We start from the raw sequence: 144,179 nt of genomic DNA on the forward strand, positions 1-144,179 counted from the left end.
TGGGGAACACGTTTTTAATTGTACTTTAATAATTCTGTGTGGTCATTTGTTTTCATGTATCACGAAAGAGGATGCAAAAATTACTTTAATATCCGAATCAGAAAACATTTTGCAGTACATTTTGCTTTAAATCACATGTAGGAAAAAAAAAAGTACATGGACAGGAACAAGTATAAATAGCCTAGTCTTGAACTGGAAAAATAGAGAGAAGAAATCTGAGATAGCGATCAAAAGAACTAGTTACATTTATATTGGTGAATCAGACTGGAAAATTTATTCCTACAGGTAACAAGTATGGACAACAAAAATTAAAGCCCCACATGGTTTACACTTATCATTAAATAATAATAACAAAAAAAGGACATTTAGAATAAGAATACTGGTATTTTCCACTCCTCGTGCAAAACACAATCTCCATTGCTAAAAATGTGAGAAAACATTGTGGGAAATGTAATAAAAGTTATGTATAAATGTAAAAATCTATCTATCTATCTATCTATCTATCTATCTATCTATCTATCTATCTATCTATCTATCTATCGTAAAAACCTAGGGCTGTACAGGTGGCTCCCCTAAATAATGGTCACTGAGGATCAAGAGAGGACAGAATTATAAAACAGGTTATTCAGCTCTGTGAATACCAAAGAAGGAATGCAGGACTTGTCTGGTGGAAGCGATGCTCCGTGAGACTGCTCCTGGCTCAACTTGTGAGCAGATACATGTTCTCAAATCTGTGGGTAGCAGGTATCAGGCACTAACTGTTTAAATACAGCCATGTATGTTTGACTGTGAAACTCTGCAGTGTTTCAGGAAAAAAAAATACTCTAAAAGCCTCCGGGGACCAAGCCGCACTCTAGTCTAGTCGGACAAGTGGGTCCCTGGCAGCTTCTCCCTGCCCTGGATTGAAAGATCTCTGCCTATGTGCAATGCCCAATGGCTTTTAAAGTATTTCTTGCTCTGAAATGCCGCAGCGTTTCAGAGCCAAACATACCTGGCTGAGTTTACACAGCCAATGCTTGATACAAGACCATGGATTTGGAAGCATGTGTCAGCTGTCAGGATCCCTTTAATTAGAATACAGAAATTGGCATATACAGTTGTGCTCAAAAGTTAACATACCCTGGCAGAATTTTTCCTTCCTTGGCCTTGTTTCAGAGAATATGAATGACAACAAAAAAACTTTTTCTCCACTCATGGTTATTGGTTGGGTGAAGCCATTTATTGTCAAACTACTTTGTTTTCTCTTTTTAAATCTTAATGACAACCAAAAACATCCAAATGACCCTGATCAAAAGTTCACATACCCCAGTTCTTAATACCGTGTATTGCCCCCTCTAACATCAATGACAGCTTGAAGTCTTTTGTGGTAGTTGTGGATGAGGTTCTTTAATTTCTCAGATTGTAAAGCTGCCCATTCTTCTTGGCAAAAAGCCTCCAGTTCCTGTAAATTCCTGGGCTGTCTAGCATGAACTGCGCGTTTGAGATCTCCCCAGAGTGGCTCAATGATATTGCGGTCAGGAGACTGCGATGGACACTCCAGAACCTTCACTTTGTTCTGCTGTAGCCAATGACTAGGTCGACTTGGCCTTGTGTTTTGGATCGTTGTCATGTTGGAACGTCCAAGTACGTCCCATGGGCAGCTTCTGGGCTGAAGAGTGCAAATTTGCCCCCAGTATTTACTGATAATGTGCTGCATTTATCTTTCCTTCAACTTTTACCAATTCCTGTGCCTAGATCACACATCCCCAAAACATCAGCGATCCACCTTCGTGCTTTACTGCACTATCTCCAAATGTAACGTTTATGGTTGTGGCCAAAAAGTTCAATTTTGGTCTCATCACTCCAAATTACCTTGTTCCAGAAGTTTTGAGGCTTGTCTCTGTGCTGTTTGTCATATTGTTGGCGAGATACTTTGTGGCATTTGAGCAGTAATAGCTTTCTTCTGGCGACTCAACCATGTAGCCCATTTTTCTTCAAGTGCTTCCTTATTGTGCATCTTGAAACAGCCACACCGCTAGTTTTCAGAGAGTCCTGAATTTCAGCTGATGTTAATTGTGGGTTTTAATTTGCATCCCGAACAATGTTTCTGGCAGTTGTGGCCGAAACTTTTGTTGTTCTACCTGACCGTGGTTTGGTTTTTACAAAGCCTCAGATTTTCCATTTGTTAATCACAGTTTGAACGCTGCTGACTGGCATTATCAATTCCTTGGATATTTTTTTGTATCCCTTTCCTGTGTTATACAGTTCAACTACCTTTTCCCGTAGATCTGTTGACAATTCTTTTGCTTTCCCCATGACTCACAATCCAAAAACGTCAGTGGCTGGATGAAAGATGCAAGAGTCTGTCTGGATCCCAGAAACTTTCTCAGCTTTTATGCACACACACTGATTACAAGCTAACAGGTCACAGGTGAGGATGTTACCATTAGTAGCCATTCAAACCCATTTGTGTCAAATTCTGAGCATGTTATCAGGCCAAAATCACCAGGTATGTGAACCTTTGAACAGGGTCATTTGGAAGTTTTTGGTTGTCATTAAGATTTAAAAAGAGAAAACACAGTAGTTTGACAATAAATAGCTTCACCCAACCAATAACCATGAGTGGAGAAAAAGTTTTTTTGTTATCATTCATATTCTCTGAAACAAGGCCAATTTATGTGCTCATCACATACTGTCTTGATTCAGCAGATTGCAGCCACATAGAGTGACTCAGACTTTTTGTTTCCTCCCGGAAAACCCCTTGAAGAATTCCTCATCCAGCTACTGTTTCACTTTTGGTTTTATCAAAAACATTTTGTTATTATTAGAAGATACCGTAAATCAGCAAGGTTTTTCCCAACTTCTTGTCACTTACCTTGATGGGAAGCAGGAGTTTTCTATTTTAACAATATTTCTGTCTGATGAAACTAACCTAAAAATAGCTTTGTGACAATAACTGGGTTTATGTACTAATTGAATTACCAAGTTGTAAGATGTTATTGATTTAATGCAGCAAATTCTAAAGGCCAAAATATAGGTGTCCAAAAATTGAGACTACTAGAACAAATAAAAATTAATACAAAGTGTTTATCACATTCAAATGCAACATTTAATTCAAAGGAATATAAGTTTCTTCCGTAGGCCAGTTTCACCTATCTGTGTATCATGGTCTGAGTACGGACTATGATATACGGACTAGAGGTGTACTGTCTTCCTTCACTGTAAATCTCCTGTTTAAGAAGGGTCCATAAGTTCTCAATAGGGTTTAGGTCAAGTGAGGAAGGGGTCATGTCATTGTTCTTTCATCTTTAAGGCCTTTACTGGTTAGCCAAGCAGTGGAGAACTTTGATATATATACTGTACAATGTATTATTGTTGTCACTCAGGCACTGTTCGTAGTCACCTGGCTGCTCTAAAAAGGCAACCACGAAGAGGCTTGGCGCAAGCTACTAGGTTTCCTTGAGCCCAGAGATTGCCCTGGACTTCACCCTTTAACCCCTGAACAGGGGTCGGGACTTACACAGGGGTCCCTGGACAAGGGCCACAGAGACAGCTGCTGTTCGGTGGCGCAAGCTGGCAAGAAGGGTAGTCAAGTCGCCAGGTCAGACACTGGAGGTTTGGGAGTTACAAAATCGTCAGGCAGGAGAAATGTCAGTAAACTAGCTGAGTAGTGTGGACAGGATAAATCAGAATGAAACACAGATACACAGGTAAACCAGGGAGCACAAACAAACCTTAACTTGCAGTGAGAGCTGATTCCCAGGAGTTTAAAGGGGTTGTCCACTATTACTGAAAATAGGCCAATGTATTTTTATGATGAAAAGAAGCTTCATTGTAATTACCTTCCTCTGCTGTTTCTTCCTGTGAGCGGCGCTATCAGTGGCCGCTCACAGGCATCACGTGACCCCTGGCTGCAGCTGGCTCCGACATCCGCTGATGTCACGTCATGGTTCTGGATGCAGCCGGGGGTCTCTATCTTCTGCGTTCCATGGTGGATGCTGGGTTGTGGGCGGGGTTACCCCCCGCATCACACCCAGCATCAACCGCGTGTCCAAACACGTGCAGTTTTTATTGCTTTCCACAGGTTGCACAGCATCAAAACAAACTCATAAATCCCTAGCCTTGTCCCGGTGCTAACTAAACAAAGCAGACCTTGACTACTCATACACAGCTAAGCTAGCTCCAGCTCAGTCAAACAAAACTGCTCTTATCTTTAGCAATTACTAATACTTGTAGTTCTCTGCACACGGACTGTGCAGACTCTTCTCAGAGAGGGGTTCTGTCCTACCTCTCTCTTTAGCTCCATGACACATCCAGTCTGGTCAGCTTCCCTGAGCTGACTGCCTAAGTTGAACAGCTAGCCTGGTTATATTCAGCATAGCCAGGTGACCTAATCAGAACCTGTAGAGCTAGGATTTACCCTAGCCTACCGGGTTTGGCTACAATGCATATTTATCTATACAGCATATCTGTATCAAGAGATAGATCAGCTATTCTTCTCTCTTCCAGCCTCCAAATCTATGGTGCATATCTATGTCGCACACTCCAGGCCACATTATGACACCCATCGCTCACTGTACAAGCAGAGTTTGGGAATCTTATTCAGAAAACCAATACAGCACTCTGTAATATGGGTTCTTATGGACTGAAGGACCTACTGCTAGCTGCCCTGCTCCTGCCTTTAAAGGGGTTCTCCAAGAAATACTTTTAGCAAAAAGACATGCTTTATCTACTGCACTCTGTCAGTGCAGTATCTACTGCACTCTGTCACCATGAATCACAATCCGTCCTAGATTTCAGGACGGGATGCATGAAGCATGAGACAGAAGTCAAGTCAGAGCAGCGTTCTGTCAGGCCTCGTGAACGTTCCTCTGTTCAGTCAAGCTCCACTGCTCCATGTCCAGTTAAGTTTACTGAACAGAGGAATGCACGCCAACGATGCCTGACAGGACTAGGTTTGAACCAAAGCAAGCCTCCTGTAGAAGGACAAGGTAACCCCAATCAGAAGAGCCTGACTGACATACAAAATCCGCGGGAGGATGTTCATTTTAAAGATTGCGCTTCTACTAAGCTATGTAGAAGCATTCCTCGTCCATCATGAGCAGTTTTCCTGTACTGATTGGAGAAGTTTAGGGAAATGAAGAGAATATTTCAAGCTTATGTCTCCTAGTAAAAGTATTCCCAAGTATTTAAAGGAGGTGTCTGGTCTAAAATGATAAGTCTGCGGTCACTCTTTATGACTGCAGAGTCATGAATCTCCCCAGCACACGCAATGTGTGCTGCAAGGATTGCCAGCTTCTGAGTCGGGATCGGCAGGTACATATGAATTATGCATACTCCCGGCCAGAACCCGACTAGTGGGCGCCCACTAATCAGGTTCTGGCTGGAAGTATGCATATGTGTTACATGCAAGCCGCCTAAGTTCAGATAGGGGTGAGACCGGTTACATGAATTCGTTGGAATCCTGGGGGAACCGTTACTCAGGGCGACCATAGACTGCAGCTTCTCTCAGGCACACAATAGTTTCAGTTGCTGACCAGACACATATGACAAGAGTCTTCATAAACGGTAGAACAGTAACATTTAATGAGGCACGGCCAGTGCAATGCAAATGTCTCTTTGTGCAACAGGCTCCAATAATAACAATACAGTCTCCTTTGCAGCACAACAGTACACAGTACAGAACAGTTTTAATGCATACACAACCACAGGCTTTTCCTTCACAAGGACTCAATAGTACACAGCATTCTTTATCCTGCATGGAGACGGAGGGGGGAAGGGCGTGATGAGGGAGATGATCTCTATGGCAGGCTTCCTTCCATTCCTTATCTTCCTGGCCGATAATACTCCACACTGTTTGCTCAGGGAGTCTATCTGACCTGAGTTTAGCTTCCGAATTCTGTTTCCTTGCCCTCTGTGAGATTCAGATCCTAATCCACCTTTCTCTTTGTTCTGGCCAGACAGTAAACAACTTCCCCACAATCCCCCTGGGGCTCTGCTAAAAACACTCCCCTTCTCCTGTGACTGTGTTAACCCCTCTAGCTGCTGGATGCTTCTGGAGCACAACACTTCCTATCTTCTGTGCTTGTGTTACTTCTAATAGTTGCTGAATGCTTTTAAAGCAACAGCACTACTTCTGCATGTCACATATTGCATACGTCATTTCCGTTCCCAGCTGAGAAACTGGCAAATCGTTGCAGTGCCCAGTGCATGCGCTGGAAGGATTCATAGGGATCTTCAGGGCCTCTGATTTGGAGAAGTTCATTTTATAATTAGATAGGCCATTGTATGTGTGGAATTCCGCCATAAAGTTTGGAAGTGAAGTGGCTGGGTTATTAATGAAGAAAAGCAGATCATCTGTGGTAACATATGGATGCGAAACCTGGACGATAAAGAAACAAGACAGAAGAAGAATTGATGACTTTGAAATATGGTGCTGGAGAAGGATGTTATCAATACCATGGATGGCAAGAAGAACAAAGAAATCAATTTTGGAACAAATAAAGCCAGACATGTCACTCGAAGTAAGGATCTCCAAGCTACGACTTGCTTAGTTTGGAAACATCGTACTAAGAGAGCAATCACTGGAGAAGGACATCATGGTCGGAAGAACAGAAGGAAAAAGGCGAAAAGGCAGACCAGCAAGCCGATGGCTTTATACAATCAAGATAATGGTGGAGAAGACCCTAGTGAACCTATCTAAGCTTGCACAAGATCGATCTTCTTACATATAGTTCATCCATCAGGTCGCTGTGGATCGAGATTAAGCCAAAGGCTGTTAAAATAAAAAATAAATGAATAAATGTGGTGCATTCTCATTCCTCTCCTGTGCGTAACGGCTGCACGAGGCACACAGGATCACAAAGCAGTGGGTGAATGATATTGATAGGACAGGACCAGCGCCGGGCAGATTCAGAACTCTATTAATCTGCAGAATAAGGCTGGAGTAACACTAGCGTTATAAAAAAATCGGTCCGATGTTGATTTAGAAAAGTAGGATGAGTGTCATACGAGTACAATGCGATTTTTCTCTCCTAGCATCCATATGACATACATATGTAATCAGTATTCAATGCGTTTTTAATATCATCTTTTATATACTGTTATTCTCCACGTCATTTAAAGCTAGTTTACAAACTAATAAAGCAATCTTATATACATACATACAATATATATGACGCGCCCCTGGGCCTGTGTCGCGCTGCGTTGCACACGCGGGAGCTTACCCGGAGCCGGATCTGTTGAGGGTTGTAGTCTCGTGGCGGTGATCCGGTCCGTGCCCAGGGAGTCAGACTAAGTGGCGCTGTTTTAGCGGTAGATGTTGGACGACTACGCCACCCGTTGAGTGCAGCCAGGGAGCTGCTGCTGCAGGGCAGACCGCTGAGGCCGGTGGTAGGATTGTGCAGCGTGATAGTATAACCCCCAACGGGAGGGGTATGGCCTCAGGGCAGCCGACGTGGATGATGGGGGTAGCAGGAACCACTCGGAGACGGTACTGTGTAGTTCAGGGTCTTTACTGGTGACAAAGATAGACCCTCCCGGAGTACTGGCTAGCGATTGGGGCCTGGTCAGTCCTTGAGCAGATGGGATCTCCCCTGGCCAGGCGGGGTTGTAGGCCTCCCAAACTAACGATAATCTTCTGGCTACCTTGCTAGAGGCGGGTATAAGTAGCCCACGTCCCTGAGTGTACCGTGTGGTGCTCACCCGTATGGCCGGTGACTCGGGGCCTTCGGGTTTCTGGGCCAGAGGACCTGCAATCCCCTGCCGGTCGGTTTCTGCTGCTGGATAGGAGTTAGTCCCCACAGCCTCGGACTCCGGGTCCGGTGATAACTTCTCAGTCAGGGCGAGCTCTGCAGCTGCCAGCCCCTGACTCCTTGTAACACTGCTCCCACAGAGCTCCTGTTGTTTCTTCCTATATTTGCTTCTTTTCTCTGCTTCTTCTCTACTCACTCACCCTGCCTCAGCCCTAGGTTTATATAGGGGAAGTTCTTCCCCTCCCAGGACTGGGCAGGAGGTGTGGCATGCATAGGATCCCTGACCAAGAGACCTCCCACCTGCTCTCAGACATAACATTGCTGTTACTGTGGAAAACCAGACCCCTGGGGTGCCACATTCCCCCCTAGTGAAATTTAGTACTCCGGGACTAAACATATTTTAGAAAAACATAACAAGATATAACAATAACAATAAAGAAACACATAAAGGTGGTCACGGCATGTCCGTAACCGGGTGCAGTCTTTGAAGAAAGCAAGGTGTCCATTTCACCAAAACAGGGAGACGTAACCAGGTAGGGGTCTGTCCTGCCCCGAGTCCTTAACAGTCTTTAGTCCGTCCTGGGTTACGCTCCAACTATGTACAAAGGATTCCCGGTAAATCCACCAAGGACTCCTAAAAATAACTAGAAACACATAATTATACACAAGCAACAATAAACAGGTAACCACAAATAAAACAATTTATACACTTCAAATCCTCCAACGTGCGGGTAACTGGCCCCTAGTGGCCCTAGTGGACCTACGGAGCTGACTGTCTGGCCCTGAACTACAGGGTGTAGGAGCTGTTAAGGGTAAACTGGGCAGCGGTCTACGGGCCCTTTGGCTCACTAGGGATATGGCAGGCTCACTGCAAGCAGAGGGTTGATCCTCCTGGTCTGCTGGTGTGGGGTCTTCTGCCTCCTGGACCGGCTGTTCTTCCAGCTCTACCTGTTGCTCCGTAGGTGCTTGGGATGCTGGTTGGAGGAAGGTGAGTACGGGTACCACAACTGCACCATTGACTTGAGTCCAAGACCGAGGGAAGTCTCCGAGCACAGTGTTAACCATGTCTTCCCTTTCCTCTACGGGTCGAGGGTCTTCTTGTTCCTCTTCAGGGTTCCGTAGCTGTTTGGGACACTTCTTCAGGTGATCCCGGGATACAATGGTTGTGGTTTCCCCTCCGTCTTTACTGATGGTACAGACCTTTGGGTTGTCGTGGCTTGAGGGCAGTACGGTGTACGGGTCCTTCTCCCACTGGTCGTCCAACTTGTGGAGCCGTCTTTTTCTCTTCAAGACCTGCTCTCCGGGTACCAGGGGAACAGCGGGAGCATACTGGTTGTAAGTTTTCTCTTGTCTTTCCCTAGCCTGACAGAGACTTCGCTCCACGCTCTCCTGTACTCTCCGGTACTGCTGCTGCCTCTCTGTGTCCCAGTCTGCTTCTGGTGAAGGGTCCTCAGGTGTCAGGACTCCCATTTCCAGGTCAACAGGTAACTTACCAGGTCTCGCCCTCATTAGGTAAGCCGGGGTACAGTTGGTGGAACCTACCGGGATGTGGTTGTATAGGTCCACCAGATCGGGCAGCTTCTCAGGCCACAGACTGCGTTCTTCCAGGGGCAACGTTTTCAGAAGATCCATTACCACCTGGTTCATTTTCTCACAAAGTCCATTAGTTTGCGGATGATAGGGTGTCGTCCTTATCTTCCGGCAGCCATACAGAGTGCAGAATTCTTGGAAGACCTCCGCTTCAAAGGCAGGTCCCTGGTCTGTCAACACTTGGTCCGGGTACCCGTGTGGACGGCAGAAATGCTGCTGGAAGGCTCTCGCTGCTGTTCGAGCTGTTAAGTCCTTGACGGGGACGACAACCAAGAACCCGGAGTAGTGATCCACGATGGTTAGTGCGTAGACGTAGCCACTTCTGCTTGGGGTCAGTTTTACATGATCCAAGGCTACCAGTTCCAACGGCTGCCGGGTGACGATGGACTGCAGGGGAGTCTTCTGGCTGGCACGGTCCTTCCTTCTTAGGTTGCACGGGCCACAGTCTCTGCACCACCTCTCGATGGTTCCCCTCATGCCTACCCAGTGGAACCGCTCGCGCAGCAGGAACTCCAGCTTCTTCCATCCGAAGTGTCCAGCCCCGTCGTGGTATGCCTCCATCACCATGGCTGCGTCTCTTCGTGGCACCACTACTTGCCAGATTAGTTCATGCGTCCGGGAGTTAACCATTCTGCGGCACAACTTCCCCTTATAAAGGAACAGTCGACTCTTCTCAGCCCACAGTTGCTTGGCTTCCTCCGGAGCGTCTGGGTCAAGGCGAGCCTCTGGCCGAGTCAGCATCTCCTTCACCAGTCGGACGGCAGGGTCACTGTCTTGCGTTTCCTCCCAGTTGTAGTGAGGCAAGGGGTTAAACGTAGCGGCTTGCTTACTCCTTACCCGGTGGGAATACTGGATAGTCCCATGCCGGTGGAACGCGGGGAGTTCGACTTCTTCCAGTCCCTCTGGATCTTCTCCTACGTCCGGTAGGTTTGGCATCCTGGACAGGGCGTCCGCGTTGGTATTGGAGCGTCCTGCCCGGTATTTGATTGTGAACTCGTAGTTGGACAGACGGGCCATCCATCTCTGCTCTAGGGCACCGAGTCTTGCTGTGTCCAGGTGTGTCAACGGGTTGTTATCCGTGTACACGACGAACCGGGAAGAAGCGAGGTAGTGCTTAAAGCGTTCGGTGACTGCCCACACCACTGCCAGGAACTCTAGCTTAAATGAGCTGTAATTCTCAGGGTTTCTCTCGGTGGGTCGCAGTTTTCGGCTGGCGTAAGCGATTACTCGTTCTTTCCCCTGCTGGATCTGGGACAGCACGGCTCCTAGCCCGATGTTACTTGCGTCGGTGTAGAGGATAAAGGGCTGGCTGTAATCCGGGTACGCCAGGATTTCATCCCCCGTGAGGGCCATCTTCAGCTGGCGGAAGGACTCCTCTTCCAACTTCTCCCATCTGAAGGGCGGCTTCTGGTTCTTGGCCTTCCGGGACTGGCCTATCAGGAGGTCCTGCATAGGAGCTGCCTTTTTGGTGAAACCGGGGATGAACCTGCGGTAGTAGCCTACCAACCCGAGGAACTGCCGCACTTCCTTTACACTGGAGGGACTTGGCCATTCCTTAATTGCGGTGATCTTATCAGGGTCGGGAGCCACTCCGTCAGCGCTCACCACGTGTCCCAGGTACTGCACCTTTGGTTTCAGGAGGTGACACTTGGAGGGTTTCACCTTTAGGCCGTAGCTTGCCAGAGCTTCGAACACTTCCGCCAGGTGTTTCAGGTGGTCCTCATAAGTCTTAGAATATACGATGACATCGTCCAGGTACAACAGGACTGTCGCGAAGCTTCTATGGCCCAGACAGCACTCCATTAATCGTTGGAAGGTTCCTGGTGCGTTGCAGAGTCCGAACGGTATGCAGGTAAACTCGCTAAGTCCCATCGGGGTGGTGAATGCGGTCTTCTCCCGGTCCGCCTCTGCTACAGGAACCTGCCAGTACCCACTAGTGAGATCCAAGGTAGAGAAGAAGTTAGCAGATCTTAAAGCAGCCAAAGACTCCTCTATCCTTGGTAAGGGGTACGCATCCTTGTGTGTGATACGGTTGATTTTCCGGTAATCTACACACATCCTCATGGTGTTGTCTTTCTTTTTGACTAAGACTAGTGGAGCTGCCCAGGGGCTACAGCTATCCCTGATCACCCCAGCCTCCTTCATGTCTCTAAGCATCCCCTTGGCGTGTTGGTAGTGTGCAGGGGGTACGGGTCGATACCTCTCTTTTATGGGAGGATGGTCTCCCGTGGGGATGTGGTGTTCTACCCCCTTGACTCGCCCGAAGTCTAACGGGTGTTTACTAAACACTCTCTCATACTCTTGAACCACCCGATAGACTCCCTGTTTCTGATGTGAGGGAGTGGAGTCAGTACCCAAATGTAGTTGCTGACACCAGTCCTCCATTGTTTTCTTAGAGCCGTTACCTTCCTCCGGGTGAGATGGAGGCAAGGGTTCCACAGATTGTATAGCATTTTGGTTAATGGTATATAATTTGGCTAGCGTGGCATACCGGGGCAGGTACACTTCCCTCTTCCCGATATTGATTATGCGAACGGGCACCCTCCCATGGCGTACATTAACCACCCCCCGTGCTGTCAAGATGGTGGGCCTACTGTCTGAGTAAACTGGTTCTACCATTGCCTGGTAATCTCTACCTCTCAGACCAATAGCTGCCCGGCACCAAATCATCATTTCACTTTTTGGGGGCATGGCAATAGGGAAAGGGTCACACATTCTCACGCTACCAATCTCACCGCCGGAGAGTTCCACCTGTTGCCGCCGCATCAGTGCCCGGATCTCTTTTTGGAGCACTCGCTGCTCGCCGGAGCTGGCGTTCTTGGCAACCTGCTGTAAAAGGAAAATCACCTCTGCAAGACAATTTTCAATTACATTAGTTCCTAGAGTTATCTTTGGGTGACTCTCGTGTTTGTCAATGTCTACAATGATCAGTCCCTGTGCTGCCAGTTCAACTCTACCAATTTTAATGGTCACCTCTTTAAATCCGATCTGTGGCACGGGCTGACCATTGCTGGCGATGATACTCAAGTCGTCGTCAGGGTAGCGGGTAATATCCGAGTCATTCCAGTACTGCTTGAAGAGCACGTACGGGATGGTGGTGACCTGTGACCCGGTGTCCAGTAGGGCACTCATAGGAATACCATCCAGTACCACAGGCAAGACTGGACGTCCTCCCACATATTTGTCGCGCCAGTTTGATGGGCCTGATGATCTTTTTCCTAGGGGTTGGCCCTCTACCCTAGGTTGTGCCAGTTTAAAGGACAGTACCTTGCCATATGTCCGGGTTGATTACAGCGGCGGCAGATGGGTCATCCGTCCTCGTTGTATCGGTCGCTGGGTCTTCCTCTGGCCGGTGGGGTCCTCCTTGGTCGACGCCACGGGATGTCCTCCGGTCCGGATGCCAGCTGGATCTTCCCTGGAGTGGAAACCTGTAAAGACTGCACAGTTCGGGTTAGCGCAGCAACGCTTTTAGCTAGCTCTTGGACCTGATGGTGCAGGTCTGGAGCCGAGTCATTGTTCAAAGCCTGCGCATCAGCTCCCACAGGCCCTGCCGACAAGGGCGCCGCCTCCTGGTGGTAGGTGGTAGTGGGGCGTCTGTGGGTCACAACGCCACCTGGTGCCGGTTCTCGGAGCACCCGGATGGCTCTGTCCTTGAACTGTGCAAATCCCAGATGAGGGTCCTGTAAGGCCATTGCCCGCAACTGGGTTCGGTGGGCATTGCAATATAAACCCTCTATAAATTGTTCAGTTAACAGCCTGTCCTCGTCTCCCACGCTGTCAGGGTCGGTCTGCTTAATGGCTCTCAGGGCCTCTTGTAGGTTCAGGGCATAGTCCCTTATACTCTCATGTGCCCGCTGTTTGCACCCGTAGAATCTAAGCTTGATCTCGGCTGAGGTGCGGGTATCAAAGGTGTCCCTCAGCCAGGTTAGTATCCCTGCGACCGTCCTCCCCCCAAGTGGCCAGGACTTTACCTCCCTTTGGGCTGCCCCAGTTAATTGGGCCACCAGGATGCTTACTTTTTGCTCTTCTGTGAGGGGGTACACCTGGAAGAGGCTATCCAGTTTTTCTCTAAAGTCCTGCAGGGTATGTGACTCCCCTGAGTACTGGGGTAGCCAGGCTGCCCCCGGGATATAGGGCATGGTGAAAGGCATGACCGCAACAGCGGTGGCGCTGGCGGGGGTTGGAGCGGTGAAGCTCTCCTCCGTATCCGACATCCTTCTCCCCCCTAGTGGACCGTGGCCTACCTTGCGATGATCCTCTTCCGTAGGCCGCGGCTCCGCAGTGGATCGTCAGGTTTGAAGACCTTCCGTCGCGCTCCTGTGACGTCGGCGTCTGCTGGGCTCCTTCCAGGACCTTACGCAACGTCCGGACGTGAGGCGGGGCTTCAGTTCTCGCGCGTTTTCGGAGTCCACGCCCCTCTTCTTCCCGCGCGGCGTCCTCAAGATGGCGTCCAATGGCGGGAAAACTCCACGGATGGCGGGAAGAAGGCAGAAGATGGCGCCGGATGGCGGGAAAACTCCACCGATGGCGGGAAGAAAGCGGAAGATGGCGCCGGATGGCGGGAATCTTCACCACGGGTAAGTTTTCACAGTCTTTTTCAGGCACGCAGTACCCGGTGGTTGCGGGCACGAGATCCTGCCGACTACGCCAAAAGTTGACGCGCCCCTGGGCCTGTGTCGCGCTGCGTTGCGCACGCGGGAGCTTACCCGGAGCCGGATCTGTTGAGGGTTGTAGTCTCGTGGCGGTGATCCGGTCCGTGCCCAGGGAGTCAGACTAAGTGGCGCTGTTTTAGCGGTAGATGTTGGACGACTACGCCACCCGTTGAGTGCAGCCAGGGAGCTGCTGCTGCAGGGCAGACCGCTGAGGCCGGTGGTAGGATTGTGCAGCGTGATAGTATAACCCCCAACGGGAGGGGTATGGCCTCAGGGCAGCCGACGTGGATGATGGGGGTAGCAGGAACCACTCGGAGACGGTACTGTGTAGTTCAGGGTCTTTACTGGTGACAAAGATAGACCCTCCCGGAGTACTGGCTAGCGATTGGGGCCTGGTCAGTCCTTGAGCAGATGGGATCTCCCCTGGCCAGGCGGGGTTGTAGGCCTCCCAAACTAACGATACTCTTCTGGCTACCTTGCTAGAGGCGGGTATAAGTAGCCCACGTCCCTGAGTGTACCGTGTGGTGCTCACCCGTATGGCCGGTGACTCGGGGCCTTCGGGTTTCTGGGCCAGAGGACCTGCAATCCCCTGCCGGTCGGTTTCTGCTGCTGGATAGGAGTTAGTCCCCACAGCCTCGGACTCCGGGTCCGGTGATAACTTCTCAGTCAGGGCGAGCTCTGCAGCTGCCAGCCCCTGACTCCTTGTAACACTGCTCCCACAGAGCTCCTGTTGTTTCTTCCTATATTTGCTTCTTTTCTCTGCTTCTTCTCTACTCACTCACCCTGCCTCAGCCCTAGGTTTATATAGGGGAAGTTCTTCCCCTCCCAGGACTGGGCAGGAGGTGTGGCAAGCATAGGATCCCTGACCAAGAGACCTCCCACCTGCTCTCAGACATAACATTGCTGTTACTGTGGAAAACCAGACCCCTGGGGTGCCACATATATATACATATATATATATATATATATATATATATATATATAGAGAATAGGATAGATGTCCTGTGAATATTTAATGTCACAAGCCCCCTACATATAATAAACTAGCACCCCTTAGTGCCTTTCATGTGGTACTAAAGGGTGTTTAGCCTTATATAACCTATTAAATACATAATTAATTTAAAAAAATGGCATGGGGTCCCCCTTATTTTTTAATAACCAGCTGAGGGAAAGCAGACAGCTGTGCGCTGGTGTTCTTATTCTGGGAAGGAGCCATTATCCATGGAGCTTCCCAGCCTATTAATATCAGCTCACAGCTGTCTGCTTAGCCTCTACTGGTTATTAAAAAGGGGCGACCTAAAAAAAACGATGTTGGGTCCCCCCTATTTTTAATAACCAGCAAAGGATAAGCAGACAGCTGGGGACTGATTTTAATAGGCTGTGAAGGGCCATAGATATTGGCCCCTTCCCAGAATAATAACACCAGCTCACAGCTGTCTGCTTTCCCTGCTGTCTGCTTTATTAAAAATAAGGGGGACCCCACACCATTTTTTAAAATGTATTTATATATTAAATTATTAGCTAAATACAAGTACAGAAAACTACACACGCAAAGCACTGATTATTTCTCACTGACATATTTCTATCCTATTCTGATGGTTCTGGCTATGAATTTACTGAACTTGGCTGATGAAATGTCGGGTTTTGTTTGAGATGTGTGCATAAAAATCAGACAGCACACGCATGGTCTGTGTGCTGTGCGACTTTTTCTCGCACCCATTGACTTGCATTGGTGAGTGCAATCCGATTCTTGCAGACTATTTTCTCAGTCCGAACCGAGATTAGAAAAACAATGCAGATGGACACTAAATCAGTGAATAACATTATTCAGCGCAATGTAATGTTTTCTCGCATTTCACTCATCCGAGTTATACGGCACTCTGAGCGAGACCTAGGAGCGTTTTTTCACGTGGCAGGAGTGAAAATCTGTGGCATAAATTGACAGCATCTGGATGAGAACTGTTACATCCTGATCTGCTGTGGATTATTTTTGCAGAATTTCCATCCTCTTTGGGTGTACTATTATACGTCAAATAGGTCAATAAGGTGCAAGTGTTGTGTAAACTGTCCATGACTGTGTAGCGCCCCGAGGGCTCGGCCGCTACAGGGGTATTGCACCTCTGCCAGAGGTGTGATATTCCACTCCCGAGTAAGGATGGAGTATGGACCAGGGCTCAGGTAGCTGCATACAGCACACACACCCCATTTCCGAGGGACAGTTCAACGGTGCTCCCATTAGACACCAATGCAGGCACGACAGACCATGTCCCTGGCTGGAGGGGGGAGGAAAACCCAGGGATGTAGGAGCAGGAGGGGACGGTTCCTGAGCGTAGATAGGAGCCCATTGGTTGCTGGTCACCTGGGCTCATGTTCTAGAGCAGAGGTCCCCAACCGCCGGTCCGCGGACCAGGACCGGGCCGTTGGGGTTTTTCAGCCGGTCCGCGGGGAGAGGGGGCCGCTCCAGCCTCCAGCAGGGCCGCCATCAGGGCATGACTGCCCTGACTCCAGTATGGGGCCCGGCCGGTAGGAGCCCCCTCGGAGCCCCCTCTCTCTCCTCATGGGGCCCCCGGCCGCATGCTAAGCGCCGGGTCCGGGACATCTTAGCGCTGCGCTGCTGCGGCAGCACCTTCATGATTCCCCTGACTTCCGGTCATGTGACGGCGCCGTCACATGGCCGGAAGTCAGGAGAACCTGGTGTCAGCGATTTGGACGAGCGCCAGGATTCTGCAGGGATCGCATGGGGGTAAATATAACAAGTTTTATTTTTTTTTAAATACAATTAACTAGGAGTGGGGGGAATGGGAGATGCACATGGGGGGAGGGGAGAGATGAGAGATGCACATGGGGGGAGGGGAGAGATGAGAGATGCACATGGGGGGAGGGGAGAGATGAGAGATGCACATGGGGGGAGGGGAGAGATGAGAGATGCACATGGGAGGGAGGGGAGAGATGAGAGATGCACATGGGAGGGAGGGGAGAGATGAGAGATGCACGGGGGGGTGAGAGATGCACGGGGGGGTGAGAGATGCACGGGGGGGATGAGAGATGCACGGGGGGGGATGAGAGATGCACGGGGGGGATGAGAGATGCACGGGGGGGTGAGAGATGCACGGGGGGGTGAGAGATGCACGGGGGGGTGAGAGATGCACGGGGGGTGGATGAGAGATGCACGGGGGGTGGATGAGAGATGCACGGGGGGTGGATGAGAGATGCACGGGGGGGTGAGAGATGCACGGGGGGGTGAGAGATGCACGGGGGGGTGAGAGATGCACGGGGGGGTGAGAGATGCACGGGGGGTGGATGAGAGATGCACGGGGGGTGGATGAGAGATGCACGGGGGGTGGATGAGAGATGCACGGGGGGTGGATGAGAGATGCACGGGGGGTGGATGAGAGATGCACGGGGGGTGGATGAGAGATGCACGGGGGGTGGATGAGAGATGCACGGGGGGTGGATGAGAGATGCACGGAGGGGGGTGAGAGATGCACGGAGGGGGGTGAGAGATGCACGGAGGGGGGTGAGAGATGCACGGGGGGGTGAGAGATGCACGGGGGGGGGATGAGAGATGCACGGGGGGGATGAGAGATGCACGGAGGGGATGAGAGATGCACGGGGGGTGGATGAGAGATGCACGGGGGGGTGAGAGATGCACGGAGGGGATGAGAGATGCACGGGGGGGGGATGAGAGATGCACGGAGGGGGATGAGAGATGCACGGAGGGGGATGAGAGATGCACGGGGGTGAGAGATGCACATGGGGGGGTTATGTTTACATAACTTTGTTGCCTTATGAAGGGCGGGGGGGGCCCCCAAAAATTTCTTGCACAGGGGCCCACTACAGTCTGTGTCCGCCCCTGGGATGAAGTAAATGCAGCTGAACAGCAGCTGTCAGGACAGCTGCCCTGTCCTGCTGCAGGGCGTGATGGGGCCTCAGTGATGCGGCTCCTGGCACAGCACATTATGTGGGGCTCCTGGCATAGCTCCTGGCGGGGACCTGGTCTACACTATATGATAAGTATGCACTAAACTCCAAATCCCTCCATTACCCCGCCCCCATATGACCAAAGCCCCGCCCACCCCACCCCCTCCTTGCTGGGCCATGGAAAAATGATCTTGCTTCAAGCCGGTCCCTGGTGCAAAAAAGGTTGGGGACCACTGTTCTAGAGGGAAGTATAAGAGGTGGGCACCAACTTAGTTCTGAGTTCAGGTTCGAGTTCAGTCAGAGAAGATAGGGAGCAGAGGCTCTGTAGGAGCTCTGCTCAGAGGCAGGCCTAGAGAAAAGGCCGGGGCCTGAGAAGAGAAGGAACAGGAGAAGAAGGAACAGAAAAGGAGGAGGAGAGATAGAGAAACAGAAGGGCTCAGGAACAAGAAGGTGGAAGGGACCCTAAGAACCCATGAGAATACCGGGTGAAGGGTCAGGCAGATTAAGGGTACCAGATCCCAAGTTGGTGGAGGAGAAACTACCCTCAGCCAAAGACCGGACGTCGTGATCATTTATTGGTGCGACACCTCATCAAACCTGCTAGGAAGGCACCATAAAGGACAGCGGGGAACGGGGCCCACGTTTACCCGCGCAGATCCGCGGCAGCTGGACAAAAGTTGGTCACTGGTGAGGCAGGCCAGAGAAAGGATAAAAGGGGGTTCTGGGTCATGCTCCTGAATTGCCTGGGGGTTGACTGAGCCCCTCACCTGGTGGACGCAGCACGACTTGGGCGGTCATTGCCTGTGCAGAAGTGAACCGGAGCATACGAACTATGAGTAAAAGGCACTGGACTGCAGTACATCGTTTGTGTGTTCCTTGCTCCTTCAGCACTAACGGTACCGGGACTCTCCTCACCATCACTCCCACCATCCATTGCACTGCCCTGGGGTTACACTCCTCCCGTGGGGAGTTATACAGTCTCAGCTGCACACACTATCAGCCCCAGCGGTCTGCACAGCAGCGGCGGTTAACCCTGACCGCAATCCACGGGTGGCGTAGTCGGACATCACTTAAAATTTATAAAGGGACTACCACTGGTCTGACCACCCTGAGCCACGGAACTGGGTCGCCACTACTACCCCCATCGTCTCCCTATTGCCCGGTTCCGAGTGCCCCACGGCCCAGGGGGCGAGTCAGCTGTATAATCCCTGGCGGTATAAACCCTGGCTGTATAATCCCTGGCTGTATATACCCACTGTACAAATACTGACTGTACACATCGCCTGCATAATCTCTGACAGTATAAACCCAGACTCTATAACCCCTGATTGTATAAACCTTGATTGCATACACCATGACTGCATAATCCCTGACTATACACACCGTCACTCTATAATCCCTGACTTTATCGACTGTGATTATGTAAACTGTGATTGTATAATCCCCGACAGTTTGGAGCTACATGACTGCCGTTTATCCTCTCCATGAGGTGCCATTTCTCGCTTGACATCATGGAAACGTGGTCCCCCCTTCCTAACCCAGAGACACTGCTGGTCTCAGCGATCCCTCCTTTACCCCTCCCATCTGTGTGAATGAGAGAAGAGGCGCAGTCTGCAACTTCCTATAGCAGTGCCAGGAGAGCGGCCGAGGGCTCGACAGTGCGGAGAAGCCTCTGGGAAACCGCGTACCGACAGCGGCTGGGGAGGAGATCAGTGGCGCCCCTGTGTGTGGAGGGTGCAGCACTGCAGCGGGGCATCGGCTGTCTCGTACATCACAGCGGCTGCCCTGAGGACTCTCCAGGTAAACTCTATCTTCTATATACCTGTATATGTATATATAAATACACACACACTATATATATATATATATATACCTGCATATGTATATATAAATACACACACATATATATACACACACACATCATATGGTGTGTATATATCAGGCCCAGATTGGCAATCTGCCAAAGTGGGCATTTTCCCGGTGGGCCGGCAGCTCCAGGCTGTAACGCGGGCCGCCGGCCCTTTAAATCTTTTTAATAAGCCCCTGTGTCCGCACGCTCTCCCTCTTACACGCGCTGACAAGGCCGCCGTGTGGCCCTTGTCAGCGCTTGTGTGAGCCGCAGAGGCCCTTCTCATTGCGTTCAGGGGAGAGAGTGCGTGCACACAGGGGCTTATTAAAAAGTTTTAAAGGGCCGCGGCGGCGCGCACAGGGTTCTCTATCTGATGCTGGCCTGTACCAGAACGTTTTTTGGGGGCGGAGTTCACGCACTACTCACCAGCCCCAGCCGGGATCCGCCGCTCATCGGTCCAGCCTGTATCCGCCGCTCACCGGCCCCAGCCTGCATCCGCCACTCACCGGCCCCAGCCTGGATCCGCCGCTCACCGGCCCCAGGCTGGATCCGCCACTCACCGGCCGCAGCCTGGATCCACCACTCACCGGCCCCAGGGATCATCTGCAGGCCTGCCACCTGATGCTGGACATGCTGCAGATCTTCACCCCCCCACCCCATCGTAGTGATCTGGGTGAGTCAGAGTCCCAATATAGAACATGTACAGAGTATGTATATGCACCAGTCAGTTTCACCTGTATAATGTATATTGACTGCTGTATATAAATAATATAGGTGCTACTGCTGTGTATAATTGCAGTATGCCCTATATAATGTATAAAGACTGCTGCATATATGTTATGTAGGTGATAATGCAATTATACACAGCAGTAGCATCTATATAATATATATACAGCAGTCCATATACATTGTACAGGTGCTACTTCTGTATATGCATAACCTATATAATGTATATACAGCAGTCCATATACATTGTACAGGTGCTACTGCTGTATATGCACCACCTATATAATATATATACAGCAGTCCATATACATTATACAGGTGCTACTGCTGTATATACATTGTATAGGTGCTACTGCTGTATATATATCACCTATATAATGTATATACTGTATATCAGTCGCAGTATCACCTGTATAATGTATATGGACTGCTGTGTGTACAATATATACTGTTTGTGATACTGCTGCTTCTGTATATACATTGGGTACGTAAAGTATTCAGACCCCGTTAAATTTTTCACTCATTGTTTCATTGCAGCCATTTGGTAAATTCTAAAAAGTTCATTTTTTTCTCATTAATGTACACTCTGCACCCCATCTTGACTGAAAAAACAGAAATGTAGACATTTTTGCAAATTTACTAAAAAAGAAAAACTGAAATATCACATGGTCATAAGTATTCAGACCCTTTGCTCAGTATTGAGTAGAAGCACTCTTTTGAGCTAGTACAGCCATGAGTCTTCTTGGGAATGATGCAACAAGTTTTTCATACCTGGATTTGGGGATCCTCTGCCATTCTTCCTTGCAGATCCTCTCCAGTTCCATCAGGTTGGATGGTGAACGATGGTGGACAGCCATTTTCAGATCTCTCCAGAGATGCTCAATTGGGTTTAGGTCAGGGCTCTGGCAAAGCAAAGCAGTCATCAAAGCAAAGAATCTAGAATATAACACATATTTTCAGTTGCTTCACACTTTTTTGTTAAGTATATAATTCCACATGTGTTAATTCATAGTTTTGATGCCTTCAGTGTGAATGTACAATTTTCATAGTCTTGAAAATACAGAAAAATCTTTAAATGAGAAGGTGTGTCCAAACTTTTGGTCTGTACTGTACATGTGGCATATATATATATCTATAATATAACCGGGGATGCGTCCCTCTGTCTGAAGCCTCGATAGACTGCGCATGCGTGACGCGCAGTCTGGCTCCAGACAGAAGCACGCATCCAGCCATTACAGGTAAGAGGAGTGTATGGCGCCGGAGACCGCAGTATGCGTAGACACTGAATGCATGCCGCGATCTCCGGCGCCATACTTAGATAGAAAGGTGAGTATAACTGTTTATTTTTTTTTGTATGTGTGTACAGTGTGAAAGGGATGAGGGGGCCACACATAACAGGATTGTGGGGTGAGGGGACCATGCATATATCAGGATTGGGGGGTGAGGGGTACCACACATACCAGGATTGGGGGTGAGGGGTACCACGCATACCAGGATTGGGGGGTGAGGGGTACCACACATACCAAGATTGGGGGGTGAGGGGTACCACACATGCCAGGATTGGGGGTGAGGGGTACCACGCATACCAGGATTGGGCGGTGAGGGGTGCCACACATACCAGGATTGGGGGTGAGGGGTACCACGCATACCAGGATTGGGGGGTGAGGGGTGCCACACATACCAGGATTGGGGGGTGAGGGGTACCACGCATACCAGGAGTGGGGGGTGAGGGGTGCCACACATACCAGGATTGGGGGGTGAGGGGTACCACACATACCAGGATTGGGGGGTGAGGGGTACCACACATACCAGGATTGGGGGGTTAGGGGACCATGCATACCAGGATTGAGGGTGAAGGGGGCCACGCATACCAGGATTGGGGGGTGAGGGGTGCCACACATATCGGGATTGGGGATGAGGGGTGCCACACATACTGGGATTGGGGTGCCACACATACCGGGATTGGGGATGAGGGGTACCACACATACCGGGATTGGGGTGCCACGCATACCGGGATTAGGGATGAGGGGTGCCACGCATGCCGGGATTGGGGATGAGGGGTGCCACGCATGCCGAGATTGGGGATGAGGGGTGCCATGCATGTCGGGATTGGGGATGAGGGGTGCCACACATACAAGGATTGGGGATGAGGGGTGCCACGCATGCCGGGATTGGGGATGAGGGGTGCCACGCATACCGGGATTGGGGATGAGGGGTGCCACACATACAAGGATTGGGGATGAGGGGTGCCACGCATGCCGGGATTGGGGATGAGGGGTGCCACGCATGCCGGGATTGGGGATGAGGGGTGCCACGCATGCCGGGATTGGGGATGAGGGGTGCCACGCATGCCGGGATTGGGAATGAGGGGTGCCACGCATACCGGGATTGGAGATGAGGGATGGAGTGCCATGCATACCGGGATGAGGGATGGAGTACCATGCATACCAGGATGAGGGATACCATACACACCAGGATAGGGATGAGGGGTGCCACGCATACCGGGATAGGGATGAGGGATGCCACGCATACCGGGATTGGGGGTTTGGAGTGCCAAGCATAATGGGATTGGGGGTGAGGGGTGCCACGCATACCGGGATTGGAGGTGAGGAGTGCCATGCACACTGGGATGGGGGTGAGGGGTGCCACGCATACCGGGATTGGGGGTGAGGGGTGCCACGCATACTGGGATTGGGGGTGAGGGGTGCCACGCATACCGGGATTGAGGATGAGCGGTGCCAGGCATACTGGGATTGGGGATGAGGGGTGCCATGCATACCGGGATTGGGGATGAGGGGTGCCACGCATACCGGGATTGGGAATGAGGGATGGGGTGCCATGCATACCAGGATGAGGGATACCATACACACCAGGATAGGGATGAGGGGTGCCAAGCATACCGGGATTTGGGGTGAGGGGTGCCACGCATACCGGGATTGGGGGTGAGGGGTAGAAAGGCAAAATGAGCAATTGTAAGTACACAGTGCTATATGATATGATGATTGCAATATATTAAGAGGATAAAAACATTGATAGGAGTGCTTCTTTAAATGCGGCTGTCAGTCTCTGACAACAGCATTTAAATTGAATAAATCTGGCGCGGCATTCGTTTGGCTTCCCGTGATGCAATTGCAGTGTACCGATGGGTTGCCATGGTAGTCAGGGGCCCCTTTTCCATTATCTTGGCACTATTGTGGTTGGGTTTCATAGGAGATCATTATTTTCACTAGATACTGCAATCCATAAAACAATTGCAGGTTCAAGTCCCCTAGAGATACTAAAAAAAGTGATTTTTTTTTTTCAAAAGTCCTACCTATCAACAAATAAAATTATTTAACTAATATGATAAACTCCGTGAAGCAAAACACCTTACATAAGCAGGCTATCCGTTGTGATTATTTCAGTACTTTTTATCCACAAACACAAGAAGAAGTTTGTTACTGTACAATTCTCCAAAGGAAATATTCATTAGATATTGGAGAGACGACATGTTCTAAATCTTATTATTTTTTAATTCATCCAGATTTTATGACCACTGAGTAGAGACTGCGCTCCATTTGCACTAAGTGCCAGTCTCTGCCTTTCTAACTGGGCAACAGTTTTCACCTACAGTATTTTCAATACACTGTTTCCAAACAGCAGAGACCTGTCCACCACCACGTCGTCTATATCACACAGCACCTGTCCACCACCACGTCGTCTATATCACACAGCACCTGTCCACCACCACGTCGTCTCTATCACACAGCTCCTGTCCACCACCACGTCGTCTATATCACACAGCACCTGTCCACCACCACGTCGTCTCTATCACACAGCTCCTGTCCACCACCACGTCGTCTATATCACACAGCACCTGTCCACCACCACGTCGTCTATATCACACAGCACCTGTCCACCACCACGTCGTCTCTATCACACAGCTCCTGTCCACCACCACATCGTCTACATCACACAACAATAATTGTTCCCTCTTGGAGATGTTGAATGTGAGTGGACCAACGCCTTTCCCTTTACATCTTACTTTAGCTGCCTTCGACCGTTTTGATCTTTTATGGTCATTTGCCAGAAAACTGTAGTGAAATTATTTTCTGAGGCCAATTCATTGTGTTTTATTTTTCTGTTTATTTCCGTTCTGTGGTTTAGCGCCAGGTAATCAATATTATAATTCATGATCACAACCTCGTCCTCACTCAGCAAACATTTAGAGCATGGCCCAATTATACTATACACATAGGTATGAGAATAGTCCCATTGCTCACAAAAGTGCATTGTGCTACATTCAGTCATGCAAGCAAATCATATAAGATCAATCTCATTTACCCTTTCATGCAGCTGACAGTTTGAATTGTTTTCACTTTCATTTTTCCTCACTGTCTGCCAATAGCCTTAAGCTTTTTTCTTTTTCTGTCGATATAACCATATGAAGGCTTCCTGTGTATTATACCTGCCTGTCAGTATTCTACTGACCAGGGCTGCCACCAGGAATTTCAGGGCCGAATACTGATAACATTTTTTGGTCCCCCTTGAGACTTCGCCAAGGCAAAGTCCCATTGCCCACTCTTGGAAAAACTCCACTTCTGCACCACGTCCTCACCAATCACACATTAACAGTTTCCATCGAACACCACATCACATACATAACCAGCAGCTTTTGTTTTGGCCAGAAGACTTTTTCAGCCGTCACCACGACAAGGTAGACTCTTCTGGCCGGGCCCTACTCTACTCTAACCTATTGAAAATTTCTTAAAATATCCAATACTCTTTTTATATATTTTTTTATTTATTTTTCTTTAAGGGAATGAGTAACATACATTGTTTAAACGAATTGAAACCCACCATTTCGCAATCCTCATTGCTTCCTCCATAGAGATGAATGGGAGGCACGAAGGAAGCGGCCGCCATGGATATTCACCAGAATGTCTGCATGGCTGTCCACGCCAAACTTCTGTTTGAAGATCCTCCATGTGAACTGGCCCTAATAATTATCCTATATGTAGTGTATAGGAGATAAGTATTAGGTTACTGTAATATTCCCTTTAAGACAGGCCACTGTACCTTATTGCATTAAATTGGAAATTAAGAGATAGAGCCTGCAGGGGGAAAAACTGGTGAAAATGCAGGATGAAAGTCATATAATGGCCAGAAATACTGTTGTTCCTCATGTACTCACTCAGATCAGGTTATTCTAAAAGCTACTTCTAAGTACAGTTACCCTTTAATCTACTATAACAAAACCATATGCAAATAGTAATTTTTTAATGTATTGCTATACAATTTTGCTACAGTTTAGCAGTTTAACCCCTTTACCTCCCAAGGTGGTTTGCACGTTAATGACCGGGCCAATTTTTACAATTCTGACCACTGTCACTTTATGAGGTAATAACTCTGTAACGCTTCAGCGGATCCCCCTAATTCTGAGATTGCTTTTTCATGACATATTGTACTTCATGATTGTGGTAAAATTTCTTCGATATCACTTGCGTTTATTTCTGAAAAAAATGGAAATTTGGCAAAAATTTAGAAAATTTAGCAATTTTCAAAATTTGAATTTTTATGCCCTTAAATCAGAGATATGTCACACAAAATAGTTAATAAGTAACATTTCCCACATGTTTACTTTACATCAGCACAATTTTGGAACCAAATTTTTTTTTTTATTAGGGAGCTATAAGGGTTAACAGTTGACCAGCGATTTCTCATTTTTTCCAACAAAATTTACAAAACCATTTTTTAGGGACCACATCACATTTGAAGTCACTTTGAGGGGTCTTTATGACAGAAAATACCCAAAAGTGACACCATTCTAAAAACTGCACCCCTCAAGGTGCTCAAAACCACATTCAAGAACTTTATTAACCCTTCAGGTGCTTCACAGGAATTTTTGGAATGTGGAAGAAAAAAATGAACATTTAACTTTTTTCACAAAAATGTTATTTTAGACCCAATTTTTTTTATTTTCACAGGGGTAACAGGAAAAAATGGACCCCAATATTTTTTGTGCAATTTCCCCTGAGCACGCATATACCCCATATGTGGGGAAAAAACACTGTTTGGGCGCACGTTAGGGTTCGGAAGGGAAGGAGCGCCATTTGACTTTTTGAATGTAAAATTTGCTTGAATAATTAGCGGACGCCATGTTGCTTTTGGGGAGCCCCTGATGTGTCTAAACAGTGGAAACCCCCCACAAGTGACATCATTTTGGAAACTAGCACCTTGAACCCCCAGATGCTTCACAGAAGTTTAGATCATTGAGCGGTAAAAATAAAATTTTCACATTTTCCCACAAAAATGTTTTTCAGCCCCCAGTTTTGCATTTTCATAAGGGTAACAGGAGAAATTGCACCATGCAACTTGTTGTGCAATCTCTCCTGAGTAAGCCGATGGATACCCCATATGTGGGGGAAAACCACTGTTTGGGCATACGGCAGGGTTCGGAAGGGAAGGAGCACCATTTGACTTTTTGAATGTAAAATTTGCTTGAATAATTAGCGGATGTGCCCCTGATGTGCCTAAACAGTGGAAACCCCCTACAAGTGACACCATTTTGGAAACTAGACCCCTCAGGGAACTTATCTAGATGTGTGGTGAGGACCCTGAACCCCCATGTGCTTTACAGAAGATTATAACATGGAGCCGTGAAAATAAAAAAATCAAACTTTTTCCACAAAAATTATGTTTTATCCCCAATTTTTTTATTTTCACAAGGGTAAGAGGAGAAAATGGACCCCAAAATCTTTTGTGCAATTTCTCCTGAGTATGCCAATACCCCATATGTAGGGAAAATACAGTGTGTGGGCGCACGGCATAGTTCAGAAGGGAAGGAGCACTGTTTGACTTTTTGAATGCAAAATTGGCTGGAATCGAGAGCGGACGCCATGTTGCGTTTGGAGAGCCCCTGATGTGCCTAAATAGTGGAAACCCCCCACAAGTGACCCCATTTTGAAAACTACACCTTCGTGCATGGCAGGCAATCCCCGCGAGTTTTTTTTTGGCCGCGAAGCATATAGGGTGGAGACTCGAGCTTGTCACTTGAGCACCCGTGATACTCAGTGCATACCCGAGCACCAGATGCCAACTCAAGTAGTGAGCACTTGCGCTCAACACTAGTCGCCATATCGTCATCTTTTTTTGTTTTACTTTTGAAAAAAATCCCAACCCTAACCCTAGTCCAACCCTAACCCTAGTCCAACCTTAACCCTAGCCCAACCCTAACCCCAACCCTAACCCCAACCCCAACCCTAACCCCAACCCTAGCCCAACCCTAACCCTAGCCCAACGCTAACCCCAACCCTAGCCCAACGCTAACCCCAACCCTAGCCCAACCCTAACACCAACCCTAACCCTAGCCCAACCCTAACCTCAACCCTAACCCCATCCCTATCCTAACCCCAACCCCAACCCTAACCCTAGCCCAACCCCAACCCTAACCCTAGCCCAACCCTAACCCTAGCCCAACCCCAACCCCAACCCTAACCCTAGCACGACCCTAACCCTAAAGTTTTTTTTACGTTGTTCCTTGTGCGGTATAAGTGATTAGACGATTTAATTCTTCTTGTCGGTGCGATTACAGCGATACCAGAATCATATCGGGTTTTTATGATTGACAGCTGTCACACACTAAAAGACGTATTTTTTTTGTAAAATCTAGTTTTTGCATCGCCATATTTTGAGACCTATAATTTTTCCATATTCTGACCGACAAAGTCATGTGACGACTTGGTTTTTGCGGGATGAGTTGATGTTTTTATTGGTGCCATTTTCAGACACGTGACATTTTTTGATTGCTTTCTATTCCGATTTTTGGGAGGCAGAATAAACAAAAATTCAGGAATTTTTATTTTTTTTGTTTTTTTTAAACCGTTCCGCGTGTGGTAAAATTGATGAGGCAGCTTTATTCTTTGGGTCAGTACGTTTAGTTTTCTATGTTTTGGCGCTTTTACACAATAAAAGCTATTTTATAGAAAAAAAATATTTTTTTGCATCACTTTATTCTGAGAGCTATAACTTTTTTATTTTTCGGCTGATGGAGTTGTATGGCAGCTTGTTTTTTGCGGGACAAGAGGACGTTTTCAGCGGTACCATTTTTATTTATATTCGTCTTTTTGATCGCATGTTATTCCATTTTTTGTTTGGCGGTATGATGATAAAGCATTGTTGTTGCTTCAATTTTTTTTTTTTACCGTGTTCACTAAACGGGTTAACTAGTGGGACAGTTTTATAGGTCAGGTCGTTCCGGACGCGGCGATACCAAATATGTGTACTTTTATAGTTTTTTTTTTTTTTTCATAATAATATTTATTGATGGGTACATTATATTTTTATTTTTGGTGGATTTTTTTTTTATTTTTACAATTTTTTTTTTCTTTTCATTTTTTAACATTTTTTTACTTTTATTCTTTGTCCCACTATGGGACTTTCACTTTTTTTATTCTGATCGCCTGTATAGCATAGGGATGGAGCACCATCCCTGTGCTATACAGGCTGTCAGCGCTGCAGATGCAGAGGATACTTTGGTCATGCACTGCGCATGACCAAAATATCTTCCTGCTGTCTGGTGACCCGGATGTTGCCACCACAATGCTGCTGTCGATTTCGATCGCAGCATAGCAGGGGTTAATGTGCCGGGAGCGGGCGCGATCGCCATGACGTACTAATACGTATCTGGCTCTTAAGTCCCAGGGCGCAGATACGTATTAGTACGTCTTGGGCTTTAAAGGGGTGGTTAAAGTAATGATGCTGCTTTTTGTTTCACGATTCCGCATGGTGTGAATTGCCCCTTGATATAGACGATGGCCCCACATCATTCGATAAGCTCTCTATCTTGGACTTGCTGGGAATAATTAACGATACTTATTATTTTGTGGAGTTTGTATAATGTATCAAACAAATGTGTTTAGTGTTTTCAAATAGCATAGTTGGTTAAAACCATGTTTTAGGCTGGATTCACATGAGCATATTTCAAGGTCCATATACAGACCGCAATGCCTGGCCTCCTGACCAGAATTTACAGCTTCATATGTGTCTCCAAGGCTCTTATTTCGGGTCGAGAGACCCACAATCAGTCCGAAGCAGTCCATATATGAACCATGAAATATGCTCATGTGAACCGGGCCTAGTAATACACTTTTTGGAAGGTTCTCAGGAATGCAGCATGTCTGTGACATTCAGTTTGATAATCTTCAAGATGCACACCTTGTTCTTACATAAGTACAACGTGTTCTGCAAGACTAAGGTTCACATATTTTCTATTTCCATTGACATTCTTTGAGGGCATTAATAATTACTGTTTGTAATATTTATTATGTAATAGTGGTAAAGTAAAATAAATGGCATTTTTTAAGCAGAATATAGCAAGGCTAACACACACACACACACACACACACACACACACTCTTTTATTGTTTATATTTCAGGGCTATTTAATTTGTAAAGTAGTTGTATATGTGCACTCCAATGCTGTAGTTTTTTCCAGTGCCATCTACTGTATATTCAGTCATTCTTCTTTTCTAACTTACTCAGACCATATGTTCTGAAAAAAAGCTGTAGTTGGAAATATAAAGTGGATGATGGACTTCACCAGCATTAAGTCTGCTGATCAGGTGAGATTTTTCTTTAACATTGACAAATTAGAGGGGTTGTCCCATGAAAAGTTATCATCTATCCATTGGATAGGTGATAACTTGTTGATCGATGCTGGAACCTGCACTGATTGGCAGAATGGGAAACTTTTATCCCCATTAGAATGGAGTGTCAGTGCTCAAGCTCGACCGCTATTCCATTCATTTCCTACAGAACTGTCAAGCTCTATGCTCGGCCTTTTCTGGCAGCCCCATAGAGAAATAATAAAGCCATGTTCAGACGTTTGACATAACGCACAATGGGGATAAAAATTCTTCCATTTGCCAATCAGTGTAGATCCCTGCAGAGGGATACCTATCGATCAGCAAGTTGTCAACTATCCTGTGGATAGGTGATAATTTATTTTAACTGGACAACCCCTGTAAGGCTAAGTTCACATCATGTTTGGCTATACATGTATCAGTATGCAATTTTATGCATGTTTGAATACACTCTGCTATTGACTTTCATTATAGAAATATATTTTTTAAAATATATGTTTTGCTTCTCAGTGAAATTCTTTTGTGAGATCACTTCTCAGTTCCCCATTGCCAGAAGAACTATAGTATCTCATCTTGTATTACGTGCCATATCATTCTATCAACAATGTAGGCCATACTCCCCATCTCTAAGGAGACGATACATCACTGTCCATGGGGGCTTATCTTCTGCTCTTTTTATGGGGTGCTTCCAGGGGGGAGCAGGATATATGGGTATAGTCACTCTGTATGCTCATCACAAGTGTACGTCTGGTTGTTGCTGTATCCCCTTTTACTGAAAGCTAACTATTCTTTGTGGCAAAAAAGGTTACTGGACGGTGGAGACCAAAAGGACATTATTTTGATCTCTATTGGGGGGGGTGAGGGCTTATGTGTGTGCAAGACCCCTTTGTGCAGTAATGTATTATCCTAGAAGAGGAGGGTGGTAGAGAGATTGAGACAGCACGTCACTGCAAGCTGAGGAACTGGTGTTATACTGGGCTGAGTAAGAACCACTGGATTTCAACGCACGTCAACCAGTAATGCTTCTCTTGGCACTTGTAGTTCTGTTTGACAGAATGCAGATGATTTAGAATGTTTTGTACTATTCTAACAGAAATTCATTAAAAAGCTATATTTTTACTGCTGGCTGGATCCAGCGATTTTGGATTGCTTCAAGATAAGAACAACCGAACTTCCAATAACAATTGAGTGAGATATGCTCTCACAAAAGTGATTGTTTGGGAGGAAAGATTTATATTAGTAAGTAATTAGCTTTTGGATTCTAAATTAATGTACAATTTTTGGTGTCCAGAATAACCCTCTCTTACATCCTTTTATAATCCCCCACTCCTAAGATTTCCCCATTCAATGATTTTCTTAATAATGTAAAAAATAAAAAGTTATAAAATAAACCCTCCAAATATTTGCCAAAAAAGTATACTCTTTTGGCATACTGGTATCCCACAGAGTCTTATGGGTACTTCACTGTATAAGATCACTTTCACACATACGTGTTTTGTATGAATTTTCGTAGTCCAAAACACGGAAGAAATGTAAATCTTTCCATTATACTATATGTTCTGTACCAGGCTTTGGCTTACACAATGATGCAAAACACTGAGTAAAATAAACCTTTGTTAAATTCTGAGTACTGTCAACTCTGTGGCCAAATGTAGTGTGACCAGACCCTACCTGTCATGTATTTTATCCTTGATAAACTGATGCTTCTTATCTCTTGCAGTACGGGAACACACTTCTACACTATGCAGCACATGCTGACAATGTAGACGAAGTCCGTAGACTGATACGGCATGGATATAGTGTACTGAGCCAAAATGCGGTATGTAGGCGTGCAGTGCATGGGTTAAGTATGTGTGAATTGACCAGATTCATGTGCTAAGGACTTTCACGCAGAAGTATTTTGGTCGAGTATTTTGCATCAGTATTTGTAAGCCAAAACCAGAAGCTGCTCCAAAACACATCCAGATCTTTCCATTATCATTATCCTCCTTGTCTGTTCTGCTTCTGGTTTCAGCTTACAAATAAAGATGCAAAATACTGACTAGAATAATGACCCGTGAGAGTGACCTCTATTGGAATGGCTGCTGATTAAATTTTCCTGTATGGTCTTTCTTTCACAAAGAACTGCAAAGAAGTTATAGAGGGTCTTATGTTGGTCATACTTACTTGTATTATCGCCTGTATTAGTAACAGCTGTGTCTTTATTTTATTTTGGACCCCATTGTGATCAATTACAGTGTGCTCAGGCTTCTGGTTGACCCCATCGCAGGTCGGGGGACTTCAGATCCTTTTATGAAAGGTTTAGGTCTTTAGACACAATTTCTATTGCTAAGTTTACCTGGGTCATCGTAAACTTAGCATTGTTAAATGCTTTTTGTTGTTAATAATATAATAATCTTTACTACATATTTTGCAGTACTTTACAATTTGTTAGGCCTTATGCTTTATGCCAATGTCCCCATTCATACTGCTTCTCTCTAAGGCTGGTTTCACATAGTGTTCTCTAATATATTCAAAACGGGATTTGGGCGTATGTACTGAAGAGGCCATTGATTAGAATGATGCAGACGGATTACGTCTTGCTGCCAGCCTCCAATAGGCACATATGGATGAAAATGATGCACGACAGAGCACACTGTGACCCCGTCTGCATCATTACAGTGGTGGCCAAAAGTATTGGCACCCCTGCAATTCTGTCAGATAATACTCAGTTTCTTCCTGAAAATGATTGCAATCACAAATTCTTTGGTATTATTCTCTTCATTTAATTTGTCTTCAATGAAAAAACACAAAAAGAATTGTCCTAAAGCCAAATTGGATATAATTCCACACCAAACCTAAAAAAGGGGGAGGACAAAAGTATTGGCACTGTTTGAAAAATCATGTGATGCTTCTCTAATTCGTGTAATTAACAGCACCTGTAACTTACCTGTGGCACCTAACAGGTGTTGGCAATAACTAAATCACACTTGCAGCCAGTTAACATGGATTAAAGTTGACTCAACCTCTGTCCTGTGTCCTTGTGTGAACCACATTGAGCATGGAGAAAAGAAAGAAGACCAAAGAACTGTCTGAGCACTTGAGAAACCAAATTGTGAGGAAGCATGAGCAATCTCAAGGCTACAAGTCCATCTCCAAAGACCTGAATTTTCCTGTGTCTTCCATGCGCAGTGTCATCATGAAGTTTAAAGCCCATGGCACTGTGGCTAACCTCCCTAGATGTGGACGGAAAAGAAAAATTGACGAGAGATTTCAACGAAAGATTGTGCGGATGGTGGATAAAGAACCTCGACTAACATCCAAACAAGTTCAAGCTGCCCTGCAGTTCGAGGGTACAACAGTGTCAACCCGTACTATCCGTCGGCATCTGAATGAAAAGGGACTGTATGGTAGGATACCCAGGCAGACTCCACTTCTTACCCCGAGACATAAAAAAGCCAGGCTGGAGTTTGCCAAAACTTACCTGAGAAAGCCTAAAACGTTTTGGAAGAATGTTCTCTGGTCAGATGAGACAAAAGTAGAGCTTTTTGGGAAAAAGCATCAACATAGAGTGTACAGGAAAAAAAAAGAGGCATTCAAAGAAAAGAACACGGTCCCTACAGTCTAACATGGCGGAGGTTCCCTGATGTTTTGGGGTTGCTTTGCTGCCTCTGGCACTGGACTGCTTGACCGTGTGCATGGCATAATGAAGTCTGAAGACTACCAACAAATTTTGCAGCATAATGTAGGGCCCAGTGTGAGAAAGCTGGGTCTCCCTCAGAGGTCATGGGTCTTCCAGCAGGACAATGACCCAAAACACACTTCCAAAAGCACTATAAAATGGTTTGAGAGAAAGCACTGGAGACTTCTAAAGTGGCCAGCAATGAGTCCAGACCTGAATCCCATAGAACACCTGTGGAGAGATCTCAAAATGGCAGTTTGGAGAAGGCACCCTTCAAATATCAGGGACCTGGAGCAGTTTGCCAAAGAAGAATGGTCTACAATTCCAGCAGAGCACTGTAAGAAACTCATTGATGGTTGCCGGAAGCGGTTGTTCGCAGTTATTTTATCTAAAGATTGTGCAACCAAGTATTAGGCTGAGGGTGCCAATACTTTTGTCTGGCCCATTTTTGGAGTTTTGTGTGAAATGATCAATGATTTGATTTTTGCTTCATTCTCTTTTGTGTTTTTTCCTTGCAAGCAAATTAAATGAAGATAATAATACCAAAGAATTTGTGATTGCAATCATTTTCAGGAAGAAACTGAGTATTATCTGACAGAATTGCAGGGGTGCCAATACTTTTGGCCACCACTGTATAATCAATGGCCCTGTCGGCGCATACACCTGAATCCCATTTTTCAGGGAGTTCAGACATAAGCCCCGATGGGGCCACTGGACATAGGAGAGAGTGCTATGTAAACCTAGCCTTAGAAATAAATGGTTGTGTTGATTGCACCTATTGCTGTTATCAAGTCTTACTTCACTGTTACTGTACGTGTCCCTTCCTTATGTAGCCTATTACTTCCGTGTTACACCTATGTATTGATTTTGCTTATACTTGTTCTCATGTCGTTACCAGCTACAACATGTCTTGCTATATTTGTCATCCTATGCCAGTTAAATTTCGATATGATTTACTGCTGTAATTTATGACTGTATGATTCCATGTGAAAAATGTATATTATAATGTACCATGTTTAGAAATGTATAAATGAGCACGCTGTATACATATATTGGTCTTGTTCTATACAGAGTGGTCTTACTCCTCTACACATGGCAGCTTTTGGAGGGAATGTGCAAGCCCTAGAAATGCTTCTATCTTTGCAGCCAAACAATGTCATCAATCTAAGAAGCATTAAGGTATGAATGATGATAATGCTATTTACAAACAATATGCAGTTCATTCATTGAATCTATTGGTTTGTGTCCATGTGTCTTATGAGGATCCCATCTGTATGGTTTGTAACAAACATTACCAATAAGTAGTACTGTAACATGCAACAATAGCAAAGCCAGCAGAAATCCAACATGTAAGAAGAAGGCACCTTACCGCTGCTATGCACGTAGGTGGCGCACGTGGTTCATGGACCCATTGTGCCACGGGGCAGGGCTTACCTAGGAGGGGCATAGCTAAGCAGCTACCTGGTGTACACAGCTCCCGATGGTGGAGTCAGGCTTGAGCTGCAGGTAGCCGCCAGGTACCACTCCTAAGCAGTCTCTGGTACTCCAGTTGCTGACCCCAAGGGTCAGGTACGCAGGCAAGGATAGGACTCGGGCTCCGTTCAGACTGCTAAGTTCAGGAACCACGGGTAGAACAGTTATTGACATGGACATGGACTCAGACAGAACTGATTCGGAGACTGTTAGGACAGTCCAGATACACAGAATACTCAAATAGGCACATGTTCAGACACACGGTTCTCAGATACTGATTCAGGGACTGGCCGCACACGGACCAGAGGGCGAAGTTCATGCACTAAGACCAGGGACTACTTGTTCAGGACTGGCTGCACAAGGACTACGGGTTCAGGACTTGCCACACAAGGACCAGGGACTTCGGGTTCAGGGCTAGCCACAATAGGACCAGGGGACCTCACATCTCACTAGTCAACTGCCACACTACCTAATTGTTTAATGTTGCTTCGGCACCTCCCTATTGGGGAGAGCGCAATTTAAACAGGATGCCTCCAGCTATTGACTGGGAGCCATCTTGCAGGTGCGCGCATTGGCCCTGTAAGAACAGGGAACGGTGGCGTGCACAACACCAGGAAGCAGGGAGCAGTGAGTATGCCGGCATTACTGCAGCTATAAATCTAATTAGCCAATTTCTTTAGTCAGAGCTGTGTTTTTCTTTTGCAGAACTTTTAATCCCCTGCTTACCCTCTTGTGCAATAAGGAAGAAGTTATTGCACTTACACTTTGGCACTTCCACCTGAGACTTAGCGGGAATCATACCGCCCACTGAACGGAAAATTTCACAACTCGAAAACACTTAAAACTGCGTTGTATTGGAGTTCTCATTGTTGTGCCAGCCTGGTAGCGGGGGCAGTAGCATGTCCATCAGAGAGTTACTGCCTTGAAAGCGAACTTTTAAGTAACTTTGAAAATGCATTTTATTACTTGTACTGATCCTAAATGATAGCTTCTATAGCTGCAGTCATAATCTTCTAGGCTTCAGAGTTTAATTTCCCGGCATTCTTTTCTTGCTCAGTTTCGCTTTTTTTGGTGTTTTGATTTATGGAAATCTGCAAAGTGTCATCGTACAACAAGCAATGTGCAATTATTTGGGAAAAATGTATTTTCCCTCAGGGCTGCGGAGTTGGAGTCATGGAGTCAGAGTCGGAGGCCATTTTGGTGGAGTCGGAGTTGGTATAAAATGGACCGACTCCGACTCCTAAAATATATAATAAATTGGGTACATAAGAATTTGGGAAAGTTATGAAATGTCCTATAAATGTCTGTCCTATTCCTGATCTAGACTTTTAGCTGAAATGAATCTGCGCTACAGTAAATTTATCACTTAAACATGAGCCATGTATGAGGGAGTAAGAGTCGTAGAGTCTGAGTTGGAGTCAGTGTCATGGAAATTGAGGAGTCAGAGTCGGAGGTTTGGCTTACCAACTCCACAGCCCTGTTTTCACTCTCTATTATTTGAGCTCAACTTAACTGTTGGGAACGTGTAAGTCAGCGAGCCTGCTGAGTGCAGCACTGTGAATGTAACTGGACAATAGTATGTGCTTTAACTCAAAATCAGTGCAAGATAAGTCATGTATTTATGACGTTACTCTTCATTAAGTAACATTAAGTAACTGTAGTATGTGTTTTAAATATTGCCGGTTTGTGTTTTTTTTAGTAAATTACTCTCCTTCATGAAGCTAATTATCTATTGTATGGTTTTTATATCTTTCCGGTTTGTGTTTTTATTAGGACTTTACCCTACTTCATGAAGCTGTGCGTGGTACTAGTATTGAAACAGTTAAGCTTCTAGTAGAAAAGGGAGCCGACACAAACCTTCAAGACCAGGTATGTTAATCGCAACAGCATATTAATATGTTGTGAAATATTAAAAGGGTTGTGCGGGCAGCCACTCAAAAATGTTTTGAAAAAAATGTTAAGGAAGCCCTTTCATGAACTGTTTTCCCCCTTCGTTTGTGCATATGTGTATGTACTGTATTGTCAGTGTGTTAATATATTCACATAATGCTGTCTCCAGCGGCGTTCCAGTCCTCATCTGAGTGATGTCACTGATCCTCAGACCATCCGGATCATTCTCTGCGTGAGCCGGGCGTCTCTTTTACGATGTAAGCCTATGTAGCCTTGTTCTGACGTTCCATAGACTTACATTGTAAAAGCCACTTCTGGGTCACACAGAGCGTAAAGTGATCCAGAAAGTCTGAAGAACTGTGACGTCACTCAAAGGAGAACCAGAATGGTGCTGGATATGGGAGAAGATGGCGATAGGAGAGTATATTAGCAAACTGACAGCACACTACATACACATATACACAGGTGTAGGAAAAAAAGTTCATGGAAGGGCTTCTTTAAGTATTCAAATTAAAAGGGCTCTCAGTAATTGAGGCTCTCAGTAAGTTACTGTTCATACTTTACTGTTTTTCTAGTTCTGACTTTTGTGGGGTTGCCCTGTAATAACTGTATTCATTGAAAAACATTTTTAAAAAATCCCACTCACACACTTCAGCATTGAGTTGCATATTTTCTAAAGCAATTTTACACCAGGAGCAAAACTGAAGATGCCCTGTTCATTCAGTCACCTGAACAAGGAATTTCAGTTGGGATTGCACACTCAACTCAACAAGTGTCATATTGATTAAGAAGCATACACCACTTAAAGACATTCGCCACTTCTTCATAAGTCCCTTTTATAGGAATTGTCATGGATATTCTCTTTTGTAAATTTCCCAACTCTTTGTGTAACAAAAGCTGCTCTCCTGGTCACATGATCTCTGGCTGAGAAGCATGCTGTGTGGGTGGGGCTCTATTCAGCATAGCTCACTCACTGCTTCTTTACATATGACTGCACACACAGCTCTCCCTGTACAACTGTCCATTGTATCTCTATTATTACAGCTTAGTGTACAGTATATCTGTTATATACACTCACTCTGTTCTGTACCATGTAATATAAATATATATACAACATGTTGTATTCCCTCTGAATTCCCTCAAGCTGGTGCCAGAGGACAGGGAGCAAGGCAGAAAGGTATAAAACTGCATGAAATTGGCTGAAAAGTAATATGGGGCTCTTTAAATTCATCCTCTTTAGGCATTTATGACAAAACCAGTAACTGAGTTAGGGTAGTGGACAAACCTCTTTAATGAATGTGGTGCATGTTTCTCCAGTGGGCTTCTATTTAAAACTGGTATATAGGACTTGCCCATAGTTTTGTGATATGGCCTGAAGATTCATTATATACAAAACACTATTCCAAAGACATATATGATGCATATTGGCTGGAGATCAACTTGGTCATACCTCCCCATTTAGTAAATATGGACAAAACTATGCAGTGGATCTCTAATAATACAACCTAAACTTGTAATAAATCCAAATACCACCTGATATTATTATAACAACAATCTTTATTGAATTTTTTTTTTTTTAAAAAAAATATTTTTACAAAACCACAAATGATTAAAAAAATTCAAGAGGAAAGGATGAATCAAAAGAATGTGGGCACGTGTGGACCAGGATACATCCCCGATGTTGAGATATCATACATATAAATTAGTAGTCATAGGAGGGGTTTTCTTTCCAGTATAGGCCCCACCTCTCTACCCAGTGAACAACATAGGGTGTAAATATGCAAAAAACATCCCTACATAGGGCTCAGCTCGATATAAACCTTGCTGTTAAATATACTAATACAACTCCTGAAATAATATGAGTCTATACAAAAGAGTTATAAGTTGATGCCCTCCCAAATAGGAGCACCGGTTTAAGTTTATCGAACTTACCCATCAGGAATGTAAAAATGCCCGGTCCCGCACCACAAGTAACTCCCCGATGCACTTTTCGCACACTCAGTGCTTTCTCAAGGGGAGTGTGTAATGTAAAGAGTCATACCTCACCGCATTTATACATATCCCCGTCCAATGTCCGCCAATTATTGCACCACATGTCCGCGCTGTCACAGCGTCTCCGGAAGCACGAGATCCGGCTCTCCTTTCAGACATGAATCCGGGGAAATCCCCATCTGACGTCATTGATGTAAGCCAGAAATGACGGAGGCTTTTGCCCGTCCATGGACAAACTGTTTCAGCGCACATGCGCCTGCCGGCGCCATTTTACCGGAGTCTCATCTCATCATACATTCCGCTATGAACTTGGACCACTCATACAAACACAGTCTACTAATTTATATGTATGAGATCTCAACATCGGGGATGTATCCTGGTCCACACGTGCCCACATTCTTTTGATTCATCCTTTCCTCTTGAATTTTTTTAATCATTTGTGGTTTTGTAATAAGAATTTTTTAAAAAAATTTTTTCAATAAAGATTGTTGTTATCTCAAGATTTATTATGCATGATTTAAAATTCTAATAATCAAAATTATTACATAATCATTTTCTAAAAGAATTTTGGGTCCCAGTAATCCATAGTTTAAGTCATAAATTCACACTTCCTAAAATACCTTAACATATGAAACTAACATTTTTAGATTTAATTTATCAAATTAGTATTATTTTGTTAAGCATTTTTCATTATGTCAATTTAATTTCCTTTTGTTTTGGAGGTGATCTTCAATGTGGTGAGAAAATAGTTTTTTTTTCTTATGTATTTTGTAGGAGGGTAATACACCTTTACACTTGGCTGCCCACTTGAGACCACCTTCTTTGTCTTCTGCAATGTGCCAAACTCTTCTGAAAGGAGGTTCAAATCCGAACATCAAAAATTCGGTACGAATTTGGTTATGTGATTTTTCAATCAGAAATCAAAAATTAACTTTACAACCTAAATTTACAATGAATGACCTGTTTCATACAGGCAGAAGAGAGTTTTATTTTTGCTGTTTTGAGAGGAGCAGCTATGGAAGGATGGAAAGACTCACAACTTCTCATTTCACTTGCCCTCAAGCACCACCCTGATCTACTTGGTCGAAACTCTGTAAGTAGAAGGAATAGTTTGGAATAGCAATTTCTGTTCATATAAATCCTGACCAGAATCCATAGACATAATCATAAAAAGTTGTAAAGCAATCAGTATGGAATTTTGTATTACTGCTCTTCATTTGTTACATTTTGATCATAATGTTTCACGCACTGACATATCCTCTATTCCTCTTTTTTACCATTTGGGACTCATTGTTTCTGTGAGGGTTACCTACAAAAGAAAAAAAGAGTCTTACATACAAAAAAGCAGTTAAGGAACATAATAAACTAAAAATAATGTGTTTTTTTGTAAAAGAAATATTATAAATGATCCAACAAAAGATAATAAAACATTTGAAAAATAATAATAATACAACTCAAGCCCGATTCATCACAGATTTTACACCAGAATTGTGGCGAAAAAAGCTTTTAAAAGTCACAATGTTTTTGCGTAACTCGAAGCTGCGACTTATGGCGTTGTCAAGTCATTTTTGCCTAGCTCCGAGAAAGTGGGTGGAGTTGGGTTGGGATGTGGGCGAGGCGACTGCAGCTCGTTAAATTCATGACGAGCGGAGGCTTTCGCTACCCCACAAATCTTACTCCAGCAAGGACTGGAGTAACATTTGTGGTGAGGCATTCACAGAGGTGCACACCACTCATCACACGCCTTTTAATGAATCAGGAGCTACCTTGGCCCCTCAGCAAGACCTGCGTGAAGTATGGGCCTTATTCTTTAAAATTCTTAGAAAAGATTGTTAAAAGATATAATATAAAACATTGGGCAAATTTGAGTTTACTTGACATTCAGTTGATGGATGAATCTAATATTTGCACCAGAACTCCACTATATTTGGGTTATTTAAGTGGAAACTTTTTTCTAATAAATGGTATTTACCGTATTTTTCGGGCTATAAGACGCACCGGACCATAAGACGCACCCCAAATTTTGGGGTGGAAAATAGGAGAAAAATATTTTTTATAAGATGGAGGTCCGTCTTATAGTCTGTATAGGTATCTTACCTGGGGGGTTGGTGGAGCGAGGGTCACAGGAGGCAGGGTCCTTCAGGAAGCCGGCGGAATTGGATGAATGCTGCAGACCCTGGATGCGAGAAGCCGGTGCTCCAGCAGCAGGGAGTTGTGGTGGTGGTGGAGCAGCATTGCAGGGCCCTCAATTCCCTCCATCAGGAACCTGGTGGCTGCAGCAGAAGAGGTGACATGCTGCGGGGCTGGGGCCTGTGGTGGGACCTGGGGCCTGTGGTCTGGCTGGGGCCTGTGGTGGGGCCTGGGCTAGTGGTGGGGCCTGGGGCCTGTTGTGGGGCTGGAGCATGGCTGGGGCCTGTTGTGGCGCTGGAGCCTGGCTGGGGTCTGTGGTGGGGCTGGAGCCTGGCTGGGGCATGTGGTCTGCCTGGGGCCCGGGCCCGTGAGCGGCGTGCACTGCTGTCCGGTGGCCGCGGCTGTGCAACGGTGCGGCAGAGCGGTGGTGGGTGCAGCAGTGCGGCTTTCCGGTGGCCGCAGCCATCTTCATGAAGCTGTGATCCATAGAAAATTGGCCGCCCAAGCTCCCAAACGGCGCATGCGCCGTCTCGGCAGCCATTTTCCTGTAGATCTCCACCGCCACTCTGCCTCGCCGCCACACAGCCGCTCTGCCTCGCCACTGCACCCACCGCCTCTCTGCCTCACAGCTGCACCTCCGATCTGCTGCATCGCCCCTGCGATCCTGCTACACCACCACCGCAAGTATCCGGTAAGGTTTGGACCATAAGACGCACCCCCCCATTTTCCTCCCAAATTTGGGGGGAAAAGTGCGTCTTATGGTCCGAAAAATACGGTACAAGTCCAATTTTCCCATCTGATTCTGGTCTGTACAGGCAACATTTACAAAATATACTGCACACTATTAGGCTGGACAGCAACCACTTGTGGCGTTAGGTCACAAACAAGAGAGGATCCAGAGCGCAATGGTAGATTGCTCCATTAATTTAAAACATGTCATCCTGGGGGATAGTGAAACTACATGTTTGAAATTATAATGATGGCATCATTTTATCATAGAGCGATTGTATTATAGAGCATGGGCATTAACTAGCATAACCAGATATTCATGCAACAATGGCACAAGAATACATGACCTCCCAAAAATAAAAATAAATAATTATATATATATATTCACATTGACATCCCAATGGTTAGGACCATCCCAATTTGGGTACACCTTGACACTGGTGGGATGACTTTTATGCATTTTTTGATCAAAAATGGTATTTACTATGTACACTATGCTATTTATATGCACTATTCCTTTTGCTTATTTACTTACAGCAGGGTATATGTTGATTTTTCTTCTATCTTAGGTTTTAAGTTTTTTTTTAGACAGATCCTCTCAGGAACCTCAATGAAAAAGCGCTTAAAAAGAATGAACATATGCACTTCAATGTTAAAACGACTTGCTGTGCATATATTCTATATATTCAAACTTCAAGCTTTGAAAGCCATGAAGCGGCTAAAAGAAGTGACCTGACCATTCTTCTGGCGGCTCTGAAAGCCACTCACTAATTTAAATACACTGCTCAAAAAAATAAAGGGAACACTCAAATAACACATCCTAGATCTGAATAAATGAAATATTCTCTTTGAATACTTTGTTATGTACAAAGTTGAATGTGCTGACAACAAAATCACACAAAAATCATCAATGGAAATCAAATTTATTAACCAATGGAGGCCTGGATTACAGTCTGATCCAACTTTGATGTAATGTCCTTAAAACAAGTCAAAATGAGGCTCAGTATTGTGTGTGGCCTCCACGTGCCTGTATGACCTCCCTACAACGCCTGGGCATGCTCCTGATGAGGTTGCGGATGGTCTCCTGTGGGATCTCCTCCCAGACCTGGACTAAAGCATCCGCCAACTCCTGGACAGTCTGTGGTGCAACGTGACGTTAGTGGATGGAGCGAGACATGATGTCCCTGATGTGCTCAATCGGATTCAGGTCTGGTCCATAGCTTCAATGCCTTCATCTTGCAGGAACTGCTGACACACTCCAGGTCTGGCATTGTCCCGCATTAGGGGAACCCAGGGCCAACCGCACCAGCATATGGTCTCACAAGGGGTCTGAGGATCTCATCTCGGTACCTAATGGCAGTCAGGCTACCTCTGGCGAGCACATGGAGGGCTGTGCGGCCCTCCAAAGAAATGCCACCCCACAGCACTACTGACCCACTGCCAAACCGGTCATGCTGAAGGATGTTGCAGGCAGCAGATCGCTCTCTACGGCGTCTAAAGACTCTGTCACGTCTGTCGCTTGTGCTCAGTGTGAACCTGCTTTCATCTGTGAAGAGCACAGGGCGCCAGTGGCGACTTTGCCAATCCTGGTGTTCTGTGGCAAATGCCAAGCGTCCTGCACGGTGTTGGGCTGTGAGCACAACCCCCATCTGTGGACGTCGGGCCCTCATACCACCCTCATGGAGTCAGTTTCTAACCGTTTGTGCAGACATATGCACATTTGTGGCCTGCTGGAGGTCATTTTGCTGGGCTCTGGCCGTGATCCTCCTGTTCCTCCTTGCACAAAGGCGGAGGTAGCGGTTCTGCTGCTGGGTTGTTGCCCTTCACATCTCCTGGTGTACTGGCTTGTCTCCTGGTAGCGCCTCCAGCCTCTAGACACTACGCTAACAGACACAGCAAACCTTCTTGCCACAGCTCACAATGATGTACCATCCTGGATGAGCTGCACTACCTGAGCAACTTCTGTGGGTTGTAGAGTCCGTCTCATGCTACCACGAGTGTGAAAGCACAACCAACATTCAAAAGTGACCAAAACATCAGCCAGAAAGCATTGGTACTGATATGTGGTCTGTGGTCCCCACCTGCCGAACCACTCCTTTATTGAGTGTGTCTTGATAATTGCCAATACTTTACATCTATTTGTCTATTCCATTTGCACAACAGCATGTGAAATTGATTGTCAATCAGTGTTGCTTCCTAAGTGGACAGTTTGATTTCACAGAAGTTTGATTTACTTGGAGTTATATTCTGTTGTTTAAGTGTTCCCTTTTTTTTTTGGAGCAGTGTATATAGTTTAAAAAAATAAAGTCAGCAGCAAAGCCGCCGAGAAAACAACCAGCACAATGACAAAGAAGTCACTTCAGCAAAACACCTGTAGCATCTTCCTATGGCAAAACTCAGCTGGTAGCTATAAGACGCAGTGTGAAAATGATGAATTGGTGTTCTCCAGAGAGGGTGCCAATCTCCGAGGTTAGTTAGGGACTAGACATGGAATTCGTAGGTTTTCGATCCATCAGTCAGGTCAGTAATCTGTGACCGCAGGAAAGGATTCCTTTGAAACTCCCTAACTCCAGGCTCCTCTTTTCATTAGCCAGTGCTAGCGCAACATATCATTGTGGCATGACGCACACACGACGTCTCTCCAGCTCGGCTAATCTGAAGAGCAGCCGAGGATGTTGGGAGTTAAGATTTACAGTCTCCTGTCAGCAATCATAGGGAACTGACCTAGCCAATGGACTGGAGTCCTGAGAATCGATCTTATCTCTAGTAGGGGCTGTTTCTTTTTAGGTTTTTTTTTTGTGATATTATCACTAAATTAGTATGTGCCACTTTCTTTTTCTTATGTTAGCAGCGTAACGAATTTATGGTATAGAAACCCTGTCTACCATCAATATGTAACAAATGCTCTTCCCACCGCCTTGGTAATGTTTGGCAGAATAGAGAGGAGGCTATAACTGTTAAAGGCTTTTTTTTTTTTTTTTCCCCTTACTTTGTGTGATATGTATTGTTGGCGGTATACACTTACCTGTAGTGTACATTTTTTTTACACTCTTCTGTGCTATAATTATTAGAAAATACTTTTCTGCATCCCTATATTTTTATTTATGGATCAGTTTTGAAATTGATCATGGGAATAAGACCTTAATGTGGGAAAATTGATTATAACCCCTTTTGATGTTTGAAATGTGACAAAGATATAATGATTCATTAGTGTATTATTTTCTCTGTACCAAATTTAGTTTGGCCTCACTGTTTGTGATGAAGCAAAAAGAATATCTGCTCCAATGAACATTATCAGATTGATCAAGGAAAAGACTCAGGTAAATGGTAAATTTAGTTTAGAAGATTGTAATTAGACATATTAGGGCATATTTATCAATAGTGTCTGATCCTTAGACAGTGCAAACTTAGGCAACAGTTTTAAAATGTGCCAAATTTATCAAAGTACAAGTTCATGTTGTTTGTTGGCACAGTTTTAGAAGTTTACACCACCAACTAGTTAGCTTACATTGTGCCTGAAATTTGCATCTCAATTTTGGCCCACTGTGTTGCATTTCAGACCACAACATCCCTTTTCTGCTAAATCACACCACTTTTGTCAATTCCAGGTCCCCATGTAAGACAAGACTCAGAAAGTGTCTAAAACTCACAGTAAGGGTGTAGTCAGACGGTTGTATAACACAGATGACAATCACATTGTAATGCTTGGACTGGTTGGAGGCTCACTGTCACTGGTGTATCAGGTTTGACAGGCAATCGTTCTGGATCCACATGTAAGAAGGTCGCTGCGCTTGGCCTTGCAGACACCTTCTTGATCTTCATCATCCTTCCCTCTCTAGGAGGCGTGATCTCCACCTTCTGTTACTAATTAACACACCCTTGCTTGATCTTTAAATACCCTCGGTGTCTCCAGAGAGTCGCCGGTGATAAAGTAAATTCCTCTGTTGAGGTCTGGTGTGCTAACAGTTGGCTAGATTTGTCTTGGAATTCCTTTGAGGATTGTAGTCGTGATCTCTCTGGTGTCTTCTCAAAGCTAAGTGTTTCCCCTTGTCTGTTTCCCTTGTTTGTCTTTAGTTGCAGTGGGGCTGACTAGTGCTCACTACTCCCCCTCCCTACCTAGGGCCTAGTTCTAAGGACAACCAGGGTTTAGGTATCCTGCTCTGCGATAGGTGAAGAACCTATCTAGGGACTATAGGGGAGTCAGAGTGTTGTTAGATCTACCTAGGGGTCTCCACTCATCCTTTCCCTAGTTGCTGGGCTTCCCCCCTTTTCCCGGGGTTGTTCGCTGGGTCCTTCCCATAGCAAGCTTGACACTTTCTTTACCAGAGTGTGACAGCTTGTATTTCCATGCAGCTATCACGCTCGGGTCAGAAGAGCCACCAGCCGGTCTGAGCATTGTGATGCGATAACGATTCGTGTTATACAGCTGTCTGACTGCGCCGTAATTATTATACAAGTCATGAAAGACAAGTTTTTGGAGTACATTTCGCCATTATTGTTGCACATTTAGCTTGATAAATCTCGCCCAGTATTTTTCGACAGATTCTCTTTGTAAATGTACCTTCTGTCTGTATGTTCTGCCAGAAGTTTAACCCCTTCCTGACATATGATGTACAGATATGTCATATGTCCCGTTTCCCGTGTTTGGAGAGGGCTCAGAAGCTGTGGCCGAATTATACCTTCCAGATGCCGGCTGTGATACTTAGCCGCCAGCTTCCTGTAACAATTGTGCCAGAGTTTGTTCCAATTGCTACCATTTAACCATTTAAATGCGCATGTGCACCAGCTCACATCAGTACTCTCCTCCCACCACCACATTGCAGGGAGCCAGTATGTTAAAATGGCTGCTGTGGCACTGCATGAGGCCCCAATGGCTGCCATTTTTGCCCTATGAAGCCTAGCCTTTGGCTGGGCATCATGGGAAAATGACATTTTGTCTGTATAGTGCAATACACTTTTATTCGCTAGTTGAAATCCCTTGAAGGGAATAAAAAATTAAAATAAGAAATAAAAAAGTTTTAATAATAAAAAAAGAAAGAAAACACGGATATTGAGTATTGCCACATCCATAAAAGTCAGATCTATCAAAATATAACATTAATCAACCTATACCATAAAGTCTGTAAAGAGAAAAGGAATCAAAACACTAGAATTGTTTTTTTTAGTTTCTTTGCCTCCCAAAAATATCAAAATAATGTAGATTCCAGCTCACCATTGATGTTAACCCCTTCCACTTAGAGCACGGACAACGGCTCTGCAGCTGCCCAAATATGCGATAAGAGAAGAAATAGTCCAGCTTCACTAGTAGATTCTTCTTTATTTAAATGAAATCCATACACAGGACATGGAAAGTCATGTTGACAGGTGAATTTGCGTTAGTATAACGCTCGCATCAACGCGTTTCAGGTGAACACTCACCCTTATCACGATTTCTTCTCTTCTCCCAAAAATATGCAATAAAAAGCAATTAAAGCATTGCCTGTGTCCCACAGTGATAGAAACAGAAACATCAACTTGCCGTGCAGGAAACGATGCCTCATATAGCTCCATTGACAGAAAAATAAAAAAAAGTTTTGGGTCTCAGAAAATGGTAAAAAGTGATTTATTTTTTATTTTTTTTTAATACAAATTTCTGAATTTGTTTTCACCATTAAATAAAAAACAAAAAAAGTAGACATGTTTAACATTGCCGTTATTGTACTGACCTGGAGAATCATATTGCCAGGTCATTTTGACAGCACAGTTAATGCTGTTAAAACAAAACCAAAAAGACAGTTGCAAAATTGCGTATTTTTTTTGCACTGCTGTGAAGCTGGCTGGATCGCTGAATCTGTATTAAAAGAAATAGTGGCGGATACTTGTGTAGGCATCCTCCTGTGAACTACAGTACATAGAGCACACTACACTATAGTACCAAGTGTCTGCACTTATCCGCAGTCTATCACTTGATCTCAGCATAGTCACCATCAATGCTTTTCAGCTTTGTGCTCTGCGGATGCCTATGTCCTGTGTTTCTCAGTGGGGCGCAGAAACCTGCTATGTCAGAGATTTGCTGTCTCACCACATGTGTCTTCTAGCAGTGCAGGGTAGCAAATGCTTAACAAGGTTCCATCCAGTATTAAAATGGGTTTTCCCACAAACAAAGTTCATTTTAATCAATAGATATTGGAATAATAATAAGTTCCACAATTGGATGTGTTTAAATAAAATGTTCCTGTGCCGAGATAATCTTATAATTGTGCCCCTGCCGTGTACTGTGTAATGGCTGTGTTTGACCGTACAGGAATATGGCCTGACGCAAAAGCGAGTATAAAGACAGGACAACATGGGATTGCAGTTGATTTTTTTTTTTTGTAAAACATTTCCCTGTCTGTTTTTAAACAATGTTTTACCTCAAAGAAAAAATCATTTGCGATCCCATTTTGTCCTGTCTGTATACTCTTTTGCATCCTCCGCTGCCCTGGAGCTGTGGTATTTTCAGAGCCATTAAACGTAATTCTGGTGTTTTGATTTTTTTTCTCGTTACGCCATTTACTGATCGGATTAATTCTTTTTATATATTGATAGATCGGGCGATTCTGAACATGGCGATACCAAACGTGTATATCTGATTTTTTTTATTGTTTCATTTTGAATGGGGCGAAAGGGGAGTGATTTAAACTTTTATATTTTTTTTATATTTTTAAAAACATTTTTCTTTACTTTTTACATGCTTCAATAGTCTCGATGGGAGACTATAATCTGTGATCATCTGATCGCCTGTGTGTAGCAGAAATGCTCACCTGATATGAGCGCCGACCGCTGGGCGGTGCTCATAGCATCCTGACAATGACAACTGCTGGAGTTTCCTGCAGACCCCGGGTTGTCATGCCAACCCATCAGCAACCTGCAGTCATGTGACAGGGGCGCTGATGGGCGGGACTAATGACACCCTTCTGCCGCGGCCATATTAAATGCCGCTGTCAGTGATTGACATTTAACATGTTAACAGCCACAGGTGGATTGCGATTCCACCCGCGGCTGTTAGGGGCACATGACAGCTGTCATGTCCCCGGAAAAGGTGCAGGCTCATCACCGGAGCCTGCGCCAAAGGGGGGGACACCATGTCGTGGAGGGGGTTAAGTCTTGAAAGCCAGCTAATTAAACTGTATCCTCTCTATGTAATACAAGTTAATATTTGGTTGAAACACCAATTAAATTATTCAGCAGATGCCTAAGATGTCTTAGGGTATGCTGCTGTCTAAGTTGAATTTATACTTTCCCTACATCATGTGTCAAGTGAACCGCTTGATACCATTCTAATTTTCCTTCAGATCTGGGGTTGTAACTGAACTAGATTGAACAGGCATCAATAACCATAACTCTTATGCTGCTATTTCTCAGGTGGATCTGTCCTCTCTGGCTCTCACTATACTGCAGCCTGTCAGCTCTATCTCTTCAATGTGTAGCTACTGTCTGCTTGATCTCATCTTATACTGGTATCTGTCAGCTCCTTGTCTCCTCTCTGTCATACTACTGCCTCACCTCCCAGTCTAAGTACAGTAAATGCCCACCGGAAGAGTGGATATGTGGTAACAGTGTCTTTGTTTTTATGAAAAGATATGTTGTATTTTATGATTCTGTTATTTCTTTTTTTTCATTCATGCTAGGTGATTTCTGACACAGCCTCATTACTCACAGTATTAAAGGGGTTATACCACAATTACAGCCTATTACCTTTACACATGATACGTTATGTGATAAATGTCTGGTAACTGGGACCTCCACTGATCACCAAAACAATGGTACAGTGTAAGGCAGTATTTGGTCAGTATTTTTCCTCAGTATTTTTAAGCCAAAACCAGGAGTGGGTTGTTTCTATTATACCTTTTCTATGATTGTTCCTCACCTGGTTTTGGCTTACAAATACTGAGGAAAATTACTGACTGAATACTGACCAAATACTGATAGTAGGGCCGTGGCCCAAGACTGAGATAACTGTTCTAGGACCATTTTTGTGATCAGTGGGTCCCCAGGAAACACGTACCACCTATCCAACACATAATTAATATACTGTAATTGTGGGTCAAACATTTTAAGGAAATAAAGTACTTTTCAACCTTGCTGTGAAAAATACCTAAGTCTGAATTGATTGGCATTATCACTTTATTTCATTCAGGAACAGCAAAATCTGTTTCTGAAGCAACAATGCCAGAATATGTCTCAAAATGTCACTTTACCACTCAACTCCAGGCCTGATGAATCATCTGATAATATTCCCATTATCGATGTTGGAAATTGGAAGCCTGGTAAGAAGATTAGGCTCTTCATATGTGGCCACACTGGAGTAGGAAAAACTACCTTTGCCAACACACTTAAAGAGGTATTGATTTTTTTCTTAACTTCTCATTAAAGAGGTATTTCCATTTTGAACCATAATTATCTGGTATGTGTGTACCCAACTTCTAAGAATCTCACCTATTGGAAACAAGGGTTCTGGTGCCATCACCTAAACACCTTCCCCTTTTGCTGCTTGTACTGGTTAGTGAAGGGTTCTGGAGCCAACACCTAAACACCTTCCCCTTTTGCTGCTTGTACTGGTTAGTGAAGGGTTCTGGAGCCACCACCTAAACACCTTCCCCTTTTGCTGCTTGTACTGGTTAGTGAAGGGTTCTGGAGCCAACACCTAAACACCTTCCCCTTTTGCTGCTTGTAATGGTTAGTGAAGGGTTCTGGAGCCACCACCTAAACACCTTCCCCTTTTGCTGTTTGTACTGGTTAGTGAAGGGTTCTGGAGCCACCACCTAAACACCTTTTCCTCTTGCTGCTTGTACTTGTTAGTGAAGGGTTCTGGAGCCACCACCTAAACACCACAAAACCACAAAAGGGTTGTCTCATGAACAAAGTACATTTTAATTACCGTAATAGATATTAAGAACCAGATCACATGACCATAGCATTGGTTATTTCATCGCGGGCAGGGGCGTACATAGAAATCAAAGCAGAAGTTCTAATTCTCTCCCCACCCCCCTCTCCCAAAAAAAAAATCCTATAATATTCGATGGGATCACAGAAGAGCATATCTCACAACTTTGCAGTCCTTACAAAGTTATTTTCCTCCTATTGAAGCCTTTATAATTGCACTTTCATTGCCACCATAAAGTATGATGCCAACAAAAGTGCACCTCAAATATAGTATGATACCCCCACAGTGAATTCCTCCATAGTACGCTCCACACGCACGGTATGATGACCCTACTGTATCCCCCCTAACCCTGCAGGTAAAGTATGGTGACCCCAACACAGTATGATGTCTCAACTGTTATCCCCACACAGTCCTCCACAGAGTAAAATGGGCCCCACATAGTCCTCCACACAGAACAACGGGCCCCACATAGTCCTCCTTACAGTATAATGAGCCTCACATAGTCCTCAATACAGAATATTGGGCCCCACATAGTCCTCCATACAGAATAATAAGCCCACATAGTCCTCCCACATACAGTACAGACCAAAAGTTTGGACACACCTTCTCATTTAAAGATTTTTCTATATTTTCATGACTATGAAAATCGTACATTCACACTGAAGGCATGAAAACTATGAATTAACACATGTGGAATTATATACTTAACAAAAAAAGTGTGAAACAACTGAAAATATGTCTTATATTCTAGGTTCTTCAAAGTAGCCACCTTTTGTTTTGATGACTGCTTTGCACACTCTTGGCATTCTCTTGATGAGCTTCAAGAGGTAGTCACCGGAAATGGTTTTCACTTCACAGGTGTGCCCTGTCAGGTTTAATAAGTGGGATTTCTTGCCTTATAAATGGGGTTGGGACCATCAGTTGTGTTGTGCAGAAGTCTGGTGGATACACAGCTGATAGTCCTACTGAATAAACTGTTAGAATTTGTATTATGGCAAGAAAGAAGCAGCTAAGTAAAGAAAAACGAGTGGCCATCATTACTTTAAGAAATGAAGGTCAGTCAGTCCGAAAAATTGGGCAAACTTTGAAAGTGTCCCCAAGTGCAGTTGCAAAAACCATCAAGCGCTACAAAGAAACTGGCTCACATGAGGACTGCCCCAGGAAAGGAAGACCAAGAGTCACCTCTGCTTCTGAGGATAAGTTTATCCGAGTCACCAGCCTCAGAAATCGCAGGTTAACAGCAGCTCAGATTAGAGACCAGGTCAATGCCACACAGAGTTCTAGCAGCAGACACATCTCTTCAACAACTGTTAAGAGGAGACTTTGTGCAGCTGGCCTTCATGGTAAAATAGCTGCTAGGAAACCACTGCTAAGGACAGGCAACAAGCAGAAGAGACTTGTTTGGGCTAAAGAACACAAGGAATGGACTTTAGACCAGTGGAAATCTGAGCTTTGGTCTGATGAGTACCAATTTGAAATCTTTGGTTCCAACCACCGTGTCTTTGTGCGACGCAGAAAAGGTAAACGGATGGACTCTACATGCCTGGTTCCCACCGTGAAGCATGGAGGAGGAGGTGTGATGGTGTGGGGGTGCTTTGCTGGTGACATTTTTGGGGATTTATTCAAAATTGAAGGCATACTGAACCAGCATGGCTACCACAGCATCTTGCAGCGGCATGCTATTCCATCCAGTTTGCGTTTAGTTGGACCATCATTTATTTTTCAACAGGACAATGACCCCAAACACACCTCCAGGCTGTGTAAGGGCTATTTGACCAAGAAGGAGAGTGATGGGGTGCTACGCCAGATGACCTGGCCTCCACAGTCACCAGACCTGAACCCAATCGAGATGGTTTGGAGTGAGGTGGACCGCAGAGTGAAGGCAAAAGGGCCAACAAGTGCTAAGCATCTCTGGGAACTCCTTCAAGATTGTTGGAAGACCATTTCCGGTGACTACCTCTTGAAGCTCATCAAGAGAATGCCAAGAGTGTGCAAAGCAGTCATCAAAACAAAAGGTGGCTACTTTGAAGAACCTAGAATATAAGACATATTTTCAGTTGTTTCACAATTTTTGTTAAGTATATAATTCCACATGTGTTAATTCATAGTTTTGATGCCTTCAGTGTGAATGTACAGTTTTCATAGTTATGAAAATACAGAAAATCTTTAAATGAGAAGGTGTGTCCAAACTTTTGGTCTGTACTGTATGTGGGAGGACTATGTGGGCTTATTATTCTGTATGGAGGACTATGTGGGGCCCAATATTCTGTACTGTATCTAATGGACATTTTTTGTAAATAAGATTTGTTTGGGGAAGTGGGTTGGACTCTAGTGTTGATTAGTGCATGTGCACTAGCCACACTATATAAACCTGCCCTGAGTGTTTCTATGTATACTTGACAAAGACCTATAATAGGTTGAAACGTTGAAACTTGATTGCGGAATAAACTTCAAATTTTGGATTACATCACCCTGGATTGGACGCTATTTGTCTGCTTCTCTGCTACAGTAAAATGGGCTCCACAAAGTTCTCCATATAGTATTATAGGCCCCTCATATGTCCCTACATAGTCCTCCATACAGTATAATGGGCCCCACATAAAAAAATAAATACTCATCTCTCCTTGTTCCTCTTCTGCTCTGATAGTAGTAGAGAGAAGGCAGGAGAAGCAGGGGAAGGACCAGGTTTGGAGAGCTGGCAGCCATAGCCTCAGCCTGAGGTTTCACCAGAACACTGAAACAAAGTTCATGTGTACTGACCAAACTGTTGGAGAGATTGCTGTCACTATTAACCACAGTGATGCTGAAAGCTTTGATTAATAATAGTGAAGCCACGATGCACCCAGAGACTAAAGCCATAGCTCTTACTTCTACAGATACTGCTCAATAGACATAACCACTCTCAGGGTTTCTGCATGATGAACATCACCCAAACTTGCTTTTTTGTTGCTTTGTCATTCCCAAAATCTGTTCCAGTCTAGTCCAGAAAAAGTGGGTAGACGGTAAACAAAAATCATCGCTAATATATCATTCACTTATTTTGACCCACTGTAACATGGAAGTAATGGAAGTAGTTGAGCAAACAGCAATAGACTTTTCATGCATATGCTTTCCTATGAATGTGGGTCTCTACTCCTGTAATGTAAGCTGAAAAAACACAGTAATAAAGTGTACTCACAATATTACTCAACTGTTTATAGATTAACTAGCTATTGAACCCGTTCTACGCCCGGGTTGCGAGCTTTTTTATTCGTATATGGTCTCCCATCCTGTTATGTGCTGCCCCCATCCTGTTATGTGCTGCCCCCATCCTGTTATATGCTGTCCCTATACTGTGCCCCCATCCTGTTATGTGCTGTCCCCATCCTGGTATTTGTGCTGCCCCCATCCTGGTATTTGTTCTGCCCCCATCCTGGTATTTGTGCTGCCCCCATCCTGGTATTTGTGGTCCCCCATCCTGGTATTTGTGCTACCCAATGCAGTTCCTCCATCCTGTTATCTGCTGCCCCATCCTATCCTGGTTTGAATGGCACCCCTGATCCCTATCCGGCTATGCATGGTACCCCTCATCGCTATCATGGTATGCATGGCACCCCTCATCCCTATCTGGGTATGTATGGCACCCATCATCCCCAATCCTGGTATGCATGGCACCCCTCATCCCCAATACTGGAATGCATGGCACCCCTTATTCCAGTCCTGGTATGCATGGCACCCCATCCCTCATCCTGGTATGCATGGCCCCCTCATCCCCAATCCTGGTATGCATGGCACCCCTCATCCCAATTCTGGTATGCATGGCACCCCTCATCCCAATCCTGGTATGCATGGCACCCCATCCCTCATCCTGGTATGCATGGCTCCCTCATCACCAATCCTGGTATGTATGGTCCCCTCAGCCTTATCCTGGCATGCATGGGCCCCCCACCCTGGTATGCATGGCACTCCTCATCCCTCAATCCTGGTATGCATGGCACCCCATCCCTCATTCTGGTATGTATGGTACCCCTCATCCCTATCCTGGTATGCATGGTACCCCATCCCTCATCCCTATCCTGGTATGTATGGTACCCTTCATCCTGGTATGCATGGTACTCCTCATCCCTATCCTAGGATGCATGGTACCCTCATCCCTATCTTGGTATGTATGGTACCCCCTCATCCATATCCTGGTATGCATGGTACCCTCATCCCTATCTTGGTATGTATGGTACCCCCTCATCCCTATCCTGGTATGCATGGTATCCCCTCATCCCTATCCTGGTATGCATGGTTTCCCCTCATCCCTATCCTGGTATTCATGGCCCCTCATCCATATCCTGGTATGCATGGCCCCTTATCACTATCATGTTATGCATGGTACCCCCTCATCTCTATCCTGGTATGCATCATACCCCCTCATCCCCAATCCTGGTATGTATGGCGCCCCTCATCCCCAATCCTGGTATGTATGGCACCCCTCATCCCCAATCCTGGTATGCATGGCACCCCTCATCCCCAATCCTGGTATGCTTGGCACCCCTCATCCCCAATCCTGGTACGCATGGGCCCATCATTCCAATACAGGTATGCATGGCACCCCTCATTCCAATACTGGGATGCATGGCACTCCATCCTTCATCCTGGTATGCATGGCCACCTCATCCACAATCCTGGTATGCATGGCACCCCTCATCCCTATCCGGGTATGTATGGCACCCCTCATCCCCAATCCTGGTATGCATGGTACCCCTCTTCCCCAATCCTGTTATGCATGGCACCCCTTATTCCAGTCCTGGTATGCATGGCACCCCATCCCTCATCCTGGTATGCATGGCCCCCTCATCCCCAATCCTGGTATGCATGGCACCCCTCATCCCAATTCTGGTATGCATGGCACCCCTCATCCCAATCCTGGTATGCATGGCACCCCATCCCTCATCCTGGTATGCATGGCTCCCTCATCACCAATCTTGGTATGTATGGTCCCCTCAGCTTTATCCTGGTATGCATGGGCCCCCCACCCTGGTATGCATGACACTCCTCATCCCCCAATCCTGGTATGCATGGCACCCCATCCCTCATTCTGGTATGTATGGTACCCCTCATCCCTATCCTGGTATGCATGGCACCCCATCCCTCATCCCTATCCTGGTATGTATGGTACCCTTCATCCTGGTATGCATGGTACTCCTCATCCCTATCCTAGGATGCATGGTACCCTCATCCCTATCTTGGTATGTATGGTACCCTGTCATCCCTATCCTGGTATGCATGGTACCCTCATTCCTATCTTGGTATGTGTGGTACCCCCTCATCCCTATCCTGGTATGCATGGTATCCCCTCATCCCTATCCTGGTATGCATGGTACCCCCTCATCCCTATCCTGGTATTCATGGCCCCTCATCCATATCCTGGTATGCATGGCCCCTTATCACTATCATGTTATGCATGGTACCCCTTCATCCCTATCCTGATATGCATGGTACCCCCTCATCCCTATCCTGGTATACATGATACCCCCTCATCCCCAATCCTGGTGTGTATGGCACCCCTCATCCCCATTCCTGGTATGTATGGCACCCCTCATCCCCAATCCTGGTATGCATGGCACCCCTCATCCCTAATCCTGGTATGCTTGGCACCCCTCATCCCCAATCCTGGTATACATGGCACCCCTTATTCCAATACAGGTATGCATGGCACCCCTCATTCCAATACTGGGATGCATGGCACTCCATCCCTCATCCTGGTATGCATGTCCACCTCATCCCCAATCCTGGTATGCATGGCACCCCTCATATCAATCCTGGTATGCATGGCACCCCTCATATCAATCCTGGTATGCATGGCTCCCTCATCCCCAATCCTGGTATGCATGACTCCCTCATCCCCAGTCCTGGTATGCATTGCCCCCTCAGCCTTATGCTGGTATGCATGGTACCCCTCATCCCCATCCTGGTATGCATGACACCCCTCACCCCCCAATCCTGGTATGCATGGTACTCCATCCCTCATCCTGATTTGTATGGTACCCCTCATCTACAATCCTGGTATGTATGATACCCCTCATCTCTATCCTGGTATGTATGGTACCCCTCATCCCTATCCTGGTATGCATGGTGCCCCTCATCCCAATCCTGGTATGCATGGCACCCCATCCCTCATCCTGGTATGTGTGGTACCCCTCATCCCCAATCCTGGTATGCATGGCACCCCTCATCCCCAATCCTGGTTTCCCCAGTCCTGGTATGCATGGTACCCCCTCATCCATATCCTGGTATGCATGGCCTCTCATTTGAATCCTGGTATGCATGGTACCCCCTCATCCCTATCCTGGTATGCATGGTGCCCCCTGATCCCTATCCTGGTATGCATGGTATCCCATCTCTCATCCTGGTATGCATGGTACCCCCTCATCCCACAATCCTGGTATGCATGGCACCCCATCCCTATCCTAGTATGTATGGTACCCCTCATCCCTATCCTGGTATGGATGGTGCTCCTCATCCCAATCCTGGTATGCATGGCACCTCTCATCCCCCAATCCTGGTATGCATGGCACCCCTCATCCCCTATCCGGGTATGTATGGTACCCCTCATCCCTATCCTGGTATGCATGGTACCCCCTCATCTGTATCCTGGTATGCATGGCTCCTCATCCATATCCTGGTATGCATGGTACCCCCTCATCCCTATCCTGGTATGCATGGTGCCCCATCCCTATCCTAGTATGTATGGTACCCCTCATCCCTATCCTGGTATGGATGGTGCTCCTCATCCCAATCCTGGTATGCATGGCACCCCTCATCCCCAATCCTGGTATGCATGGCACCCCTCATCCCCTATCCAGGTATGTATGGTACCCCTCATCCCTATCCTGGTATGCATGGTACCCCCTCATCTGTATCCTGGTATGCATGGCTCCTCATCCATATCCTGGTATGCATGGTACCCCCTCATCCCTATCCTGGTATGCATGGTGCCCCCTCATCCTTATCCTGGTATGCATGGTACCCCGTCCCTCATCCTGGTATTCATGGTACCCCCTCATCCATATCCTGATATGCATGGCCCCTCATCCGTATCCTGGTATGCATGGTACCCCCTCATCCCTATCCTGGTATGCATGGTGCCCCGTCATCCCTATCCTGGTATGCATGGTACCCCACCCCTCATCCTGGTATACATGGTACCCCGTCATCTGTATCCTGGTATGCATGGCCTCTCATCCGTATCCTGGTATGCATGGTACCCCCTCATCCCTATCCTGGTATGCATGGCACCCCCTCATCCCTATCCTGATATGCATGGTACCCCATCCCTCATCCTGGTATGCATGGTACCCCATCCCTCATCCTGGTATGCATGGCACCCCCTCATCCCTATCCTGGCATGCATGGTACCCCTTCCCTCATCCTGGTATGCATGGTACCCCTCATCCCCAATCCTGGTATGCATGTAACCCCTCATCCTTATCCTGGTATGTATGGTACCTCTCATCCCTATCCTGGTATGAATGGTAGCACCTATCCCTATTCTGGTATGTATGGTACCTCTCACCCCTATCCTGGTATGTATGGTAACCCTCATCCCTATCCTGGTATGCATGGTACCCCATCCCTCATCCTGGTATGCATGCTACCCCTGATCCCCAATCCTGGTATGCATGGAACCCCTCATCCCTATCCTGGTATGTATGGTACGTCTCATCCCTATCCTGGTATGAATGGTACCACCCATCCCTATCCTGGTATGTATGGTACCTCTCACCCCTACCCTGGTATATATGGTAACTCTCATCCCTATCCTGGTATGCATGGTACCCCATCCCTCATCCTGGTATGCATGGCACCCCCTCATCCCTATCCTGGTATGCATGGTACCCCATCCTTCATCCTGGTATGCATGGCACCCTCTCATCCCTAGCCTGGTATGCATGGTACCCCTCATCACTATCACGCTGCACACACACAAAAAAATAAACACTTATACTCCCCTTTCTTCCCTGTGCTCCAGCGCTGCGTCCCCTACTGCTGGAGGCCGGGGGAGGAGTGTGGTGCCTGAGTACGCGCGTGCCCATACCACACTGTCCAGCGCCATTTTTATGAAGACACACTGCCAATGTGCTATGCGCATACGCCGATTCTGACGCCACACTCCTGCCCCGGTCTCCGAACAGAACAGAGGCGCCGCAGCAACATTTCTCCTCTTACCTGTAACGGCTGGATTCGTCTTTCTGTCTGGAGCCAGACTGCGCAGGTTCATCGCGTGTGCGCAGTCTATAGAGGCTTTGGACAGAGGGACACTTGTAGCATTATATTATAGACTATTGAACCCGTTCTACGCCCGGGTGGCGAGCATTTTTATTGGTATATGGTCTCTCATGCCGGTATGTGCTGCCCCCGTACTGTCCCCACCATCCTATCCTGGTATGCATGGTACCCCTCATCCCCATCCTGGTATGCATGGCACCCCTCATCCCTATCCTGGTATGCATGGCACCCCTCACACCCAATCCTGGTATGCATGGCACCACTCACCCCCAATCCTAGTATGCATGGCACCCCTCATCCCCAATCCTGGTATGCATGGCACCTCTCAACCCCAATCCTGGAAGGCATGGCACCCCTCATCCCCAATCCTGGTATACATGGGCCCCTCACCCACATCCTGGTATGCATGGCACCCCTCACCCCCATCCTGGTATGCATGGCACCCCTCATCCCCAATCCTGGTATGCATGGCTCCCTCATCCCCAATCCTGGTATACATGGCAACCCTCATCCCCAATCCTGGTATGCATGGCTCCCTCATCCCCAATCCTGATATGCATGGCACCCCTTATCCCCAATCCTGGTATGCATGGCACCCCTCATCCCTAATCCTGGTATGCATGGCTCCCTCATCCCCAATCCTGTTATGCATGGCTCCCTCATCCCCAATCATGATATGCATGGCACCCCTTACCCCCATGCTGGTATGCATGGGCCCCTCATCCCCAATCATGGTATGCATGGCTCCCTCATCCCTAATCCTGGTATGCATGGTACCCCTTATCCCCAATCCTGGTATGCATGGCTCCGTCATCCCCAATCCTGGTATTCATGGCTCCCTCACCCCCATCCTGGTATGCATGGCACTCCTCATCCCTATCCTGGTATGCATGGCACCCCTCACCCCCAATCCTGGTACCATGGCTCCCTCATCCCCAATCCTGGTATGCATGGTACCCCTCATCCCCAATCCTTGTATGCATGGCTCCGTGATCCCCAATCCTGGTATGCATGGCTCCCTCACCCCCGTCCTGGTATGCATGGCACTCCTCATCCCTATCCTGGTATGCATGGGCCCCTCATCCCCAATCCTGGTATACATGGTACCCCTCATCCCCAATCCTGGTATACATGGTACCCCTCATCCCTATCCTGGTATGTATGGTACCCCTCATCCCTTTTCTAGTATGTATGGTACCCCTCAGCCTGGAATGCATGGCACCCAATCCCTCATCCTGGTATGCATGGCACCCCATTCCTCACCCTGGTATGCATAGTACCCTGCATTTCTATCCTGGTATGTATGGTATCCCTCATCCCTATTCTGGTATGCATGGTACCCCTCATCCCTATTCTGGTATGCATGGCACCCCTCACCCCCCAATCATGGTATGCATGGTCCCCTCATCCCCCAATAATGGTATGTGTGGTACCCCTCATCCCCCAATCCTGGTATGCATGATCCCCTCACCCCACAATCCTGGTATGCATGGTCCCCTCACCCCCCAATCCTGGTATGCATGGTCCCCTCACCCCCCCAATCCTGGTATGCATGATCCCCTCACCCCACAATCCTGGTATGTGTGGTCCCCTCACCCCCCAATTCTGTTATGCATGGTCCCCTCACCCCACAATCCTGGTATGTGTGGTCCCCTCACCCCTCAATCCTGGTATGCATGGTACCCCTCATCCCCCAATCCTGGTATGCATGGCCCCCTCATTCCCAAATCCTGGTATGTGTGGCCCCCTCACCTCCCAATCCTGGTATGTGTGGTCCCCTCACCCCACAATCCTGGTATGTGTGGCCCCCTCACCCCCCAATCCTGGTATGCTTGGTCCCCTCACCCCACAATCCTGGTATGCGTGGTCCCCTCACCCCACAATCCTGGTATGTGTGGCCCCCTCATCCCCCAATCCTGGTATGTGTGGCCCTCTCACCTCCCAATCCTGGTATGTGTGGCCCCCTTATCCCTTTCACGCTGCACACACATACAAAAAAATAAACAGTTATACTCACCTTTCTTCTCAGTGCTTCAGCTTTTCTGTGTCCTGTTCTGCCGGAGGCCGGGGGAGAAGTGTGGCGCCGCATACCGCGATCTCCGGCGCCATACACTCCTCTTACCTGTAACGGCTGGATGCGGTCTTCTGTCTGAAGCCAGACTGCGCGTCACGCATGCGCAGTCTATAAAGGCTTCAGACAGAGACACGCTTAGCCAATTATAATATAGATTACAGACGGTTTATGGGCATTGAAAGTTAACGTTTGTATTGTTCACGTTATTTACCAGGCAGGGCCTCTGGCCAGGCTGCAGTATTACATCACTGGTCCAACAATTCCTTCTTCCACCATAGGAGTGGCATGTTCCGAAACTGGTTTGGAAGGTGAGTTAGATTTCTGTTAATTTAGTTGTTATCAACACCTTCACCCCCGGCTATTTTCTGTTTATTAATTTTAGTTTTTTCATCCCCTTTTTCTAAGAGTCATAACTTAATTATTTTTCTGTCAATATAGCCATATGGGGGCTTGTTTTTTGTGGGACAAGTTGTACTTTTGAATGACATCATTCATCATCATGTCATACACTGGAAAGCGGGAAAAAAATTCCAAGTGCATTCAATGTTTTTTTGAGTTTTTTATTTACTATGTTCACTTTATAGTAAAACTGACCTGGAAATATGATTCTCCAGGTCAGTACAAGTACGCACACAACAAACATTCATAATTTTTATTTAAGTGAAACATTTTATTTTGAAAATTCGTAAGAAAAAACAAATGTTTTCTTATGTTGACTCGAAACGTTTTCATTTTTTTTTAGATATGTTACTATATGATGGCTTATTTTTTGTGCTCTGAGCTGACGTTTTTACTGATGCCATTTTGGGGTAGATATGATGTTTTGAGCTCCTCTATTTGCATTTTATTGCGGTGGCCAAAAAGATTTAATTCTGGCATTTCGATTTTTTTCTCATTACGCCGTTTACCGATCAGATTAGTTTGTTTTATATTTTGATAGATCTAACTTTTACAAATGCCAAATGTGTGTATTTTTTATTTTTTTCAATTATTTTATTATTAATGAGGCAAATTTTTTAATATTTTTAAACACTTTTGTTTTACTTTTTACTATATTTAATACTTGAAGCTGCGATCGTCTGATCACTTGTGCTATACATAGCAGTGTGAAAATCACGACCTCCTATAAGTGCCAGCCACGGGCTGGCTTTCAAAGGAGGATTGTAATAGCAGTGGTAATAGCAGTTATCATGGCAGACTCACGGCTGTCATGACAACCCATCGTTGCTCGCGATCACGTCACGGGTGTGCCAATGGGAGTGTGGAACGGCGCTTCCCCCTACTGGCGCGTGTTTATTGCCGCTGTCAGAGATTGACAATGGAATTTAACAGGTTAACAGCTGCTCCACCCATTATGTGCAGGGAAAGGTGCAGGCTCGGCTTGTGAACCCGCATGAAAGTCAGGAGCGAGCATATGACATAACAGTATGTCTTATGTTGGTAAAGGAGTAATATCCACCTAGTACTTGTTGTTGTTATTAAAGGGAATCTTCCAACAGGACTTAACTGTATAATCTGACACCAGCATGATGTAGGGACAGATACCCTGATTCCAGTGATGTATCACTTAGTTTCCTGGGTGCAGCAGTTCCAATAGAATCACAGTTTTCTCTGTTGCAGATCTAACAGAGCTCAAAATGCTGAGCCCTGTATAACCCCACCCACACCTTTGATTGACAGCTTTCTGTTTATATTGTATATTAACTGAGAGCACAGATAATTATTAATGGTGGTGTGGTTGGATCAGGAGGCACGCGAAACCTAGTCCTGTAGTGACAATCTTTTGCTGTTAAATTATTGATTTTATTGAAACATCAAAACACAGGTTAGTAAGTGACACATCACTGGAATAAGGGTTTTTCCACCTACATCATGCTGAGCTCAGATCACATAGCAAAAACTTGCTGACAGATTACCCTTAAGGGGAACATGTCACTAGATTCATGCTGTTCGAACCATGGACAGCATGAATCAGTTTAGTAAAAGAAGCAACAAAGTTCACATCAGCTCACCAGTGCACGCAATGATCCTCACGGGGTGTGGTGCACGGACAAATCCTGGCTCCGGTTTCAGATTATTATTATTATTATTTATTATTTGTTATCAGATAAGTAGATATGAAGAACAAAGGGCAAAAAAAGTCCAGCTATCGCAAAAAAATTTTTTTTTTTTAGAAAAACAAGTGAAAAATATTATTATAAACATAATTTATTTAAATGCTTTAAAATCATAGCACTATTATATAACAAAGAAAAGGTTTAAATACAAGAGCGCATGCTGAACCATCAAATGAGTATCCACCCACAATTGATTTACAAACAAATACAATGCAGCCAACAACAGAATTAATTAGGAATATACTGATACTGTATGTGGAAAGAGAGGAAAAAAATCAATGACCTATCCTTTCTAAAATTATATATTATGTGCCATATTTTAGCAAAAACATTCCTTAATAATAATACAAGTCAGTTCTAAAGTTAAAACCCAAAGGTGCTCGAGTATCCATACGGAATATCCAAAACGCTTCACGTGTTCGCAAAAGAGCAGACCAATCTCCTCCCCTCGCCGGGCGCTCCACTCTTTCAGTACCACAAATCTGCAAACTACTAATGTTGCCATTATGTGTTTCCAAATAGTGACGAGATAATCCAAGAGAAATTTTTTGCTACTATAATTGGTGCTCCTAGAATCTGTTTAAGGCCACGGCCCCAATATCAGTATTTGGTCAGTATTTTTTCTCAGGAGTGGGAGTCAAAACCGGATGAGGAACAATCAGAGAAAAGGGATAATAGAAACAAGTCACCAATTCTGCATTTATCACCCACTCCTGGTTTTGTCTCCCACTCCTGAGAAAAAATACAGACAAAATACTTATAGTGGGGCCGTGGCCTTAGCTCCATTAATGTGCTCAGAAATCCTGACCTTCAGTTTTGTTGTGGTGCAGCCAATGTATTGAAGGTTACATGTTGTGTACGTAGTTAAATAAATAAGGTGTACAGAATTGCAATTGATAAATGTCTTTATACCAAATGATACTCAATTTGCATGTGATGTGAAGTTTCTAGACTTATTTATATATTGGCATAACCCACAACGTGATGTTCCACATTTGACTGTCTTCACACTGCACTGCGATACATCCTAGGTGATAACCTCCCAGATAGAGATCTGGCTTTTCTAGCAACAAATCTTACTTCTTTGCCTAATATATTGGATAACTGCTGATTATGATGTAACAACGCCAATTTTTTATTTAAAATTTTGCTATAATTGGATAATCCAAGGCATAAGGTGTGGAGAAGGTGACTGGCAAAACCTATTCTCCGATTTGCCCTCTGGATTTTTTGGTATTATAGAGACGGCTTTGTCTTGACTCTTTGGACTCAATGAACAATGCCCTATTTATGCATGCATGTGAATACCCGCTAATAAGAAATCTCGAACAGATCTTATCACAGTCAATTGAAAAATCCTTACCATCTGAACATGCAAGTCGTACATGAGTAAATTCTCCAATCGGGAGATTCTTAATAACGTGTCGTTGATGGCAACTACTCGCATCCAGAAATCGTTTTTCTATATAATTTGGTACAGATTTTACCTGTGACTATATCACCGGATAGAAAAACATCCAAAAAGGGAGTAGTTTGATCTCTTTTGTCCGTTACAAATTTAAGGTTCATATTATTGGCGTTCAGATACCCCAAAAAAAGAATAGATATTACAATCACGTCCGTGAAAAATAAAGAATAAATCATCTAGATATCTACCAAACCATTTTATGTGGCAATTAAAAGGGTTAAGAACAGAAAACATGTCCTGCTCCTCCCACCATGACATGTAAATATTTGCCACAGACGGGGAACATTTCCCCCCCATTGGACACTCCTTCACCTGTAGATAGAATGCATGATTGAACATAAAATAATTATGAGTCAACAAAAAAGCAGAAACAATAAAAATGAATAAACAGAATTAGTCTCATAGTTGTTGAAATCTCTATCGATTTTTTTCCGTTTTAATTAAATAATCAACTCTTCCAGTTTAGCCAAATTCATGGACAATTTGTCATTTAAAGTTGTATAGTCTGGCATTTTAGAAAAGGTAATTAATCTATCCTGTAGTGGTGTCATAGATTTCTCCAGTTCATCAAGTTTCAGATGTTCATGTTTGACTATTAACTGAATAAGATCACTAGAAAAGTTGGACAGAATAACATTCCATTGTTGTAAAAACGCTTCTCCGAACTGAGCTTGGAATTTTTTTTTATATATCTTTGGTGAACACGTGAAGCGTTTTGGATATTCCACATGGATACTTGAGCACCTTTGGATTTAAACTTTAGAACTGACTTGTATTATTATTAAGGAATGTTTTTGCTTAAATATGGCTCATAATACGTAATTTTAGCTAGGATAAGTCATTGATTTTTTTTGTCTTTCCATATATCAGTATGCTCCTAATTAATTCTGTTGCTGGCTGCATTGTATTGGTTTGTAAATGAATTGTTGGTGGATACTCATTTGATGGTTCAGCGTGCTCTCTGGTATCTAAATCTTTTCATTGTCATATAATAGTGCTATGATTAAGAGTGTGGTAGTGCTCGAAACGCGTAGGCCTAATGCGATGTTATTTCTTATTTTTAGAGCATTCAAATAAATTATGTTTTTAATAATATTTTTTCACTTGTTTTTCTTAAAAAAAAATTTCTTAGCGGGACTTTTTGCCTTTTTCTCAGCATGAATCAGTGCCTTGCTGCACAATTGCAGCCAAGTATGTCTTACTGTGAGTCGCTGCAGCGTTTCAGAGAAAACGTAGTTTGAAAAGCCAGATGGGGACCATAGGATGAAACTTGACTAGTCTGGGGTAGCCCTTAGCTCGATTTCTCCCACCCCTCTCCAGTTGATTAACAGGTCTGTCTTATGTGTGTACATAGTGAGAGATCTGTCAATCAACTGGAGCGGTGCAGGAAAAAAACAGCCGAGGGCGGCACCAAACTAGTCAGATCTTTCTCTATAGTCTCCAAGCCAGTTCTCAAACTTCATTTTATCTGGAATAAATCATACCTGGCTGCAATCACACAGGCAGACTCTGCTTCATGTGGTTCACGGAGCATGAATCTAATGATACATTCCCTTTAACTAACAATTATTAAAAACAAATTCTCAGGGTTAATGTTTAATTTTTACTTCTGTTCACTTTCTATAGAAACATCTTTGGCAATATGGGATTTTGCAGGGCAAATGGAGTACTGTTTCACTCACTCCCTACTCCTGAGCACTAGTGGACCAAATACATTATATTGTGTGATATTTAGTTTAGAAGGAATCGAGAGTGACATGAATGGAGGACAGAAGAATGCACTAGAACAGGTATGAAGCGATCAATAACTTCTTTAGGTCTGTAAAGGTTTAGGTGGTATCTGGTACCAATCGGTAAATAAGTATTCTTATACGAGAACTGTCAGAAATGTAACATTGTTGATAATAGTAGAGAGAAGACAAGTCTAAAACAGTGTTTATGTCCAATAGCCGAAATGAAGTGGCTAAAACACATACTTAAAGTTACTCAGGACTGTGATTCAAGGTGAATTCCAAATTCACATTAAGCGACCATCACACTGGAGATTTGGAACCTACACACAGTTTCTATTTTGGCATTACATTTCTGATTGTGAGGACAGGAAAACATTTGCTGTTGACTAGATACTAGATATCCTACCTATACTTCGCCTTTCTCCACTCTTAAATTTGTTGGAAAATACTAAGCTAAGATCAGTTTAGTGCTACAGCCATGAAGAACTTAATTTTGACTAGGTGACTAGAAGGGCCCCTGTGATAGGTTGAAAAGCCAAAGGGTTCTTGGTCTTTGGACTTGTCAAATTTGTAATGGTTCCAGATGTCAGATCTCCATTGATCATAGTGTCTTACAGTGTCCTGACAAAATTCTACAACTTTATGACAACTTTATAACAATGAAAGCACCTTTATATTTATAGGGCCTCATTTATAATGCTGGTGGTTTTGTTTAAGGGCGTCCATAATTACAGTACTTGCAATGTCTGTTCTGTTTACTAATGTTAACCAGTAGCTGAGTCTACACGCATTCTGCTGATTTATACTTTACTTTCGGTAATTTGCTGTTCTTATATATTTTTTGCATATTCCATTTTCAGATGTTGTTTTGGCTCAGATTTCTCAGTATAACTCACAGTTCTCAGTCCAAGCCGCATGTGATCTTGATTGGAAGTCATTTAGATACTCTACCAAATGAAAACAGTACATTAATTGGTAAGGAATTATTTTTTTGTCTGCTTAATAGGTTTATCCATTTAGAATACCAATTTTCATACGCCTGTCTGTGAATTTAAATTTGGAAGCTATCCTATATATAGGATAGGGGATAACTTCCTGATCGCTGGAGGTCCAACTTCTGGGATCTCCACCAGTCCCAAGAACCAGGCCTCTGAAGGTTGATCAATGATCATGTGCACATATGATCCATTTATTCTTATTGAGACCACCGGGATAGCTGAGTGCAACTGCACTCGGCTGGTCTTCAGCACCCCCATTCATAATAAATGGAGAGTGAATGGAGCAGATGTTTTCTTCAGAGCCCCAATTCTCAGGATTGCTGGTAGTTTCAGCAGTCGAACCCCCAGTGATCGGATAGGGGATAACACCCAAACTTGTGAACTTGAGACAACCCCTTTAATGACTGGTGGTGGGTTCTTCTGTTCAGTATACTCATCTTTTAACCAGGGCTCTTGCTCTGGTGGATGTCATGCCCAGCATTAAACAGACTTATTAATGAGTTTAAGTTGCTGTGACTGGGCACTGTGTATTGCTTCATTTTTCCTGTGGTGAGGCAGGTAAATTGAAAACTTACTGCCAGGTTCCTCTAAATGATACCGATTATTTCTGAGGACTCCGTCAGGGGGACAATGTGTGATCAGTTTACTGCCCATGGAGCTTTCTATCTAATATGGACTATTCAATGTGGAAAAATCCTTTATGGTGTACATAGTCCTTCATATAATCAGGTATATTAAAAAAGGATTTGCAACTACCATACCGTTGGATACATGTGATGATTCTCTTTCATTGTAGAGAATTTATCGAAACATACTTATTTCTGTTGTAGTCAACACTTTTGTCAACTGTGCTCCTTTCAGTACAGCAAAGCAAAACTGTAGCTTGATAAAAACCTATCAAATGTATTTCAAAACGACTCTGTATGTTATATGGACATGATACAGTGGCGCTTGAAAGTTTGTGAACCTATCAGAATTTTCAATATTTCTGCATAAATTTGACCTAAAACTACTTCAGTCATAAAATTAGATAAAGAGAACAGAATCAAAGAAATGATTCAAAAATAGTAGACTTTGTCATTATATTAAATGAGTGAGTGGGTGGCCTATTTTTATTTAAAGAACAAAAATCTATCAAAGTCTGATCTTCACATCACATGTATGTGGAAGTATATCATGGCACGAACAAAGGAGATTTCTGAGGACCTCAGACAAAAAGTTAATAATGCTCATGAAGGTGGAAAAAATTGAAAAAACATCTATAAAGAGTTTGGTCTCCACCAATACACAGTCAGATTATGTACAAGTCATCACAAACAACAAAGCCACTCAATTAAATATAGATCCCCTCTAACCAGAGAACATATATACTGTACCTACAAAAATATAGAAGTAAACACGATAAAGAATATCAAGATATATTATCCATAGTTTATTTAAATATATGCAATACAAATATGTAGTCAACTAGTAATTACATGTAGGTCACAGAGAATAATATATGGGATATCTAAAAAAGTAAGGAACGTAACATAGATACTAAAGAGAAGCAACTAAACTTACTGCCCTGTCAATGTACATATAATTCGGCAATGGTTATATTGCTGCAGATCCGACAAAAATTCCAATGCATATATTAGTACAAGAGTGTCCACTTATAATGTATAAATATGCCGTGTGTATATTACATAGTCTAGTCCCTAGATCGTGACTACTGCACAGTTGTACATAATCGCCATGACATTCAAGCATAAATATCTTGCAATACATATAAAAATAGCCATTTTTAAATATATAGGGTTGATGCACATGGTCCATCTAAAAAAAAATGAACGCTGTTCAATATAAAGCACCTGAAAAAAATGCTAATGTTTATTGATACTGACTCGCCCCCTGGGCCGTGGGGCACTCGGAACCCGGCAATAGGGAGACGATGGGGGTAGTAGTGGCGACCCGGTCCCGTGGCTCAGGGTGGTCAGACCAGTGGCAGTCTTTTAGATGTTTTAAGAGATGTCCGACTACGCCACCCGTGGATTGCGGTTATTAGGAACCGCCGCTGCAGGGCAGACCGCTGGGGCTGAGGATATATGCAGCTTGGATGGTGCGACTCCCCGCGGGAAGAGTGCGGCCCCAGGGCAGTGTAGTGGATGGTGGGAGTGATGGTGGTGAGAGTCCCAGTACCGGTAGTGCCGGAGGAGTGAAAAAGCACACAGACAACGTACTGCAGTCCAGGGTCTTTACTCACGGTTAATATCCAAGTCACTTCTGCAGGGAATGACTGCCCGAGCCGTGCTGCATCCGCCAGGTGAGGGGCTCGGTCAACTCCCAGGCAGCTCAGGAGTATGGCTCAGAACCCCCTTTAATCCTTCCTCTGGCTTGCCTCACCAGTGACCCACTTTCTTCCAGCTACCGCGGACTTGTGCGGTTAAACGTGGGCCCCGTCCTCCGCTGTCCTATATGGTGCCTTCCTAGCAGGTTTGATGAGGTGTCGCACCAATAAATGATCACGACGTCCGGTCTTTGGCTGAGGGTAGTTTCTCCTCCACCAACTTGGGATCCGGCACCCTTAATCTGCCTGACCCTGCACCCTGGATTCTCGTGGGTTCTTAGGGTCCCTTCCACCTTCTTGTTCCTGAGCCCTTCTGTTTCTCTGTTTCTTCTTCTCCTTCTCTGTTCTGTCTTCTCCTCCTTCCCTTGGCCTCTTCTCCAGGCCCACTTCTCCTTCTCCTCTCAGGCTCCGGCCTTTTCTCTAGGCCTGCCTCTGAGCAGAGCTCCTACAGAGCCTCATAGTTACATAGTTACATAGTTTATAAGGCCGAAAAAAGACAAGCGTCCATCCAGTTCAGCCTATTTCTTGTGCACTGCAGCTATTCCGCAGCGTTGATCCAGGGGAAGGCAACAAAAAACCATGAGGTATAGGCCAATTTACATCACTGAGGAAAAATTCACTTCCCGACACCAATCTGGCAGTAAGATTAAATCCCTGGATTAATTAACTAAGCATAAGATGTAATTTTATTGTTCTCAAGAAAGGCGTCCAGGCCTCTCTTGAACTCATTAAGTGAGTTGGACATCACCACTTCCTCTCCCAGAGAGTTCCAGAGTCTCACGGCTCTGACCGTAAAGAATCCCCTTCTATGCTGGTGCAGGAACCTCTTTTCCTCCAGACGCATAGTGTGCCCCCTCGTCTTTGTCACCATCCTTGGTATAAACAGGTCATGGGAGAGATCTCTGTACTGCCCCCTGATGTATTTATACATGTTTATGAGGTCTCCCCTAAGCCTTCTCTTTTCCAACGTAAATAGGCCTAATTTTGGCAACCTCTCTGGGTATTCTAGTCCCTCCATTCCCTTTATTACCTTAGTCGCCCTCCTTTGTACCCTCTCTAGCTCCAATATGTCTTTCCTGAGCACCGGAGCCCAGAACTGTGCACAATATTCTAAGTGCGGCCTTACCAGCGCTTTATACAGAGGAAGAACAATGTTCTCATCATATGCCCCTATTCCTCTTCTGATGCATGCCATTACTCTATTTGCCTTCGCAGCTGCTGCCTGACACTGGGCACTCCAATTTGCTATTAACCAAGACGCCCAGGTCCTTCTCCATGTTAGATTTCCCCAACGGTTTCCCATTTAATATGTATGGGTGACTGCTGTTTTTCTTTCCCATGTGCATGACCTTACATTTATCGGCATTGAACCCCATTTGCCATTTTTTTGGCCCAACTCCCCAATTTATCTAAATCCTCCTGCAGCTGTGCCCTATCCTCATCTGTATTAACTACTTTACAAAACTTAGTATCATCTGCAAATATTGCTATTTTACTATGCAACCCTTCCACTAGATCATTAATAAATATATTAAATAATATAGGGCCCAAGACAGACCCTTGAGGCACCCCGCTAGTAACCCTGACACACCCTGAGCTTACTCCATTGATAACCACCCTCTGCTTTCTATCACTCAACCAGCTATTTACCCACTTGCACACATTATCCCCCAGACCAAGCATTCTCATTTTATATACCAACCTTTTGTGTGGCACGGTATCAAACGCTTTGGAGAAGTCAAGGTATACAACATCCACTGACTCTCCCCGGTCCAGCTGTGAGCTCACCTCCTCGTAGAAGGCGATCAGGTTTGTTTGGCAGAAGCGATCTCTCATGAATCCATGTTGATATGGAGTTAGACAGTTATTATCATTAAGATATTCTACAATAGCATCTCTAAGAAATCCTTCAAACAATTTACCCACAACAGACGTTAAGCTGACTGGTCTATAGTTCCCAGGGTCACTTTTAGATCCCTTTTTGAATATTGGCACCACATTTGCTTGGCGCCAGTCTAGTGGGACAGTCCCTGTCCATAAAGAGTGCTTGAATATAAGATACAGCGGTCTGTCTATCACATTACTTAATTCTTTTAGTACCCGGGGGTGTATGCCTTCTGGGCCTGGTGACTTGTCTATTTTGATATTATTTAGGCGTTTCTGAACTTCCTCCTGGGTTAGGTGGGTGATATTTAGCGGAGGGTTTACTTTATCACTCTGCATTTCCTCCGATAAATTGTTTTCTTTTGTGAAAACAGTGGAGAAGAAGCTATTGAGTAGGTTTGCTTTACCCTCATCGCCCTCTATGATTTTACCCAGGTTATTTTTCAATGGGCCAACTCCATCAGTTTTAATACTTTTACTGTTTATATAGTTAAAGAACAGTTTGGGATTCGTTTTACTTTCCTTGGCAATTAGTCTCTCTGTCTCCTCTTTTGCTATTCTTATTTGTTTCTTACAGATTTAGTTTTTTTCCCTATAAGATATTAGCGCTTCCTCGCTGCCTTCTTGTTTAAGTTTACCGAAAGCCCTTTTTTTGTTTTTCATTGCCCTCTTGACTTCCTTATTTAGCCACATTGGCTTCCTCCTATTCCTAGCCCTTTTATTCCCATAAGGTATGTACCATCTACAGTGACTATGTAGGACTGTTTTGAAAATTTCCCATTTTCTTTCCGTGCTCCTATTACTAAAGATACTATCCCAGTCTATAAGGTGAAGGGCATCTCTTAGCTGATCAAACTTTGCCCTCCTGATGTTCAGTGTTTTTGTGACTACCTTGCTGGGCACCCTACTGAAGCACATGTGGAATTGTATAATGTTGTGGTCACTATTTCCCAGGTGCCCCCCGACCTGCACCTCAGTTATTCTGTCTGGCCTGTTAGTTAATATTAAGTCTAAAAGGGCCGTCCCTCTAGTTGGTTCCTGCACAAGTTGTGACAAATAATTGTCTTTGATAATTGACAGAAACCTGTTTCCTTTCTGAGATCTACAGCTTTCGGTTTCCCAGTCTATATCAGGGTAGTTGAAGTCCCCCATAATAATCACCTCGTTATTTTTTGCTACTTCGTCTATTTGTCTCATTAATAGACTTTCCGTGGCTTCTGCTATATTTGGCGGTTTATAACAGACTCCTATGATAATTTTATTATTGTTTTTTTCCCCATGTATCTCCACCCATAAGGACTCTACCTCCTCATTTCCCTCCCATACATCCTCCCGTATTGTAGGCTTTAGACACGTCTTTACATATAGACAGACTCCACCCCCTTTCCGATTTCTTCGATCCCTTCTAAACAGACTGTAACCCTGTAAGTTAACTGCCCAGTCATAGCTTTCATCTAACCATGTCTCGGTTATTCCCACTATGTCATAGTTACCTGTAGATATTTCTGCTTCCAGTTCATCCATCTTGTTTGTCAGGCTCCTGGCATTTGCTAGCATGCAGTTTACACGATTTTGTTTTGTTTCAATCTTCTCCCTGTGGATTGTATTAGAAATTTTCTTACCTCCCTTTCAAGTATCTTGTCTTGGACCTTCTTTGTCTCACTTCATATCTTTCATTAGTATGTTCTCTGGTTTCATGTTCGTGTCCGGCGTTTTTCTTCCCATCCCCTCTTCTTCTAGTTTAACGCCCTCCTGATGAGTGTTGCGAGTCTCCTGGCGAATGTGTGTTTCCCGGGTTTGTTGAGGTGTAGTCCGTCTCTGGCAAGGAGTCCGTCATAGAGGTAATTCACACCGTGGTCCAGGAATCCAAATCCTTGTTGTCTGCACCATCGTCTCAGCCAGTTGTTCACATCAAGGATCCTGTTCCATCTCCTGAGGCCATGCCCATCTACTGGAAGGATAGAAGAAAAAAACTACCTGCGCATCCAGTTCTTTTACTTTCTTCCCCAATGCTTCAAAGTCCTTGCAGATTGTCGGTAGGTCCTTCTTTGCCGTGTCATTGGTGCCAACATGTATCAGAAGAAATGGGTGGACATCCTTGGAACTGATGAGCTTCGGCATCCTATCGGTAACATCCTTGATCTTCGCCCCTGGGAGGCAGCATACTTCTCTTGCGGTTATGTCCGGTCTGCAGATAGCTGCTTCTGTTTCTCTCAGTAGTGAGTCTCCCACCACCACCACTCTTCTTCCCTTCTTGGCTGTCCTTTTTCTTGTCGCTTCTGGGTGTTTCTGGGTACTCTTTTCTTTTTTGCTTTATGGTAGTTCCTCATCCTTAGGTGTGCCATCTTCGTCCTCCACAAGTCCTTGGAATCTGTTTCTCAGTTGTGTGGTTGGTGGTGTCTCCATGGTCTTCTTGCTTCTTTTGGTCACTTGCCTCCACTTGTCTGCCTCTGGAGGTTCTCTGACGCTTCCATCACTTTCCGTGACCAGTAGTGACGCTTCTGTTCTGTCCAGGAAGTCTTCATTTTCCTTGATGAGTTTTAATGTCGCAATTCTTTCTTCCAGTCCCCGCACCTTTTCTTCTAAAAGAGCCAGTAGTCTACACTTCTGGCAGGTGAAGTTGGTTTCAGCTTCTGGTCGATCAGTGAACATGTAGCACATGTTGCAGCTCACCATGTAGGTTGTCACATCTGCCATGCTGCTCCTTGTCCCTGCTGACTTGATGTCTTGTCTTCTTTCTTGTGATACCCTAGGATAAACAAATTAAACAAATTGGTTTGGCGATGCTTTCCAAGCAGCTGGTCCCGGCTGTACCCAACGATCTTCTAGCTGAAGGAGACTCTTCGCTTTTCCCAGAAGGCACCTGGAATATGCAAATTGTCCTCTTCAAGCTTCAATCCCTGGTTTGGCGATGCTTTCCAAGCAGCTGGTCCCGGCTGTACCCAACGATCTTCTAGCTGAAGGAGACTCTTCGCTTTTCCCAGAAGGCACCTGGAATATGCAAATTGTCCTCTTCAAGCTTCAATCGCTGGTTTGGCGATGCTTTCCAAGCAGCTGGTCCCGGCTGTACCCAACGATCTTCTAGTTGAAGGAGACTCTTCGCTTTCCCAGAAGGCACCTGGAATATGCAAATTGTCCTCTTCAAGCTTCAATCCCTGGTTTGGCGATGCTTTCCAAGCAGCTGGTCCCGGCTGTACCCAACGATCTTCTAGCTGAAGGAGACTCTTCGCTTTTCCCAGAAGGCACCTGGAATATGCAAATTGTCCTCTTCAAGCTTCAATCCCTGGTTTGGCGATGCTTTCCAAGCAGCTGGTCCCGGCTGTACCCAACGATCTTCTAGCTGAAGGAGACTCTTCGCTTTTCCCAGAAGGCACCTGGAATATGCAAATTGTCCTCTTCAAGCTTCAATCCCTGGTTTGGCGATGCTTTCCAAGCAGCTGGTTCCGGCTGTACCCAACGATCTTCTAGCTGAAGGAGACTCTTCGCTTTTCCCAGAAGGCACCTGGAATATGCAAATTGTCCTCTTCAAGCTTCAATCCCTGGTTTGGTGATGCTTTCCAAGCAGCTGGTCCCGGCTGTACCCAACGATCTTCTAGCTGAAGGAGACTCTTCGCTTTTCCCAGAAGGCACCTGGAATATGCAAATTGTCCTCTTCAAGCTTCAATCCCTGGTTCCAATCCCTCTGCTCCCTGTCTTCTCTGACTGGACTGAACTGCTCCCAGAACTAAGATGGTGCCCACCTTTTATACCTCCCTCTGACCATGAGCCCAGGTGACCAGCAACCAATGGGCTCCTTCCTACGCTCAGGAACCAACCCCTATCTGCCCGTACAGCACTGGGTGTTCCACCCACCTCCCCACTCCAGACAGGGACATAGTCGGTCGTGCCTGCACTTCTGTCTAGTGGGAGCATCGTTGAGCTGTCCCTCGGAAATGGGGTGTGTGTGCTGTATGCAGCTAACTGAGCCCTGGTCCATACTCCATCCTTACCCGGGAGTGGAATACCACACCTCTGGCAGAGGTGCAATACCCCTGTAGCGGCCGAACCCTCGGGGCGCTACAATACCTTTAGCCATTATGATGAGCAAATGCTGGGGCAGAGAAACACCTCGACGCGCGTTTCACCGCAGCCTGCTGTTTCATCATAAGATAATTAAGCAATGCTCTCAGAGTCTTTAAATAGTGTGTCTGAAACAGAGACTTGCAACATTACGGAATTGAAGCTCAATATTAAGGACTAACAAACTAAATTATAGTGGAATAAGGTGGCTCATGAAAATGATCCCCAGAAGGATATTATTCCAAGGGGATTAAGAGTACAATCTATCCCACTTCAGAAGTTAATGATTCTACTTTTAAAATAGATGGGAAGAGGCACTATCTTAGTACACCCGCGCTTTACTGGAACTTTTGATTGGGGCTTATCGAAAAGCATTGGAGACAGTTGAAGGAGAAATTGACGCCCTTAAAGCAAAAATACAGGAAACATTACCACCAGATGAGTGTAACAAATTTGACAAATAACTTGATATTGATTTATCTAAATGGGAAAAGGCGATTCAGGATATAAGAATCTGTAAATGTCAGAGGGATTTACAGGACTTCCAAAACAATAAGGTTTACAGGTGGCAATACAATAAATTCAAAACAGAGTTTCACTCACGGTCGTCATCTATCACTTCCATTCAATCTGAAGAATTATGTGGAGCGTGGTTTTTAGACAAGCGGAGTTGACTGGGTGAGGGCGAGACTATTTAATATTCACATTGCATATTTATACATTATATGTGGACACTATGCATTAGAATTTTTGTCTGATCTGCAGCAATATTACCATTACCGAATTAATATACACATTGACAGGGCAGTACATTTAGTTGCTTTTCTTTAGCATCTATTTTATGCTTCTTACTTTTTTGGATATCCATTTACCATTCTCTCTGACCTATATAATTACTAGTTGATTATATATTTGTATTGCATATATTTTTAAATAAACTTTGGATTGTAAATTTGGATATTCTTGATTGTGTTTATTCCTGTATTGTTATAGATGTATAGATTATATACAAATGGGGGAAATTCAAGGCCATTATTACCCTCCCCTGGAGTGGTCTCCAACAAGGATCACTCCAAGAGCAAGATGTATAATAGTCTGTGAGATCACAAAGTAACCAACGGTAACCTCTAAGCAACTAAAGGCCTCTTTCTCGTTAGCTAGTGTTAATTTTCATGAGTCCACCATCACATGGATACTGAACAACAAGAGTGTGCATGGCAGGATTGCAAGGAGAATGCAACTGCTCTCCAAAAATATCTTTTCCGCACCTACAGTGTGATAAGGATCTCTTAGACAAGCCAGAAGGCTTTTGGCACAATGTTATATATATCATGATTTGGGCCCATTTTGCTGCATTTGGGCCAGGGTGGATTGCTATCATTAATGAAACAATAAATTATGAACTACCTGCAAATTCTAAAGGAAAATGTTGTGACATCTGTAAATGAGTTGATTCTCAAGAGATCATTGGTTATGCAGTAAGATAATGACACAAAGTGCACACGTTATTCTACAAAATACTGGTTTAAGAATAACGTTAAAGTTTTGATAAGGCCAAGCAGGGGTGTACATAGAAATCATGGGGCACCATAGTAGAAGTTCTAATTGCCACCCACCCCCACCCCCAAAAAAATTACATAATTGTCGGGGTGACAGAAGAGCATATCTCACAACTTTCCAGCCTTTACATAATAATTTTCCTCCTGCTGAAGTCCTAAATCCCTTTTTCATTGCCCCCATAAATTATGATACCTGCAAAAGTGAGCCCCAAACACAGTATGATACCCGCATGGTGAAATCCTCCATATTAGCTTCCACATGAACAGGATGATAACCCTATTGTACCCCACCTCAACCCCCAAGGCAAAGTATGGTGACCTCAACACAGTATGATCCCCCAAGTGTGACCCCCACACAGCCCTCTATGCAGTATAATGGGCATACACACAGTATAATTGTCACGCAAGGTGTGGGAAAGACTTAGTGCAACACAAAGGAAAGAGGGAATTTCCCAGACTAGGGAAAGGGGGGAGTGGAGACCTCCTAGGCTGATCTAATATCACCCTGTCTCCACTAACGTCCCTATATTGGTTCTTCACCAATCGCCTCACTGGAACCTCGCCCTGTCTTTCCTTGGCGTTAAGCCCTAGCTAGGAAGGCAGGGAGATGAGCGCTAGTCGATCCCCACTGACAACTAAAGACAACAAGTGGGAGCAAAAAAGGGAAGATAGTTTAGCTTTAAATCGACTTCAAAGAGATGAACACCCGTCCTCATAGCTCCAGAGAGGAAGAGGTAATGCAAGGGATAATGTGAGTATCACCAGCACCTTCCTCTAGCAGACAGCAGGTATTTATACACCCAGGCCAGGATGTTAATTAGCTAGAGGAAGGTAGCCGCTAGGTCCTAGAGACAGCCACTAAGAAGGTGTCTGTAATGCCAAACGAAGAGATCTCCTGCAACCAACTGCAGGGCGACTGTCTGTCACTTCTGACACACCCGTGACAATAATAGCCCCACACTGTATAATGGTCTGCACTAGCCCTCCAAACAGTATAATGGCCCCTACACAAACCTTCACACTGTATAATTGCTTGCATGCAGTCTAATGGCCCCCCACATAGCCCTACAAATATAATAATGCACTCCCCATGGTCCTACACAAAGTATAATGCACTTCCCATGGTCCTCCACAGAGTATATTGCACTCCTCATGGTCCTCCACAACGTATAGTGCACTCCCCATGGTCCTCCTCACAGTATGATGCACTCCCCATGGTCCTCCTCACAGTATAATGCACTCCCCATGGTCCTCCACACAGTATAATACACTCCCCATGGTCCTCCACACAGTATAATACACTCCCCCATGGTCCTCCATACAGTATAATACGGGAATTGGATGTTTCGCCCCCAGCAGTTCACCCCCAGCAGTTTCACCCCCGCACATATCGCCCACAGTTCGCCCTGGTCCAGGGGCAAAATGTGCGGGGGCGAAATGTGCAGGGGTGAAATGTACCTGTGGGCAAACTGATGGGGGCGAACTGCTGGGGGCAAATTGCTGGGGGCGAACTTCTGGGGGCGAAACTTCCTATAACCGTATAATACACTCCTCATTGTCCTCCACATAGTAAAATGCAGCCCGCATAGGTTAAAATGTAGCCACCATAGGGTAAAATGCATCCCACAGTATTATGGGCACCACATATTCACTGATTTTAAAAATAAATAAATACAATACTTACCCTTACTGCTTCGGTCTCTGCAGCGTGTCTCCTCATCTCAGCAGCTCCACTGTCTGATACAGTGTGGCACGATGTAGTGATGTCATCGCGCTCGCTGCATCAGATGCTGAGGAGGAATGATGCGAGAGGGAGTGTCACATGATGCTCCCTCCTCCATTATTGCTTTCAACTGTATCGGAATCAGAATGTGGTGCGAGGGGGAAAAGGGGGGCTGGTTGGCCAGAGGGGGGGGGGTCCGATGCAGGGGGTGGCCATGTGGGAGCTGACACTGAGCCCCCCAGCTCACGGGTCCCATAGCAGTCGCGTGGCCTGCCATTGGCGGTACGCGACTGAGGCCAAGTCAAAGTTCTGACCTTAATCTTATGGAGATGTCATGGAAGGACCTAAATTGAGCAATTCATGAAAGTAAACCCACCAACATAGAGTTAAGGCGGTTTTGTAGAGAAATGTGCTAAACTTTCACCAAGCCAATGTGCAGGACTAATTAAAAATAAATGTAAACATTTAGATGCACTTATTAATGCACAAGGGGATCATACCATATACTGAAAGGATACTCACAGATATGTGATATTGGATAATTGTTGGATAATTGTTTAAAAAATGACAGTGTATAATATATTTTACTCGTCTGTTTGATTTGGTTAGTTTTATCTACTTTTAGAATTTGAGCGAAAATCTGATGTGGTTTTAGGTTAAATTTATGCAGAAATATGAAAAATTCTATAAAGGTTCACAAATTTTCAAGCAAGACTTGAGGTGATTCCTCTCTGATGTTCATATACCATTTTAACATGCAGAGTCCTTTTTCGCAACATTTGACAGATTTCTAGGTTTCTGAACCCTTGATGAGGCCATGCATTAATATTCAAAGCTGAAATGGTCCCAGCATTTCGGGGAGTAATGGAATTAATGTTATTTAGAACATCCGGTATCTGACCCCACAATATTGAATAGTTAGAAAAGTGCAGATTTTTTTTATTACAATGGTATGGTTTTTAATTGTCCAGAAAGGCATATGGTTTACAATGTCTTCACATTTTAAATGAGTATTTTGTTAAGTAAGTGTGCACTTCCCAGTGTAGCAATGTGCCTCTGTAAGCATTGGGTGAGGTGGTTAACATATTTCATCCTAAAATGAATACAGTAAAAATTGTTAAAAATACGATCTATTGAGAAGACCGCTTCACTGGCTTTCCAGCATCGATTTTCAGTTTCACCATATATTTTGTATACTGGCTATCGTCGAGAAGACCTTAGGCGACCACATTTCAATGCAGTTTTGAGTGGTCGTTCCAAAGAGGTTTTGCTGTAATTACTCATTTAAATTTTAGCATTTTTTATTCATTTATTTCCTTCCAGCTAAACAGTTTTATGAAAATGTGATGAAGAGCGAGTTAGAGTTATTCAGCTGTTTTCAGATGCAGTTTTTCTCCTTAAACTGCAGAAACATAAGTGATGTGAATGCCGTCAGAGAGCCCTTGTCAAAGACAGTTTCACAGGTTTTGCAGGTAACGGTGAACTCACTTTTTTATGCAATTGCAATGGCTTGTCTTGTTATGGCCTACTGCCCAAGGGAGGGGAGGCAGCTGGTTATGTTTTTTTTTTTTTTTTTTTTAAAAAAGCAATATATGCGTTTGGTCTATGAATAAGCGATAAGTTGTGGTCCGCCGCCACACCAAGCAAAGTGACATTAGATAGCTAATCTGAATAGTCCAAGCTGATAAATGGAAACTGTCAGTGGAGATAGTCAGTCCTTATTAATAATGAGACTGAATTGTACATGGATGTGCTCATCAAGAGAATGCCAAGAGTGTGCAAAGCAGTCATCAAAGCAAAAGGTGGCTACTTTGAAGAACCTAGAATATAAAACATATTTTCAGTTGTTTCACACTTTTTTGTTAACTATATAATTCCACATGTGTTAATTCATAGTTTTGATGCCTTCAGTGTGAATGTACAATTTTCATAGTCATGAAAATACAGAAAAATCTTTAAATGAGAAGGTGTGTCCAAACTTTTGGTCTGTACTGTATATGAATGCTTAACACTGACCTAGTATCAGTGCCATTAGTCAATTAAATGGTGATAATAATACTAAGTCTCATATTAATATAGAGGACAATTGAATATTGGAAGTGAGTTATAGTCGCACTAGTAGGAGATGTCCTCTAGTGGACGTGATTACTATTAAAAATAAGTGATATCTTGAAAGAGTCAAAATAAAGATTCTCTCCACTCAACATTAATAAATAGTCTAGGACGCTTTATAGTAATATTATATAGTGACCAACACAAATATTGTGTTTTTAACATTGCACTATATTTTTTTAACTTGGCAAATAAAAGTTATTTATTAATAGCAAAGAATCTTTAGTTAGGGATCATTTTCCTTATGGCAATTAGGTGACAAATTACCTGTAAAACAAAGCACAGGCAATGACCTTTATGTAAACCAATAGTATGCCCCTTCTATTCTAAACAGTTGTGCAAGGAATATATTGATAAAACAGTGTTAGATGAATGCCCAGCTTTTACTAAGGAAGTTAAGAAGATAAGACAGTCCCTAATTCCCTTAAAATGAAATCTAGTTGTAGTCAAGGATCATCTTGGCTCTTCCACAGATAAAGTTAGCTGGTGGGATTTAAGGTACCGTCACACTTAGCGACGCTGCAACGATCCCGACAACGATACGACCTGTCAGGGATCATTGCTGCGTCGCTATGTGGTCGCTGGTGAGCTGTCAAACAGGCAGGCTCACCAACGATCAGGGAAGCAGCGACATCGTGGAAAGAATCGTTCCACGATGTCCTGCTCCTGGTTACGAGCCTGCTGAAGCAGGAGCAGGCTGGTAACTATGGTAAACATCGGGTTACTAGGGGCACACGCGCACCTAGTAACCCGTTGTTTATCATGGTTACCACTCTGCTACAGTGAGCGGGAGGTTACCGCTCACTTTAGCAGGTTCGTAACCATGATAAACAGCGGGTTACTAGGTGCGCGTGTGCCCCTAGTAACCCGATGTTTACCATAGTTACCAGCCTGATCGCTGCTCCCGTTGGTCACACACAGCGATGTGTGCTGACCAGCGGCAGAGCAACGACCAAAAAATGGTCCAGGACACTTTGCAGCGATCAGCGACCTCACAGCAGGGGCCTGATCGTTGCAAAGTGTCACACATAGCGACATCGCTGGTGAGGTCGCTGTTGAGTCACCAAAACCGTGACACAGCAGCGATCTCGCTATGTGAGACGGGGGCTTTATCCAGCTTAAATGATGAATACATATTTTGGGATACTGATGTTGATTCAGTTGCTTCCTCCTTTTCTGACTGTAATGTTTCTAAATCTTATTTTATCTCTGAATATATTGACCAACCCGTAAAAGCAATCAGAGCAACGTTGAAAAATGAACAAGTTATAGAGTCTCGTTTAATTCAAGATATAATGTGTGAGGGGCTTGAGGGCAGGAAGAAAATTACTTTTTCTATTCAGAAAAATACTAGGTAGTAATTGAAAGGGAATAGAAAAAACCTGTCAGGAAAGATTTCATCCTAAAAAAATTTATACACAAGTACCCGCTTGAAGAGTTAGACTCTATTTTTTGGATAGATTCCCTAAAATTGACGTCTTTGTGTCTAAAAAAACGACATTGCTTTTTTATATTATGAGTATGCGGAAGGATCCTATGGATAGAAAAACTGTACATTTTCTGAAAAGAACATGGGAGGTGTCTGCTGACACTTTTAAACCAAATATTGTGGCAACTTGCGCAGCTAGGTCCATTATTGTGTGGTTGAGCCGGGTCAAATTACATTTGATAGGAAAAACTCCAAGAGAACAGATCCTTCTCTCACTTCCAACCATCCAGATGACAGCAGATTTCTTTGGAGACGGATCTGCTGATGCAGTAAGACTATGGGGACTTTTATTCTAAATCCAGACTATGTGCTATTGGGTGAGGGTGAATTTTTGTTCAGTTCAATTCTGAACAACATTCTAGCTAAGGTGGCTTATAAGGCATATGTATTTCCAATTTTTTATGTGTACAATTCTAGGTTTCATCATTGCTCCAGGAGACAAAGAAGGGAGAAATGACCCAAAGAAAAATCTGGGAGATGGGATTCTCAAAAGATAAAAATAAAGGATTGTTTTTTTGGTAACTAGCCCGCTGGGTTTGGTAGGAGGAACAGTTTCCAATGATAACAGAAGTTCAGTGGGTGAAAGACTAAAGTTCCTTCATGAGCTTAATAAAAAATCTTGTCCAGTCCGTGGATCCTAAATTCTTTAAAAATCTGATTAATGCTAGAATTTGTCACTCTTTATCCAAAGGAATTCATGATTTCTGATCTAAGTCCAGTTCAAAATGATCAGTCAGCTATAAAAGCAGAAGTTCTATTCCTGTTGGCAAAATAAGTTTTAGTTCTGATTGCGGTGGCAGAAATAGGACAGGATTTTATTTCCATTTCCATATAATCGGTTCATACACATTAATAATGAATCTCAAAGGATTGAACAAATTCATCAAACACAGAGAATTCAATATGGAAACTATAAAATCAACCACAGAGCTCCTCCATCTCTGTTGTCTCATGTCGTAATAGATTTAAAAGACATTATTATCATGTGCCTATAGATCTCAATCATCAGACATATCAGATGCTGGCTTTGTAAAAAATTATGGCTGATCTTAGAAAAAAATCAGCTCGTCTATTTTCATTATCTTTTGGAATTGTTACAGGTCAACAAATGTTTACCAAGATTGTTTTGGAAATGAAAGCTCATGTAAGAGAAGATATCCTTTTTGGACCATGCTTGGATGAGTTTCTTCTAGTTACTCCCTCAAAAGAAAAATATCTATGGCCAATAAATTAGTAATGGATATCTTTTTCCACTTAGGGTGGCAGATAAACCTAGAAAAATCAAAGATGTACCCACAATTCCAAAAGCAATTCCTATATATCATATTAGACACTTCATAAAAAAAAATGTTTACCCCATGAGGAGAAAATCCCCCAAAAATCATATTAATTGTATCTTCTCTAATAGAATCTCTGTCTTTCAATAAAGACAGTGATGACAGTGTTAGGTTCTCTAAATTCCTGTCTTCCTGTAGTTCAGTGGGCTCAAATACACTTCCTTGAAATTCAACTAGTAATCCTGTCCAAGTGGGATGTTGATCATCAAGACCGCAGCAATTTTTGTCTCACAGAAGACCCGACAGTCTCTACGTTGGTGGCTTCATTGGCAAAGAGTACACTGGAAAATAACAAATCCATTATTTTTTTTCAAACAGACGGGAATTGAGATGGGAATGGTCTTTAAATCAAGAAGTTTTTCAGAAGATAGTTATAGATCTATTCACAACTAGTGCAGACAGGAAATTCGAAAAATTGTATTTGGAAAGATCAGTCTATAGCCCTAGACGCTCTTCTTCAGTCGTGGAGCCAGTGCCTTCTCCATGCATTTCTTATTCTTCTGAAAATTATTTAGAAGATAAGAGAAGAACGAGCAAGGGTCAGCCTTGTAACTCCGTTTTGGACTCCTGTCATAGTCAGATCCTTCGGTCCTCTCAGAGGTAGACAATCTTCTGTCAAAGGTTTCAAAATGTCATCCCGGTCCAAAAAGCTATTGAGGGATCTCCCAGATACACTGCTAAAGAGTAGGAAATTAGTAACCTCTAATATCAATGCCAGAACATTGAAATCATTTCTGTCCAAATCTGTGGTCTATTCTTTCCTCCTTTTGGATACTTATTAATACAATTTTGGGGTTACTTCATTTGAGGGTTATTGGGGGTGTTTTTGTTAGTCCTCTTAAAGTTCTGTTTTTAGCACTTATCTCTGTTTTATGTTAAAATTGCTAACCATACCTGAGTTTTTTGGGGGTCTTTTTTCTAAAGCTCTTGCGGTCTCTCCCTCAAAAATTCTTCCCTGGGATTTAGGTCTAGTCTTTTAAGGACTAGTGTCCTTAGAAATTCTTACCCTAAAAACATTTTTTTAGTAGCCATAACCTTTGTTAGGGGGGTTTTTGGAGTGTCAAGCCGTCAGTTAATCCACCTAGGATTGTGGATGATAGCGTTATTCTTAAACCTGACTCGGCGTTTCTTCATAGGATTGTTTCTAATTTCCACAAATCTCATGAAATTGTTTTGCCCTCTTTTTGTGATTATTTCCCCATGTTTGATAGAGAAAGAAGTTTTCATTACTTAGATGTCAGGAGATGCATCCTTCACTATTTAGAATTTTCTAAGCACCTTTGGAAAAGCATCTCTTTATTTATTCAATTTCAGGGATATCCAAAAGTTACCCGGCTAGTAATATAATTACACCTGCTTTTCTCAACTACACATAACATATCCCACTACCTCAGAAATATGTTGGAGATGCGAAAGGGAAATAGGCTCTCTGATCCATATTTGGTGGGAATGTCAAAAGATCAAACCATTTTGGGAAAAGGTGTTTGATAATTATCAATGGATTACTGGAAATAGATTAGAGAAATCACCACAAAAAGCCCTGCTATCGATACTGCCTTCTTCAATAGGATCTCAAAAGAAAGATATCCTTAGCTTTTGCCTAACTGCTGCAAAGACGGTGATCCCGTGCTTTTGGAAACAAACTGCCCCCCCCCCTACAATAATGGATTGGTATAAAGAAATGGTTAAAATATGTAGAATTAAGGAATTATCAGCAGATCATAATTATACCAATGATACGTTTAGGAGAAAATGGGGCGTATGGATTTTATGTCAAGATTCATCTGACTTTCAAAGTTTGTTCTGTTAACTCATAGAAGGACATATGACAATATGTAACAACATGCAGGAGATTTTAGGGACCCCCTTCCCCATAACCTTCAATTCCTTTCCCTCCTTTTTAACTTTCTCCCTTTATCTTTTATTTTTACCTCTTTCTTTTCTCTCATGTTTTCTCTCTACTTTGCATTTATCTTAAGATTACATCCCTTCGACTGATGACCTCACTTCTTAAAATGTTATTAATATTATTTTATTTGTAAAACACTTTAATAAAGTTAGATTGAATATAAACCTGCTTTTCTCATAGCTTATGAATCCACAGGTCAACAGAGGGACTTTGGTGCTCATTCTGCTAGAGCTCTATCTATAGAGCAGATGCTTCAGTTGAGGACAGACAGTTAGGTCCAGATATATTCAGACAGTGACCTAATCTTTGTGATTTGGGCTCTGAATGCCACTATTTTTATTTAAAATGAAACAACTGAGATGCAGTTGAAGTGTAGACTTTCAGGATTAGTTAAAGGGGTTGAACAAAAATATCCTGTGAAACATTAGGAATTGCAACCATTTTTCTATGAAGCTTCCTCATTTCAGGAGCTCAAAAGTAATTGGACAAATTAACTTTACCATAAATAAAATGTTCATTTTTAATACTTTGGAGAAAATCTTTTGCAGACAACGAATGCCTTACGTCTGCAAGCCATGGATGTCACCAAACGCTGGGTTTCCTCCTTTGTGATGCTTTGCTAGGCCTTTACTGCAGCTGACTTCAATTGTTGCTTGCTTATGGGTCCCTTTACCTTAAGTTTTGCCTTAAGCATGTGAAATGCATGCTCAATGGGGATGAGATCTGAGGAATGACTTGGACCATTTCAGAATATTCCACTTCTTAAAAAACCTCGTGGGCTGCTTTCGCAGTATGTTCTGTGTCATTGTCCATCTGTACTGTGAAGCGCCCGCTAATTAACCTTGCTGGATTTGGTGGAATCTGAGCAGAAAATATAGCACTCTACACTTGAGATTCATCCGGCTACTTCAGTCTTCAGTCACATCATCAATAAACACTAGTGACCCAGTGCCATTGTAAGCCATGCATGCCTATGCCATCACACTGCCTCCACCATGTTCTTTGGATCAGGAGCCATTCCAAACCATCTCCATACTTTCTTCTTCTCATGATTCTTATACAGGTTAATTTTTGTTTCATCTGTCCAAAGAGTGCTTTTCCAGAACTGGCAAAGTCTATTCTGGCCTTCCTATTTTGAAGGTTGATTAATGGTTTGCATCTTGTGGTGAACACTCTGTATTTGCGCTCATGAAGTCTTCTCTTTATGGTAGACTCAGATACTGAAACACCTACTTCCTAGCGAGCATTGTTCACTTGGGTTGTTTCACGCCAGGTGTGGGAAAGACTTAATGCAACACAAAGGGAAGAGGGAAAGGGAGCCAAGACTCTAGGGAAAGGGGGAAGGGGAGACCTAGTCTGGTTTAGTGTCACCCTGTCTCAACTACCGTCCCTATATTGGCTCTTCACCAATCTCCGCACGTGTGCCTCGCCCTGACTTTCCCTGGCGTATGGCTAAGGCTACGGACGGGAGGAGATGAGCACTAGTCGATCTCCACTGAGCTCTATAGACAGCAAGGTTAGACAAACGTGGGAGGGGGGGATTGCTTAGCTTTAGATGACTCCAGACAAATGCGCCTCAAGCTCCAGAAAGGACGAAGTACTGTTCTTGCTAAAGCCTCACAAGTAGTAATGAATATCTCCGGTACCTCCCTCTCAGACACATCAGGTATTTATACACCCAGGCCAGGGAGCTAATTAGCCAGAGGGAGTTAGCCGTTGGGTCCTAGAGACAGCCAGCCTCTAAGAAAACGTCTGTAATGCCAAACGTAAAGATCTCCTGCAACCAACTGCAGGGCGACTGTCTGTCACCTTTGACACACCCGTGACAGGTGGATGTTGTAAAGGGGTTTCTAATGTGGACATCCAAGCCTTTTTGAGTTCCCAAGCTCACCAGTGCGCTCTTTTTTTTGCAGAATGTAACAAACTGTAAATGTGTCTACTCCTAACATTTCTCCTACACTTGAATTAAAGCTGAGATTCTGCAGTTTAAGCCCTTATTATCTTGAATATGTTTTGGTGAACAGCTAAAATGTCAAAATTTTTGTCACTGTCCAAATATTTTTGGACTTAATGGTATCTAAGGCTGCTACATGAGCCTCTCCTTCTTCCTTTCTTTCGCTATTTAATTCTTGATTTACTATCGGCTTCTAACCTGTTCTTTGGACTTAAGGTTCTTTAAGCTGTTATCCTGCTCTGATCCTTGTCTCTGAGTCTCTCCTGGTGTCATGGGCGAGGGTAAAAATGATAATTATATTTTTCGTAGCCCATGACAGCACTCTTCTTACTCTTCATATTCCCTTCCTTTATTCTTGATGATGGTAGTGTGTATGCATGTGAAAAAAAAAGCAAAAAACTGTGGAGTCCACTTTTTTTTGTCAATTATTTTATCCTGTTTTTCCTAGTTTTATTTATAAGAACTAACTAGGTTGGGGAGGTTCTTTCCTTTTATACCTATAGGTTTCTTGGCCTGTGTAGGCGGTCCTCTCTCCTGGTGATGTCATCAGCTATGGAAAATTAAATTACCATTAGGGCTTATTCACACATCAGTATTTGGTCAACAGTGTTTGTTTACCAAAACCAGGAATGAAACTTACAGCGAAAAACTCCTGGTTTTGGCATAAAAATAGTGATGAAATATTGATTAAAAATACTGATGTGTGAATAAATCTTTGAGGAATTATCATTTTACTAGCTCTGATTCTGGATTTTGCCCATTAGCTTGATCCCAAGGGCTCATTCACACATCAATTTTTCACATATGAGTGGTATTCATTTTTTTTCACAGATAGAACTCGTACCTATGACAGTCAATTGAACTGTTCATATGTCCATGATTTTTGCAGACTGTGTGGTCCATACATAATCGTGGAGACATATCCAATATTGACATAGAATGCAAAAACACACTGGCGATTCACACAAAAAGGGGGAAAAAAGCTGCAGGAAAAAAGAGGGCTCTGTGTGTGTACTAGCCCACAAAAATTGTAAATCCTAAACAAACTACTGCGCTATACAAAGTGTTGAATTGTGCAATTCAATTGCACTATATATGTAGAGAGAGGAGAGGAGAGGACTTTTGAGGCAAATGTCCAGAGTGGAGTCAAAATGGATATTCACTCTTGATAGTTTTGCCCCCAAAGGCCTTAATTATGAAATAGAGCTTTATGCTTTTTAACGATGGTGTATTGGGGTGTGAGGAACCCCCTTGAAACCACTAAATTGGAGGATTGGGAGGACCCAGTATTGAATGGGGTGAGTCAGAAATGTCCCCATAGGATAATTCAAATGGGGCATATTGTCCATGCTAGTATTTCTGGGTAAGGGTAATAGAGCACAACACCCTGTTCAGGTGTCAACTCAACTCAACCTTTTTATTATAGTACTATATTTATTTTTTAATATGGGTGTCTAACGATGTCCAACATGCAGAGCTGCAAGAAGGCTTACTGACTGGGGGACGCTTCCGCTCCCTACCGCCAGCCCTTGTCGCCGATTTGCGCGGGCACATTCTTCATCGCTTGCCAGTACAGGACCTACCACTCCAGTAGGCAGGTGCTTGTTGCCTCATCATGTCATTTGCTGTTCTGTTCTTACAGCCTGATTGGAGCAACGCATCCCTTTCTAAGTAAGTGCTTCTTGTAAAACGTGTACTCCTAGCAAATGCGGGCTCCTTAAGGGGGTTCATTGATTTGCATTTGCATTATACCCCTAGTGTGTAATTATTATTAACCCCTCTGTAAGCATTGATTTTTGTGCATTCATTTAACAAGGAGGTCTTAATATTCCTATCCTATTTATGTTTTCTCTATTTTTGTTTACATACAGTTATATGAAAAAGTTTGGGCACTCCTATTAATCTTAAGCTTAATGTTTTATAAAAATTGGTGTTTTTGCAACAGCTATTTCAGTTTGATATATGTAATAACTGTTTGACACAGTAATGTTTCTGCCTTGAAATGAGGTTTATTGTACTAACAGAAAATGTGCAATCTGCATTCAAACAAAATTTGACAGGTGCATAAGTATGGGCACCATTATCATTTTCTTGTTTTAAATACTCCTACCTACTTTTTACTGACTTACTAAAGCACTTTTTTTGGTTTTGTAACCTCATTGAGCTTTGAACTTCATAGCCAGGTGTATGCAATCATGAGAAAAGCTACTTAAAGTGGCCACTTGCAAGTTGTTCTCCTGTTTGAATCTCCTCTGAAGAGTGGCATCATGGGCTCCTCAAAACAACTGTCAAATGATCTGAAAACAAAGATTATTCAACATAGTTGTTCAGGGGAAGGATACAAAAAGCTGTCTCAGAGATTTAACCTGTCAGTTTCCACTGTGAGGAACATAGTAAGGAAATAGAAGAACACAGGGACAGTTCTTGTTAAGGCCAGAAGTGGCAGGCCAAGAAAAACATCAGAAAGGCAGAGAAGAAGAATGGTGAGATCAGTCAAGGACAATCCTCAGACCACCTCCAGAGAGCTGCAGCATCAACTTGCTGCAGATGGTGTCACTGTGCATCGGTCAACTATACAACGCACTTTGCACAAGGAGAAGCTGTATGGGAGAGTGATGCGAAAGAAGCCGTTTCTGCAAGCACGCCACAAACAGAGTCGGCTGAGGTATGCAAAAGCACATTTGGAGAAGCCAATTTCTTTTTGGAAGAAGGTCCTGTGGACTGATGAAACCAAGATTGAGTTGTTTGGTCATACAAAAAGGCGTTATGCATGGCGGCACAAAAACACAGCATTCCAAGAAAAACACTTGCTACCCACAGTAAAATTTGGTGGAGGTTCCATCATTCTTTGGGGCTGTGTGGCCAATGCCGGCACCGGGAATCTTGTTAAAGTTGAGGGACGCATGGATTCCACTCAGTATCAGCAGATTCTTGACAATAATGTTCAAGAATCAGTGATAAAGTTGAAGTTACGCAGGGGATGGATCTTTCAGCAAGACAATGATCCAAAACACCGCTCCAAATCTACTCAGGCATTCATGCAGAGGAACAATTACAATGTTCTGGAATGGCCATCCCAGTCCCCAGACCTGAATATCATTGAACATCTGTGGGATCATTTGAAGAGGGCTGTCCATGCTCGGCGACAATCAAACTTTACTGAACTGGAATTGTTTTGTAAAGAGGAATGGTCAAAAATACCTTCATCCAGGATCCAGGAACTCATTAAAAGCTACAGGAAGCGACTAGAGGCTGTTATTTTTGCAAAAGGAGGATCTACTAAATATTAATGTCACTTTTCTGGTAAGGTGCCCATACTTATGCACCTGTCAAATTTTGTTTGAATGCAGATTGCACATTTTCTGTTAGTACAATAAACCTCATTTCAAGGCAGAAACATTACTGTGTCCAACAGTTATTGCATATATCAAACTGAAATAGCTGTTGCAAAAACACCAATTTTTATAAAACATTAAGCTTAAGATTAATAGGGGTGCCCAAACTTTTTCATATAACTGTATATAGTGCAATATCTCTCAGCAATGTCCAAATCTCCCTGTGGGGTTTAAGTCTGAAAATCCAGGCTCTCTTAGACTCAGTACCTCAACAGCCAAAAGGGTCCATTTTCAAGCCATTCGTAACATGACAAATTACAATGCTGCACACCACTAATGGAAAGCTACTGTCTAGCAGGTCACTCCTTTATCAGTGGGTCTGCTTGAGCAGCACAGCAGCACACAACACCCTCGAATTCAGCTGTCCTAACCATTCATCTCTTTGTGAACTCCCTTAGATTTATTTCACACTAGAAGATTTTTATGTTACTTTTTTTTAACTGAAATAGATCCACTCTAAGAAATATCATAAAATATTAAGGTGAATTATGCACAGTATGAACATTAATCTCTAGATATTTGATGTTTATCCACCATTTTTAATTGAATAGCAAGTTAATATACAGTATGTAACAGGCCTTTTATGTTTGTAACCATAGGAGTCAACAATAGATGATGTTCCTGAGATCTGTCAGCTGATATTAAAGCAGGTCTCAGATTTGCGCTCACAAAAGGTAAGTGACTCGTGTCCGATGTGAGAGTGAACCATCTGCAGATTTTGGTGTGCAGTTAGAGGAGAAATCTATGCAAAATTCTATTTTCATTTGTAACATGGTATACAGGCCTAATTCAGGAAGTCCGTGTCAATCCGATACCAATACTTCTTTGCAAATTCTATGTGTAAGATATCAGAATTTAAAGGGGTATTCCCATCTCCAAGATCCTTTCCCAATATGTAGTAGGTGTATTAATAATAATATGAGTATATTTCTCCAATTAGAAATGTAGTATAGTTTTTCTGATTCACTGTCTCTTTGCTCATGTGCAGGCATTGCAGGACCTTAGGTATCCATGGTTATGTCCACTGATATAGTGACAGTTAGTTAGCTAGTTGCTAGTGGTCGTAACCATGGATACCTAAGGTCCTGCAATGCCTGCACATGAGGAAAGAGACATAACTAATCAGAAAATCAATACAATATTTCTAATTGGAGGTATTTGCTAATATTATTATTATTACACCTACTACATATTGGGATAGAATCTTGGGAATGGGAATACCCCTTTAAAAGGAATCTGTCACCCCCTGGGAGTTATGAGACCTCTAATATGGCCATACAGGTTATATAAATGTAAATCTATACCTACCTGTATGTCCCATATTAGCGATCTGATTGCAAAGAAATGTCTTTTTATAAAATCCGTTTTCATATGCTTCTTCTCATTCACATCCCGCGCATGCGCAAAGCGCCTCTAACGTAAGGCGTATTTTTTTTTCTCCCTGCCCTATGTTACACTGCTGTGCTCTAGTGCGCAGGCGCCGGGGAGACACTGTGACCTCCGCTCCAGTGACCTCCGGCGTTCGCAACAGTAAGGTTTGGTTCCCACTTCCTCCCGGATAGTTGCTAACTATCAGGATGCCTGATTACCGTGACTCCCCGGCGCCGCACAGTAGAGCACAGCAGTGTAAAATAGGACAGGGAGAAAAAAAAATGCGCCGTACGGTATAGGCGCATTGCGCATGCGCCGGATGTGCAGCCCCAGACTGCACATCACAGGGGACTGTGACGTGCAGGGGAGGGTAGGGGAAGGTGGGAATATTTACATTAAGTAGGTAGGCAGGGATTTCTTGGCGTCCCCAGGTCGCCAAGCATAGGAAAACAGATTTTATAAAAAGATATTTCTCTGCAATCAGACCTCTAATATGGGACATACAGGTAAGTATAGATTTATATTTCTATAAGCTGTATGACCATAGTAGAGGTCTGATAACTCCCAGGGGGTGACAGATTCCCTTTAACTTAGAGCTTCACTCGCTGTAGAAATGTATTCTTTTTTTAATTAACCTCAGCTCTTTTGGCTTGTTCACATGTTGCGTTTTTGCCTTGCAGTATTTTACAATACCAGCAAAGTGATTGAGATTTCTGAAAGCTCATGCATATGCTGCTTATTAGTTCCTTGCAAGCGTTGTAAGCGTTTTTCAAATTTGCAGTATGTCAATTCTTTCAGCGTTTTTGTTGCATTAGGCTATGTGCCCACGATGCAGAAATGCTCCGCATTTTTCCTGAGCATTTCTGCATCGCGCTGGCAGAAAAAACGCATGCGCATTTTACATGTGTTTTTTTCTGCCAGGGACAAGCGTTTGTCAAGCGTTTTTAGCATGTGATTTTGCATGCTTTTGTCAAGTTCTTTTCCAAGCGATTTTAGCATCACTTGGAAAAGTGCTTGAAAGTTGGTCTCACAATATAAATCCATGCAAACGGCATGGATTTATATTGTGTGACCAACATAATGTTAAAAAAAAAAGAATTAGAATGCAAAAAATAACCTTATAATCACCTTCTGATGGCCCCCGCTCTGCTCCCGGGGTCGCTGCTGGCTCAGTGGCGGGTACCGGTAATGTAAAAGACCTTCCATTACGTCAGCGGTCATGTATCAGGTCACGCGACCACCAACGTCAGCGGTCACGTGACTTGATATATGACCGCTGACGTCATGGAAGGTCCTTTTACATTACCGGTACCCACCACGGAGCCAACAGCGACCCCGGGAGCAGAGCGGGGGCCATCAGAAGGTGAGTATAAGGTTATTTTTTATTTTAATTCTTTTTTTACTTACAGGTACTATGGTACCCAGGTCTGGAGGAGAGTCTCCTCTTCTCCAGACCCGGGCACCATCCGTGCATTAATCGCATAAGATATGCATGGCTACATGTTGCCATGCGGATCTTATGCGATCCAATGCAAGTCAATGGCGGCGATTGGGTTTTACCGCAATGCGAATTCGCAGCGGAAATATCTGCATGATGTGCACTGCACATGCGGATTTTCATTGCAGTAAATGGCAAACCTATTACAAGCAATTTTAATGAGTTTTCGCAGCCAAAATACGCCGCAAAAACGTATTAAAATTGCTTCGTGTGCACATAGCCTTATTCACCCATTCAAATTGGGTGCATGTAAAAATGCATGTAAAACATGGCAAAAACATGTGTATTTTAGGTAGTTTTCCTTCCAACATTATGTTTTTTTGCAGCAGAAAAATCTGCTGTAAATACTAAGCTTGTGCGGCTGCCTAATAGCAAATGTGAAAGTTAGTATCTATCACTAAATCTTTCTAAAAACAAAATTTTATTGTGCCAAATTTTGGGCACCTCTTCTACCATTGGGGTGTCTTCACATTCTGCGCACATGTGATGTGGGTCCAAAGTGTGGTTGCTAAGAAGTCAGATTGCTAAAGTTGTAGCGACTTTCTGCTGTATAATTTGAAATTAACCATAAATGACCTGCTTACAAATGACTTCATATACTATGCGATCATTGACAGTTTTTAAGAAATTGGCAATTTATTTCTTTTTAGTAACTGCACCTTGAACATGCAGTAAATATATGTCAAACACTGTGTGGACTCATCTTTAGGCCGGGTTCTGTCCATGTGCACAACAGATAACACAATATTTATTTTGTCTCCTTTATTTTCTTTCTTTGTAGAAAATAACCAATGCCAGGGCTACATAAAGTTGCCGAAATACATTGCTAAATCTGCCCTATTTTTTTTCTGTAATTCAGGTACACTTTCTCTACTGGAAAGAGTTTGCTGAGAGGGTTCAAAAGGTGTTTCCAAATCCAGTCTGTCCAACTACTCTTCTAACAGCTGTGGAATATCTACATAATATATCTGAGGTATCATTGGCCCTGAATACGTTTTTATTCCACTGTAGTTCAGTGTAATGATAAAAATGGAAATAAGTAAAGGCTTTTATAGCCCCCTTGGTATATCTCGAAAACATTTAGATAAGCACGGCAAAATATGAATAATAATTCTTAGAAATGGTAGATTTCTCAAGAATATTTAATTATCATACACAGTGATGGCTCATGTAGATGTCTGTGAAACTCTGTCCAAGTACGGATTACATGTGCGGACTGTCAGTGGGTCTCCTGAATAAAACTCAACAGCCTCATATACAGCTGTGCTCAAAAGTTTACATACCCCGGCAGAATTTTTCCTTCCTTGGCCTTGTTTCAGAGATTATGAATGATTACATAAAAACTTTTTCTCCACTCATGCTTATTGGTTGGGTGAAGCCATTTGTTCTCAAACTACTGCTTTTTCTCTTTTTAAATCTTAATGACAACCAAAAACATCCAAATGATCAAAAGTTCACATAACCCATTTCTTAATACAGTGTATTGCCCCCTCTAACATCAATGACAGCTTGAAGTCTTTTGTGGTAGTTGTGGATGAGGTTCTTTATTTTCTCAGATGGTAACGCTGCCCATTCTTCTTGGCAAAAAGCCTCCAGTTCCTGTAAATTCCTGGGCTGTTTAGCATGAACTGCGCGCTTGAGATCTCCCCAGAGTGGCTCAATGATATTGCGGTCAGGAGTCTGAGATGGCCACTCCAGAACCTTCACTTTGTTCTGCTGTAGTCAATGACAGGTCGACTTGGCCTTGTGCTTTGGATCGTTGTCATGGTGGCATCGTTATCAAAGACCATACTAAGGACCAGGGGGCACTCATTACGGGTGGAAGAAAGGTGATTCCAGCAGCTAAATAGGAAAGGGTTCTTTACAGTCAGATCAATGCCCGACCACAAGAGGTAGTAATGGCCGACACTATAACAGCTTTTAAAAAAGGGCTAGATGATTTCCTCACTACACATAACATTGTGGGTTATAGATAATTTAGTGAAAAAATGTACAATTGGTGGAGAAAGGATGAACTTGATGGACCGTGGTCTTTTTTCAACCTATGTAACTATATAGTTATGAGTTTCATGGATATCTGCATGAGCCCTAAGGCTAAGCTCCCATGATTGGTATTTGGTGTGTTTTTTTCTGCTGTATATTTTTTGTACACAAAAAGCACAGCATATTACAGTTCCAGCAAAGAGATTTAAACATTTTTTTACCCCACGAAAACTTGCACAATAACACAATAAAAACCCATGTAATCTTTATTAATAAGGTTTTATTGAAGCTAAGTAACAGGACCTCTCCAAAGCAAAGCAGTTTTATTTAAAACATGTCATACCAAAAAGAGACAAAAACCACAGCTGAAAAAAAAAGCAATAAAAATGCATGTAAAAAAACAACTAAGGTAAATTAATTTAGCTATATGGTGCAGAAATGTAGCAGAAAATCTTCAGCATCAAAATCTCATCAAATACTCATCATGGGAACTGAACTTGGTCTAAAGCATCTTTAAGGCTAAGATCCCATGTTGAGTACTCGGCATGTTTTTTCAATTGCGTATTTTCAGTGCACAAAAAAAACATAAGGTATTACAGTTACAGAAAAGTGTATGGGACTTATAGAAATCTCATGCCTATGCTTTTAATATGTCAATATGTGTTTTATTTGCAGATTTTACCCATAGACTTGAATGAGGTGAGAATCCGCAGATAAAAAAACGCATATGCATTTTTATTGTGTTTCCGCAGTTGAAAAGCAACAGAAGCACATGTAAACTGCACGTGACTTTATCAATGAAGTTTCATTAAATTTAAGTAACAGAAAGTGTCCAAACAAAGCAGTTTTCTATAAAACATGACACAGGAAAAATGAGAAGAAAAATAAACGTAATAGAAAAAACACGATATAAACGCATGTAAAAAAAAAACTCAACAGCTCAGTGAAAAAACGCAAGTAAGCTAGTTTAGCTAATTGTCATTAATTCTGCAGAAAACATGCAACATAAAAAAACACATCAAATACCCATTGTGAGAACTTAGCCTAAAGCATTTTTAACTTTTCTATTTAACAGAAGTCGTAGTTTTTTGCCTTAGCTTTGAATAACATACAGATAATAGGAAATATTAATATTGTAGTACAATCCTGGAATAAGTCTGATCACTAGAGAAAGTATGAGGCCCAATCTAATATCTATCTATATAGGTTTGGTTTTAGAATATGAATGAACCTCATTTACTAATGTATATTATTTTTGCAGCTATTATACCTGCCGCAGTACTTTTTACAAGGAATACAACACTCGGCCACGGCAACTTGCCAAGACTTGCCAAACGCTACTGAATTAGAATCTGAAGCCACATCGTGTCCTAGAAATCTGGCATCTCATCTAATTATCTTAGATTTAAACTGGTTACTACAGGACATTTTTGGTGTATTTGGCAACTTTGCACTTAGCCCCGCATCTGGCACAAATAGAGAACGATGGAGTTCAGAAGAAATTATTACTGCCTTGAACTTGACAAATGGTGAATCAGAAGGTATACTGGAATTACTGGAAGCAATTGAACTTGTTTTTAAAACACAAAAAGGTGATTTTGTGGTGCCTGGTTGGCTAAAAAAAGGCGGACCAGAGAGCCATGGGGCATGGGAAAATATACGAGGTGTTGGATATCGCTGGAATAATGGCAGTACAGGACTGTTTAGCCATTTTTTAGTGGGTCGACTTCAGATCCAGCTTATGCGTAGCTTTCAAACAGTCAAATGCCAGTTCTGGAAGCAAGGAGCACTTTTGGGTACAATGGCTCAGCTGAGGGTCGAGGGCTCAGAAGATAGGAGACTCTTGGGTACAGTGGCTCAGCTGAGGGTCGAGGTCTCAGAAGATAGGAGAAATTTATACATGATTGGAAGCTGGAGAAGGAAGGGCGCAGAGGGAGATTGTGAGGGAGATTGTTACCACCTCCTGGAAAGCGTGGGAAAAGTAGTTGAAACTCTTCTTAGGAAAGAGCAAGAGCAGGACTATGTAAAGCTTCATCTTTGTCCTACAGAGCTACGCAATTTGACTCTCATTTCTGAAGTATTTACTTCTGCAGGATTTGTCCAGCCAACTGCCATAGTTAAGAAACTTAGTGGATTTAGTTTTATGCAAATCTTGGAAGCTGAAATGAAGAATGAATCCCTTTGTGGTAATTGGAATATACAGCCATGGGAGGTATTGTTCCCGCAGCATGACACAAGAATGTTGTCTACTCTTGGAATGAATTGCAGCACCCGCTGGCTTGAAAGCGCTGCACTCTTAAGACTTTGCAGTCTACTAGACACCAGAAATCCCTTAGAACTAAATTGGAAAAGACTGGGAGAGTTGCTTGGAAAAGCAACCATCACTATAGTGACAGAGATTGAGGAAGAGGCAAGTAACAGAGGATTGTCCCCTACCAAACTCACATTAAATAAATATCCTGTTTCATTGAATCGCCTAAGAGAATGCTTAAAACAAATGGAAAGAGAAGATTGCATAAGTGAAATAGATAACATGATGAAGAAATTGAAATATAAGGCTGAAAATCAATAAATATGTGACTGTTTTTTGAATTTTTCATTTGTCTCATGAGTTTTGACTGGAAAAGTATGAAGTTGGGTTGTGTTGAACTTTGACAATGTGATAACTTTGGTTTCAGCTGAATGTGCATCAGAGGAACCATCGGCTCCTTGCACCGCAATAGCTATACAGGCTGGCAGTCAATCAGAGGCCAACAAATGACACGTCTTGGGTGGCTGTTGATGTCACTGCCATGCGCCTCGTTGCCCCTTTGTACTGGCTATGAAGAAGTAAGAGGACTCTGCTAATCATTGGAGATGGGACGGGTGAAAAGAAACATTTATTTTTTTTAAATGGGGGGCATTTTAGATTAGGGGCCAGCAGGATGGGGGACATTATTACAGTTTAGGGACATTATGTCAGGAAGGGGCCAGGATGGGGGACATTATTACAGGATAAGGGACTCTATTACAGTTTAGGGGCTAGGATGAGGGACAATACTAGAGGATGGGGGACAGGGTGTGTGACTTTTTTACAGTGTGGTGGACATTATTACAGGATAGAGGTCAAGATGGGGGACTTTATTACAGGATAGGGGTCAGGATGAGGGACATTATGACAGGATAGGGACCAGGATGGGCGACATTAATAGAGAAAGTGGCCAGGATTTGGAATATTATTAAAAGAAGGGGCAAGGATGGGGGACATTATTAAAAGAAAGGGGCCAGGACATTATTACAACATGGAGAACATTATTACATGGTAGGGGCCAGGATACGGGGGACATTATTAAAGGGTAAAGAACTTTATTACAAGATAGGGGCCAAGATAGTGAACTTTATAATAGGCCACGGACCAGGATGGGGGACATTATTTCAAGATGGGGGATGTTATTACACGATGGGGGACATTATTACAGTGTGCGTGACTTTATTTCAGAACAGGAGTCAGGATGGAGTACATTATGACAGGAGAGGGACTAGGATTGAGGACATTATTAAAAGAAAAGGGCTGGGATGTGGGACATCATTAAAGAAAGGGACCAGAATGTGGGGCATTATTAAAGGATGGGGCCAGGATTAGGGACACCATTACAGGAGAAAGGACTTTGGGGCCAAAATGGGGGGACATTATTACAGGATAGGGGCCAGGATGGTGGTCTTTATTACAGGATAAGGGCCAGGATGGAGAACATTATTACAGGATAGGGGCTTGGATGGGGGACTTTATTGCAGGGTCGAGGTCAGGATGGGGGACTTTATTAAAGGATGGAGTTCATTATTACAGGATGGGGGACTTTATTGCAGGATACAGATTAGGATAAGGGACATTATGACAGGATGGGGGACATTATTACAGAACAAAGGACTTTATTACAGGATAAGGGCCATGATGGTGGAAATTATTGGAGGATGGGAACCTTTATTATAGGATAGGGATCTAATGGGTGAAATTAATAATGAAAGGGGCCAGAATGGAGGACATTCTTACAGAATGAAGGATTTTTCTTAAAAGATAGGGACTAGGAAGGGGGGCATTATTACAAGACAGAGGACATTATTGCAGGATGGGGGACATTATTGTAAGATGGGGGAGATATCACTGTATATACCTGTACTGTATGCAGTTATAGGATCTACAGAGCTCATATATAAAATGTTACTGGTGGTAATATAAGGCTATGTTCACACAGGGCATTTTGGATGTGTTTTTTTCTGCAGCAAAACCTACACTCTTGTAGGAAAAGAAGCAGCGTCAAAAACGCAGGTTTTGGTTCATTTTTTTGCTGCGTTTTTCAGGATCCCAAAGTTCAAATCTGCTTCCACCACAGAAGCATGAATACAGGTCACCAATGCAATTGAATCTCACACCTTGGTCAGCCAATGTTTACTTTGTACTCATCACTAATTTAATTAAACTGTACTCAGTTTACGATCATTGCACGAGCTATCTAACTTGTATCAGTGCAGGGTTGACAGCTTACATAGCACAAGGATGCTGCTGCATCCCTATGCTATGCAAGCGATCAGCCTGCAAAAAATGAAAGTCCCATAGTGGGACAAAGTGTAAAAGTTAAAGAAAGTTTCAGAAAGTGAAAAATATATATAAATATTTTTTTTTTTTAAATATTTTAAAAAAATGAAAAAATAATCCAAAAAAATAAAAATATACTGTACCTGTAAATAAATATTATTATGAAAAATAAATAAATAAAAGTGCACATATTTGGTATTGCCGTGTCCAGAGCAACCTGACCTATTAAACTGTCCCACTAGTTAACCCTTTTAGTGAACACGGTAAAAAAAAAAAAAACTAAGCAAAAAATGATTCTTTATCATCATACTGCCAAACAAAAAATGGAATAAAATGCGTTCAGAAGGACGAATGTAAATAAATATGGTACCACTGAAAACGTCATCTTGTCCCGCAAAAAACAAGCCCCAATACAGCTCCGTCAACCAAAAAATAAAAAAGTTATAGCTCTCAGAATAAAGCGATGCAAAAAAATATATTTTTTTCTATAAAATAGTTTTTATTGTGTAAAAGCGTAAAAAAATTATATAAATGTAGTATGGCTGTAAACGTACTGACCCGAAGTATAACGCTGCCTTATCAGTTTTACCACACGCGGAACGGCATGAAAAAAAAAAACAATTCCTGAATTGTTGATTTTTGTTTGTTCTGCCTCCCAAAAATCTTCATAGAAAGTGATCAGAAAATGTCATTTGCCCGAAAATGGTACCAATAAAAACGTCAACTTGTCTCGCAAAAAAACAAGCACTTAAATGACTGTCGGCCGAAATATGGAAAAATGATTGCAAAAACTAGTCTTTGCAGAAAAAAAGCGTCTTTTAGTGTGTGATAGCTGCCAAACATAAAATCCCGATATGAATCTGGTATTGCTGTAATAGCACAGATACGAAGAATAAAGTCATATAACCACTTATACGGCATGAGGAACGGCGTAAAAAATAAACTCTAGAGTTAGGGTTGTGTTAGGGTTAGGATTGTGCTAGGGTTAGGGTTGTGCTAGGGTTAGGGTTGTGCTAGGATTGTATTTGGGTTGGGGTTGTGTTAATGTTGTGCTAGGGTTAGTGTTGTGCTAGGGTTAGTGTTGTGCTAGGGTCAGGGTTGTGCTAGGGTTAGGGTTGTGCTAGGATTGTATTAGGGTTGGGGTTAAGGTAGTGTTGGGGTTAGGATTTTTTCAAAAGTAAAGAAAAGAAAAATGATGACGATATGGCGTTGAGCGCATGTGCTCTCTACTTGAGTTTGCATCGGGTGCTCGGGTATGATGCTGCTCGAGTGACATGTTCGAGTCTCCGCCCCATATGTTTCACAGCTGTTATACAGCCAATAAAATCTTGCAGGGACTACCTTCCATACACGAGCGATCTCCACATTTTTGTTGGGGGTGTCTAACAACTGTGAAACATGCAGGGTGGGGAGTCGAGCATGTCACTGGAGCACCGCGATAAAAGGTGCATACCTGAGTACCCGATGCAAACTTAAATAGCGCTCAAGACTAATGACAGCTTATTCAATATGATAACCTAATGTTATCAAATTCTGTGTTGTACCTCTGGGCTCAAAATATTCACTATACCCTTGATAAAATCCTTGAGGAGTCTAGTTCCCAAAATAGGGTCACTTGTGGGGACTTTCTACTGTTTAGGCTCATCAGGGGATCTCCAAATGCGTCATGGTGTCCACTCTCGATTCCATCCAATTTTACGTTCAAAAAGTCACACACTGCTCCTTCCCTTCTGAACACTGTCGTGCGCCCAAATAGTATTTTCCCCACATATAGGGTATCAGTGTACTCAGGAGAAATTGCACAACAGTTTTTGGGGTCCATTTTCTCCTCTTACCCTTGTGAAAATAAAAAAATGGGGCTAAAAGATCATTTTAGTGGAAAAAGTTTGATTTTTTTTAATTCTTATGGCTCTTATAAACTTCTGTGAAGCACAAGCACCTGGGGGTTCAGGGTGCTCACCACACATCTAGAGAAGTTCCTTTTCAAGTTTCCGTTGTGGGTCATTTCCACTGTTTAGGCACATCAGGGACTCTCCAAACGCGACATGACGTCCGCTAATTATTCAAGCAAATTTTACATTCAAAAATCAAATTGGACGCCTTCCCTTCTGTACCCTGCCGTGCGCCCAAATAGTGGTTTTCTCTCACATATGGGGTATTGGCTTTCTCAGGGGAAATTGCACAACAAATGATATAGTGCAGTTTCTCCTGTTACCCTTATGAAAATGCAAATTGAGGGCTAAAAAACATTTATTGTGGGAAAAATGTGAAAATTTTATTTCTATGGCTCAATATTATAAACTCCTGTGAAGCACCTGGGGGTTCAAGGTGCTCACCACAGATCTAGATAAGTTCTCTGAGGGGTCTAGTTTACAAAATGGTGTCACTTGTGGGGGGTTTCCACTGTTTAGGCACATCAGGGGCTCTACAAGAGTGACATGATGTCTGCTAATTATTCAAGCAAATTTTAGATTCAAAAAGTCAAATGGCACTCCTTCCATACCGAACCCTGCCGTGCACCCAAACAGTGGTTTTCCCCCACATATGGGGTATCGGCGTGCTCTGGAGAAATTGCACAACTAATTTTGTGGTCTATTTTTTCCTGTTATCCTTGCGAAAATAAAAAAATTGGGTCTAAAGTAACATTTTTGTGAAAAAAAGTTAAATGTTCATTGTTTTCTTCCACATTCCAAAAATTCCTGTGAAGCACCTGAAGGGTTAATAAATTTCTTGAATGTGGTTTTAAGCACCTTGAGGGGTGCAGTTTTTAGAATGGTGTCACTTTTTGGTATTTTCTGTCATAAAGGCCCCTTAAAGTCACTTCACATGTGATGTGGTCCTTAAAAAAATGGTTTTGTAAATTTTGTTGGAAAAATGAGAAATTGCTGGTCAACTTTTAACCCTTATAACTTCCTAACCCCCAAAAAATTGTGTTCCAAAATTGTGCTGATGTAAAGTAGACATATGGGAAATGTTATTTATGAATTATTTTGTGTGACATATCTCTGATTTAAGGTTATGAAAATTCAAACTTTGAAAATTGCTAAATTTTCGCCAAATTTCCAATTTTTTCACTAAGTATCGCCACTCGTATCACATACATTTTACCACCATCATAAAGTACAATATGTCACGAAAAAACAATTTCAGAATCTGGGGGATCCATTGAAGTGTTGCAGAGTTATTACCTCATAAAGTGACAGTGGTCAGAATTGTAAAAATTTACCTGGTCATTAACGTGCAAACCACCTTCGGCGTTAAAGGGGTTAAAGCACGCTTTAAGAAGTGGGGGCTAGGTATCAGTCGGATCATCTGGGGTGGTGCATTCCAGAAAATTGGCACAGCACGAGAGAAGTCTTCCAGATGTTGGTGCGAGGATTGGATTATGGAGGATGTTAGTCTTAGGTCATTTGTTGAACAGAGGGCACATGTAGGGCGATAGACAAAGATGAGGGAGGAGATATAAGGCAGTGCAGAACTGTGCAGAGCTTTGTGGGTGAGAGCGATGAGTTTACATTGGTCCCTGTAGAAAATGGGTAACCAGTGTAATGACTGGCACGAGATGGAGGCATCGGTGAAGCGGCTGGACAGAAATACGACACTGGCTGCCGCATTCAGGACGGATTGGAGAGGAGAAAGTTTGGTAAGAGGGAGACCGATCAGATGAGAGTTGCAGTAGTCCAGACGAGAATGAATAAGAGCGACAGTAAGGCCACGGCCCACTATCAGTACTTGGTCAGTATTTTTTCTCAGGAATGGAAGCCAAAAGCAGGAGTGGGTGATAAATGCAGAATTGGTGCACTTGTTTCTATTTTACCTTTTCTCTGATTGTTCCTCACCTGGTTTTGGCTCCCACTCCTGAGAAAAAATACTGACCGAATATTGATCAAATACTGATAGTGGGGCCTTGGCCTAAGAGTTTTAGTACTTTCAAAGGTGAGAAAAGGTTGGATTCTGGAGATGTTTTTAAGATGCAGGTGACAAGAGCGGGTAAGTGATCAGATATAGGGACTAAAGGAAAGTTCTGTGTCAAATATGACCCCAAGGTAGTGAACGAGCTGTTTGGGAGTTATAGTTGAACCCTTCAAGGTAATTTCAATGTCAAGTAGAGTTAGATTAGTAATAGGGAGAAACAGGGGCGTACATAGAAATCATGGGGAACCAAGCAGAAGCTCTAATTGGGCCCCCCCCAAATAAATAAATAAAAATTTGTCTTAGTCACAGAAGAGCAGATCTCACAAGTTTCCAGCCTTTACTTAGTAATTTTCCTCCAGCTAAAGTCCTAGATCCCTCTTTAATTTCCTCATAAAGTATGATGCCAACAAAAGTGCCCCCCAAACACAGTATGATACCCCCATGGTGCATTCCTCCACATTAGCCTCCACATGCACAGTATAATGACCCTACAGTACCCCACTTCAACTCCCAAGGCAAAGTATGGTGACACCAACACAGTATGATCCCCCAACTGTGACCCCCCACAGAACCAACCCTCCATACACTATAATGGGCTTACATACAGTATAATGGCCTGCACTAGCCCTCCAAACAGTAAATGGCCCCCCACATAGTCCTCAAAATATAATGGCCCCACATAGCCTTCCATATAGTATAATACGCCACTGATAATCCTCCATATAGTATAATGCGCCCCCATAATCCTCCATATAGTATAATGTGCCCCCCATAATCCTCCATATAGTATAATGAACTTCCCATAGTCCTCCATAGAATATAATTCACTCCCCACAGTCCTCCATACAGTATATTACACACCCCATAGGGTAAAATGCCACCCCCATATAGTATAATGCACCCCATAGTCCTGCAGTATTATGGGCACCACATACTCATTAATTTTTAAAATACCGTATATTTTAAATAAGCTGACCCGAGTATAAGCCGAGGCCCCTAATTTTACTACAAAAAAACTGGAAAAACGTATTGACTCGGGTGTAAGCCTAGGGTGGGAAATGCAGCAGCTAATAGTAAATTTCCCAGTCCTGGTACGTATGGCACCCCTCATCCCCCAATCCTGGTAGGTATGGCACCCCTCATCCCCCAATCCTGGCATGTGTGGCCTCCTCAATCCCCCAATCCTGGTATGTGTGGCCTTTTCAATCCCCCAATCCTGGTATGTGTGGCCTCCTCAATCCCCCAATCCTGGTATGTGTGGCCTCCTCAATCCCCCAATCCTGGTATGTGTGGCCTCCTCAATCCCCCAATCCTGGTATGTGTGGCCTCCTCAATCCCCCAATCCTGGTATGTGTGGCCTCCTCAATCCCCCAATCCTGGTATGTATGGTCTCCTCAATCCCCCAATCCTGGTATGTGTGGCTTCCTCAATCCCCCAATCCTGGTATGCGTGGCCTCCTCAATCCCCCAATCCTGGTATGCGTGGCCCCCTCAATCCCCCATTCCTGGTATATGCGGTCCCCTCAATCCCCCAATCTTGGTATGTGTGGCCCCCCCAAATTCCCAATCCTGGTATATATGGCCCCCTCATCCCCCAATCACTGCACACACAAAAAAAATAAACACTAATACTCACCTTCCTTCCTCACCTCTCCTCCAGCGCTGTGTCCTGTCTGCTGCAGCTCATGTCGGCATCTGAGCAACGTGCATTCTCAGATCCCGAGGTGAGGCTGCTGCTGCCGGCATATTCACTCCTCTGCATGCCAGGACTATGGGCGTGGAGAAGCATGAATATGCATTCTCTTTAGTAGCAGGCATTGTCAGCAGGAGCTGCGACTCTGCGCTCCTCCGTGCCCGCTACTAAAGAGAATGAATATTCCCTCTTCTCCACGCCCATGGGAGTGGAGAAGAGGGAATATTCATGTCCCTTTAGCAGCGGGCACATGTGATAGCAGTTTAAGCGGCTACTGTGTGTGCTCCGCTCCGCCGCAACCTCCCTCCCCCCACCACTATCCACCAATACTCACCTATACAACTCGTCCCCACGCTGCTTGGGTCCCCCAGCTGCTTGGGGCCCCTTGGCTCACGGGCCCCATAGCAGTGGCGTGGTCTGCCGCCATTGGCGGTACGCCACTGGGGAGAAACACAAGGAGTTCAGTTTTGGAGAGATTCAGTTTAAGGACAGGACAGTTTAAGGAAATGTTAGAGACAGCAAACAATCCTTGGTATTTTGTATTAGGGTGGGGGTGATATCAGGGAAAGAACTGTATAATTGGGTGTCTTAGATGGAGATGATACTGGAACCAATACTCAAAACCTTTAGGGTATGTGCACACATTGAGTATTTTGTGAGCATAACTTTCTGCACCATTTCTGCACCTCTTGGCAGGGAAATGCCACCTCAAAAACGTTCGGTTTTGGTGAGGTTTTGATGCGTTTTTGTTGCATTTTTTGCATGTGTTTTTAGACACAAATTAAGCTAGTTGAAAAAAAAATCTCCATTTATTGAAAGTAAGCAGGAACAGTGGAAGGTAAATGAAATGTATATTATGGGTTTTCACTGTTTAACCAATGACCCATGTCAGGCTGGTGTCTCTCTCTCTTGCTTTTTCAGTCACAAAAGCAGCAAATCCGCAATCATTTTTAGACCTGAGTTGTTGACTGACTTAATTGAAGTCAATGGGTGAAAACCGCTAGCAAAAATGCACAGAGAATTGACATGCTGCAGATTATTTTCTTCACCAAATCTGCAAGTCAAAAAAATGCAATGTGTGAATGACACTTCAGGTTTCTCATTCACTTTGCTAACAAATCTGAGTGGAAAAAAACGCACTATGTGCACATGGCCTTGGACATTTCATTTCTGTTCACCTAAATTGTTTGCTGTAAATGAATAATCACTTGGTTCTGGTTACCACTGAGTCTTCATCTTCTTTGCCATTGCATCTGCTTACCTGTTTACACTATGACTTAACACTCGCCTACCTGGCTTTGCTACATCTATCAGGGAATCCCCAGCATGTACTAGGAGTTATCTTAATCCATACATTTTTGTAATGTGGAATTGCCCAAAACCTAGATGCTAGCGATCTGAAATAATTGGGAAAATAAAGTATATGAAGTAAAGATTGAGATGGGACTGATGACTTGCATTCTGGATATGTGAACCTGACTTCTCTTGGGTATCACAGAAGGATGGGAATCATCAGATCCATTCATGTGACACAAAAGTGTATTTTAAAGACTTTGATTTCTGCTTGTGGTTAGCATTGGAACAATAGACTCTTCAATTACCAAATACTGGTAAGAGAGAAAAAATACAATATGTACAATATGTAACATGGAAGAAACTGGGTATGTTTATGAAAGTACTAGATGGTGGCCCGATTCTAATGCATCGGGTATTCTAGAATATGTATGCGGCCGACCGGGCGCAATCAGCAGAGTGGTGTTTAAATTTGGCGCCAAAATCGCTGATTGGTCGAGGCCGGCAACCGTGACCAATCACCAAAGCGGTGTTAAAATTTGGCGGCTATATCGCAGATTGTTCACAGCCAGCGGTCGCGACTAATCAGCAGAGCGGGGTTTAAATTTGGCGCCAATAAAGCTGATTGGTCGCGGGCAGCAAACGCGACCAATCAGCACAGCGGTGTTTAAATTTGGCGCCAATAATGTTGATTGGTTGCGGCCGGCGGTCGCGACTAATCAGCAGAGCGGGGTTTAAATTTGGCGCCAATAATGCTGATTGGTCGCGGACAGCAGCCATGACCAATCAGCACAGCGGTGTTTAAATTTTGCGCCAAGATCACTGATTGGTCGGGTGCGGAGACCGCGACCAATCAGCGAATCGTATTGGTGAGGACCGGGAAGCGGAATCGTATTGGTGAGGACCGGGGAGCGCCGCTGCCTGTGCGGCTACTTCCGCTGTGAGAAGCCGGGACATGAGCGACTGCTCGCAGCAGAAGTATCCCGACCCGCAGCGCCGCTCCCTGGTCCTCCCTTGACACCCTAACCGCTGATCTCCCAACAGTAGCCGCATGGTGTTACTAAGGTTCGGACATTTGTGTTCAAAATCGCTGATTGGTCGCGGGCGCTGCCCGCGACCAATCACCGATTTGGGCGCCACATTTAAATATCGGCCGCGACCAATCACCGATCTTGGCGCCACATTTAAACACCGCTGTGCTGATTGGTCGCGACCAATCAGCACAGCGGTGTTTAACTTTTGCGGCAAGATCAGTGATTGGTCGCGGCCGAAGATCGCGACCAATCACCGATTTGTGCGCCACATTTAAATAGCACCCGCGACCAATCACTGATCTTGCAGAGACATTTAAACACCGCTGTGTTGATTGGTCGCCGACGCTGCCCGCGACCAATTACCGATTTGGGCGCCACATTTAAATAGCGTCTGCGACCAATCAGCACAGCGGTGTTTAAATGTGTCTGCAAGATCGGTGATTGGTCGCGGGCGCTATTTAAATGTGGCGCCCAAATCGGTGATTGGTCGCTTGCAGCGTCCACGACCAATCATCACAGCAGTGTTTAAATGTGGCGCCCAAATCGGTGATTGGTCGCGGGCAGCGGCCGCGACCAATCAGCACAGCGGTGTTTAACTTTTGGGCCAAGATCAGTGATTGGTCGCGGCGAGAGATCGCGACCAATCATCGAATTGTATTGGTGAGGACCGGGGAGCAGAATCGTATTGATGAGGACCGGGGAGCGCCGCTGCCTGTGCGGCTACTTCCGCTGCGAGAACCCGGGACATGAGCGGGCGTTCACAGCAGAAGTATCCCGCCCCGCAGCGCCGCTCCCTGGTCCTCCCTTGACACGCTAGCTGCATGGAGGTCAGCGCTGCTGCCTGTATGGCTACTTCCGCTGCGAGAACCCGGGACATGAGCGGGCGTTCGCAGCAGAAGTATCCCGACCCGCAGCGCCGCTCCCCGGTCCTCCCTTGACACCCTAGCCGCACGGAGGTCAGCGTCGCCGGCGGTCATCTCCCGGCTGCATCGCCGCTGAGCTCCGTCCCGCAGATGAGCCGCTAACGGCCGCCATCTTTTTTCAGAAATCCCGCGGCGCTGATTGGCCGCTGGCGGACCAATGAGCGACGCGGGATTTCCTGGACAGACAGACAGAAAGACAGACAGACAGACGGGATAAGACGATTATATATATAGATGGGAATCGTAGTTGGAAGTCTTAAATATAAATGAAATCATAGAAAAAGGTAAAATAATGGGTTGCTTTTGTTTTGTTTTCATGTCTTGTTCTCTCTTATCACCCTTTTAGTAACAATTGTTTTCGTAGTTGGTAAGACTTGTAAATGGTATTGTAAAAATTGTGGAAAATAATTAAATAAAAAATATATATCAATTCCTTCTCCACTGCATATAAAATTCCTCCTACCTACACAACTGGAATCTTGTCTTCTTCAAACACTTCATGAAAGGTATTCCAATCTTTTTTTCAGCTTTACGCTTACATTTATAGATTCATAAAACAGTTAATGAACAGTATTATAACATTTGGTTATATCGGCAGAAAAAGAAAAAAGCTTAAGGCTATTGGCAGACAGTGAGGAAAAATGAAAGTGAAAACAGTTAAAACTGTCTGCTGCATGAAAGGGCAAATGAGATTGATCTTATATGATATGCTTGTGTGACTGAATGTAGCACAATGCACTTTTTTGAGCAGTGGAACTATTCTCATATCCACGTCGCCCTCTTCCTTCATGCCTTCTATTCATCTCTGTGGTAGACAGTGATGAGGATTGCGGAACAACGGGTTTTAGCTGCAGCTGTGCCGAGAAAGGACCTGTCCACACCAACTTTTCCTTGAAAAGCTGCCGAGTGAGCTGGCCCTTACCATCGTGCGGCAGCACGCATGCCCGATCAGCTGCTCATTTCAGGGAGTGTTGAGATTTACAGGGGCCCCGTTATTGTAATCAATGGGGGTTCCCAGATGTTTCCAATGTCCATATCTCCAAACAGGCAAGAGAACAGATTCCATAAATGTATAGAAAGCAGAATACAATAATCTGCAATCGGAAATACAGATTATAAAAAAAATGATCACAATCTGGTTTCAATTAGTTTAAAAAATGTATGACTCATTCATTTAAAGAAAAATAAATAAAAAATATACCGAAGAAAAGAGTATTGGATATTTTAAGAAATGTTTAATAGTTTAGAGTAGAGTAGGGCCGTGCAAAAAGAGTCTACCTTGTCGTGGTGGTAGGCTTAAAAAATCTTTCGGCCAAAACGAAAGCTGATGGCTAAGTATATGATATGGTGTTCGATGGGAAGTGTTAATGGTGAGGAGGACGTGGTGAAGAAGTGGAGTTTTTCCAAGAGTGGGCAGTGGGACTGTGGAAGGTTCAAGGGGTGGACACGGAGCTGTGGTGGAGCCTGGGCTGAGTCTCAAAGGGCCCAGAAATTTTTGCCAGTATGGGGCCCTGAAATTCCTGATGGCAGCCCTCTAGCCTATGCCAATGCAGGGTAGTCGCTTATACCTTTCTTACTGCTGAAAGACATAGCATTGTTGAGAAAACCTTACATCTGTATTCAGTGAGACCAATTCCCACAGCAGCTGGAAGGTTAGACAGTGCTGTCCTCTCCAATAAAGAAAAAGGGGGGGGGCATTGGAGTGTGTTTTGTGATGACAGAACATAAGTCTGTGCCATTAGGCAATTGCAACCTAATTTCAGTACAGATTTAGTTACCGATTCATCCAAGCTTTTCTGCCAGAATTCTGTCATAAAAAGATTGGAAAAGTTGCAAAATATTAGCACAGTGCAAGGCTGCACAAAAATTTTGCAACTTTTGCCATTTTCACGCCGTCTTTTCCCAGAAACAATAAGGTGGGCGTGGTGGAGCCGGCCATGATGGGGCATTGTGATCCCTGCTCGTTAAATTCAAGATGAGCAGTTGACGCGCCCCCAGGGCAGTGGGGTACTCGGTGTCCGGGCCTATGGATGCTCGGGGGAATATGTCACAGTGGCTGGCCCGGTCCATGGCCCAGGGCGGTCAACATAAAGGGGAAAGTTTATATGGTATTTTTAGTTTGTTCGTGACGCCACCTGTGGTTTCTGGTAATTTGTACCAGCGCTGCTGCAGACTTCTGAGGCAGGTGATAGGGCAACTAGGATGGAACAGCTCCCCACAGGTGGAGCGGGCCTCAGGGCAGTGCAGAGTTTGATGGTGGGTGGTGATGCTGGGGCTTGTAGTGCAGGCGGGGTGGCGCAGCAGGAGTAACTGACAGAGACAGGGGATTCGCTTCAATACCTTTACTGGTGCGGATGTCAGGTACGGTCCAGGGTACTCGGTAAGAAGGGTGCAATTCAGGACTTCTCCCCAGTGAGCGGGTATAAGGCCTCCTGGTCCGTATCTCCCTCTCTCTAAGCTCCTGGCCAGCCTGCAACTGGGCCTAGCTTATGTGTCGTGCTGTTCCTTCACCTGTCGCTTGGTAGTAGGATCTTCTGCTGGCAACCACTATCCCTGGGCGCCGGGGCCTTCATGTTTCCTAGTCCTGTAATGGGTTTAGCTTCAAGTCTGCCAGGGACTTGTAGTCCTCCTGGTATTGCGGTGATCCCTACTGGGTATAAAGGTCCCTGTAGGCGCGGACCCGGTGTCCGGTTTGTATACTCGGAGTGAGCCTATGATGCTCTTCTGCCCCCTCAACTCCTCTCCTCTTTTCCTTCGGCCACACTCAGGGCCCTCAATACAGCGGCAGACGTGCTGCATCTTCGCTGCTCTCAGTGTCAGCACGCTTTCTCTCAGACTGAGACTAACTTCTGACTGCCTGGCTCCACCCTCCATATATATATCCCTAATGGGCTCCCTCTGGTGTTATGAGGTGGAAGGGTGGAGGTGTTTGTATGTAATGAGGGCCTCTTGTGGAGAAGTCCGTCCATGCACCCTTTTGGGTCCTGTGGTACCTGTTGTAGCAGGGTGCCACATTCCCCCCTAGTACAATTCAGTACTCCTGGACTGAAGCATTTCGTAACAGGTTACAACAATAACAATAATTATAATAACAATAACAACAATAAAGTTACAGTAAGTCCCGTAACCAGGTGTCCATTTCACAGATGATGGTGTAACAAGGGTAACATGAGGGACCCGCCTGAAAACCCTCAATGTGGGCCCTGGGTGTGACTACAGGGCATAAGTGATCCAGGTGTTGGACCACGTCTTTGGCCACGCCAAAGGGGTTTTTGTTCAGTGGTCAAATAAGGGGGCACTTTTGATGAGTGCAACTATTTACAAGAACAGTTTTTGGCTGCTCACAGTCCTCAGCCTACAAGTCTTTATACCCTTACGGGTAACTAAATGCACACATTATTTTCAGTTTATACAGTAAACAATAGTAGGAAATACCCAACTGGGTAACTATTTATAATGTAGGCACTTCGTGCTTATTCCCTAAACCTGGCAGGGATTTGTCCTTGTGTACTGCGTATGGACCTTCGTAGCACTTGGGTGTTACTAGTGTCTGTGCATGCACTCTCTGTTAACCTATCAGGTGTACGTGCTGGTAGATTATAAAACTGCCTTAATCTCTCTATGGGACTGGCAAGTGCACTGATTACTGGGCCTTCAGGCACTGCTTCAACGGTTGATCCTCCTCTTACTGGGGACTCTTCCTGTTCCTGAGCAGGTTCTTCCAGAGCGCTCACAGGTTCTTCTTGTGGCTGATAGAAGTGTATTACGGGTATAATAACTGCTCCATCAAGTTGAGGACAGTCCACAGGGAAATCTCCTAGAACTGTGTGAAGCACATCTTCCTTGGGTTCTTCCGGTGCTATAGGAGGTACTTCTTCCTCCATTGTCTTCAGTAGACCTGGGCACACTTTCAAGCGGTCTATTGAGACTGTTGCGGTCGTTTTACGTCCATCTTTGCTAATCAGCCAGGTTTTACTGTTGTCAAATTTGGAGTTCAACACTGTGTAGGGCTCTCTTTCCCACTGGTTATCGAGCTTGTGACCTCTTCTCTTCCGCTTTAGCACTATCTCTCCAGGTGCCAAGGGTTCTGCTGGTGCATGTTTATTGTACTGTTCTTCATGTCTTTCCCTTACTCTGTTCAGACTGTCTTCGACACAGACCTGTACTCTCCTGTACTGCTCTTGCCGATTTGTATCCCAGTCTTCAGTAGACATATCTGCTTCAGGTTCTACCACTCCGAGTTCCAGGTCCATTGGCAACTTTCCGGGTCTTGCTCTCATGAGGTACGCTGGGGTACAATTAGTAGAACTCACAGGTATGTGATTGTACAGATCTACCAGGTCAGGTAGTTTGGATGGCCACTAGTTCCTTTCTTCCAAGGGTAAGGTTTTCAGCAGGTCTATGACGATGTTGTTCATTTTCTCACAAAAACCATTGGTCTGAGGGTGATACGGCGTAATCCGGATCTTCTTGCACCCATACAGATGACAGAATTCTTTAAACAGCTCGGCTTCAAAGGCAGGGCCTTGATCCGTCAGCACTTTGTCCGGGTATCCATGGGACCTGCAGAAGTATGCTTGGAACGTTCTTGCTGCAGTTTCTGCTGTCAGGTCCTTGACAGGGGCTAACACCAGGAACCGGGAATAATGATTCACCATGGTCAGTGCATAGGAATAGCCTGACCTGCTGGCTGACAGCTTGACGTGATCCAGAGCGACAATCTCCAGGGGCTGGGTTGTTTTGATGGACTGCAACGGTGCTTTCTGGCTGCCATAGTCTTTCATTCTGAGGCTACAGGGCCCACAATTCCAGCACCACCTCTCTATGGAACTCCTCATTCCAACCCAATAGAACCGGTCCTACAGCAGGGTTTCCAGCTTCTTCCAGCCAAAGTGACCTGCTTGATCGTGGTAGGCCTCTAACACCATCTGGATATCTGTCCTGGGTACAAAATCTGCCACACCATTTCATGGGTCTTGGGGTTTACATATCTTCTGCACAGCTTCTCTCTGCAGATGAACAGCCGGCTTCTTTCATTCCACAGGTGTTTGGCTTGTGGGGGAGCATCCTTCTCCAGGTGAGAACCTTCCTGGGTGATCAGTCTTTTGATGAGGCTGACAACCGGGTCACTGTCTTGAGTCTCCTTCCAACTGTGGTGGGGTAGAGGATTCAGCGTCCTTCCATGACGTCTTCTGGTGGCGTGTTGCTCGTGGACCACTCCGCTTCGGTGGGAAGCAGGTAATTCAACTTCTTCTAAGTCATCCACTTCATCCTCGGTGTCTGACTGGTGAGGCATCCTTGACAGGGCATCAGCATTGGTGTTCTTGTGACCTGCCCGATACTTGATGGTGAACTGATAATTCGACAGTCTGGCCACCCAAAGCTGTTCCATGGCTCCCAACCCGGCTGTCTCCAGGTGTGTCAAGGGATTATTGTCAGTAAAGGCTGTGAATTTCGTTGAGGCTAGGTAATGCTTGAACCTTTCAGTGATAGCCCAGACCAAGGCCAGGAACTCCAGCTTGTAGGAACTTTAACTCTCCGGGTTCCTCTCAGTAGGGCGAAGCTTCCTACTGGCATACGCAATTACCTTTTCTCTGCCATTTTGCTTCTGGGACAACACAGCTCCCAGTCCCTCGTTGCTGACGTCGGTGTACAGCAGAAAAGGCTGGCTGTAGTCAGGGTAAGCCAGGATTTCTTCACCGGTTAGGACTTCCTTCATTGATGCAAAGGACTCAGTCTGCTCTTTGCCCCACTGGAATGGGGGACTCTTTCCTCTTTTGGACTGTCCTACCAGGAGGTCTTGTAGAGGTGCTACCTTTTTGGCATAGTCCTTTATGAACCTCCTTTAGTACCCCACCAGTCCCAGGAATTGCCGTACCTCTTTGATGCTTCTCGGTTCAGGCCACTTCTGGATGGCAGTGACCTTCTCCGGGTCTGGCGCTACTCCCTCTGAGCTGACTACGTGTCCCAGGTACTGAACCTTCTGCTTGAGCAAGTGGCATTTAGAAGGTTTTAGTTTCATCCCATACTGGGACAATGCTTCAAATACCTCCGCCAGGTGCTTCAGATGTAAGAACACTAGTGTGATGTCAAAAAGAAATTTTATTCAGAGCGACCCAAAAATAGAAGACAGTAAAATCCATCCAAAGTTTTGGCTATTGCCTTTATCAAGGTTATCTAAAGAGACATTCAAATGTAAGGTCATAAATATATGCAAAAATTAATATAAATATATATAAAACAAACTCATTAGCATATTGATAAACAATATGTTTAACCAATACGAAGCAGACAGTATGACCTCGTAGAAACTAAAAAACAAAAATAGAAAAAAATATATATCAGAGATCACATTAATCAGGAAGCCTGAGATCATGGGTAAAAGTATCTACCTACATAAAGTCCCAAATAAATGACATAATCTATCATAGTGAATCAGTGCCAGAGTCAAGAAAATATCAGAGAGCAAGAAAAAAATCAAAGAAAAAAACAAAAAGAAAACAGCAGACAAATAAATAAATAATTACCTGGGTTAATGCTCGGTGCTCAAAAACATGTGGTATTGTTACTGCATGCAGAGCATGCCTGTCTGTGAGAAGACATCAGTCTGGCAGCTATTAAATGCACGCGCAAGTGAGTGGAAAGGAAGAAGCAGCTGACGATGCTAGCGCTAAATGCGTTCCACAAGCGTTCCATACAGAGGAAGTGATGTCACCTCCATGTGAAAGTGAGGCTTGGAGGATATGCCTAATCGCGCGTGTGCGATTTGCGTTTCAGCTAGGACGTGTTAGACGGAGCAGCTGACAATGTTAACGCTAAATGCGTTCCACAAGCGTTCCATACAAAGGAAGTGATGTCACCTCCATGTAAAAGTAAGGTTTGGACAATATGCCTAATAGCGCATGCCCGATTTACGTTTCAGCTAGGAAGCCATAGAATAAGGCTAGGTATATGTGTATGATATGTTCATTACAGATGTAAAGTAAAAACGAAAAATAAAGAAATTAATAAAATGTATAAAAACCATAAATAATAGAAATAATTTAAAAAAAAGGGAAAATCCAGAAAAACCTTAAGTAGGTAGATAACAGAAGCCTCATAGATCCCTATGGTGCCTGAAACAAAGAAAAAAATGAAAAAAAGGAAAAAATTTAGTACAAGTGTCAATTCGGTCAGAATACAGTATATTGAAAAACCATATTTTATATTGTGCACAGCAATACAAAATGCTATATACAATACGTGTCATGCTTATCAATATCACCAGGAATATGCCACCCAAAATATAAAAGGAAAAGAAGGTCCTAATATAAAATGTCATATTCACGATTGAGGCCATAAAGTTCCAAGGTATTGAGACGAAAAATCCTAAAAGCTTCTCTTTCTTTTAATTTTAATATCCTATTTCCACCCCACCTTAAATGTGGTATTGTCTCAATATTCTGAAAACGAAGTTGAGAGACATTATGTCCAGCCGACACAAAATTAGCAGGAATAGGAAGAACTGTTTTTTAACATCTTATAGTAGATTTATGTTGGGATATACGGTCTCGGATATGTTGGGTGGTCTCACCAACATATCCGAGACTGCAAGGGCATTTAATCAAATATACTGCGAAAGAAGAATCGCAAGTAAGAAACCCATGAATAAAAATTTTTCGCCTGACCTGGGGTGAGTAAAATGATCACCCTTGATGATATTCGAACACTGTGGACAGTGTAAACAAGGAAAAGTCCCGTTTCTGGGGGTTGCCAAAAAATTCTGGGGATCAACCCGTGTCTTTGAGCCAATATCGGCTCTAACCAATCGATTCCTGAGATTCGACGGCCCTCCTGGATGATATCAAAAAAGGTAAACATAGAATTCAACATAATTGTACGTTGGAGGAAAAACGAGCCCTACATGATTTGAGTAATAACAAAAAGATTATAGTTAAACCTGCTGATAAGGGAGGATCAATTGTCGTTATGGATAAATCTTTGTATATGGCTGAAGTTTTCTCACAGTTCTCACAATTGAATAATGCAACAACTTACACTCCTTTGGGTAAAGATCCAACAAATGAGATTTCTGAGGAAATTTATAAGATGGTGGATGGCTTTAAGAGTCAGGGGATTATTGATAAAAAGCTGGGTGATTTTCTTATTAACACTCATCCCATAACTCCAGTCTTTTATATTCTTCCCAAAGTTCACAAGAATCTCAATAACCCTCCTGGCCGTCCTATCGTAGCCTCGACTAATTCATTACTTTCGCCATTGGCAGTGACCCTTGAAAAAATTTTGACACCACTTATTCCTAGTATACCCTCTTTTCTTAAAGATACATCTCACTTTTTGAAATGCTTAAAGAATATGGGCCATATACGTCCCCATTGTTTACTAGTTACACTAGATGTTAACAATCTTTATACTAGTATTAATCATCAGAAGGGTATATCAGCGGTTCGTTCCTTTTTGGATAAAAATAATTTTTCCGAGTCTGAAATGAATTTTTGCTTGACATTACTTACCTTTGTATTAACCAAGAACTTCTTCCTGTTTGAAGATAAATTTTACATTCAGAACACCGGGACCGCGATGGGCTCTAATGTAGCCCCCCCTTACGCTAATATTTTTATGGCCCAATTTGAGTCTTCCTTTGTCTACAGCAATGTACTTTTCCAGAGACATCAATTACTCTGGAAAAGATACATAGATGATGTCTTCTTGATTTGGAACGTTGACTCAGAATCATTACTCAATTTTGTTGAGGACATTAATAACAGTACTTCTGAAATAAAATTCACCGTCCACTTTGACGAAAATCATATTAATTTCTTAGGCACGGAAATCATACTTAATACGGGTGGATCTATATCCACTGATCTACAGTATATATTAAACCAACAGACCGAAATAGTTTACTTCTTTTTTCTAGTAGTCATCCTCGTCATATTAAGGAGGCATTACCATTTTCACAGCAATGTAGTGTGGGTCGTATAGTGAGTGATGACGATACACGGAAGTCTAGGTTGGAAGAAATGAGGTTAAAATTGAAACATAGAGGATATCCGGATCATGCATTGTCATATCTACGACTGTTTCGTCAGACAAGACAGTGTCCGGGTCCCAGGGTAGCTCTTGTAAATACATATCATCCTTTCATACATTTATTTCATCTAATAATTCGGAATCATTGGTCATTACTTGGTAGATCTTATCCAGATATTCCAGAATTTATGTCACCTCCCTTGATTTGTCACAAGAGGGCATCGAATCTCAGGAATCGATTGGTTAGAGCCAATATTGGCTCAAAGACACGGGTTGATCCCCAGACTTTTTTGGCAACCCCCAGAAAGGGGACTTTTCCTTGTTTACACTGTCCACAGTGTTCTAATATCATCAAGGGTGATCATTTTACTCACCCCAGGTCAGACGAGAAATTTTTTATTCATGGGTTTCATACTTGCGATTCTTCTTTCGTGAGACCACCCAACATATCTGAAACCGTATATCCCAACATAAATCTACTATAAGATGTAAAAAAACAGTTCTTCCTATTCCTGCTCATTTTGTGCCGGCTGGACATAATGTCTCTCAACTTCGTTTTCAGATTATTGAGACAATACCACATTTAAGGTGGGGTGGAAATAGGATATTAATATTAAAAGAAAGAGAAGCTTTTTGGATTTTTCGCCTCAATACCTTGGAACCTTATGGCCTCAATCGTGAATATGAAATTTTATATTAGGACCTTCTTTTCCTTTTATATTTGGGGTGGTATATTCCTGGTGATATTGATAAGCATGACACGTATTGTATATAGCATTTTATATTGAAGTGCACAATATAAAATATGTTTTTTCAACCGAATTGACACTTGTACTAAATTTTTTCCTTTTTTTCATTGTTTATTAGTTTCAGGCACCATAGGGATCTATGAGGCATCTGTCATCTACCTACTTAAGGTTTTTCTGGATTTTCCCCTTTTTTTATTATTTCTATTATTTCTGTTTTTTATAGATTTTATTAATTTCTTTATTTTTCGTTTTTACTTTACATCTGTAATGAACATATCATACACATATACCTAGCCTTATTCTATGGCTTCCTAGCTGAAGCGTAAATCGCGCATGCGCTATTAGGCATATTGTCCAAACCTTTTACATGGAGGTGAAGTCACTTCCTTTGTATGGAACGCTTGTGGAACACATTTAGCGTTAACATTGTCAGCTGCTCCGTCTATCGCGTCTTAGCTGAATCGCAAATCGCGCACGCGCGATTAGGCATATCCTCCGAGCCTCACTTTCACATGGAGGTTACATCACTTCCTCTGTATGGATTTACATTTTGCATGCACATCAATTTACGTTTCAATTCAGACTCCCAGATTTTTTCTTTGTAGTTTAGTGTGCTTCAGTGCATATAAGGGTGTGGCCGCCCTTTGTCTGAGCTGAAAGGTTCATTCTGCCTCTCAGGTCTATGCTTCAACTAGGAGTTCAGTCTTTCTGCCCTTATCCATATGTATGTCACTTGACAAATGGTAAGGTTTTAATATTAGAGTTAGAACTGTCCCATAAGGGTTGCCGTGACGTGGCGGGATGGCTTTTACATTATTTTGATCAAAATTATGTTAACTAAATACCCTTTCTTATTTATATTTTTTTTTGCACTGTGCGATTTATCCATTTACTTCCAGTTATTTGGGTATTTTGCTTGTCTTTAGTTTTTCTTTACATAGATAAAGGGCCTGGTCCCTCTGCCCACTAGGATGTAGCACTCTTATATAGAGAAAGGGTCTGGTCCCTCTGCCCACTAGGATCTAGCACTCTTATATAGACAAAGGGCCTGGTCCCTCTGCCCACTAGGATCTAGCACTCTTATATAGGGAAAAGGGCCTGGTCCCTCTGCCCACTAGGATCTACCACTCTTGTATCAAGTAAGGACCTAGTCCCTCTGTCCACTAGGATCTAGTACTCTTGTATCAAGAAGGGGCCTGGTCCCTCTGCTCACTAGAATCTAGCAGTCTTACATAGATAAAGGGCCTGGCCCCTCTGCCGACTAGGATTTAGCAGCCTTATATAGAGAAAAGGCCTGGTCCCGCTGCCCACTAAGATTTGGCACTCATATAGATAAAGGGCCTGGCCCCTCTGCCCACTAGGATTTAGCACTCTTATATAGAGAAAGGGCCAGATCCCTCTGGCCACAAGGATCTAGCACTCTTATATAGAGAAAGGGCCTGGTCCCTCTGCCCACTAGAATCTAGCCCTCTTACATAGAGAAAGGGCCTGGTCCCTCTGTCCACTAGGATCTAGCACCCTTATATAGGGAAAGGCCTGGTCCCTCTGGCCACTAGGATCTAGCACTCTTATACAGAGAAAGGGCCTGGTCCTTCTGCTCACTAGGATCTAGCCCTCTTATATAGAGAAAGGGCTTTGTCCCTCTGCCCACTAGGATCTAGCCCTCTTATATAGAGAAAGGGCCTAGTCCTTCTGCCCACTAGGATCTAGCCCTCTTATATAGAGAAAGGGCCTAGTCCCTCTGCCCACTAGAAACGAACCGGCTCTGTGTGAGATAGCTGAAGCCTAGTGGACAGAAGGATCAGGCCCTTTACCGTACTGGAATATAGCCACAACCCTCGCCTGATCCAGAGGTAGAGACTAAATCCAAGTGGTCTAAAGGACCTCTGCTGACGTCATGTCCATGCGATTTAATATCACCGGATGGGACGGGGCCTCTTTCTCCATTGCAAACCTGATGCCAGGAAGCCGCGTTCTGGTGCTGAGGCTGTGGAGAGATGACACTGAGGAACTGAGGGGTTTTGGAGGCGCAGATAAGTGGATGTTCCTGCATGGAGGCTGCACAGTGAAAAGGGGGATTTTGTAGGTGTGGGGAAGGAGGAGGTGCTGTTACTTGCGTGGGGCTTTGTGCTGTGGATCATATTGTTTGTATGGGGCTGCATGCTAGGGGAATGCTGTTACTTGTATAGGGCTGCATGCTGGGGGTCTGCGTGGGGAAGGAGGGGGTCTTGTTACTTGCATGGGCCTGCGTGGGAAAGGAGGGGATCCTGTTACTTGCATGGGGCTGCATGCTGGAAGTCTGCATGGGGAAGGAGGGGGTCCTGTGACTTGCATGGGGCTGCATGCTTGGGGTCCACGTGGGGAAGAAGGGTGTCCTGTTACTTGCTTGGGGTCTGCGCGGGGAAGGACGGGGTCCTGGTATTCGCCTGGGGCTCAGTGCTTAGGGTCTACGTGGGGAAGGAAGGGATCTGATTGTTACACGCATGCTGCTAGGTTCAGTCTGGTAATTCTGCTCCTCCTAAGTGTCGATCGGTATCTTCAGGGGCCATTGTTCGATCATCAGATCTGAATTGGAATTCATCTATACTCCTTGGTATGAACTCTGGAGCCTCAGGACTTAGTTCCCTCTCCTGAGGCTAGTACATCTCTCTCCTTGCCGGTCCGAGAAATACAACGGTGTGTTCTTCTCCATCGGAACTTTCAAGGTCACTATCCACCTCCGTAGCTTCAGTTTGTGGTGGTCCCTTAGTCGATCTCAGACGATGTCGGTCTACTTCTGGGAAGTCTTGTTGTGGTGGGAGATAATCACAGGGTAGTAGTAAATTCCGATGGACTATTCTGGTTTTCTTGTCTCCTGTTTCCAATCGGATTTCATACACTGGGCTGTCATCAGCTTGCCTCCTTACAACCACATACACCTTGTCTTCCCAGTACGAACAAAGTTTTCCTGGACCGCCTTTCTCACGTACGTTCTTGACTAGCAGCCGGCTTCCCAGTGCCAATTCTGCTTCATAACATTTTCGATCAAAGTACTCCTTACTCTTGCTCTATCCTTGCATAACCACTTTGGACGCTATGTTGTATGCCTCTGTCATCCATTCCTTCCATTTCCGAACGTACTTCCGATATGTTCTGTAAGTCTCTGACACTGGTGTATCGAACATGATGTAGATTGGCAGTCTTGGCGATCGTCCATACAATAGAAAAAAGGGTGATTAACCCGTTGCATCGCTCTTTATACAGTTATAGGCATGTACCACTTTTGACAGAGAACTCTTCCAGTCTTTCTTCTCATCAGCTGATAAAGTGCGCAACTTCAACAATAATGTCCGGTTAAAACGTTCCTGTTTCCATTACCCTCTGGGTGATAGGGCATTGTGTGGGATCTCTGAATTCTACAGTACTTTCCTACCTTGGCAAAGAGATGGTTCTCAAATTCTCTTCCTTGGCTGTGGGGTAACTTCATAGGGTCACCCAAACTTGAAAGCAAAATCATTGAAAATCTTCTCTGCTGCTGTTCAACCCGATTTATTGGTGGTGGCATATGCTTGAGCAAATCGAGTGAAATGGTACATCACCACCAAGATGTATTCGTAACCACCCTTGCACGTCTCGAGACGTAGAAAGTCTATTGAGACCATCTCAAATGGATACGTAGTTTGGATGTTGCCCATAGGTGCCCGGGTTGATGTGTTAGGAGGTTTAATCTTTCAGACACCCACACTCCCTGGTCACGTACCTCTCAATATCTTTCTGCATGTACGACCAGAATAAACGTTCATGGATCAAATTTGTTGTCCTTTCCACTCCCAGATGTCCCATGTTTTCATGGAGTTCTTTGAAGACCAACCTACGGAATATTCTGGGTAGTACCAACTGCCAGTTTTGTCCTCCTTTACAATACAGGATACAGTCTTCACTGAGGTAGAGCTTTGTCCATTCTTTAACTAAAACAGATACTGCTGGTGACTCCTTGTCTCTCTCCTGTTTACTTGGAAACCGATTTTGGTCCACATAAAGTAGTATTCTACCAATTATCTGATCTTCCCATTGTGCTCTACGGATTTTCCCTTTTGGTAGTTGTTGAATAGACTGGGGGTGATCTTGTTCTCTCGCTTTTATGGTGGTTTCCACCGTCAACGGACACCACAATGGTGTGTCTTCCTCCTGATAAGCTTGTACTGCTTGGGTAGTGCTCTCAATTGCTTCCAGACTGACTTCCTCTGAGCATTCTTGCATGAACTCCTCAGGCTCTAGTGGCATTCTTGCATCCGCATTGCATTTTCCTGGCCTGTACTTGATGCTGAAATTGAAGTCAGCTAGTTCAGTGACCCATTGCATTCAGTTTGGCTATAGTAAGGACATACAGTGCTGGCCAAAAGTATTGACACCCTTGCAATTCTGTCAGATAGTACTCAGTTTCTTCCTGAAAATGATTTCAATCACAAATACTTTGGTATTATTCTCTTCATTTAATTTGCTTGCAAGGAAAAAAACACAAAAGAGAATGAAGCAAAAATCAAATCATTGATCATTTCACACAAAACTCCAAAAAAGGGCTGGACAAAAGTATTGGCACCCTCAGCCTAATACTTGGTTGCACAACCTTTAGCCAAAATAACTGCGAACAACCGCTTCCGGTAACCATCAATGAGTTTCTTACAATGCTCTGCTGGAATTGTAGACCATTCTTCTTTGGCAAACTGCTCCCGGTCCCTGATATTTGAAGGGTGCCTTCTCCAAACTGCCATTTTGAGATCTCTCCACAGGTGTTCTATGGGATTCAGGTCTGGACTCATTGCTGGCCACCTTAGAAGTCTCCTGTGCTTTCTCGCAAACCATTTTATAGTGCTTTTGGAAGTGTGTTTTGGGTCATTGTCTGCTGGAAGACCCATGACCTCTGAGGGAGACCCAGTTTTCTCACACTGGGCCCTACATTATGCTGCGAAATTTGTTGGTAGTCTTCAGACTTCATAATGCCATGCACACGGTCAAGCAGTCCAATGCCAGAGGCAGCAAAGCAACCCCAAAACATGAGGGAACCTCCGCCATGTTTGACTGTAGGGACCGTGTTCTTTTCTTTGAATGCCTCTTTTTTTTTCCTGTACACTCTATGTTGATGCTTTTTCCCAAAAAGCTCTACTTTTGTCTCATCTGACCAGAGAACATTCTTCCAAAACGTTTTAGGCTTTCTCAGGTAAGTTTTGGCAAACTCCAGCCTGGCTTTTTTATGTCTCGGGGTAAGAAGTAGGGTCTTCCTGGGTATCCTACCATACAGTCACTTTTCATTCAGACGTCGACGGATAGTACGGGTTGACACTGTTGTACCCTAGGACTGCAGGGCAGCTTGAACTTGTTTGGATGTTAGTCGAGGTTCTTTATCCACCATCCGCACAATCTTGCGTTGAAATCTCTCGTCAATTTTTTTTTCCGTCCACATCTAGGGGGGTTAGCCACAGTGCCCTGGGCTTTAAACTTCTTGATGACACTGCGCACGGAAGACGCAGGAACATTCAGTTCTTTGGAGATGGACTTGTAACCTTGAGATTGCTCATGCTTCCTCACGATTTGGTTTCTCAAGTCCTCAGACAGTTCTTTGGTCTTCTTTCTTTTCTCCATGCTCAATGTGGTACACACAAGGACACAGGACAGAGGTTGAGTCAACTTTAATCCATGTTAACTGGCTGCAAGTGTGATTTAGTTATTGCCAACACCTGTTAGGTGCCACAGGTAAGTTACAGGTGCTGTTAATTACACGAATTAGAGAAGCATCACATGATTTTTCAAAGGGTGCCAATACTTTTGTCCACCCCCTTTTTTAGGTTTGATGTGGAATTATATCCAATTTGGCTTTAGGACAATTCTTTTTGTGTTTTTTTTCATTGAAGACAAATTAAATGAACAGAATAATACCAAAGAATTTGTGATTGCAATCATTTTCAGGAAGAAACTGAGTATTATCTGACAGAATTGCAGGGGTGCCAATACTTTTGGCCAGCACTGTAGGTCAAAGGGTTGTTGTCAGTGTATACCTCAAACTCTTTGCTGCAGTAGAGATAATCTCTAAATCGTTCACAAATAGCCCATTTCAATGCCAGGAACTCAAATTTTCCGGAATGTGGATGGTAATTCTTCTGGGCGTCTGTCAGTGTTCTAGAAACATAACTGATGACCCTCAATTTTCCATCTTGATGCTGGTACAGGGAAGCTCTCAGTCCAACTTGAGAAGTGTCACAATGAAGAACAAATGGTAAATTGAAATCACGATATCCCAAGATGGGTGGTTTTACCAGGTAATCTACTAGTTCTTCTAATACCTCCTGGTGATCTGCTGTCCAGAGAATGGGCATTGTTTTTTTTAAGCCTGGTCCTACCCGTATTCTTCTTTTTCTCCGTGGGTGTTGTCGTCTCTGTCGTCCCCCCCCAAGAGGGGGTATAGTGGGGCAATCCTGGAGAAGTTCCGAATGTATGTACGATAGTAGGAGAGGAATCCTAATATCTGCCTCAACTCCCCGACAGTAGAGGGCCGCTTGTCTTTTAAGGCCAGTACTGGAGCGATTTCTGCTGGGTTCATGGTATATCCTTCTCCGAACACAATTTTCCCTAGAAATCGGACTTGCCTTTTGAACAGTTCACATTTCTTTGGGGTCAACTCAACTCCATGTTGTTGATACCGTTTTAATACGGGCCTCACGTGTTCAACATGCTCCCGGATGGTTTTGCTGTGTACCACATTGTCATCCAAGTACGGCTGGCAGATATCATCCCTCAATCCTTCTAAACATGTCTCCATGCTCCTCTGGAATTCGGCTGGAGCTGAACTGAGCCCAAACGGTATGCGGATCAACTCATATAATCTTCACGGTGTGATGAATGCTGTCAAGTGTCTACTGGACTCTTCAACAAACCCTTGGTGGCATGCCTTACCCTGATAGAGGACAGAGAACCAGGTACTTCCTGATAGGCTATCCAGCATATCTTGGATCTTTGGTATCGGGTGTCGATCAGGTACTGACTTTCAGTTTAGTTCCCAGTAATCACAGCAGAATCTCAACGTATCGTCCTTCTTCCTAACACAGACAATAGGAGAGGAATAAGACGACTGACTCTTGGACCCAACCTCTGTTGATGAGATTTTGTAAATATTCTTTCACTTCACGGTGTAATGGTTTCGGCACAGACATGTAACTTCTGGTTACTGGGGTCGTGTCTTTCAAATTGATTTTCAATTGCAACGACGGGATACAGCCTATATCAGAGTCATCTTTTGAGAATGCATGACACTCTTCTCTCAGCATCTGTTTTGCTATCGCTAAATCTTCAGCACACAAGTGTTCCAGGGATACTGGGGGATACCAGGACCCTGAGGTGGGTCTTGCAATTTCCTCCCCTGGGCAACTCCAGTTCCTTGGTGGGGAGACTGAATTCACTGTAGACCCCTGGGCTGGTCTCACACTGGCTGGATATACCGTTTTAAGGGTTTCGATGTGATCTAACACAGTCTTTGGATCCAGTCTAATTTCGGGTTTCGTAGTATTCATCACAGGTACTGTCACTCGAGCAAACCCACCAGTAGAAATCGTAAGCACAGTCTCACCTTGAACTAGGCCTTCCGGAAGTTCTGAGGAGTCTTTTGGCACTAACAGTCTTTTCTGGACTTTTCTTCCCGGTTCTACCCGGACTCCACACCTCACCCCCACCATTTGGTTTGCAGGGATGATGGTTGGGCGCAAGCCTACCTTGACTTCCTTTAGTTCCATTGTATTCTGTGCTTTTTTTACTCTATGAATCACTTTTTCCACCATGGAGTTGGGTATGGCGAGCGATGTGGCGATGCATCCACCACTAACGCCCCTGTCTTGTGTTTCGTGATGACCTGATTGATTACATTATAACCCAGGATAGGATCCTCTGCCACATTCTGATCACTGGTCACGAGAAAAGGTACCAAAAGCTCGATGGTGTTGCTGTTCTTTGTGGCCCTGAGTTGGAAAGTCACTTCCATCCAGCCTATGAAAAGGATTTTAGTCTGGTTGACGGCTTTGCCGTGGAGTTCCACTGGTCCCAAGAGTTCTTTTAGTGACCGAAGGCAAGTGTGTGGCAGGTAGCACCTTCTCCATTCTTCATTTAAAAGGCTCGCTTGGGCTCCTGTATCTCACAGTGCTTTTACTAGGAGTCCATCTAGCTGGCACTGTATAAAGCACCTTTCACCAATTAGGCTGATGAGGCTATCTTTACTGACCGAGGAATCCTCCTCCCAGGAGTACATCATTTGACCTCCGCACTGGGCATTAAGTAACTGATGCCCCTGTCTTCTTTGCAGCTGTTGTAGACGGGAACACACTTGGGGATAGTACTGACGCAGCCGTTTTACCTCATGTGCCGTTCTGGGGTTTGGTGAGATTTGGATTTGCTTCTGGGGCATCCTCCATGTCGCGGTTACCAGTCGCCCCACACTGGTAACCTCCTGTCTTTTAACCCAAACAACTGTAACCATTGGCATTCCTTGGCATAACGTCCTTCCTCACCACATCTTAGATAGTGGACACCCAACGGTACTCTGATTTGATGAATGGCATGCTTCAGAAGCCGGATATCTTCTGTTTTGGAACCCCCTCCTGGGTCTGAAGGATACCGGTTCTGGCCTGGAACAAATCAACTTTTTCACCTCAATCAACTCGGCTTGCAGTTCTCCTATTACTTCCTCCCAGTCAGCGCTGGCAGGCCTCTCTTTTGTTGGTGATTTAAGGTTCCCTCTCGGAGGTGGCACTGGAGGGTCTCTATGATGATCTTCGGACTGGCCACCGGGGGTCTCCAACTTCAGCTGACTCATTTTGGTGATTTTAGGAGCAGAGCCTTTCTTTAACTTCTGTTCGCTCTCTGACTCCAAACTAGCGGCCTCATTCATTTTTTCAATTAGGACTTCGTCCAAAATGCCAGGATCTTCTAGGTACTGTTTCAGCTGCAACTTGATATCTTTGCTGATTAATCCCGTTTCCAATGATCTCAAGAACTTCTTCTGGACTAGTCCAGCATCAGACTTCTCTTCCGCTTCTACATCTCTGGATGCAAGCAACAGTATATCCTTCGGTTCAATTGCTCTGAACAAGAAATTTTGGGGTGATTCATTATTTTTCTGTGACAGGTTAATGAGTCGGTGGAACAATTCTGAAGTACTCTCTTCTTTATAGTGCCCTTTTAAAATCATCTTCAGCTGTAGCAAGGTCAATTGACTTTTCATTTCTAGCATACTACGGAGATTCAGTCCTGGGCTGATCGTTTTCACCACCCTCTCAACGATCTCATCTGGCTGGTAGCCTTTCTGTAAGCCTGCATCGATCTGGTGCAACAAGTTCATATAAGACAGTCTCTCTTTTTGTTCACATTCTCCAATCTGTCCCAGGATCTTGAATTCTTTCCTTACGGTGATTTGTGGTGTTAGAGAGGACTGTCTCCCTGATTTATCTAACCCGAGCAGGTTAAAGGTCCTGTCCGAGTCTATTACCCGTTCAGAGGATTTGGTCGATTCCTGCAGGGCTGTTGGGGCTTTGAATTGTTCTTTCAATTGCTGTAATTCAGTCTGTGGGTGGAGATTCCTGCTTTTGGTAATTGGTGCCGCCCCTCCATCCTCCAACTTCAACCTGGTTAGAAACTGCGTTAGTTCCTGGAGGAATGTCCCCATGACGTCTTCAGCTTCTTTTTCCCCCAGCTCATCCATTTTTGCATTAATGGCAGCTAACAGTTGCCTGCGGTTGTGTGCTTTGGAAATCTGTTCTACTGACATCTTTATATGTTCTGCTACTGTTCTCAATTCTTCACAGGTTAACTGAATAAGCAGCTCACTAATTCTGTCCATTTGTATTTCCACATCCATTGCTGCTAGTGAGTTTTTCTTTAACTGGTGTAGCAGAGTTTAGTTGAGGTGCTGTGCTGCTGTGTTTTTCCAGACACTTTTCCTCTTCTCCCTCTACACGCTAATTGTCTCAGAATTCCCCGTACGGGCCACCAATATTACACTCATGCCGCTAGGTTCAGATAGGGGCGAGTCAGGTTATATGAATTATTTGGAAAACTGGGGGAACCGTTACTCAGGGCAACCATAGACCATGTGCTGCAGCTTCTCTCAGGCACACAGGGGTATTGACCCTCAGACACAGACAGGTTGTTTCACTTGCTGACCAGACACACTTGACAAGAGTCCTCATAAACGTTAGAAGAGTATCATTAAATAAGAAGCCGCGCAGTCAGTGCAAGTTAAGTCTTATGAGCAACAGGCTCCAGTGACAAACAGTACAGTTTCCTTAGCAGCAGATCAGTTCGCAGTCTTCCCAGTAGTACAGGACAGCACAGTTCTAATGCAAAAGCACATTAATGAACACAGCATTCTTTACAGCACAGTGAGATATTGGAGGGGGGGGGGCTTGCTGAGGGAGTTGATCCCTGTGACACCATTTCTTCCAGTCCTTATCTTTCTGCCTTACAATACTCTGCACTGTTAGTTCAGGAACTCTACCTGACCTGTGCTTAGCTTCACTCCTGACTTGAATCCTTTTCACTTGAAGGGGCGCTTCTATGAGATACAGAACACACACCACCTTTCTCTTCCGCTCCAGCCAGACAGTAAACCACTTCCCCACAATCCCCCTGGGGCTCTGCTAAAACACTCCCCTTCTCCTGTGACTGTGTTAACCCCTCTAGTTGCTGGATGCTACTGGAGCACAACACTTCCTGTCTCATGTGCTTGTGTTCCTTCTAAAACTGCTGAATGCTTTTAAAGCAACAGCACTACTTCTGCATGTCAGATGTTACTTACATGGGGCTGATTTTGGGGGTCTGCATGGGGAAAAAAGGGGCCCTGTTACTTGCATGGGGCTACCTGCTTGGTGGTCTGCGTAAGGAAGGAGGGGTGCTGGTATTCGCCTGCAGCTACATGCTGGGGTTCTGCGTGGGGAATGAGGGGGTGCTGTTACTTGCATGGGGCTGTGTGCTTGGGGTCTGCAAGGGGATGGAGAGGGTCCTATTACTTGCATGGGGCTGTGTGCTGGGGGCTGGGGGTCTGCGTGGGAAAAAAGGGGTCTTCTTACTTGCATGGGCCTGCGCGCTGAGGGCCTGCGTGGGACAGGAGGGGGTGCTGTTACTTGCGTGGGCTGCGTGATGGGACTCTGCGCGGGAAAGGAGGGGGTGCTGGTACTCGCATGGGGCTGCATGATGGGGGTCTACATGGGGAAAGAGGGGGTGCTGTTATTTGCATGCGGCTTGGGGTCTGCGTGGGAAAAGAGTGGGTGCTGGTACTCACGTGGGGATGTGTGCTGGGGGTCTATGTGGGAAAGGAGGGGTTGCTAGTACTCACGTGAGGCTACGTGCTGGAGGTCTGCGTGGGGAAGGAGAGGGTCCTGTTACTTGTGTGGGGCTGCGTGCTGGTGGTGTACGTGATGAAAGAGAGGGTGCTGTTACTCGCATGGGGCTGCGTGCTGGGGGTCTGCGTGGGGAAGGAGAAGGTCCTGTTACATGCATGGGGCAGCGTGCTGGGGGTCTGTGTGAGGAAGGAGGGGGTGCTGTTACTTGCGTGGGGCTGTGTGCTGGGGTCTGCGTTGGGAAGGAGGGGGTGCTGTTAATTGCATGGGGCTTGGACTCTGCGTGGGGAAGGAGTGGGTGCTGGTTTTCGCCTGAGACTGCGTGCTTAGGGTCTGAGTGGGGAAGGAGGGGTCCTGTTATTTGTGTGGGGCTGCTTGCTTGTGATCTACGTGGGGAAGAGGGGGTGCTGATACTTGAGTGTGGCAGCGTGCTAGGGGTCTGTGTGGGGAAGGAGGAGGCACCGTTACTTACGTGGTGCTGGGGGTCCTATGTCTGTTCTCCCCCTTTCCCGTGTCTGTTTCCCTTCCTTTCCAGTGTCTGTTTCCCTTCCTTTCCCATGTGTTTCCCTTCCTTTCCTGTTTGTTTCCCTTCCTTTCCAATGTCTGTTTCCCACCCCTTTACTGTGTCTGTTTCCCACCCCTTTCCCGAGTCTGTTCCCCCCATCTTTCCCGTGTCTGTTTCCCCCCTCTTTCCTGTGTGTCCCCCCCCTTTCCCGTGTCTGTTTCCCCCCCTCTTTCCCGTGTCTGTTTCCCCCCTATTTCCCGTGTCTGTTTCCCCCCTCTTTCCCGTGTCTGTTTCCCCCCCTTTCCCGTGTCTGTCCCCCCCTCTTTCCCGTGTCTGTCCCCCCCTCTTTCCCGTGTCTGTCCCCCCCTCTTTCCTGTGTCTGTTCCCCCCTCTTTCCCGTGTCTGTCCCCCCCTCTTTCCCGTGTCTGTTTCCCCCCCTCTTTCCCGTGTCTGTTCCCCCCCTCTTTCCCGTGTCTGTTCCCCCCCTCTTTCCCGTGTCTATTTCATCCCCCTATCCCACGTCTGCCCCCCCCCCATCCTTTCCACTGTCCTCGGCGTTTACCACTACAAAAGGAGGGGTGGGGCAGAGCAGGAGGAGTGAGGGAAACACAAATCCATATAGGGAGAGCAGCTGCTTAGGCAAATCAGGGATTAGCTTCTGCCCTACAAAAAAAGCCCCACCCTTGTGGATAAGCTGAAAGGCACGGCTGAGATTATCCCCTCAAATTGCTGACCTGCTTAAGGGATGAAAATAAAGGGGGAGGACAGATCCCAAACTAAAATCACTGACAAATATCCCCAGTCCAGGACCCCGACCCTATACTGTCTGTGGTCCATTAGACTGTTGATATGAACACATGTAGCAGATAAACATAAACTCCCCCTTTAAAGAAAGAAACACTGACACCATGGAACTTCTTTTGTGGATGGAGTCGGCCACAGCTTTATTCATATGAATGTTAGCCAATACTGTAATTCTCCCTTTAACCAAACACTCGAGCTGAAATGGTATGCACCAGCGGGCTCCGGGTGGGCAAGTCCGTCTTCAGATCGTTCAATAAACCTCCACTGGCTTCTGCTCCAAGGGTGCTGAGTTGCCTGGTAGTCTCTCAAAATAAGGCTTTTATCGCAACTAGATTGCAAATTTTGTTCTGCCTATAGGGTACCATGATACTCAACCTCCCCCACCCAGCTTGGCAGTCAGTGGGTAATGGGGGTTGGAGAGTGGGATTTGTGTCCCCTCAAGCAGTTTTTACAGTGTTTATTTTCCTGGGCTCCTGCCGGTGTTGGCATTGCTGCGGGCTCCCTTGCTGTCTGTTTTCTCCTATCCTTGGACTATTCCTTTCCTCGGCAAACATCCAGACAGAAGACCTAGGTGCCTTCTGTCACCATTGCCATTTGGGGACACCGCGTAGTTTCACAGCTCCTGAATCTTTTCTGGTAGTAATATGCGCCCTCCTGAGCCCATTTTCATTTTTTACAGGCACAACATCATCATGCTGGGAGCCACACAGGCCGCCTCCTGTGGTCATTTCAGCTTGGGGGGGGACATCTCTCCTTCAGGGAGATCTGGTTGGCTCACATGGACACCACCTCCCTGACCCTGGTATATCTCGGGGTTACAAGGTGAAATGCCCACGAGTGGCAGGGCGTATACTCACGCTCTTGTGTCTGATAATGTATTCAACCAGAAGGAATTTTATGGTAAATACAGAAATCACATTTTTCAACAATTTTTACAACTAAAGCGCTGGGGACTCGCCCTAATGTCCAACTTGGCTTTATTCTACATAGTGTTTTGTAAAGTTCATTGTTCTACTGTTGTATGTATAAATATATTTATATCTGTCTCCTTTTTGTTATATAAATAATTCTAGGTGTTTTAATAAAACTGTTTGAGAACTATGGGCTGAATTTTCATTTCTAGAATTATAAATCTTGGTGTGATATTAGTGAAGAGAAACTGCAGGTGGATCTGTATCAGATCGTGTTCACACACTGTGATTTGTTGGAGAAACGATCTGCAGCAAAGTCCTCACATGTAGAGCAGCACTAAATCCTTCAGATACCACCGATAATTTCTTTTGTCTTCAGCAGCAACCTTTAACCCCTTTCCGACATGTGCCGTACTATTAAGACACATGTCGGGCGCACCTTTAAAGACACATGTCAACTGATCTGTACAGCTATCATGTGCCCCTAATAGCTGCAGGTGGAGTCGCGATCCACCCGCAGCTGTTAACTAGTTAAATGTCAATCTCTGACAGCGGCATTTAACTTGCGCTTACGGGAAGTACGTCACTAATGCCACCCATCGCCGCCCGTGTTACATGACCGCGGGTCGTCGATGGGTTGGCATGACAACCCGGGGTCTGCAGGAGACCCCTGCGGTTGTCATTACCAGATTGCTATGAGCGCAGACCGCAAGTGAGCATTTCTGCTACACACAGGCGATCTGATCATCGCCTGTGTATAGCAGAGGCAATCAGAAAATTGCAGCTTCTATTGAAACATGCAAAATGTAAAAAAAAAATGTTTTAAAAAAAAAAGTTTAAATCACTCCCCTTTCGCCCCATTCAAAATAAAACAAACAAAAAATTAAATATACATATTTGGTATCGTCGCATTCAGAATCGCCCGATCTATCAATATATAAAAAGAATTAATCTGATCGGTAAATGGCGAAACAAGAAAAAAAATCAAAACGCCAGAGTTAAGTTTTTTTGGTCGTCGCAACATTGCAATAAAATTCAATAACGAGCGATCAAAACATCGGATCTACCCGAAAATGGAATCAGTAAAAACGTCAGGTCGGTGCGCAAAAAATAAGTCCTTCCCCGGCCCCAGATCACAAAAAAGTGAGACACAACGGGTCTCGGAAAATGGCGCCATTTTTTTATTTTTTACAAACTTTGGATTTTTTTTTCACCACTTAAATAAAAAAGAACCTCTACATGGCATCTACAAACTCGCAATGACCTGGAGAATCATAATTGCAGGTCAGTTTTAGCATTTAGTGAACATGGTAAAAAAACACTTCGGAATTTCACTTTTTTTGCAATTTCACCGCACTTGGAATTTTTTTCCCGTTTTCCAGTGCACAATATGGTTAAACCAAAAGTACAACTTGACCTGCAAAAAATAAGCCCTCACACGGCCATAATGACCAAAAAATAAAAAAGTTATGGCTCTGGGAAGAAGGGGAGCAAAAAACTAAAACTGAAAATGGCCCGGTCATGAAGGGGTTAAAAAACAAACAAAAACATACTTGATTATGTGACTTGGCTTTCCATGTGGCCAAACAGCCTGGTTAGCCGTCCAGGTCATATGTGGGGCCAAACATTTTTTGACAGATTTTTTTTGTTTGTAATGAGGCATTTTGGTAAAGTTGCTTTTCGCTGAGGGTCTGACTGCTTGTGCTGCTGCTGTTCCATAGGACAGAATCTGGCAGAAGTCACCTTACATATTTTACAGAGCGTTAAAATTGCGCCTCTTACAAATTTTGAAGAGTATTTTTAGTCAAGGAGGAGGACATAATTTGCAGTAACTCAAATCTAGAGTATGTGGATACAAAATACTGTTTTATCTCATCAATAGTATCTTTACTAGTGTTGAGCGAGCACTAAAATGCTCGGGTGCTCGAAGCTCGGGCCGAGCTCGCCGTGATACTCGGGTGCTCGACCCGAGCAATGAGCCCAATGTTAGTCTATGGGAGACCCGAGCATTTTTGGCGCGGCACCCCCGGCAGTCTTTTAAAAGCCTAACAGGTGCCCAAAACGATAGTGACAGTGCTCAAATGACATGGGGACAGCATGGGGATCGCCCCAGGAAGCATTTCTGACCCCCAGGTCACTGCTGTCAACAACGTGGTCAGAGGTATTAAGCCACTTTTACGGGCTCACAATAAAACGTTCAAAAACGAAACTGAAACTGCTTTCCTGTGAAATATGTTAAGGAACTTCCTTTCCAGGGTAAAGAAGACTTGTGTATAAGGTAAAATAAATAACCCCCCCAAAAAAATACTCCTCCACACCTTGGGCTATTTTCACAAGTAGCATTTTTTATGCGTTTTTGCACTTTTGTATTGCTTTCAACCGTGACAAATGCATTCACCGGGAAATGTAATTTTAACATTTTACAACCTTATCTGGCCATGTGCAGTGTGACACATGCATACAGTGCTGAAAAGACATGGGAACAGCATGGGGAAGACCCCTGGAAGCATCTCTGACACCCAGGTCACTGCCTAAAAGTGTGCCCATCAGAAGTGATCCTGGCCGCATCAGAAGATGCAGACTTGCAAATATCCCCGTGCCCAGGGCACTGTTCAATTGTACCTCCCCCATTCCTTGCAATGCAAGCGCAAATATGCAGCCAGCCGCCCACCCACCCCCAGGCTGCAATACCATACTCCTCTGGTGGGCCCTGGCTTCTCCATCAGGGGAGTTGAGAGTGCCAAGGTGAGGAGCATGATGATGATGATAGAAGTTAGCATCTGCTTTGTTTTCTTTTAATGCAAGCATAAGTGTGCAGCCTGCCACCCACCCACCCCCAGGCAGCAATGCCATACTGCTAGCTTGCACTTGAAATGGGGCCTTTTAGTTTGGAGGAGGCTGGCCACTACCTCATGGCTGCTTCGGCAGCGAGGTATCCATACTCAGTCCCCAGCCGCCCCTATTTGTCCCGGTGTGCCTTATACATAAGATTAAGCGCGTATACCAAAACAGTGGGAAGGACAGCCTATTCCGCTGTAGTGTGTGCATGCCAGACCCCTGTTCATGGTACATGCGAAGATGCCTCCCACCCTGCACCTGTCGTTGCAGACTTGCAACTATCCCCGTTCAAGTCCTTGTCCCAGGGCAGTGTTCAATTGTACCTCTCCCATTCCTTGCAATGCAAGCGCAAGTATGCAGCCTGCCACCCACCCACCCCCAGGCTGCAATACCATACTGCTTGCTTGCACTTGAAATTGGGCCTTTTAGGCATGTGGTGGCGTAATCTGGCCACCACGTCATGGCTGTGTTGGCGGCCTGGAATCCATACTCAGTCCCCAGCCGCCCGGCCCGGCGGCCGGGTGTCCACACTCGGTCCCCAGACGCCAGGGTGCGGCCGGGTGTCCATAAACGGTCCCCAGCCGCCCCGATTTCTCTGCGGAACATCCCCCCACACACTTTTCTTAGCCCGGCCTGCTTTAGGACAGCATTGGACGAGCCCACCAGAGAACCAAACTCCTCTGGTGGGCTCTGGCTTCTCCATCAGGGGAGTTGAGAGTGCCAAGGTGAGGACCATGATAATGATGATACAAGTTAGCATCTGCTTTGTTTTCTTGGAATGCAAGCGCATGTTTGTAGTAGCGGCTAGGCCTGAGGTGGTCAGCGTTTTGGCGCATATCCTACCTCCTCCCAGGATTGCTGGATGTTTTCCTGCTACTATTCCAGTTCTATGACTCCCGTTAAAACAAAGCTTCAGGTGATAAATGATGGATGAGGTAGTGGCAAAGGAGAAAGAGCAGGAAGAACAGGGACCATTCACATCAATATCAGGCCAGCCAATCACATATGTCTTGTAGGATTGTTTCTGTAACAAAAGGAGCAGTTATAGGGCATACAGTGAGTGCAATGCCTACCAAAAATTTTGAGGCACTCCAATGCCCCTTGGAGATGACATGGAGGTCAGAGTGCCTTAACTAAACCGTTTTTTCCATTTATAGCAACTGGGTCTCCTGTACACTGTTAGCCTAAGCAGTGAATGGAAGGCTTTCCAAAAATTATGAGGAACTGCAATGCTCCTTGAAACAGACGTGGATTACAGCGTACTAAAAACCTTCTACCCATTATTGGGGAGTGGGTCTCCCTTAGTTTTTGCCTTTGCATTGAAAAGCAAAAGCTGACTAAAATTAGGAGGAAATGCAATGCCCGTTGGAAGAGTCGTGGAGGTTAGAGGTAATTAAAAACAACATTTCAATGCCCCTTGGAAGAGCTGTGGAGTTCAGAGTGGCTTAAGAAGACGCTTTTAATGCCCCTTTGAAGAGACGTGGAGGTCACAGTAGCTTAACAAGATGGTTTTAATGCCCCTCGGAAAAGACGTGGAGGTCCCAGTAGCTTAACAAGACGGTTTGAATGCCCTTTGGAACAGACGTGGAGGTCACAGTAGCTTAACAAGACGCTTTTGATGCCCCTTACAAGAGCCATACAGTACAGCATCTTATAAATATTATTCCCATTATTGGGGAGTGGGTCTTCCATAGTATTTGCTTATGCCTTCCAAGCAAAAGCTTCCAAAAATTAGGAAGGAGCAACTTGCAATGCCCCTTACAAGAGCCATGCAGTTCAGCATATTACAAGCATAAGTCCCATTATTGGGGAGTAGGTCCCCCATAGTATTTGCTTATGCCTTCCAAGCAAAAGCTTCCCAAAATTAAGATGGAGCAACTTGCAATGCCCCTTACAAGAGCCATGCAGTACAGCATGTTATTCCCATTATTGGGGAGTGGGTCTCCCATAGTATTTGCTTATGCCTTCCAAGCAAAAGCTTCCAAAAATTAGGAAGGAGCAATTTGCAATGCCCCTTACAAGAGCCATGCAGTACAGCATATTACAAACATAAGTCCCATTATTGGGGAGTGGGTCTCCCATAGTATTTGCTTATGCCTTCCAAGCAAAAGCTTCCAAAAATTAGGAGGAAATGCAATGCCCGTTCGTAGACTCGTGGAGGTCCCAGTAGCTTAACAAGATGGTTTTAATGCCTCTTACAAGAGACGTGGAGGTCAGAGTGGTATAACAAGACGCTTTAATGTCCCTTACAAGAGACGTGGAGGTCAGAGTGGTATAACAAGACGCTTTTAATGCCCCTTACAAGAGATGTGGAGGTCAGAGTGGTATAACAAGACGCTTTTAATGCCCCTTACAAGAGACGTGGAGGTCAGAGTGGTATAACAAGACGCTTTTAATGCCCCTTACAAGAGACGTGGAGGTCAGAGTGGTATAACAAGACGCTTTTAATGCCCCTTACAAGAGACGTGGAGGTCAAAGTGGTATAACAAGACGCTTTTAATGCCCCTTCCAAGAGACGTGGAGGTCAGAGTGGTATAACAAGATGCTTTTAATGCCCCTTACAAGAGACATGGAGGTCAGAGTGGTATAACAAGACGCTTTTAATACCCCTTACAAGAGACGTGGAGGTTAGAGTGGTATAACAAGACGATTTTAATGCCCCTTACAAGAGCCATACAGTACAGCATCTTATTATTCCCATTATTGGGGAGTGGGTCTCCCACAGTCTTTGCTTATGCCTTCCAAGCAAAAGCTGACAAAAATAAGGACGGACAGTTATAATTCCCCCAGCGGCACTAAAAACACGCTCCGATAACACGCTAGCGGCAGGGCAGGCCAGGACCTCCAAGGCGTACAGAGCGAGTTCATTCCAAGTGTCCAGCTTGGATACCCAATAATTACAAGGCCAAGAGGAATCACGGAGGATGCTGGCACGGTCAGCAAGGTACTCCCTCACCATCTTTTGAAACTTTCCACTCCTTGTGAGAGTACCCCGCGCATCAGGGTCTGTCCGAAGGGAGGGTCTGAGAAAACTGTCCCAGAACGTTGACAGTGTTCCCCTGCCTCTGCTGGATTGGAGTTGCCTCTCTCTCGCTGGTACGCTTTGGTTGGTCAATGAACTGTGACCTCTGCCGCTAGCTTGTTTAGATGGGAATTTTTTTAACAGTTCTGCAGCAAGGGCCTTCTGGTACTGGCCCAGTGAGACGGTTTTTTCTACATGTTATATGTCTTTTCGTATTTCTGTACTGTGCCCTATATTGACTATGTAGTAACTTTTTATACTATTTATGAATAAAAGTTAATTTTTATTACAACCTTGGGTTGATATGGTCGTATTCTTTCTCTTCAAGTATTTAACTGGCCCATTTTTGTAGACCTCTCCACCTCAGGAAGAAGAGAGTGAAAGTTCTCCTTGTAGCGGGGGTCTACAAGTGTCACCAACCAGTAATGACTGTCATCCAACATTTTGACAATGCGAGGGTCACCGTTAAGGCAGCGTAACATAAAGTCAGCCATGCGTACCAGACTGGCAACGGGCAAGATATCCGTGTCCTCACCAAGATGACGACTGACCATGCTCTCCTCCTCCTCCTCCTCCTCCTCCCCCCTGTCCTCAGGCCACCCATGCTGAACCGACGGTATGATACTTGTACAGGTACTACCGTCTACAGCGCATGATAATAGCTCCTGTTCTTCCTCCTCCTCCTCCTCATCCTCCTCTCCCTCATTGTCCCCCAATGCACGTTGGGATGAGATGAGGCTGGGCTGTGTGTAATCGCCCACTACGGCTTCTTGATCCATCTCATCATACTCTGGCTGCAATGCCTCCTCTTTAATTCTCTGCAGAGAGCGTTGCAAAAGACAGACAAGTGGGATGCTGACACTAATGATGGCGTCATCGCCACTCACCATCTTGGTGGCCTCCTCAAAGTTTGTCAGGATGGTACATATGTCAGACTTCCAGGTCCACTCATGAGGTCTTATGTGTGGAGTCTGACCTGAATATCGACGGCCTTGTTGCAGCTGGTACTCCACAACTGCTCTCTTCTGCTCACAAATCCTTTGCAACATGTGGAGGGTAGAGTTCCAACGTGTGGGGACATCACACACAAGTCGGTGTGCCGGAAGCTGCAAACGCTGCTGCAACACAGCAAGGGCGGAGGAAGCTGTAGCCGACTTGCGAAAATGAGCTGACAGGCGGCGTACTTTCACGAGCAGATCTGGCAACGTGGGGTATGATTTAAGAAACCGCTGAACCACGAGGTTAAGCACATGAGCCAGGCATGGTACATGTGTGATCTTGCCTCAGAGCCACCACCAGGTTACGGCCATTGTCACACACGACCATGCCTGGATGTAGGTTCAGCGGTCTCAGCCACAGATCTGCCTGCTCTTTCACAGCTGTCCACAACTCACAAGCAGTGTGAGGTTTATCACCTAAGCTTATGAGCTTCAGCACAGCCTGTTGCCGCTTGGCGGAGGCAGCCTGCAGTGCTTCCAGCTTGTAACTGATGTGGTGATATCTGAGATGGAGGCTGAACATGAGGAGGAGGAGGATGATGCGCAGGAGCTGTACACTGTGGGGGCAACTCTGACTGACATAGGGCCCGCAATCCTCGGTGTGGGGAGGATGTGTTCCGTCCCAAGGTCCGACTGTGTCCCGGCTTCCACTATGTTTACCCAGTGTGCCATCAGGGAGATGTACCGTCCCTGGCCACAAGCACTTGTCCACGTGTCCGTTGTCAGGTGGACTCTCCCAGTAACTGCGTTGTTGAGGGCACGGCAGATGTTTTGGGACACGTGCTTGTGTAGTGCGGGGATGGCACACCGGGCAAAATAGTGTCGGCTGGGGACCGAGTACCGAGGGATGGCCACCGCCACAAGGTTGCGGAAGGATTCTGTCTCCACCAGCCTAAAAGGCAGCATTTCCAATGCAAGCTGTCATGAAATGTGCAAATTTAGGACTGTGGCCTGTGGGGCATTAGCTGCGAATTTCTGCTTTCGTTCAAAGGTCTGGGATATGGACAATTGAACGCTGCGGTGGGACGTGGACGTGGACGTTGATGCTGTTTCTAGAGAAACTGCCATAACAAGTGAAGACTGAGAGGAGGGGGCATCTTTACATGCAGTATGGACAGGGGACTGTCTTGCACACACAACAGGGGGTTCTATTGCATGCACAACAGCGGAAGAAGCAGTGGTGACACCCGCTGACACTTGTCGTGGACCCTGGGTTTCGCCCCACAAAGTCGGGTGCTTTGCTGCCATGTGCCTGATCATGCTGGGGTGGTCAGGCTGGTAGTTTTGTCACCCCTGCTGATGCTGGCATGGCAGGTGGTACAAATGGCCTTTTCGGGGTTATCAGCAGAGTCTTTAAAAAAATTCCAGACTCTGGAAGACCTACCGCTTGTACTGGCAACGTCCCTCGTGTTGGTGTTACGGGGAACGGTTGCCTGCCTTCTGTCTGCGGCCACCACACTGCTTCTTCCTGCCTGTTGGGGTACTCTGCTTCCCTCCCCCTGTGTGCTGCTGGCCTCACTCTGCATGTTCTCCTGCCATGTTGGGTCAGTTACTAGATCATCCACCACCTCCTCCACTTCCACTTGCGCACTACGATGCTCCTCCTCACTTCCTGGCAATTGTGTCTCGTCATCGTCCACCTCTTGTGACAAATTGCCAGCGTCGACTTCCTGTGGTCGTGGCTGTTCAAATATTTGGGCATCGCTACATGGGATCTCCTCTTCCAGCACTTCAAGCGTAGCAGGCGAGAGGCACAAATATGGAAATGGACCAGTGAACAGCTCTTCAGAGTGTCCAAGTGTGGGATCAATTGCTGTCTGACGACACTCGGCATGGTGGGAGGAAGGAGCATCAGGGTGAGGAGGAGTATGCGGTCGAGACTCACGGCTACTAAGAGTTGACCGTGTGGAAGACAGACCGGAGGTGGTGGTGCCCAGGTAACTGGAAGTATTATCTGCTATCCAATTAATAACCTGTTCACACTGATCAGTTCGCAATATTGGTGTTGTTCTGTGCTTCCCTAGTAATTCGGTCAAGAAGTGGGAGCGAGAAGATGTGGCTGTTGGTTGTGGCACATTTTCACCTTGGCCACGGCCCGTCCTCCGCATGCACCATCACCAGAACGTCGACTTCCACGTCCCTTGCCACGCGCCTTGCCCATTGTAAAGGAAGTAAAATAGCTTACACTCGCACTATCAATGGAAAAAGGGTAATAAAAAGTACATTAGAACCGTGGAAGAGGAAAACCACAGTTCTATTTCTCTGGCCTACACCCGACTCTTTTAAACAATCAGAACAATCAGGGAGAAACTATTACTGTTTTTCCTTACGGAAAAAATACCAAAACCTGAATAATAGAGATTTTTTACCGTGGAATGGCAAAACCACAGTTATTGTTTACTGGTGTATACCACACTTTTTAAAATATATAGATCTGCGGCTGAACAGTGAGCGACACACTCAAACTGTTTTTTTTTTAGATACCAAAGGCCCAAAACTGGGTACTACAGAGATTTTACCCGTAGAACTGAAAAACCACACTTGGATTTGTCAGGCGTACACCAGACTATTTTCAACAGATATATTTTTGTGTCAGAACACTCAGGAGACACTACTGTTTTTTTTTACTGCAAAAAATGCGAAAAGCAGGATAATAGAGATTTTTTTATCGTGGAACAGCAAAACCACAGTTTTAATTTATTGGTGTATACCATACTTTTTAAAATATATAGATCTGCGGCTGAACAGTGAGCGACATACTCAAGCTGTTTTTTTTTTAGATACCAAAGGCCCAAAACTGGATACTACAGAGATTTTACCCATAGAGCTGCAAAACCACATTAAGATTTGTCAGGCGTACACCAGACTATTTTCAACAGATATATTTTTGTGTCAGAACACTCAGGAGACACTACTGTTTTTTTTTTTAAGGAAAAAAAAAGCGAAAAACAGGATAAGAGAGATTTTTTACCGTGGAACAGCAAAACCACAGTTTTAATTTACTGGTGTATACCACACTTTTTAAAATATATAGATTTACGGCTGAACAGTGAGCGACACACTCAAACTGTTTTTTTTAGATACTAAAGGCCCAAAACTGGGTACTAAAGAGATTTTACCCGTGGAACTGCAAAACCACACTTCTGTTTCTGTGGCCTATACCAGACTCTTTTCAACAGATATATTTGTGTCTGAAAAATCAGAGACACACTTTTTTTTTTTTGGGGGGGGGGGCGACACCAATAGGTTAATAAGACCGGTATTTGTACAGTGTGTAGGAGGAAAAAAAAAAGAGGATTTAGATGAAAAAAAAGGATTTTTACTGGCCCCCGAGACCTGCAGCTAAGTCCAGCAATTTCAGAAACAGGAGCACACAGGACAGTAATGCAGTGTTTACTGGTATAACCACTGTGTCTCCTATACAGCCTGCCTGCCTGCCTACCTGATATCTGGGATGGATAGTAGTCCTGAGAATGACTGTTTGTTCTGGCAGCCTTTATAGATCCTACACTAACTATTTCGCAGGAAAAATCGCTCCCTAGCTCAGCAGCGCTGTCCCTACACCGTCTGATCTGGAGCGTCTGTGTCCAAGATGGCGGCGCCCGGTTTTAAATACTCGAGGTGACGCTGTGCGGCCAGCCAATCACTGTAATGCCCACAAACAACATGGCTGCGGCATTACAGTGACTGGCTGGCAATCCCTGCATGTTCATTGGCTCTGTAAAGAGCGGCAAACATGCAGGGCGGAGACCCGAGCTCCTGCCCGAGTAACCCGGAAATGCTCGGTGCTCGCCGAACATCCCGAGTAGCGTGATGCTCGGGCGAGTACTGAGCAGTGTCGAGCATGCTTGCTCAACACTAATCTTTACTCATGCTTGATAGCATTGTTATGAGTAGTGTTGAGCGAATTTGTTCGGCATTTCAAATTCGTGTTCGGGGTTCCGGCTTGTTGGCGCCAAAAAATCGGCTCCGCCCACGAACATCCCTGATTTGCCACTTTGCCACCAGTACTGGTTCTCACTAGTAGAGAGAACTTTTTTTCACCGGATCATCCCCTTATCGCTCATCCTATCCGGCACAATGCAGCACTTTTATTTCATGTAGAATTGAGCAGCAGTGCACATGCTCAGTCTGACCTCCATTAACACCCTATGGGGTTCTCCAGCGATGCTGTTTTTTTCTGGCAGCCACATAGCAATGGTCAGACATCCAACCTAATTCTTAAGGCGCGTTTCAGACATCCGTCTTTCCAGTACGTGTGGTGTCCATTTCCACACGTACTGGAGACACCGACACACGTAGACCCATTTTAATGAATCGGTCTGTGCACATGTCAGTGTGTTTCCTCGGGCCGTGTGTCATTGGGCATAACACACTGACATGTCCTTTTTTTACTCGCAGCACTGGCCGCAA

The 144,179-nt window shown here is 44.5% G+C and overlaps 1 protein-coding gene across 1 annotated transcript; it reads left to right on the forward strand.

Annotated features, from left to right (window-relative positions):
* Positions 1-19,369: 19,369 nt before the first annotated feature.
* LOC141166168 (uncharacterized) lies at positions 19,370-98,721 on the forward strand. Its single transcript, XM_073652596.1, has 16 exons — positions 19,370-19,696; positions 29,994-30,073; positions 31,815-31,913; positions 34,827-34,934; positions 37,002-37,097; positions 39,885-39,995; positions 40,084-40,203; positions 45,209-45,289; positions 50,128-50,331; positions 61,419-61,512; positions 66,416-66,579; positions 67,383-67,497; positions 80,398-80,546; positions 91,870-91,944; positions 94,999-95,112; positions 97,384-98,721. Exons 2-16 carry the CDS (start codon positions 30,038-30,040, stop codon positions 98,692-98,694), a joined length of 2,877 nt encoding a protein of 958 aa, XP_073508697.1. The 5' UTR covers positions 19,370-19,696; positions 29,994-30,037; the 3' UTR covers positions 98,695-98,721.
* Positions 98,722-144,179: the final 45,458 nt, after the last annotated feature.

Source organism: Phyllobates terribilis, unplaced genomic scaffold (assembly GCF_046119375.1).
Source record: "Phyllobates terribilis strain yellow unplaced genomic scaffold, ASM4611937v1 Scaffold_11__3_contigs__length_659146591, whole genome shotgun sequence".
NCBI classification, from domain to species: domain Eukaryota; kingdom Metazoa; phylum Chordata; class Amphibia; order Anura; family Dendrobatidae; genus Phyllobates; species Phyllobates terribilis.

Coding starts and splice junctions, on each gene's coding strand:
- LOC141166168 (XM_073652596.1), top strand. CDS start 30,038: ATGATGGACTTCACCAGCATTAAGTCTGCTGATCAG. Junction 50,332..61,418: donor TTGCCAACACACTTAAAGAG/GTATTGATTTTT, acceptor GTTATTTACCAG/GCAGGGCCTCTGGCCAGGCT. Junction 61,513..66,415: donor TTCCGAAACTGGTTTGGAAG/GTGAGTTAGATT, acceptor CACTTTCTATAG/AAACATCTTTGGCAATATGG.